The 120992-nt window shown below is 42.7% G+C and overlaps 6 protein-coding genes and 1 pseudogene across 7 annotated transcripts; 4 read left to right on the top strand and 3 right to left on the bottom strand.

The window, feature by feature from the left end:
- The first annotated feature begins 4794 nt into the window (after positions 1-4794).
- Positions 4795-66080, top strand: Tmigd3 (transmembrane and immunoglobulin domain containing 3). Of its 2 annotated transcripts, none has more exons than XM_090334416.1 (7): positions 4795-4871; positions 55345-55451; positions 57501-57848; positions 61090-61162; positions 62365-62465; positions 64055-64116; positions 65607-66080. In XM_090334416.1, exons 2-7 carry the CDS (start codon positions 55412-55414, stop codon positions 65607-65609), a joined length of 627 nt encoding a protein of 208 aa, XP_090190542.1. In that variant the 5' UTR covers positions 4795-4871; positions 55345-55411; the 3' UTR covers positions 65610-66080. The 2 variants fall into 2 exon arrangements, with proteins under 2 accessions (XP_090190542.1, XP_090190543.1); XM_090334417.1 differs by lacking the exon at positions 4795-4871 and adding an exon at positions 16800-16942.
- Positions 43408-47195, top strand: Adora3 (adenosine A3 receptor). The gene is made up of 2 exons (XM_090334415.1): positions 43408-43757; positions 46465-47195. Exons 1-2 carry the CDS (start codon positions 43408-43410, stop codon positions 47069-47071), a joined length of 957 nt encoding a protein of 318 aa, XP_090190541.1. The 3' UTR covers positions 47072-47195.
- On the bottom strand, positions 64440-64584 carry LOC150061514 (small nucleolar RNA SNORA40; annotated as a pseudogene).
- Positions 66081-72561: 6481 nt separating the features above from the next.
- C6H1orf162 (chromosome 6 C1orf162 homolog) lies at positions 72562-81110 on the bottom strand. Its single transcript, XM_090333965.1, has 6 exons — positions 80951-81110; positions 75408-75449; positions 73777-73834; positions 73225-73319; positions 72941-72990; positions 72562-72720 (listed from the first exon to the last, which is right to left on the bottom strand). Exons 1-6 carry the CDS (start codon positions 81108-81110, stop codon positions 72562-72564), a joined length of 564 nt encoding a protein of 187 aa, XP_090190091.1.
- A 2723-nt stretch (positions 81111-83833) lies between these two features.
- Atp5pb (ATP synthase peripheral stalk-membrane subunit b) lies at positions 83834-92609 on the bottom strand. Its single transcript, XM_090334414.1, has 7 exons — positions 92487-92609; positions 92211-92247; positions 90610-90755; positions 87491-87654; positions 86650-86775; positions 85970-86149; positions 83834-84994 (listed from the first exon to the last, which is right to left on the bottom strand). The coding sequence occupies exons 1-7, from the start codon at positions 92524-92526 to the stop codon at positions 84917-84919; spliced, it is 771 nt and encodes a 256-aa protein (XP_090190540.1). The 5' UTR covers positions 92527-92609; the 3' UTR covers positions 83834-84916.
- Positions 92610-92700: 91 nt separating this feature from the next.
- Positions 92701-99164, top strand: Wdr77 (WD repeat domain 77). The gene is made up of 10 exons (XM_090334413.1): positions 92701-93015; positions 93202-93387; positions 94459-94600; positions 94862-94911; positions 95967-96037; positions 96161-96215; positions 96642-96713; positions 97180-97288; positions 98063-98131; positions 98731-99164. The coding sequence occupies exons 1-10, from the start codon at positions 92901-92903 to the stop codon at positions 98888-98890; spliced, it is 1029 nt and encodes a 342-aa protein (XP_090190539.1). The 5' UTR covers positions 92701-92900; the 3' UTR covers positions 98891-99164.
- A 6919-nt stretch (positions 99165-106083) lies between these two features.
- On the top strand, positions 106084-120178 carry Ovgp1 (oviductal glycoprotein 1). The gene is made up of 11 exons (XM_090333698.1): positions 106084-106108; positions 106677-106706; positions 107441-107645; positions 109012-109068; positions 110303-110468; positions 111913-112037; positions 114242-114350; positions 114441-114626; positions 115973-116089; positions 118128-118263; positions 119625-120178. Exons 1-11 carry the CDS (start codon positions 106084-106086, stop codon positions 120170-120172), a joined length of 1704 nt encoding a protein of 567 aa, XP_090189824.1. The 3' UTR covers positions 120173-120178.
- The last annotated feature ends 814 nt before the right edge of the window (positions 120179-120992 follow it).

Genomic DNA, 120992 nt, shown 5'->3' with positions numbered 1-120992 from the left:
ATTTTTGTGCAGGCACACACACACATATTATTATTCATTGCTAAGTCTAAAGAACCCCATAGCAGTCATTTATCTTTCAATCTGAATCTGGCTTCATACAAACATCTCTGGGGCTGTTATTTGTTTCAGGCTGTCCCAGCTATTTCCTGGTGGGACTGGGATCATGTTTATGGAGAGCAATTCATTCTAATTTGCTTGGGCCTTCCCCCATTTTAACCTGAAAGCTCAGTCCCTGGTAAGCCAGGACAGTTTGTCATTCTATTTCCTGACCTGAGCCTTGATGGAAAAGAAGAGGAAGGAGCAGATGGCACAGTGACAGTGCAATCTTAGAGTTAGGATGGATGGATGGGTGATAAAACTTCAGTTTCATCCAAGACTCTCTCTACTGCTAAAGCAGAAATAATTTGATTTCCACTGTGGCCTCCAGAGATGGAAAACGAATCAAAGAATAAACAGAGCATCTCAGTGCTGTCTATGTTCAATATAAGCATGAGTCAGAAGTTTCTAAGTTCCATATACCTGGCCAGTTTTCCTTAGTTAAGCTCAATTTCAATGACCACAAGAACAGTGGAAAGCTATCTGATACATGATGATGTATGGGGATAAAACTACTTTCTAAAACTATATTAATATGAAGGCAGGTACATTATGAGGCCAATGAACCTCAATTGCAGAAGGACATACTTTAGTGACTTTTAAAAATTAGTTGATATTAATTACATGGGTGCCAGGGGGGATTCACTTATATTTCTACATGATTAGAATGTATTCAAATCCATTTCTCCCCCTCTGTCATTCTGCCTTCTCCCCTTCTTTACCTAGTGGGTTTGAATTTATAATTCCCAAAACATGCACACTCATGTTCGTTTATTTACTTTTTTTTTTTTTTTTTGCCAGTCCTGGGGCTTTAACTCAGGTCCTGAGTACTGCCCTTGGGCTTTCCTCAAGGCTAGAGCTCTACCACTTGAGCCACAGTATCACTTCTATGTATTTGTTTTGGGGGAATCAGACCCAGGGCTTCATGTATGCTAGGCAAGCACTCTACCACTAGGCCAAGCTGCTGGCCCATACTTATATCCTTCCTTCCTTCCTTCCTTCCTTCTTTCCTCTCTTTTTCTTTCTTCTTGACGTTGACCCTGAGGCTTGAACTCTGCCTGGATGCTGTTCCTGTTCTTTTCTGTTCAGAGCTGGTACTCTACCTCTTGAGCCATGCCTCTACTTCTGTGTTTTGCTGGTTAATTGGAGATAAAAGTCTCCTGTACTTTTCTTCCTGGGCTGGCTTTGAACTACGAGTCTCAGATCTCAGACTCCTGAGTAGCTAGGATTACAAGTATGAGCCACTGACTCCCAGCCATACTCATATTCTAATACATTGGAGATGGAGGGAGGGGAATCTTAAGTTTGAAAGTGGTCTGGACTATATGGAGAGTTTAGAGGCCAGCCTGGACTACCTAGCATGACTGTCAAAATACAAAACAAAACAAACAAACAAAAAACCCCACACATACAAAGAAGGAAAGAGGGAAGGGAGAGAAAGAGAAAAAGAGGGGAAAGAGGGGGGAAAGGAAATACCTTGATCCCATCAAAAAAAAAAAAACTCAATAAGCCAAACAAACACAAAAAACAACTCTCAAACCAGGCAATAACGACAAAAGCTTTAAAACTTAGGTGTGTCCCTGGGGTGCTGAGATGGAGTGTGGTTCTCTGTTGTGTTTCATATTCCTCTCTTGTGTCTACTAGAGGTGAGTGTACATCTCTTTTATTTTTCCTTGCCTAGACTCCCCTTCCTCCACTTTTTGGGGGACATAAAATCTGCTACTCCTCAACCTTTGATCAAAGGAAATGAAAAGGCTGGAGTTGTTTGCCAGGCAGCAGGCAATACCCTGACTTCCAAATATCACATTAATTAAAGACAGCAAGGTGTTCAAGTGTGATTCCAGAAAGATTTGCTTTCCACTAGTGACTGACAGGGGGAATCTTCAAGGAGAAAGGAAGTATAACCACAGAGGTTGGCCTTGACATCCTGTGTACCTTTCAACTCAGTTTTTCTGTCTGGACTCTTCTTGGACTGGACATCATTTGCTCCTTAAAGCCAGTGGCATTCAGGATTAACCTGTAGTCATTATCCCTCCCCCACTCAAGTTGCTCTTTGTAATTGTTCAAAGGCAGGTCTATCCAACTTGATCTCTCACTAGCCCACTTCCATCATCTCTGCCATCACTGTCCTGGAGTCTTGCCTCATTTTTGCAGCCAGGTTTCCTTCCTTCCGTTCTTGCTTGTCTTCTGTTCTTGCTCCCACATGCCAGTCGTGAGCTTTTCTATAATTCCTGCTGATCAGTTAGCTCCTGTGGTTGACTCGAATCCCTTGGTAACTAGCTCCTTATGACACTAAGGTAAAGCTCAGACTCCACTGTTCACCACTGCTTTCTCATCTCCTCCTCCTCCTCCTCCTCCTCCTCACTGTACTCAGGACTTACTATGCTAGGTCCTTGTCATTTCTTAAAGGTGTCATATCTCTACCCTCTGGGCTTTGGCACTGGTAGTCCCCTTAGCCTATGGGGACTCTTTCCTGGTCACCTATTACATTTTCAGTTTAGATTATTGTACCATACAAATATTATATGAACCACACATTTGTTTACACATACGTTTCTCCAAAAATAAACATTTCTGTTTGTTTTTGTTTTTTGCCAGTCTCGGGGTTTGCACTCAGGGCCTGGGCACTGTCCCTGAGCTTCTTTCTCAAGGCTAGCACTCTACAACTTGAGTCACAGTGTTATTTCCAGCTTGTTTTTCTTTCTGTTTATGGGGTACTGAGGAATTGAACCCAGGGCTTCATGCATACTAGGGAAGCACTCTAAACTACATTCACAGCCCCTCTTTTATTTTTTCTTTCTTTCTTTTTTATTTATGCCGGTACTAAGGCTTGAACTATGGGCATTGTACTCTTGCCCGGTTTTTCTACTCAACACTGGTGTTCTACCCTGGAGTTATACCCCTCCTTCTGTTTTTCTGCTAGCTAACTGGAGATAATCTTATACATTTTTCTGCCCAGGCTGATTTCCTTGAACCTCAAATCTCAGCTTCCTCAGTAGTGAGGATTCCAGGTATGAGCTACTGGCTCCCAGCTTGCTTATTAGTGGTACTGGAGTTTGAACTCAGGGTGTGCACTTGCCAAGCAGACACTCTACCACTTGAGCTACACCTCCAGTCCAAGGAGACTCATCCTGACCATCTCCTACCACTTAGTCTAAACACATTGTCCCCCTCCTTACCTTTGTGTGTGTGTGTGTGTGTGTGTTGTGTGAAAGAGAGAGGGAGGAGAGAGGGGGAGGAGAGAGGGAGAGGGAAAGGGAGAAAGTGTGTATGTGTATATATTGGGGCTTGAACTACAGGCCTCATGCTCTCCCTTAGCTTTTTTGTGTTTGTTTTTTATTCAAGGCTGGCACTCTACCACTTGAGCCACACTTCTACTTCTGGCTCTTTGCTGGCTTAGTTGGAGATAAGAGTCTCATGAATTTTCCTGCTCAGTCTGGTTTCATAGCCTGATCCTCAGATGTCAGCCTCATGAGTAGCTAGGATTGTCACTGTGAGCCAATAGTGCCCAGCCTATTCTTTGAATAGCTAAATGTAAACTAACCTCAGGGTCTTTGCATTAATATACCCTTGCTAGGAAATTCTTTCTATTAGGACCAATTGCCTTTAGGTACTTCCTTAAAGTTGTTACTCTGTGCCTTTCCTAAACTAAATTCCATCACACTGGTCATTTTCTAAATTTATGTCTTTATTTTTAATTGGAGTGTCCGTAACCATTTGGCCTATTATTGTTTAGTGGAGCTGGCTTTCTCCAAGAAGACAAATTTTCTGACAAGCACTTCTATGATGTTCAATGATACAGTCTGCAGTTCAATGATATAGAACTAGCACCTAGTATGTGCTCAATAAATATTTGAGTGTAATAAAACTGTTTTTCTCTGGGGAGTACAGAGAAAGGGAAATAAGATACTCAAAATGTGTGTTCCAGAAAGGTCAGTATTCTTTTTTTGGTGTATGTGTGAGGAGTTGTTGGCAGTCATGGGACATTTTCTCAGTGTCTGGGCTCTGTCCCTTGAACTCTTTTTGCTCAAGGATAGCACTTTGAGTGACAGCTCCACTTCTGGTTTTCTGGTGGTTAGCTGGAGTTAAGAGTCTCATGGACTTTCTTGCTAGGTCTGGCTTTGAGCTGTAGTCCTCAGATCTCAGCCTCTTGAGTAGCTAGGATTATAGGTGGGAGCCTTTTGAGTTTCACAATGTCCAGATGCTCAGTCACTCAATGAGTAATTTTTCCTTGGTATATAGTCCACATGTTGCTACAGAATGAAAAGGATAATCTTGTGCTTAGTACTAGTGGCTCACACCTATAATTGTACTATTCAGGAGGCTGAGGTATGAGAATCACAGTTTAAAACCAGCTTGAGCAGGAAAATCCCTGAACTCTTACCTCCAACTAGCAGAAGGCAGAAGTGGAGCTATGGCTCAAGTGGAAGAGCACAAGCCTTGAGCAAAAAGCTAAGAGACAGTGCCCAGGCGCTGAGTTTAAGCTCCAGTATGGATGCATGCACTCACTCGCATGTACACACACACACACACACACACACACACACACACACACACACACACACACACACACACAAGACAATCATGAGTTTTAGTAGCTTGAAGGTTTCCTGAGTATGTCTGATTCTCATCCTTTGCAACAAGAGCTGCCTAGGGGCAGAAGGGTTGAAAGGACAGAATGTGGCCATGGGAAGCTTCCATGGCAGTTGGAAAAGACTGCCAGTGGGATTGAAGGGAAAGACTGCAGCAGGACCCACTGAGCAAGAAAGAACCAGGTAGGAAAGCTTTCATAAAGAGCAGCCAGATGTTTCTATCTGGCGAATATAATAACCCTTCTATTAATTACAATTAAAAAAAGAATATTAAAAAAAAGAGCAGCCAGATGGGATAGCTGATCAGCTCGAGTTTTGAGTGCTCTTGAGACATGTAGGAGCAGGAGGTAAAGATCTGCTTGCTGACCCCTCGTTGATGTGGGGCAAGCAACTTCATGCTCTGTCCTCCTTAGTAAACTAGAGATAACTTGTAGGATACAATGCTGCTGGGAAGATGGCTTGAGTCATATGTGGGCGAGTGTTTGACCCACACAGGTGTATTATCATTGCTGAGGCATTTACCCATGAGCTCTCTTGTCTACTCACATTATACCTTCAATCACTGAGTTTATTGATTGTATACAGCTCAAGGCTCTTGCCAACTTTTATTTTGTTATAAAACTCGGCTTTTTTTCTTCCTCCTCAAAGGAAATCCTCCTAAAATTAAATCTCAATCTGGCCTAAGGGAACCATCATCATTTGTGATTTAAGGAAGCCATCTTGGCATTTCAACAAATATTGTTTTCCAATTATTTCTTATGTGAACAGCTTACCTTCACAGATATAGACAGCAAGCTGCTCATTAAACAAGTACAGACTTTTGAGTCATTTGGTGTTAAGGCTTAGCTTTGCTTTTTCCTGGTAGTAGAGGACTTTGAGTAGGTTGCTTAATTTCTTTAAGTGTTAGTCTTATCGTAAGAATGACATGATAATAATATCTTTTGCAAAAGGTAACTGTGAGAATTAAAAGGGATAATGCAGCTTTTAACCAAGTATATAATATATAGAAAGGGAACAGCTAAATGTACCCTGTTTACATGGGCTAACAGTCTATACTAAGGCTGAGAATATATTAGAATTTTTTTTCCAAAGTATTTGATCGAGACTTGGCTTGTTTTTGTGCCAGAACTGGGGGTTTTAATTTAGGGCCTTGTACCTTCAATTAGTTTTTTCACTCCAGGCTAATGGTCTACCACTTGAATCACACCTCCATTTTTGGTTTTGCCGATTAGATGGAGGTAAGACTCTCATGGTTTGTCTACCTACCCTGGACTGGCTTCAAACCTTGGTCTTCGGATCTCAGCATCCTGCTTAGCTAGGATTATAGGCATAAGCCACCAGTGCCTGGCTCTTGATTGAGCACTTCGAGTAAAACAACAAAAGTAGAATAATTCCAAGCTGAATTTGCCTTTACTCTCCCAGCCTGACAATAGAAACTGAAAGGTTTATGACTGTCAGACCCAGACAAAGACTCAAAGATCAATAAAAATGGATCCTCTCACCTAGAACACAGTGGTGGATTAGGTAGAGTCCATGACTGGCAGCATTAGCCCTAAAGTATTCTTTTTTATTTTTTCCAGTCCTGGGCCTCGAACTCAGGACCTGAGCATTATCCTTGGACTTTCTCAAGGCTAGAGCTCTACCACTTGAACCTCAGCACCCCTTTCAGCTATTTTCTATGCACGTGGTGCCAAGGAATTGAACCCTGGTCTTTGTGCATGCTAGGCAAGCACTCTACCGCCAGCCCAAACTCCTGACGCCTAAAGTATTGTTGAGGTGGTTTGTTGGCGTGTGGTATGAGGCAGCCTAACACATGTTTTCTAGAACAGTTCCCAACTGCAAAACATCTGTTCCATTTTCAAGCTACATTCTTTGATTTTGTTCAGACATTTTGATGGACAGAAATATAGGTGAATTATGGTCATCAACATAATCACTACTATATTTATTTCTTTATTTTGTTATCTGTTTAATATAACCACATAAACTTTTAAACTTTTTTACACTCTTAATAGGCTATATGCTAGGTTCTAGGGGGTCAAAGAGGTACAGTTGTGAGTTTCTCTCTCTCTCTCTCTCTCTCTCTCTCTCTCTCTCTCTCTCTCTCTCCTCTCTCTCTCTCTCTCTCTCTCTCTCTCTCTCTCTCTCTCTCTCTCTCTCTCTCTCTCTCTCTCTCTCGTTATCTCTTCTCTTTTTTGTTTGAGACAAAAAAATCCCACCGTGTAGACCAAGCTTTAAGCTCTCCATCCTTCTATCTCAGCCTCAATATTGGGATTACAGGTCTCTCTTACACAATTATTAACCAATTCTTATCCTCATTTTTTTGGGTGTGTATTTTCTTTTCTTAAAAATTTTACTATGCTAGAAATGGAATCCAAGATATCACCTTCTTCATGCTATATCCCCAGCTCACATTTTAAGTTTTAAAATTAAAAAAAATTTATTCTAAAGGTGATGTACAGAGAGGTTATAGTTATGTATGTCAAGTAACGAGTCCATTTGTTTTGGACAGTGTCAGTTCTTTGGGGTATCTTTTCTCATCTGGGATACGGAGGTTTGAACTCAGAGCTTCATGATCATGGGCAGGTGCTCCACCATTTGAGTGTTACTCCCCATCCCAACCCTTTCTAAGTTTATTTTTCAGTTAGGGCTTCAATGTTTAGAATTGTTACTATTGAAGTGGTTATACAAATTGGTTACAGTTTCAAAAGTCAGGTTATGAGTATAATGCTTCTTGGACAATGTTACACCTTTCGAGGTTGTTACTCTCCCCCACCTCAGTCCTTACCCATAAGGTACATAGTTTATCCTTTATTTTTCACAGTTTACATTGAATACAGATGACTGCATTTGATCACCTTTCCTCTCTTCATTCCTGCTCCTTCTTTTTCCCTCCCCTGCCAAAAAAACATGTTTCCATTTCCTGGTATTCATTTGGAGGGTTTCACTTTTTTTGTTGGGGTTTCATTTTTTTTCGCCCTTAGGGTCCCTTCAGACTTTGATCCTCTTTCCGATGCCTCTTACATGGCTGATCTCTTAAGTACATGCCACTATACTTAGTTTGTTGGTTGAGCTGGGAATCATGCTAACTTTTTCTTTGGACCTTCCTTGAACTTTGTTCTTCTCAATCTCTCCTTCCCAAATTTAGCAGGATTATAGGTGTAAGCCACTACACCTAGCTTGCCCTCACACTTTGAGGGGAGAAACAACTGTATTAAAAAGTTGCATGCACTATCTCAGGGTCATATTATATATATATAAGGCTCATGCAGATAATGGCGACCTTGGAAAGTTGCTAATATTTTTGCCACGTTTCCCACTGGACAAGACCCTTTCATAGGGAGAAATTGGCAGAAGCAAAGACCTGCAAGTACATGTGGATATATGCTGGCCATAGATGATATGTTGTCAGGGGGAGAAAACAGAGAAGCTAATTTGGGTTCACATTGTGGAGGACCTTGACCTCTGTCTTGGGCAGAACTTCTCTAAGAAGCAACATGGATCTGCGAAGGATGTTCATTTAGGGATTCTAAAGGTACTTTGGTAGCTGTGGGAGGAGAACTGGAGTAGGGAAAGACCAGGAAGAGAGAAGACAGCGAGAGGAATATGAAATGTGTCCAGGCTCAGGATGATTGGTCTCTAGTTAAAACTGTGTTCGCATACATGAATTATAAAAGGGGGGTTCAAACATATACACATTGTACCCCATGAAACTCAACTCTTCTGTCACTCTTCTACATACCCCTCCCCTCCTCTTTCACAATGTCATCAGGTCTTATTGTTCTGTTTTTATATATGCATATAAGAGCTTTGGCAATAGCCTTCCTAATTTACCCTCACGATTCATGCTACCATCCCTTGCCTGTTTTATTTCTTATTTCAGAAATTAGTTGCAGTCGTTATTGTTTTATATGGTCACTTGTTTGGTTTTTTTAATTTTTATTTTTTTAATATTTTTTATTGTAATTAATAAAAGGGTTACATGATATTTGCCATATAGAAGGTGTATTAATTCACATACATTGATACCCTTTCACATGTCTTGGTCCCCATTACCCTCCCCTGAATATGGCACTTGTTTTTAACAATGCTAACATACTTTCCATACCATTTGCTTTTTGTTTTATTCTGTTATTTCAACCCTTTTTCTGATATCACTCTACTATTTTAGTAAATCCTTTAGGAATTCATTTGTTTCATTTACTAAGTTCTAGTTTTTATTTATCTGTAGTTTTCCTCCCCCCCTTCCCGCACTTTACTTCTAGAAGATTTAAATTGTGCCAGGTGCTAATGGCTCACATTTGGAATCCTAATTACCCAGAGGATCACAGTTTGAAAACAGTGCAAGCAAATAAATCTGAGAGAGATTCATCTCCAATGAACCAGCAATAAATTAAGAGGAGAGGTGTGGCTCGAGTGGTAGAATGTGAGCCCAAAAGCCAAGTAAGAGCACAAGGTGCAAGCTTCAGTAACAGAAAAAAAGGTAGAAAGAAATAATTTATGTGTTTGTTTACGTTTCCATTGTTAGGTAGACTTATTTTTCATGTCAGTCTTTTGAAGAACTTACACTTCTCTGCTTTCTATGGCTTTGAGACATAGTCTAATAATCTAGCACTGCAAAAGTACATAGACTTTAAGGTGGTTATGGTGTCTCAAGCCTGTACTTCTGGCTACATGGTAGGCAGAAATGGAGAACAACAGTTGAAAGCAAGTATGGGCATAAGAGTATGGGAGCCTGATTCTTACTCAGTGGCTGGCTGTGGTGGCATTTGACAGTTACTGGGGTGACAGGTGAAGCACGATGGCTGAGTGCAGTGATGTGCACCTGTCATTCACATCATTTTCAATGATGTGGGGAGAAGTACATGTCTTTAGTCTTTCAAACCCACGGTAGCCTGGCACAAAGTGAGACCCTACTGAAAATAACCTAGGCAGAAAAGGAACTGAAGGTGTAGCTTGAGTGGTAGAGTGCCTGCTTTGCAAATATGAGGCCCTAAATTTAACCCTCAATACTGAATCCTCAAATCTCAACCTCCTGAGTAGCTAGGATTACATATGTGAGTTACGGGTGCCTGGCTTGCTTGTTTCTAAGACATGAATGCCCTCAGAAGCTGCCTTAACCCACTACTCATCTTCCTCTGTTCTTTTCCTGATTCTCTCTTAGTCTGGTGGTATTGATCACCATGCATATGGGCATGGTTTGTAAATGAACCATTCTCCCAGAACTTTGAGACTCTATATCCTACTGTCTACTAAATAAACATCTCCAGTTGGCTGTCCCAACTTGGAATAGCCCGTTGTTTCCTCTAGCAACATTCCTCTAGTATCATTCCTGTTTCAAATCATCCACTGATGTGGGTCATCCTGTATCAGGCAGGACTCCCAAGCTATTCTGAGGAGAGTTCAGATTCCTTATATGGGTAGATCTTGAGCTAAGAATATAAAACTCTGAGCTGCTCATTTTCTTGCCACACGTTGTTCAGCACCCTAAGAAGCAATTAATCAATCTCATTATAGTTCATATTTTCACTAAATATTGTACAGCATCATGTACTTATTCTTCTAAAGCTTTACCTTCTATGGTAGAATTTAACAAGCTATGACTCCTGAGCCAAATCTGGCTGGCTGGCTTCATTTTTGTAAGTAAAATTGCAATGGAACCAGCCATAACCATTCATATAGGCATTATCTACTTTTATGATACAATCAGAGTTATGTAGTTATAACAGAGACCATGTGATTCAACTGACCTAAATTTTTAAATTATCACTCCCGTTTTAGAAAAACATTGCTGATCTTGTTCTATAGACATTTGCCAACAGGTGTTATGTTTATGATTGTTTTACCACTGTGTTCTATATAATATTTGCAATGCTTACCCATTTGGGACAGGGCTGTGGACACCTTTAGATCTAGTATTCAGAAAGTGAATTCCAAAGAACCAGAATTGGTTCAAAGAGCTTGCTCATACATGAGATTTTATATCCTGATGGGTGCCTGTAATCCTAACTATTTAAGAGGCAGAGATCTGAGGATCTCAGTTCAAAACCAGCTCAGCAAGAAAAGTGTATGAGATTCTTATCTGCATTTAACCACCAAACAGCTTGGAGTACAGGTGTCACTCAAGTAGTAGAGTGCCACCTTTGAAAGAGCTAAGGGACAGTGCCCAGGCACTGAGTTTAAACACTAGGGAGGGGGGAAAAGAAAAGCAGATTCTATGCCTTTGAAATCCTTACCAATGCGAAATTCCTTATCAAGGTTCAGGGAAAGAGGTAAAGTCATTAGAAATCTGACTCTACTTGATTCTGAGGTACTCTAACCAGCCTCTGTGAAGCGGTTGTCTTTTTACCTGATACCAGAACATGGAGTTGGCAGTGCAGGCAATTAGGAAGGGGAGAAATCTATAAAGTGGGGTAGAGTTGCAGAAATGAGCTGGTAGGAATGCACAAAGATGGACAGAGCCATTATCAGGCTTGCCTCCTCCTATTTGATGCCCACAGGACATGATGGCACACTTTGTCCTGTAGCCAAGTACTTGCCAGGATCTGAAGCTAAAAATGCTCCAAGGAAAAGCCAGGAGGGAAGAGGGCCTTGAGTCTTTGCGTGTCTTTTTCACTCAGGGATAGCACTGTACCACTTAAGCCAGCCTCTGCCTCTGTATTTTTACTGATTAATTGGAAATAAGACTCTCATGGACTTTTTATCCCCAGCTGGCTTCAAACTACAATCCTTAAATCTCAGTCTTTTAAGTAGCTAGGAATATAGACACCAGTTTCTGGCTGATTCTACAATTTGTACTTTCTCCTATTCCATGTACTGCCTTTTTTTTGACACACAAAAGTTTAAAATTCTGTTGTATACCATTTATCTATTTTCCCTTTTTCTGCCTATGATTTTGGTGTCATATTCAAGAAGTCACTGCCAAATACAACACCACAAAACTTTCCACTCTGCTCTCATCTAAGAAGTTTTATGTTTTTAGCTTCTTTGTTTTTAAACCTTTGATTCATTTGAGGTAATTTGTATATATGGTATAGGCAAGGCTCCAACCTGACATTTTGTATGTGAACATTCAGTTTTCTAACACCATTTATTGAAAACAACCCTTATAGTCATTAACTAATCTTGGAACCCTTGTTGAAAATAGTCTGACCAGGCCGGGTGCTGGTGGCTCACTTCTGTAATCCTTGCTACTTAGGAGACTGAGATCTGAGGTTGTGGTTCAGGGGCAGCTGGGGCAGAAAAGTCTGTGTGACTTCAATTAACCAGGAAAAAAAAAAAAGGAAAGGAAAGGAGAAAGGAAAGAAAGAAGAAAGAAGGAGAAAAAGGGCTGGGAGTTTAGCCTAGTGGTTGAGGGCTTGCCTAGCAAGCATGAAGACCTGGGTTCAATTCCTCGGTACCACATACATAGAAAAAGCCAGAAGTGCTGGGCTCGGTGGCTCACGCTTGTAATCCTAGCTGAGATCTGAGGATCTCTGTTCAAAGCCACCGTGGGCACAAAAGAACCTGAGTGAGACTCTTATCTCCAATTAGCTACTAGAAAACTGGAAGTGGTGTGGAGGCTCCAGGTATGGTGGTAGCTTTGAACTGGAATGCTCAACGTCCAAGCCTAGGGGTAGAGGGTGATAGCCTTGAGCTGAAGAGCTCAGAGATGGTGCCCAGGCCCAGAGTTCAAAGCCCCAGAACTGAAAAAAAGGGGGGGAATAAAAGAGTCTGATTATATATGTTATGATTTATTCCTAGTTCTCCCTTCTATCCCATTGGTCTGATGTTGGTCTGTTTTTATAGCAGTACCCAATCTATTTTGATTATTGTAGTTTGTAGTGGTTTTGAAGTTGGTATCTAAAAGCACCTTTCTCAAGATTGTTTTAACTATCCAGGATTGCTATTCCTAGAGTTTTCTTTGTGAGTTAAATTTAAATGGATGTTAATTTTATTGGTAAGAAAACATTAAAAGACATATCCAGTAGAACGCTGCCCAGCCAAATATTTCCCTACATAAGCAAATCACAGTTCTCCATTGAGCCCACCATCCACTGAGTAATGCCTAATTCTTTTTTAATACTTTTTTATTGTGATTAATAGAAGGGTTACATAATTTCACCAGATAGAAGGTGCATAACTTCACAAACATTGATACCCTTTCTCATGACATGGTCCCCATTTCCCTCCCACCCTCCCCCCACTTATTGCCTAAATTCTTTTACCTGTTAGTCAAGGTTCCCCAGATTTACTGTCACTGCTGTCCCTTGTTCTCGGTCTGGCATTTATTTCTGATTTCTTCATTACTGCCTAACTACTTGTACTTTGTGTGTGTGTGTGTGTGTGTGTGTGTGTGTGTGTGTGTGTGTATGTGTATGCTGGTACTATAACTTGAATTTCAGACCTCACCCTTTTACTTGGTTGGCGTTTTCAGTCAAGTCTGGTACTCCATCCACCACTGGAGCCACACCACTGCTTGTGATGTTTTGCTGGTTAACTAGCAATAAGAGACCTTTGGAGTTGTCTTTTTGGGCTGTTTTGAGTTTTGATCCTCATATTTCAGCCTTCAAAGTAGCTAGAATTACACTCATGCGCCATGGGGAGCCAGCTGTAATTATAATTGTACTTTTTACCACAGCCCATTGTCATGCTGCTGTGCCTTTGTTTACAGTTTTTCTCTGCCAAAGATACCCTTCCCACTTGTTTTGAGATTAGTTCCTTCTATTTCTTCCTTTAGGAATTAAATGATAGGGCATCTTCATCCAAGAATCTTTCTCCAAACACCCAGGTAGAGTTAAGATCTGTCTCCCCTGCACTGCCCCCCACCCCTGTCTTGGTTACCATTCAATGTGTCAGTTTACCAGTACAATGCATCATGATCAACATCACTCCTTAACCATTCTCCCTCATCCCACCAACCCTACCCATCCCAGTTTCATAGGAATATTGAATATTCATTTTCATGGAATATTATGGCTGTGTTCTCCCCCCACTCTCCCTAACTTCATTTGTCTATGCATGTTTTTTTCTCATCTCTGGAAGTTTCCAGGAAACTGTTATTTCATATGTATTTGGGGAGGTCCTGGGGGGAATAGATGAATGGAGATCCTGTTTTTTTGCATTCCAGTGGTCCCTGGCTCATGCTGTTTGGTTAAGATATATTGTACAGTAATTTTCTATAAGCTCCTCACACTTGGGAACTTGATCTTTTTTCAAACACTGTTTAGAATCAGTTTGCAGGCTGAAAGGAATTTGGTGTCTTCCAGATGAGAGGCCTCTTGCTACGGATGGCAAAAAGAAGTTAAGTTGGAAGATCCTCTAGTGTTGGTCCTGGGGAATCAGACACATGAGATGTGAAATACAGGAACATTTACAGAGAAATCTAAGTATCAGATGGCTTCCACGGAGGAGACTTGGAAAATTCCCCTGCTGCCAGGTCACTACACAGGGCTTCTATTCAAAAAACGATGTAAAGTTCAAGTCATTCCAAAGGCCACTGGGCAAAAGTCCAATTCCTCTGTGGAGTAGTAGCCCTTTCCTGGAGGAATGCCAGAGGCCTTGGGGACCTTTTTATTCTCCAGTGCATTTAGATGAAAACGTATTTTAGGGAACTTTAGTTCTTGAGAATATTTCTTCATATGTCTTTGTATGGCTGTAGATATTGCAATCACTTTATGGGGAGCAGCAAGTTGATTCCTGGGCCATCCAAGATGAGCGAATGGGCATAGAAAAGAATATGTGGTGGTAGATGCCCACCATGAAGGCCAGAGAAAAGAAGCCGGCTGGTATAGCAGCCAGACAAAAGACAGACTTTCTTACCAGAAGCCTCTGATATGTGGTATGTCCAAGCAACGAGTAGACACATGAAAGGATTGAGTGACAGACATTCTAATCAAATCTCCCTTCCATATATGGTCAATCTGAGAAGAAGAATCCCCTTAGGCAGCTGGCTGCAAGTGGCTCACACCTATAATCCTAGCTTCTCAGGAGGCTGAGATCTGAGGATCATAGTTTGAAGCCAGCCTGGAAGAAATCTATGAGACTCTAATCTCCAATAAAACCACTCAGCAAAAGCTGGAAGTGGTGCTGTGGCTCAAGTGGTAGAGCACTAGTCTTGAGCACAGGCTCAGGGACAGTGTCCAGGCCCTGAGTTCAAGTCCCAGAACTAGCAAAGGAAAAAATTCCCTCAAGGGAATTGATAGAGCACTAGCCAATAAGTGAAAGTGTTAGAATATCAGGAACTCAATTGGAGTCCTGTTCTTAGACAAAAAAAAAAAATTCCCTTGGGTACTACTTGCTTGGTCCCCGTGTATATTTGGTACATGTTTGGCTGGCCTGCCTGCCTCCCTGCCTCCTCCCCTCCCTCCCTCCTTCCCTTCTTCCTTGCTTCCTTCTCTCCCTCCTTCCTTTTTTCCTTCTTCTTTTCTTCCTCCCTCCCTCTTCCTCCCTTTGTTCTATCCCTTCCTCCTCTCCCCTCTGCCCTCTTCCTCCATCTCACCCTTTCTTTCCTCCCTTCCTCCCTTTCTCTTTCTTTTTTCTCTCCCCTTCCCTTCATTTCTCTCCTCTCTCTTTCTTTCTCTCTCTCTCTCTTCCTTCCTTCAATTTTATTTTACTGTGAAGGTAATATATAGAGGGGTTACAGTTATATAAGTAAGGTAATGAGTACATTTCTTGTCAAACATGGTTATCCCTCTCTCATTTTCTCCCACTGAAAGTATATCCTTAATGGCTTGTACCATCTTTTTTTTAAACTTTTTTTTTTTTCTTTGTGGGTCATGGGGCTTGAACTTGGCCTGGGCGCTGTCCCTGAGCTCTTCAGCTCAAGGCTACCGCCCTACTCTTGAGCCACAGCTCCACTTCCTGTTTTCTGGAGGTTAATTGGAGATAAGAGTCTCAGGTCCTTTTGTGCCTGGGCTGGCTTTGAACCACAATTCTCAGATCTCAGACTCCTGAGTAGCTAGGATTACAGACATGAGCCACTTTGCCCGGGCTGCTTATACCATCTTTATATGTTCAGTTGTTGGATCTAATCCTTTTCTTTTGGGGGATGAGTCTTAAACTCATGGTCTCATGCTCTTGCTTAGATTTTTATATTCAAAGCGGGCACTATATGACTTGAACCACATCTCCAGTTCAGATCTTTGCTGGTTAGGTGCATATAAGGGTCTTACAAATTTACATGCCACTGGCTTTGGACTGCAGTCTTCAGATTGCATCCTCCCGAGTAGCTAAGATTATAGGTACAAGCTCCAGTGCTTGCCAATCACTCTTGAAAAACAAGAACAAAACAATTGTGGAAATGTCATATGAACTATCTACCAGCAAATGAGTGCTCTAAAATCTTAAGTGCTTAGGAATTTAATGGAAGTAGCTAGTAGGAAGACAGTTGGCTGCACAGGTATAGATAAACAGTGATTTCAGCAGCCCAGTAGCATATGATGACATCTATTTTTACCTTGGTCAGCACAAACCCAATGTGTCTCAGGTAACAATGATGCTGTTTTGTTTTGTTTTTTTTTCTTAAAAAACCTGGACTCATTTCTCTAGTAGATACAGTAAAGTTGTTTACAAGTATGTAGGAGTTCAGAGTCTCTTCTTTCTAATTCTTTTAAAATAATGTGCCTAAAGGGGGGAAGTCTGGTTTCTTCTTTGGCATCTCTTGGTTTTTTCTTGTTGATGGTGGTGGTGATCATGGGTCTTGAATTTAGGGCCTGGAGGCTATCTTTGACTTCTCTTTTGCTCAAGGCTAGTGTCCTACCACTTTGAGTCACAGAATTACTTCTGGTTTTCTGGTGGTTAATTGGAGATAGGAGTCTGATGGCCTTTCCTGCCAGTGCTGGCTTTGAACCGTGATACTCATTTCTTAGCCCTCTGAGTAGCTAGGATTACAGCTGTGAACAACCAGCATTTGGTGCGACCTTTCTCTGAAGACAATGTTGTAGTTTGTCCTAAGGTAGGATTCAAAGGGCTGCTCTGACTTTTGGTCTCTGTGGCTTTGTTTTTCTAAAATGAGAAATTTCCCCTTTAAAACAAAACAATGCTCTATGATCATATTTTTGTGTCACAATTGTTGCTTCCATACCTGTCTGCATCACAGGATGAGGCTTTGATGTCAGATTACCTTCAGGTGCTCAGCAAATGTTGGTCAAGCACCAGTGGAAAACTCAGTTCTAGGCTAGGAGCTATTGGGTAATCCAATGGAAGACACTTATGGATTGTCTTCACTCTGCTGGGAGAGTATGGTCCCTCTATTCAAAAAGCTTCCATTCCAGGTAAGTTGGGGAGCAAGCAGCATGAAGTAGATTTAGCTGTCTTAAACTAGCATTTAGGGAGGAGCTAGAAGACTCCTGCTCTACATTTGGGGAAGGTAATACATGATTCCAGCTCTTGAAGGATGAAGGCAGGTGTGTGTGTGTGTGTGTGTGTGTGTGTGTGTGTGTTGGTCATGCGGCTTGAACTCAGAGCCTAGGGACTGTCCCTGGGCTTGTTTACTCAAGGCTAGTGTTCTACCACTTGGAGCCACAGCTGGAACCTTTTCTGCCTGGGCTGGTTTCAAACTGCAGTCCTCAGATCTTAGCCTCCTGGGTAGTTAGGGTTACAGGAGTGAACCACTAGTACCCTGTGATGAGTGTTATTTTATTAGGTAAAAAAAATGAGTTTAGAGGTCCTGAAGTTTGGCTTAGTGGTAGAGTGCTTGCCTAGCATGCATTAAGATCAGAGTTCAAATCTTCGGTACCACATACATAGAAAAAGCTGCAAGTGGTAGAGCTCTAGCCTTGAGAAAGCCCAAAGACAGTGCTCAGGCCCTGATTTCAAGCCCCAGGACTAACCAAAAAGAAAAATTTAGAGCTGGCACCAGTGGCTCATGCCTGTAATCCTATCTACTCAGGAGGATGAGATCTGAGGATTTAGAGACAGCTACAATAGCCCATATGTGCAATCCTAGCACTTAAAGAGCTGAGACAGAACTGGGGGAAGTAAAAGAAGGGGTGACATTGTCCAAAAAGAAGAAATGCACTCAACTCCTGACTTAGGAAGTGGTAGGCCCTTTGCACATTAGTAATAAAAGTAAAGTATATATTTAAGGACACACACACACACAGACATACATACATTTATTTTAAAGCACTGAGACAAGGACTGTGAGTTTGGTACCATAGTGAATTCAAGGCCAGAATACAAATTAAAATCCTATCTCGAAAAAAACCAAAAACACAACAGGTGACAACGGTAGGGACTATATGTTTGTGCTGGAAAAAGTGGTTGTTGGAAAAACTTGAAGAGCAAAGAGGGGAATTTGAACCTAAGCAGAGAAGTTACAGGAAGCAATCAGCTGTAGACTGAGGAGCAGAATGAATGTATGACCAGTGACAATTAGGTCATATTCATGACAGAGGTTCACCTCCAGCTAGACCTGGCCACACCAGCTGAATGGAAAGTAATAGAATGGGACTGGGAGATAAAAGGAGGAATGGAGAGGAAAGGAAGGGTTGGTACATGGAGGAGACAAACACATGCCTACTGAGAAAACTGTATTTAAATGTGTGTAACAGAATTTGTTGATGTATTAATAAGGGGTGAAGCTGTTTACCAGTGGCTCACCTGTACAGCCTTAGTTACTCAGAAGGCTGAGATCTGAAGATCAAGGTTCAAAGACCAGTATGGTATACACATGGGAGGATTGCAAAGGTGTCACTACTTAGCACAACATAAGTCTAAAACATTGTTGTCAGGAGGGGTGGGAGTGTCACAGGGAGGGGGGACAGACAAATTAAAGAAGATACCTGTGGGGATGAATGGAATTGGGAGAGATAGGGAAGGGTGATGGAAGGGGTGGCACTGATCAAGATGTATTATACTCATCAACTGACATATTGAAATGAAAAAAAAGTTTGAAGCCAGACAAATCTTTCCTTTACAATTAACCAGCAAAAAGCCAGAGCTGGAGGCATGACTCAAATGGTAGAATGCCAGCCATGAATGAAAAGGCTGAGCAAGAGGAAGCCCTAAATTCAGGCCCCAGTATAGATACACATACACACACACACACACACACACACACACACACACACACACACACAGGTATGTTCAAAGAAAGTAGGCAATAGTGTTTATTGAGGAAAAAAAAGGCGGGGGTGGGTGGGGACAGGGACAGGATTATGATGAACATACACTGTGACTCTACTCCATTAAGGATTTGAACCTGAATGGAAAAAAAAAAAAAGAAGGGATGGCTTATTTTTACACTGAAAATAGAACAGATGAGGTAGACTCAATGGCAAATAGCCAGTCACTGTCAACCCCCACAGGACAAGGTTTTGCTCCTTCTCCTGAGTAAAGGACTTAATATACTGAAATTTATCAGTAAATTTTAGTAAGAATTCAATAGTGGCCACACATTAACGAGAAACTAATAGTGGCAATCCTAGCAAGAGATCCTGGCTTTCGACCTGAAATGGTTTATCTGAAGGCAACCTCTCACCGTGCTATTTGGGCTTTTAGATGGAGAAGGTGAACTTAGCTGGCCAATATCTTGTGGTGTAATGATGGTGACAGTTCTTTTGCTGCTATTGATGGTTCTTCTCATGAACAACTTACAAAAGAACAACCCCCAAGTCTTCAGGCCCATCCCCTCCCTCCAGTGTGAGCAGACAGCCAAATGGATGAGGCCCAGCAATGTGGAGGCCTTGTGCGCTGCAGGGTAATGCCTCACAGCTCCGGAGCATCCCGTGGCCATAAATGGAAGTGGTGCTTCCAGTGTTGTTTTTGCCATGTCCCCTGGACTTAAATGGAACTGAATTCTCTTGTTAAGATGGCAAGGAGGGGAGAGGAGAGGAGGGAGTTCCACAGACGGGGAGCTGGCTGCTAGACTGTACATGAGAGGTCCAAGTTCAAATATGCTTCCAAAGAAAGTTTCAGTTCAATTTTCTGTCCTCACACAATGAGGCTGTTGTGTGTGCGGAGGCTGGGAGCAGGCAGCGGCATTTCTAGAGCTCAGTGGCCAATATCTGTCTGATTCCTTTTTGATTTTTCTCTCTGTTGGAGACCTACCCTACGGGGTACACATATTTCTAGCTGGTCATGCTGTAAAGTCAAGGAAACAAAATGCTCTGAGCACGAGTTGTCAGCCCTCGTTAGCCCACGGCCTCAGTGAGTCACAGAGTAATACAAGACTAAAGACTTTCAGTGAGACAAGAAGTCATTAATCACATTCTCCTCCTTTTAAATCGTTGCCCTGCTGCTAATGACCATTTTAGGTGGGTAAGTTTCTAGACTACTTGCTGGGTCTTTTTGCTGTGTTAGTTTAATTTTGTAAACTATCCCCTATAGGAATGTGTTGAATAAATGCCCATCTGATTTCCAAAGTCCAGAGGGATTTCAGTGCCTACTGCTTACAGGATTTAATCAGATGGTTCCTGAATTGGCTCTGATCCTCTCTTAGGGAACAATTCCTAGAGTGATAAATTTTTCCCTCCACTAAGCCTCAGTGGTACATTTTTCTTTTCTTTTTTTTAAAACAGATTAAAGATTAAGCATGTTGGCACAGAAGAAAACTGAGGCTTAGGTGGGAATGGGTAAATGCATTTAGAAAGGAAGATAATAAATTTGATATTTGGTTGTCACTGTGAGCAAAGTATCTTTAAAGGTCCTTTTTAAATCAAATGCATTCAATTCTCAGTGAGACTCTATAAGATATTAGCTTTGTCTTGTTAAATATGAGAAACTGAAGCACAAAGAGGCTAAAACATGAAGCTAATGGGTGGTTGGGCTAGATTCCTAAATCTAATGTGTGGGGTGTGTGTATGTGTGTATGCATGTGCACATGTGCCAGTACTAAGGTTTGAACTGAGGGACTCATGTGTATTTGTTTAGCTTTTTCACTCAAAGCTGGAACTCTACCACTTGAGCTAAAGCTCTACTTCTTGCCTTTGGTTGGATAATTGGGTAAAAGAGTCATGTGGGCTTTCCTGCCTGGGTTGGCTTCCAATGTCAATTCTCCAATATCCACCCTGAGTAGTTAGCAATATAGGTATGAGCCACTAACACCTGTCCTAAGTTTGGTACTTACAGTAGGCAGATATAATACTTGCTTCCTGTGAGTGGGTGTTGCCTAACTTCTATGCCTCCTGACTTCCCAATGACCTATGTGTGCTGTGGTTCTGAATAGAGTTTGTAATCCTTCACTGGTTTCATGCCGAGGTCCAGACATTAGTAAGAAGTAATGGAAAAGTAAACAAGGTAGAGAGTGAAGGGTAAAGTCATGGCACTGAGTACACACACACACACACACACACACACACACACACACACACACACACTGACCCACAATTTGGCCCCTTGGTTTCATATTCATATCATCCTTATACTCCCACAGGCTCCTCCCCTGCCAGGTTATACATAGCCCTTCCCTGAGGGATCAGTTCTTCCCACTCCAGGTCGTGGGAAGGGGCAGGAAGGAGAAGATTTCCTTTCCAAGAGCCTGGCAGAAAACCACATTTAGAGAGGAGCGCATAAAAGTTGATCGGTAAGGCCAGGCACTGATGGTTCACTCCTGTAATTCTAGCTACTCGGAAAGCTCAGATCTGAGGATTGTGGTTCAAAGCCAAACTGGGGAGAAAAGTCTGTGAGACTCGTGTCCAATGACCAGTGTAGTTAATTAAGCCAGCAATGGAGCTCCCAAGTGTCTCCTATGAGGCTCCTATCATGACTTGCTTAGCACCATCTCAGAGTTAAGAATTCTATTTTGGAGGGGAGGTTACTGTTTTGAAGCAACAGTAGGTTTTCTGGCTCTGAGAAGGGAAGCTACAGATCGATTCTCCTCCTCTAAGCATTTTGGATGAACAGGGCTTCCCATAGCCATGGTGGCTTCAGCTGTCGAGATGCCTTGCTGGCTTGCTGACAGGCCTCTCTGAACTGGTTGGCCCCATCACAGCCCATCCTATTGGTTCCCTTACCAGGTCTGCTATCAGCTCATCCACATTACTTCTGAATGAGACTGAGACTCCGGAGGCAGGACTGTGCTGTTCCTTTCTTTTCAAGTCCTTCTTGGTATACACAATGGTCAGGCAGTACGAAGAGACCTTTGTCCCTATCTACCAGGGTTGTGTGAGAGACAGCTATGGGACAAGAGGTAGACTTTGCTGGGGACAAGTGGATCATGCCTGTAATCCTAGCTAGTCAGGAGGCTGAGATCTGAGGATCATGATTTAAAACCAGCCAAGTTAGGAAAGTCTGTGTGACTCTTACCTCTAATTAACCACCAAAATGTCAAAAGTGGAGATGGGGCTTAAATGGTAGAGTGCCTGTCTTACACACAAAATAATATGGGACAGTGCGCAGACTTGAGTTCAAGCCTCAGTACTGGCACCAAAAAAAAAAAAAAAAAAGAGTAGATTTAGGAGAATTGTCAACCAGGTCAAGAAGAGATTGCTTTGATTTTCTAAAGTATAAATAAGATTCTCTTAGTTTTACTAGGTTTGGGTGGATTTCAGTTTAGAATGAAAGTTTATTTGGAATGGCAAGTGTTCATTTTGACAATAGAAGATTTTCTGTCTGTGGCCACTTGTTTCCTCCCCACACAGCTATCAGAACCACATTCATAGCTATTCTTGGGGAGTGAATACTATGTGCCGTATCATATTGAACGTTTCTCCCAATAAACTCGACAGTAAGGCTTGTCACCATCAGGCAAACACACAAGACTGAGAGTCAGAGTGGTTGAGTCTTTTCCAAGGATACTCATTGTCACAGCAGTGAGATTTGAATCCTAGGTCTGTTTGACTCCAGACACAAAATTTATACCTTATGCTAGGTTACCTTTTACCTGAAAATATGGTTTGCTCCTTCCTTCCTTCCTTCCTTCCTTCCTTCCTTCCTTCCTTCCTTCCTTCTTCCCTTCTTCCCTTCCTTCCTTCCTTCTTGTACCAGTACTGGGGCTTGAACTCAGAATCTTTCACTCCTACTTGGCTTTGTTGTTCTAGGCTGGTCCTTTATCATCTGATCCACAGATCCACTTCTGGCTTTTTGCTGGTTACTTGGAGATGAGTCTTATGAGACTTTCCTTCCCTGGATGGCTTCAAACCATCTCTGCCTCCTGACGTCGACCTTTATAATCCTAGGATTATATCTAGCTGGGAAATACTATCTAAGCAAACACCTCCCTAATAAATAGGTGAACAGAGCCATGGAATAACCAGTTTTACTTTTCAAAACCTAATGCCTTAATTTTTCATTTATCTTAAACTTGTATTTGTGTCCTTAGAAGCTGAATTTACTCATCTACACAATATCAAGAACTCTGATCATGTTCATGCCCTGATTTTATATACTTGTATCTATCAAGAAACATTGTGATACTTGAAAATAAAAGAACTCTGAGAGGTCCCTCACTAATATCTAGGATGTGGCTTAAGTGGGAAGGAGGATTTCTTTGCATTCAAAGATCTGTAGAATAAGCCGACCAAATCTGTTCCCCTATCCCCTTATGGACCCAGAAGGAAGGTAGGAAAACACTGTACTTTCAACTCAGTTCTTGGAAAAAAAAAAGAATCCTTGACTGTCATTCAGAGCTGATTGGTATCTGAGAATTGCTTCTCTGCTGATGGTATCTTCCCACAGTAAAGCTGATCTGGGCAGTTAGGCTCTGTTTCTCTTTGTCTTTTGTACTTGATGTTAATTATTTAAGTGACTTGACTTCAAGCTCAATCTTGGTATAAGTTACTGAATCCCTGGAATGACAAGTTAGGAGAATACTGTAAGGGAGGTGGTTTTCCAAAACTGGTTGAGTGTTTTTTTCATCAATAAATTTTTTTTTACTGGAATGTGCTATTTATTTTCACTGTGTTGCAAGTATTAGGACTTGAAGTGCTGTTACTAGATCTTGAACTCAGGGCCTTATGCTCTCATTTGGCTTTTTCATTCAAGGCTGGTGCTCTTATCACTTGAGCTACAGCTTTGCTGCAAGCTTTTTTGGTGGTTAATTGGAGATAACCTTATGGACTTTCTTTCCTAAACTGGGTTTCAAACATTGATCCTCAGTTCTCAGCCTTCTAAGTAATTAGGATTACAAACATAGCAATTGTTATCTGGCTTAAAGTATACACACACACACACACACACACACACACACACACACACACACACACACACACGCTGTAAAGTATTGAGTAAAGAGGATGGAATGACATAGAATAAGTAAAAAAACAACAAGCCCAACTGTATTAATTACATTAAATATTAAATAAAATGTGGAGATGGTTGGGTTAGATAAAAATCAAGAATCTGGCCATAAAAGAAATGCAAATCAGGCTGGGAGTTTAGCCTAGTGGTTAAAGTGCTTGCCTAGCATGCACGAAGACCCAGGTTCGATTCCTTGATACCACACATATAGAAAAAAGCTGGAAGTGGTGCTGAGGCTCAAGTGGTAGAGCTCTAGCCTTGAGAAAGTCCAAGGACAGTGCTCAGGCCCTGAGCTCAAGCCCAGGACTGGCAAAAAAAAAAAAAAGAAAGAAAAAGAAATGCAAATCACCTTGGGTTAATCTCATATTGTTACAGTATCTGACTTTGTTACCTGGTATATTGTATATATGTTTATTTGTTTATTTGAAATAGGAAAGGAGGGGGGAAAACGAGATGATTGGGAGAGGGTAGGGAGGGAAACGGAGGCAAAAACATGAAAAAGGGTATCAATGTGTGAGAAGTAATATACCTTCTATCTGGCAAATATAACTGTAACTCCTCTATACATTACAATAAAAAAGGAAAAAAAGAAATGCAAATCAAAACAACTTTGAGATTCTACCTCACCTTAGTTAGAATGGCCATTATCAAGAAATCTAATAACAACAGATGCTGGAGGGGTTGTGGCTAGGAGGGATCATACTACACTGTTGGTGGGAGTGTAAATTCATTCAACCACTATGGAAATCAGTACGGCAATTCCTCAAAAGACCAAACATAGAACTCCCCTGTGACCCAACAATATGTAGAAATGAAAATACATTATGCCCATGTAGGGTTTATTCCAGAAATGAGAGATGGGCTTTTCATTCAAAATCTAACTTATCTACCTATTTGCCATCCCTACACAAGTCATATCAATAAATGCAGAAAAAAATCAACAAGCTTCAACTCAGCAAACTAGGAGTTGAGGGAAACAGCCTCAACTGGATAAAAGGCATTAATAAAAGCAGCCTGGGCCGGGAGTTTGGCCTAGTGGTAGAGTGCTTGCATAGCATGCATGAAGACCCGGATTTGATTCCTTGGTACCACATACATAAAAAAAGTCAGAAATGGTGCTGTGGTTCAAGTGGTAGAGCTTCTAGTCATGAGAATGTCCAAGGACAGTGCTTAGGCCCCAAGCTCAAGCGTAGGACTGTCGAAAAATAAAAAAACAGCCTGGTGTCAATGGCTCAATCTGTATTTCTAGATTATCAGGAGGCAGATAGCTGAGGATCAAGGTTTGAAACCAACCCAGGCAGCAAAGTCCATGAGACTGTTATTTTCAATTAACAACCAGATACACTGCAAGTGGAGCTATAGCTCACATGGCAGAGCACCTTGAGGAAGGAAGTTCAGGGACAGTAGCTGAGTTCAAACCCCAATACTGGCAACAACAGCAAAAGCATTACACTTATTGGTGAAAGACCAATTGATCTTTACCAATTGATGAAACATTTTTACCCAGGATTAGCATTTCTGTTCAATATGACAGAAAGAAAGAAAGAGAGGAAGGAAGGAAGGAAGGAAGGAAGGAAGGAAGGAAGGAAGGGAGGGAAGAAAAATGAAAAGAAACTAACTGGAAAAAGAAAAGGGAAATTTCCTCTTTTATTGATGACATAATTATATAGGAAATCTTACATAAGTTTATGTTCAAAAATCAATATACATCTTCATTATAGTAATGAACAGTCAGAAACTGAAAAATGTAAAAACCAAAATAGTAATAAAACAAATATTTAAGTGTAAATGAAATCACATAAGTTTTAAAACCTGAAAGCTGTAAAACATTGCTGAAATTAGGTTTTAAGAAATGAAGAGATAAAATGTTTGCATTGCTGGGCACGGTGGCTCACACCTGTACTCCTAGCTACTCAGGAGGCTGAGATCTGAGGATTTTGGTTCAAAGCCAGCCAGGGCACTAAATATCTTGAGACTCTTATCTCCACTTAACGACCAGAAAACCAGAAGTGGTGCTTTGGCTCCAGAGGTAGGGTGGTAGCCTTGAGCTGAAGAGCTCAGGGACATTGCCCAGGCCCAGAGTTCAAGCCCCACGACCAAACAAACAAACAATATATATGTATATATGTATATATGTATATATACATATATATGTGTGTGTTTGTATTGTCAGATGACCATTAAATTGGTGTCTCTCAAGCTGATTTGTTGATTTTGTGTAATTCAATAAAATTCTCAGAAGGCATTTTTAAAGAAATTGATAGGACAATTTAAAAAAATATATATGAAGATCCAAAAGACCCAGAATATTTCAAACTCTTTGAAGAAAACCAGGATTGATTTTATTACTTATTATAAAACTATAGCAAACAAGGTATTGTAGTGGTATCAAAATGCACAAAGAGATATGAGATAGAATGCAGAAGAAAAATAGTAGATCCTCACATTATTATTATTTTCAAGAAATGTGCTGGAGCAGCTGAATAAGAAGAAAATTTTTCTACAAATGGTGCTGAAGCTTTTGGGTAGCTATATGCAACAAAGTAGAATTCAATCCTTACCTCACATCATACATAAAAACTAACTTGCATTGAACCATGAACTTGGATATAAGTCTGAACAGAAGATTGGCTTTAGGGTTAAGACTGAATGATTTATAGGAGAACACACAGAAAAAGTCTTAATAATTTTAGGTTGAGCAAAAGTATAAACAGTGCCAACAAAGAAAAACAACCAAAATGAATCCTGTTTAATTATGAACTGGGAAAAATATTTGTAAACCATTTGTCTGACAAAGGATTTGTCACTAATCTCTGAACTCTATTAAAAAGATGAATTATCCTATTTAAAAAAAACAAAAAAACACTTTTTTTTTGTTTGTGGATGCTGTGGCTTAACTGGTACAGGGACAGCTCTTAGGCTCAGAGTTCAAGTCCCAGGACCAGCATAGACACATACACGGTGTTGGAGCGTGGGGAGGGGGACAGTGAAATAGAGGGAGGGAGGGCAAGAGAGGGGTAGAAGGGTTATTATAAAGCAGTATGCCATGTTGAACTGGCAGGAGACTGAGAGCTGAGGACATGGTTCAAAGCCTGTCCCAGCAGACAATGCTGACATTTTTTAGAAGTGGAAATATGGTTCAAGTAGTATAGGGGCAGTCTTGAGGTAAAGCTAAGAAGGAACTCTAGATGCTGAGTGCAAACTTCAGTACCAGCATCAACCCCCCACCAAAAAAAATAAAATTCAATCTTTTCAATTCGTAAATTGGAGACTGACATTTATGCACACTCCTGTCTCACATCTACCTTACTGACTACTTTGGGAGATTTTTTATTGTTATTATTATTATTATTATTATTATTATTATTATTATAGTGTGTGTGTGTGTGTGTGTGTGTGTGTGTGTGTGTGTGTGTGTGTGTATGTGTGTATACCAGTCCTGAGTCTTGAACTCAGGGCCTGAGCGTTGTCCGTGAGCATTTTTGTTCAAAGCTAGTGCTCTACCACTTGAGTTACAACTCCATTTCCAGCTTTCTCTGAATAGTTAAAGATAAGAATCCTATGGGGACTGGCTTTGAACTATAATGCCCAGATTTCAGCCTCCTAGCTTGATTTTATGATTTCATTCTGAAAATGACTTCCTGATAGCTATAAGTTAGGGGAAATAATACGAGGGATGTTGGGTTACTCTGAGACAGCAGCTCTCCTGACTGCTGACTACACAGGTAGTAAGGATAGCCAAGGCCTTTGGCCTTTACTAACATGGGAGCAGTAGGTATTAGCTTCCGTTTCCCCCATAAAAGGAAGCTGTCAGCAAACCCATCTTAGTGATAACTTAATAGTTTCCTAGAGAACTGACCTTCTAGCTTTGTCCATATGTTGAAGAATACATGGAAAGGAGATCCTATTTGCTAATGTACAGCTGTGCTGATTATATGCATGTACAACAGGCCCCAACAAAAATAGAAGGGAATCATGGAGTTATTGGAAGGAAGCACAGAACAAGAAAAATGATGAAGGAAGCTTGGACTTGGAAGGCTCTCAATTCTGCCGTGAATGAGTGTTTCTGAATGCAACTTGATAATTATGTGCCTGGTGGTTCTTCCATTAGACATCACTCCGTGTCACAGGAAGTGGTGTAATTTGCAGATTAGGCTCATTTTATGTCCATAAAGATTTCAGCTAACCTGGAACCAAAAGAAGATGAAAGTCAGGCAGAATCTGAGTTGTACTTCTGGCCTTTGATCTTTGTGAACAGTGGCTGAAGACAAGAAATTGAAGAGCTGGGATTTCCAGTTGTTCCATTAGAAACAACACAGGACATGTTCAAACCTAGCCTTGCAATACTCTCTTGGGACAAGGGGTTGTAAATGAAACCTTGAATTCTTAGCCCTGGCAGGGTAACCTAGTTCATAACTGATTCATCTTCAAAAGGTCTTATTCCTAGTCTGTGCTCTGGTAAGTAGCAGCCAGAGGCTGTAAGTTCAGATTTTGACCAATTTGGGGGAAAGAAATCTGGGTAAATTGATATTATTAAGAGCAAAATACAGATCAACCCTGGAGGCGCATGCCTGTCATACTAGCTACTCAGAAAGCTGAGGTCTGAGGATCCTGTTCTGAAGCCAGTCCAGGCAGAAAAGCCTGTGAGACTCTTGTTCCTAATTAAAAGCCAGAAGTGGATCTGTGGAGGGCTAGCTTTCATGAAGAGCACTAAAGCCTCCTCACCCCAAGGAATTACCTAATTTAAAATGTCAGTGAAGGCAAAGCTAAGGAATCCTGATGCATAAATAATGTATATATTTTACATAGTAGTACGCACCCAGAATCCCAGCTGCACAGGAGACAGACGTAGGAGAGTCATTGACCGAGACAAGTCTGGCCAAAGTTAGCATGATAGATTGTCTAAGAAACAAACAAATGAAAAAGGAAAAGTTGCTGAATGTGGTGGCTGACACTTGTAATGCTAGCTATGAAAGAGGTGATCAGGAAGACAGACATTCCAGGTGCACTATGGGCCATCCCAATAAAAAGGTAGGCATGGTGGCTCTTGCCTGCCATCCCATCTATATATGAGAAACCTACATGGTGCCAGCTCCAGTCTATGCTGGTCAGGATATAAATGAGAGACCCTGCTGGAAAAATATAGAAGCAAAACAGACTGGTGGCATGGCTCAAGTGATAGAGCACCAACCTAATAAGCACATGCATTAAGCTCAAACCCCAGTATCACTTAAGGGGGAAAAAAAGAAACATGGATCAAGTGGAAGAATACTTTCCTTGCAAGAATGAGGCCCTGAGTTCAATCCTCAGGACTTCAAAACAATACAAACAATGAGCCACGTTCATACATATGTTTATGGCATCTAACACAAAGGTGCCGAATCAATGTGCCATGACTCACATGTCCATTGAAGGGCAGCGCTGGGGTTTTGAGTCCTGGTGAGATTCTAATCTGTGATTTCATGGGCTGAAATTCAGAAATGTTCTATTCAGGTTAAAATCCTAAAATATAATATTCAATTAGTGGGAAAATTTTTGTGTTTTTAATACAAAGAGGACAACTGAGATATTTTTGAGTGTTTAATTTGTTTTACTTATTTGTTTTATGCAGTTGCTAGGGCTTGAACTCGGGGACTGGGCACTGGGCCTGAGCCTCTCTCTGCTCTAGAGTAGTGCTCCACCACTTGAGTCACAGCTCCACTTTCAGCTTTCCAGTGGTTAACTGGAGATGAGTCTCATGGACTTTCCTGCCTAGGCCAGCTATGAACTGTCATCCTCAGGTCCCAACCTCCTGTGTATGGAGGTTTACAGGCTCACCACGGGTGTGTCCAGCAGGAAGATAATTGTAAAGCACTCTTTGTCTCCTGGCTGGCACAAACAACTCAAGCATGTGGAGAAGAGACAGAAATAGGAGGCAGATGGCTGATTCCCTTACACACACACACACACACACACACACACACACACACACACACACACACACACACTTTCTTCCATTAACAGCTACTGGATCCAGCGAAGTCACTCTGTAGTGCCTGCCATGCAGCACGGGACCTGGCACAGAGACCATTTCCTGGGAATGTCTAAGGCCTGACCCCTGAAGCTGAGGTGGGCTATTAGGAGGACAGGTTTTCGAAAAGGTTTCTAAGTCACCTCCTCTCCTCAAGTGTTGCCTGAGGCTAGTATGCATGCATGCTTGTATTCGTGTCTGTTGAGATGGAATCACAATTAACTTAGGACTGGGGACGTTGTAGAATCAGAATTGGTTCCACATAGACAGCTAAAGGTGGGAATGGCACCTGAAACAGATAGTGGGTGTAAACACATCCCAGGCCTGGCTGTGCAAGGAGGTGGCTCCTTCAGCACTCAGGTCTGAAGCAGAAACAGATGCCATCACACATGTCTGATACGCGTGGGTCCCCTCCACCCCTTCCGTGCTGCTTACACTAGGACAAGATCTGGGTGGACTTTGCAGCTGTCCACCCTCCTGCCCTCCATGCAGAGGCCATGCAGACTTCGTCTGGATGCTTCCTGCATAGACAATGGGTCTTAAGATCTTGTCAAGATCCGCCCCCCCTCCCCTCTCCAAGGCTCTTACCAACCAGAAATTAAGCAAAAGCACCAAATGGGCCACGAGGCAGGCGGCTCCACTCCTCTCGGGCAGAACGGCTCTCGAGAGTTCATTAACCTGGTTGTTTAAATATAGGAGCGGAAACAGATGCTGGCTGAGGCGGAAGTGTCTGAGGAGAGCAGGGCTTTGGGTAGTGGCTTGCCATGGCTGATAAGAGCATAGGCTGGGCTCCAAGCCCATCTCCTTTGGAGCCTTGCTGATGCCCCCTTGAGCCCTCACCAGCAGAAGGTGGCTCCTCCGCAAGCTTCTCTCCATGACTGAAACAGAGGAGGTTATTTTTAAGCACATCTTTGTGCCTTCCTTTTGGCTTGCGTCCAGCTCCCTTTCCTCAAATGCCCTGAGAGCAGCTTCCTGCCTAGGCCAGATCTGCAGAGGTATGGGCTGCTAGGCCCGAGGAGGTGAGCACCAGCTGCATATAGAGGGTGGCATGGCTGCCTGCAGGGGCGAGAGTGAGAGGGGTCAGAGGTATTGTCTGAGCAGGCACAGCACATACCCAGTTGGTCTTGTGTGCAGAGAACTCCCAACCTGAGGCCCAGGTCCTGGCCCCCGACAGAGGAAGCAGGCAGATCAGCCACTCAGGAATCCTATGGCCCAGTGTGCACCTTCCGGATAAATACATGAATGCCAGTGTGGTGTCTCTGGGCCAGTCATCCGGGGAGCTTCCCTTTTTGGCCTGGGATATGCTGGCCTCTGGTGGTCTGTGGGGACACTCCTTCCTCCTGCACCCCTCAGTGCAGGGGAGAGCTTGGTAGACCATGACCAGCTAGTGCTCCATTAGCATCCTCAAATTGTGTCTTGGATGACTCATGGCAACCTTCTCTCTCCTCCTCCACCTACAACAGTAGAGCAGGGGAGATGAGCTGGCGTCACTGAGACTTCTGGGGAACTGTCTCAGCCACAAGCCCTATACACAGGTCTCTTCAGAGCTCCCACTGTCGCCTCTGGCTTCCTTTGGTCTCCAGCCCACAGGGAAGGGCCCCGAGTGCAGCTAAGCTTGGGACCTGTGGTGCAAGGGACAGTTAGCTTCTGGCAGGGACTTCCTTCTCTGTCATCTGGTGGAAGGACATGGTCAGGGTCCTCAATTTCTGTCAGAAAACAGGAAGGCCACCCTCTCCCACTCCCTTAGGTCTCTTTCTGGCTCATCAAACACAGGGGCCTGGGGCCTGGCAGAGGGCAGTGTAAAAACCTGGTACTTCTTCTCCAAGCCACAGGGTATCAGGCTCCTGGTGTCGAGTGGCCTCTGTGAAATCAGGCAGGAGGAGGGATAACCAAATAACCAAAATAACCACATTGGTGATGCTTGGATTGAACTCTTCTCTGAAGCAGAAGAGCTGACTCGAGGCTGGCTTTCTGTTGAGTTTGAGACTCTCAGCACTCAACTTGTGTTCCTCATCTGTAGGAATAAAGGTGAGTCCGTTCTCAAAGTTAATAGTTGGATTAAATGAGCTATTCTAGGTTGTGGAGCACTGTGGCTGGGCCTGTGACTACCCTGTGCTCAGGCTGGCTCGACATTGAGGTACACTGTGTAACCTGGCTCAATGTCAGTTTCCTTTCCCCCCAAAGCAGTAGGTATGATAACAATAAACTTCACCATCAGGCTGTGCCAAGGATCAAGGGAAAGGCTGCAAAGATCATTCCAAGGTTAGAGAAAGAGTAGATGGCATGTCAGCATTGGGCCAGAGTGCTATGACCATCCTGTCACCACAGAAGTATGTCCTCAGAGAGGCCTGTGGCTTTAGGACAGATATGACTCTCTGATGGGCTATAATACTTTAAGGAAGGCAGTGTGTGTGTGTGTGTGTGTGTGTGTGTGTGTGTGTGTGTGTATCCATTCTTCAAGCACACCTACATGCTTCCATTGGGGTAGGGTCTTGGGTTCTAGCTTAGACTCCTCTTCCTCCCCCGCTCCTCTCTCCTGATCCTGGAACTTGAATTGAGGGCCAAGGAACTGTCCTTGAGCCTTTGTGCTCAAAGCTAGTGTCCTACCATTTGGCTACTACTCTATTTCTGGCTTTTTGGTGACTAATTGGAGATAAGATTCTCATAGATTCCCCTGCCCTGGCTGGCTTTGAACCTTAATCCTTAGATCTCAGCCTCTTGAATAACTAGGTGTGAGTCACTGGCACCTGGCTAGACTTTTTTTTTGGTGCCAGTTCTGGGGCTTAAACTCGGGGCCTGGGTGCTGTCCCTGAGCTTCTTTTTCTAAGGCTAGCACTCTACCCCTTGAGCCACAGCACCACATCTGGCTTTTATTTAGTACTTCATTGGAGATAAGAATCTCATGGACTTTTCCTCCCAGGCTAGCTTTGAACCTGGATCCTTAGATCATAGCCTCCTGAATAGCTAGGACTATAGTCATGAGCCACGGCACCTGGCTAGATTTATTTTTTAATATCTTCATATACTTGTTCTAGGTCTTTGTTAGGCATCTGTTATCTTGTGTGAAATATGGAGGTAGTCTCTCCCTTCCTTCCTCTTTCCATTCCCCACATCCCCCCTTGCCCACCAGTACTGGAGCTTGAACTCAGGGACTCGTGCTCTTGCCTTTTTTTTTTCTTTGCCAATCCTGGGGCTTGAACTCAGGGCTTGAGCACTGTCTTTGGGCTTTCTTGAGGCTAGAGTTCCACTACTTGACTCACACCATGTCCAGACTTTTCTATATATGCGGTACCAAGGAATTGAACCTGGGTCTTCGTGCATGCTAGGCAAGCACTCTACCACTAGGCCAAACTCCCAACCCCATGCTCTTGCTTTTTTTTCCCAATTAAAGTTGGCATTCTACCACTTGAGGCATACCTCTACTTCCAGCTTCTTAGTGCTTAATTGAGGATAAGAGTCCACAGACTTTTCTGGGCTGAGTTTGGACTGCAATCCTCAGATCTCAGCCTCTTGAGCAGCTAGGATTCACAGTACAAGCCACCGATTTCCAACAAGTCTTACTGTTTTCTAAGATCCAGCCAACTTGGCCACACAAATCTGAGCATCCAACATGACTCCTTTCCTTTTGGATAACACAGGGACGAGTTCACTTCTAGACATTAAGAGGAGAGAAGGGGCTGGGATGGTCTTAACCTTCACAAGTCCTGTACTGTGCCTGGTAGCAGCTTTCTGTGTGGCTCCTTTACCCCATGTTCAACAACCCACAGTCCCTACCAGCAGCTCCCCTCCAGCAGCCTGGGCCCCTGGACCTCCCTACCCCCCAGTTAGCAGCTACCTCTGTCTCCCTGCAGATGTTCCCAATTGCAGATTGCATGGAGTGTATGCTGGTCATTTGTTCCATCTGCTCAGAAACAACAGCAAGCATTATTGGCAGGAAATAGAGAGTGCCAAGTCCAGGACAACACAAAAAGACCTAGTCATGGGCAATGGGTCAGGGCAGAGTGGAGCCAGGAAGGGAGCTAAGGTTGAACCATCTGTGCAAATCCAAACTTCTCTTTTTTTCTTAGTCATGGGGCCTGAACTCTGGGCCTGATTGCTGTCCCAGGGCTCTTCCGCTCAACGTTACCGCCATACCCCTTGAGCCACAGCTAATTTCCAGTTTTCTAGTAGTTAATTAGAGATAAGAGTCTCATAGACTTTAGTGCCACGGCTGGCTTTGATCCTCAGATCTCAGCCTCCTGAGTAGCTAGGAATACAGTTGTGAGCCCAGCCCAAACTTTGCTTGACCCTGTCGAAGTCATGGTCACTGAGGCGGTGTGTAGGAATGGCCAGAACAGGCCATTGACTCATCTGTGAGGAAGAGACAAGGTCATAACAGGGGTTCTCTGGGAGGCCTGGGAGTGACTGGAGAGCTTGGCTTTATGGTCCAGCACAAGGGCACCCTCTAGAGCTAGAGGAAACTCTACCACTTTACAACTGTGAATCAGGAATGGTTCTGGGGTTACTAGATTAGGGGGTGTCTGGTATTTAAGGTCAAGAGCAAATATGAATTAAATGATGGTGTGCATGTCCCCCAAGCTTATCACACAGCTGTGTTGGCAGGACTTGACAGTGATTGCCTCTGTTGCTGTTATTTGGCAATCTTCACACCCTTCCCAGGAGATGGCCCCTCTACAGCAGGGAGGAATGCTGAGTGATCTGGCAAGCGTGGCAGAGCCAGTGACGCAGGAGAAACAGAAACTATAATTATTGCTCTGAATAGTCAGACTCTTGAGATCCTGCCCTCACTTGCAAGCAACTGAGGGGTTCCATGCAGCTATCAAGGGCTTATGGCCAAGTCGCTTACATCCGTAGAGACTGCCCAATATTAGACCTGAGGCTTCCAAAGAAGGGAGGTGCTGTTGGGGAACCAGGCTGATCAGCCTCTCCCAGTCAATTATGGATGAGGAAGACTCCACTTCCTTTCGTCTTTGTGGGATGTGTCCCAGTTTCTGAAGCTAGGAGCCCTGCTGGGAAATAGGGAACAATAAAAGTGGATGCTGGCAGCTCACACCTGTAATCCTAGTCACGCAGGAGGCTGAGATGTAAGGATCAGGGTTCAAAGCCAGGCTAAGTAGGAAAGTCCATGAAACTTATTTCCAATAAGCTACTAAAAACTGGAAGTGGAGCTGAGTCTCAAGTGGTGGAGCACTTGCCCTGAGTTCAAGCTCCAAACTCACACAGACACACAGACACACAGACACACCACACACACACACACACACACACACACACACACACACACACACACACACACACACACACAAAGAAAAAAAGAAAGCAAAGAGAGAAACAGAGAAAGAGAGAGGAAAGAGAGAAATAGGAGGAGAGAAAAAGGAAGAAGGAGGGAATGAACGAAGGAAGGAAGGAAGGAAGGAAAAGAAAAGAAAAAAAGATCTCTTCCAGCAGAGGGTTGGATATCTGCCCTGAAGGGTTGGGGGATGCTGATAGGTTTGGTGGTACTGTCCTTTAGTTCAGCATGTATGAAAGCACCCTCCTGTGGTTATCCTCTGGAAAGTCCCTGTAGGTGAAACGTGGCCCCTCTCTTTGTAACTACCCAAGGCTCTGGTAGGGGACACAGGATTCTGAACCAGCTGTGGGCCTGGGCTGCTTCACTTCAGTCCTTAGAGAACTATTTTGAAAATAAGGGGGAAATTAAACAACCTGGCCAAGGTTCTCCATTTGGAAATGAGAGTTCAAAGTAAGATAGCTATAGCTTGTTCTGAGATACCTGGCTGGAGACAGAGGCATAGTGTTTTCTCCTATGGAGGGTATCTCGGTGAGTGCAGAGTAGCCAGGCATGTCTCCTAGAAGGAGAGGTACCAGTGTGCTTGCAGGGGTGGCAAGAATCTGACGTAGCGGTGCACAGGTAGCCGTAGATTTGGATGCTGTCAATCCGGAAGAGGCCCTGCCAATGCGGACTGACCTGACTATTGGGCTTATTTACATAGACAGATTGGCCAAGGAGGAAGTATGAGAGTGCCGAAAGAAGTGATCACCAACTGCATGCTTGGTTGGAGGCCTTAGGTGGTTCAGCTGGGAATCTGGTCTGATGGGGACCAGAAATAGAAATGAGCCAGTGAAGGAGTTTGCCAGCCAGGAAACCTGGCGGCTGGTCTACTTTTGACCATAAACTAGCAGCAGGGAGAATACATTTCCTCTGGTCCTCCCTCCCTCTCCAAATCCACTGTGTCCCCAGAAATCCAACCTGAACATTGACCAGGGGGCAACATGTCCAGCAGCCAGCCAGGGCCAACACTGGTCTCAGGTCCTGCAGCTAGAGCATGAAGAAGCCACAGAAGGAAAACCAGGAACAAGATAATGAATACATGAGTTCTGGTTGTAAAATGTGTAACACAGAAATAAGCAGAGCAAGATGATAATATGTATGTGTGCCTGCATATGTGGGGAAACATTATTTGATTTCATTTTTTGGTCTGAGTGTGTATGTTGGTATTGGAATTTGAGTTCAGGTCCTTGAACTCTTGCTTAGCTTTTCTGCTCAAGGCTGCACTCTACCACTATAGCCATATCTGCCAGCACTTTTTATTTTTACTTTTTCCATATATTTTATTGTAATTAATAGAAGGGTTACATTATATTCACCAGATGGAGGGTGAATTACCTCACATACATTGATAACCAAATACGCATATATCCAATATCAGATAACAAGGTGAAATACTGTAACAATATGAGATAACCAAGGGATAACAAAAGAGATGAGAAATAACAGTACATTAAGGACAACAATCACTCATTCTCTTCTGCCAGCACTTTTGACTCATTAATTGGAGATAACCTTGAACACTTGTTTGTTAAACTTGTCATTTAAAATATGATGTAAAAATCAACATAAATTCTTTACTAAAAAAAGCAAAAAAAAGTCTCATGGACTTGTCTCTTGGGGCTAGCTTTGAACCTTGATCCTCAGATCTCAGCCTCCGAAGAAGCTAGATTATAAGCATGAGCTATGCTTTTAAATCATAGAGATGAGAGAGTGAAATGAGTTACACTAAGTAAAAATGTCAAAGGAAGATATTCTCTCTGACGGTCCCTTTAACTAGACTCAAATAGATCCTGTGATAATTCTTTCCTATACTGGTTTGGGATGGAAATTACAAGATGTAAAAACTTTTTTTTTTTGACGAAGAAGTCTTCTAGATCCCTCCTGATATCTCACTGAACACAGAGATGGCTGCTGTTCTTGCAAGTGAGCAGAAGACAGAGCTGGGAATAGTGCATTACATATTTTCACCTAGAGTTTATCATAGGTCTTCCGTGTACCAAGTGCTATTTTAAGCTCTAGGTGTTTTCAAAAGAAAAGGGACTGGGAAGGAGAGACAAAGATAAGTAATGTATACTTATTTAAGGTGCTTTTTAGCTACTGGAAGAAGCAGTTATGTAAGTAAATAATACCAAAATGTGTACAAACGTTCAAATCGTGAGCCAAGGCTCAAAAGATGTAGTTGTTTTCATCCTTCATGGAATTGATTGCAAATAAATGACAAAGAGGGCTACCTGGGGATTATAGATGGCACCATCCCCAAGGGAGAGCTCTTAACTGTGGCTAGACTTTGTTGCTCTAAGGACTGTTTTGAGAGATGTTCCCCAAAGACTGACTTCAAATGAGAGGGTATTTTTCAGTCTCATCATTATTTTTCCTCTGTCAAACTGATAATCTTAAATAAGTTTTTTGATCACTTGTAGGAAACAACAATAAAACAAAGCCCTTACCTTTAAATCATGAAGAGCCTAGAAAAGAATCCATGTATGACAAACTGGAATAATGAAACCACAGAAATGTGTCAGGGAAAAAAACCCAAACACTCAGGCTCCTTCTGATGTCAGTTCTCTCTTTCTGAGAAAGAGATAGAGAGAGTGTATATATACTGGGGCTTGACCTCAGGAACTCAGGGCCTAGATGCTCTCCCTTAGCTTTTTTGCTCAAGGATGCCACTCTACCACTTGAGCCATAGCTTTTTATTGGTAAATTGGAGAGAAGAGCCTCTTGGATTTTCTCATCAAGGCTGGCTTTGAGCTATGATCCCCAGACTTCAATTTACCTGAAAAGGCTAGGAGAATAATGGCCATCAAATGGGGAGAATGGTGAGGGAGTGGCAAATGTCAAGGGAAAGACCAACAAAACACATGTCAGGTTTGCTATTTGTCCTGGAGAGACTCTTCTTGAGTCTCTCTATTCTTTCCCCAAATTCCAAGAGTTCAGGGCTGGGGCTCCCGTTATAGAGCTATCAGCACTATAATCCTGAGAAAATTGCTCAGTCACTGACTCAGTTTCCTTCTCTGTAAATTGCAAATATGTGGACTTGCTTCATAGAGGTAGTTGTGTGAATTTAACGAGGGGGGATGAAAGTAGTTTTGCACGCCATATGGTAAAAGACAAATCCTGTTTGTATTGGCATGTGCTTGGTTTGAAGGGAGAAGCTGTTCCCTGATCTGTTGAGTACATAGGATTAGATTTGGTACTGCCCAGGAATATTCTATGGTATTAGACTGAGTGCAGGTATATGCTGTCCATTCTTGTCTCCCTTCCCCTCCCTTGGTTCTCTCTTCATTCCTTGTTGGCAGTGTGTATGGCAGACAGCTGGCTGAATCCCACTCAAATTCTCTTGTCATTTTCTTTCTTGGGTGGGGTGGGGGGGAGACAGTGTCACCTGAATCTATTGTGGAAGTAGACATGTGCTGCCATCTAGTGGGCATTGGTGAGAAAAGCACCTCAGCAAGGACACAGAAAAGTCAAACACTTGAAGTTCCTGTTCCTAAGATGTTGTTTGAGGGCTTCCTCACTCACTCACTTCCTGAGTATCTCGGACCTGGATGAAGGCTAGCATTAGCTCTACCTCCTCCTTAATTCTCCACTTGAGCCCAGAGTCAGGCAGGAGAGGCAGGGGATCTAGGAACACTTCCTTTTCCCCAGGCAGGATTTCCTGTAACTCAGTGTAAAGGAGCCTTGTCCTGGCATCCCAGAATGCCAGGATGTCCTTGCCATCCTTCTCCCCTTGGCAGTAAGTAAACTTCCATGTATTGGAGATGTTGGGAGTCTTCATGGCGTCTTAATCACAGCTGGAGCTTAACTCAGAGAGGGAAGCGGGCGGTAAGGGAGCTGCCCAGGAGCCAGCCACCATCAGGGCAACTCTGAAACTAGTTCCTCTTAAGCCTCTGTTGTTGGCTAGCAACCATAAAGGTCTATAAAAACATGAGAGTTTGGGGAAGTGATGATAAGACCAAGAGGAAGTAAGCAAGACTGATTTTGTGCAAGTCTGTGGGCAGCAAGCCAGCGAAAGTCCTGGGTGGCAGCTTCCACCATCTGGCTGTTTGACATCCTGTCTCAGGAGCTGCCTGGATGAGTTCTAGCCTCCAGAGATCGTTTTTCTTGGGTTTCCTGCTAACACTGCAACTTGCTAATATTGGAAGCTGGCAGCTGAGGTTTACTAGACTTTTCTGAGAAGCCGCAAAATATCCAATGAATGGTGTCTCCGACTATGAGACAGCATGTCCTGGCCCGCAGCCCGTGGATGAATGGTTGCATCAGGCCCAAGGAGGTGCTAGGCCAGGGCCTGGAACAGTCAGTGCCTTTCCCAGGATTCTAGTCACTTTTCCTAAAATTCTGGACGATGGGTCCTTCCTCCATGGAGTTTAAGTTCTTTTACTAGAATTGAAATCAGTCCTGGCCTTCCTTTGGAGGGAGGGACTTCTCCTGAATCACAGTTGACTTATAACTCATTTCACTATTGAAAAAAAAAACAACTATTTCCTACCCCTGGACCCATAAATGATTTTCTTTCTAGCTCAGAGTTCCCAACTCTAAGCCCAACCCCACCAGCATAAGCTTATGCAGTCCTCTGTCTGGTTTACCGTCTCTTCTAAACTCTGCAGCGGCTGAGTCTATTCTACACCCATGCTTTGTTCCTATCACTTTTCTTTTCCAGATCTTAAAATATTGATCCTCTACTAATATTGGTAATATGACAATATCACACTCAGGGGTTCTTGGTACATGTGACATTATTTGGTTGGTCTTTTGCTCATCCACGCAAAAGCTGACCTGGGCTCTGAAGCTATGAGTATGGATTGTGTGTGTGTGTGTGTGTGTGTGTGTGTGTGTGTGTGAGAGAGAGAGAGAGAGAGAGAGAGAGAGAGACAGACAGACAGACAGACAGACAGACAGACAGAGAGACAGAGACATGTGTCCGTACACATGCAAGGTGGCACTCTACCACGTGTATAAGAGTCTTGCCATTTTGTCTGTCCCAGCTGGCTTTGAATTGTGATCTTTAGATCTCAAGGCCTTTAGATCTTTAGGCCTTCTGAGGTGCGAAACTCTGTCACTCGGCTAGGAGTCTGGATTTGAATGCCAGCTAGGCACTTCCCCATTATGCAACCTTGGACTCATTACTTAACTGCTCTGATGCTTAGCTAACTCCACAGTAGTGAGAGTGCCTTTTGCACCAGAGAACATATGACAGCTAGTATCATAGCCCTTACCAGGTCCCAGATGCCTTACTGTTGTCAGGGGAAGGTTTATACCACCTGCTTTCTTCCATGGAAGAGACAGGTAGCAGGAGCCTGAAGACTCTGAATGCACCCATCACCCTGGGGCACCTAATGAAAGACCAAGGAGCCTGCACTTGACCATCAAGGACTAAGACGAGCCCATTTTTAGGAAGGGAGAAGGCTGTCCTGCCTCTGCAGAGGTTGCCTGTCAGCAGGATCATGCTGATTGGCTCAGGGCATGGAGTAGGAAGCTGTGGATTGGTTCAGGGCATGGACTAGGAAGCTGTGGAACTGACAGGTAGAGCAGATGGGACAAGGCAAGTCAAGTGAGCTGAGGGAAACGGAGGCACAAGTGTGGGCTGATGTTACCTTCTTTCCTGCTTTCTCTGTCTTCTTTCCCAGAATCCTTTAGTGTTTGGGGGGTTGTTTTGTATGTGTATGTGTGGGATTTGAACTCAGGACTTCATGCTTGCTAGGCTGGGGTTCTATCATTTGGAGCAGAGCTGTGACTCAAGTGGTAGACCATTAGCTTCAAGCTGTAAAAGCTCAGGGAGAGCACATGAGCCCTGAGTTCAAGCCCCAGATCAGGTAATTACTCTCAGTAATTACCTCTCTGAAGGAAAGATAAAGACAGTAGTTGCAATAAAAGCCACATCAAAACTGGCAAAGTTTCTATATTCTTTGGTACAGGGATTCTGGGATAGCTAACATTGGAAAATGCTGGAACAAAGGGAATTCAATCAAGAATTGCCCCTTACTGCCTGAGGTATTTGCCTGGGGGCAAGTGACAGGTATAGAACTAATGAGCACGAGATTCCTTAGGTTTGACTAACTTGGGGTGCAGCAGAGACCCACGCTCAAGCATCTCTCCAATATCCCATTAAAAGGTGTTGGCACGCTAGGCACCAGTGCCTCGTGCCTATAATCTTAGCTACTTGAGACACTGAGATCTCAGGATCTCAGTTCCAATCCAGCGTGGACAGGAAAATCCATGAGACTCTTACCTCTAGAGTTAACCCACAGAAAGACAAAAGTGGAGGTGTGGCTTAAGTGCAGTCACACTGTAACAACACTTGTTACTGCTAAACTTGGGTTTGGACCATGCATCTATTTGTAAAGAGGATAAATCCTTTTGTCCACTTTGTGGGCCTAGGTTCTGGTGGTCCTCTCCTTGAGGATTTTCTAACATGCCTGGTTAAAGTTACCACCCTGGGTGCCACCAAATGTCTTTGCACACAATGCAATTGCATTCAAGGGTTGGTAAATTGCAGAAGCTGCTGACCAGTGGGGTAGGGCTGGAGGCCCAGGGCTGGGGAGGGAGAGTGGCAGATATATGCGCAGATGATCTTTTCTTCCTGTTTATACTCTTGGCCAGCTGTTCCTTAAAGAGGGCTGACAATGGCCACTTTTGCTATGAGGAGAGTGTGTGAGACTGTCCTGGGAGTGTGGGAAGCTGATGATGGAAGCTGAATAGATGAGAAGCGTATCTTTACTCTTTATTATTATTATTATTATTATTATTATTATTATTATTTGAAATGCTAAGAACAGAGGGGTAACAGTTATATCAGTCAGGCAAAGAATATATTTCCTTCTGGACAATGTCAGCCCTTCCCTCACTCTCCCTGTTTTTCCCTGACATCCCACTCACAAGTTGTATGGTTCATTTTCAACATAGTATCCAGTGAATATCATTGCTTTATTTGTTCTCCCTTTGTCCCTTTATTTCTGTGCCTCCACGCTTAGACTCCCAAAGATATATAGACAAACAAATAAGACAAAAAGAAATGAAATAAAAAACAGCAATAAAAAAGAAAAAGAAAAAGAAAAATCTCTCATTTTTATTTTCTGGAATTCATTTAAATGAATATTATTTTGTATGATCAAATGCATATAGGCATTGTGCTTTTCTGTTCCTCTCCTACGACTGTCCTCCTTTGGTCTCACTGTGTGTAAATATCTGTAAAATTTATAATTTCACTCTCCTGAGCAGGGAATATTTGCAGGGAAATGAGCAGGGACTATAACGAAGGATGGTGTGTGTGTGTGTGTGTGTGTGTGTGTGTGTGTGTGTGTGTTCGCACTAGTCCTTGGAGCTTGAACTCAGGGCATTGTCCCTTTTGCTCAAGTCTAGAGCTCTACCACTTGAGCCCCAGGGTCACTTCTGGCTTTTTCTGAGTAGTTTCATGGAGTTGAGTCTCATGGACTTTCCTGCCCGGGCTGGCTTTGAACCTTAATCCTCAGATGTCATTTTCCTGAGCAGCTAGCCGCCAGTGCCCTGCCACAAAGGATCTTTGACATAAAGGTTGGGTCCCAGCTGGGCTCCCCAGAGTGCCCTTCTGCACTGGAAGCCTCAGCCCTCTACTGCTTGAAATAGGAGTCGAGTTCCAGCTAAGGCTAGGTGGCTGCTACCAAACTCAAATTCTTGTTCCTCTACTTCTCTGTATAGAATCTGCGTATAGCAAGAAGAAAATAAAGATATTATGTAGCCATGTTTCTAGCTCCTCTTCTATACTCTCAGCTGGTCCCTGGATGGTGATTGATACCAAATCTCATCTTGAGCTTTCTGCAGGACACTCAGGCCACCCTTTTTTCTGCTCTGTCCATCTTTTGGGTGAGCGATCCTGGCTCTCTACTTCCTCCGGGCCTATCTCACTTCCTGAAACACGGCCCCAAGGAGGGCTACTTAATCTTGATGAAGCTCTAAAAGCCTTCTGGGGTCAGGAGGAGGCAGAGGCCCTGACTGCGTCCCGTCTGGAGGAAGTAAGAGAAGTGATGCTTGTGTGGCTCGCAAGGGCTGCAGGTGATCACCCGTGGTGGATCCTCTCTAACAAGAAGGGTCTCTTAAGAAATCACCGGAGAAAACAAGGCATGGTGACGCCGCTGTGAGTTGCTGCCGTTGCTCTGAGAAGATGATTGCCAAGGGCTAGCTCCACTGGCACAAACGAACCCTACTGGCTTCACCTGTTACCTGGGGCCCTCCTCTGGGACGGTATGGTAGCCAACAGCACTGATCCGTCGTGGGTGAGACCAATCTACATCACCATGGAGGTTTTCATCGGCTTCTTTGCCACTGTTGGCAACGTGCTTGTCATTTGGGTGGTCAAGCTGAACCCCAGTCTGCAGACCACCACCTTCTATTTCATTGTCTCTCTAGCACTGGCTGACATTGCAGTCGGGCTGCTGGTCATCCCTTTAGCCATTATAATCAGCCTGGAAATTGAGATGTACTTCTACAGTTGCCTGTTGGCAGCCTGCATGCTGCTGGTCTTCACCCACGCCTCTATCATGTCGCTGCTGGCCATTGCCATAGACCGATACCTGAGGGTCAAGCTGAACATCAGGTAACTTCCCTGAGGAGGGCTGGGGTGGGGGTCACGACTGGGGGCCAGGGAAGGCCTTCCCAATGTTCAGATCCCAATGGAAATGAATCCGAATGGACCCTTGCAGTCCAAAGAGGGCAGGCAATGCCTTTTCACTATAGTCTGGGAGATGAGTTACACAGAAGAGCTGAGAGAGAGTCAGGAATGAGAAATAGAAGAGTGCTCCCATCCTTTCTCCAACTGACCATGGGTGGATGCACAGTTCTTCAAGAGAGCTGAAGCGGGTAGAAATCTACTAGATAAGAGAACATACTTCAGGAGCAGGAAGATAAGAATAAGAGGTAAACAGCTGATCGTGTTGCTCTGCAAATGTAGATTATTTTAATTTTGCCTCCATAGTTCTTTTTTTTTCTTTTTTTCTTTTTTTTTGGTTGTTGTTGTTGGGGGCTTGAACTCAAGCCCTTGAACTCTCTCTTGGCTTTTTGCTCAGGGCTGGCATTCTACCACTGTAGCCCCATCTTTATACATCCAGTTAACATCCTGGTTAATTTGAGGAGGGTCTCAGGGAATTTTCTGTCTGAATTTGCTTGTGACTTTCCTGATGATGCTCGCTCATCTGCTTCCTGAGTAGCTAGGATTACAGATTGAGCCGTCTGCAACTGGAAAGAATAAGGATTGTGAGTGGTTCTCTATCCCCCCCCCCCTCTGTCTCTCTCTCTCTCTCTCTCTCACTTCTTTTTATGATGAGAGAAACCAAACCCAAACTCTTAGTGTTCTAAGTGATACAGATTTCATGCTCCTTCTCTTGGGAAAATAGCATGATGAAGGAACTACACAAACCTTTAAATACAAGTCTGGCTTCACATCCTTGTGATCTGACCCTGGGAAAAAAATCACTTTCTTTGCTTCTGTTTTCTTATCTGTGTCAGTGGTTGAGAAACTTCAAAGGTCTTATTCTTTCAGGGATGGCTTCACCACTTGCAGCTTGTACATGTTACTTACCTTGTGTACCTGGTTGTAGTAGTTACACCCTCCTTACAGAATTCAATGAGTTAAGATCTGTAAAGTTCTTAGAAAAATGCCTGCAGGAGCTGGAGGCGCAGCCTAGTGGTAGAGTGCTCGAATAGCATGCAGGAAGCCCTGGGTTCCATTCCTTGGTACCACATACACAGAAAAAGCCAGAAGCGTCACTGTGGCTCAAGTGGCAGAGTGTTAGCCCTGAGCAAAAAGTGTCCAGAGACAGTGCCCAGGCCCTGAGTTCAAGCCCCAGGACTGGCCAAAACTAACAAAATAAATAATAAATAGAAAAATGCCTGTAGTACAATAAATAGTTGTTACATTTGCACTCTGTGTGTGTGTTGTTCAAGGCTAGTACTCTATCACTTGAGCCATACCTCCGTTTCCATTTTTTGTTGTTGTTATTGTCTGTTACTTGGACATGAGAGTCTCACAGACTTTCCTTCCTGGGTTGGCTTTGAACCACGATTCTCAGATCACAGCCTTCTGAGTAGCTAGGATTAAAGACATAAGTCACCAGCCTCTGGCTTATTTGCATTCTTTTTTTTCATTGTCATCAGTAAAACAGAGATTGTCATTAAAATATCTCCAGCTGATTATCAATTACATGTTTATTGAAATAAAGTTTTCTGAGTAAAATAGTACTTTCCTATTATTTCCCTACGTTTGCAGTCTGACAAGAAGTTAGCTGCTGACAAGAAGGGTCCTTTAAGGAGAAATGGTGGCTTTCACTGGGGGAGTCATTTAAGGGCTTCATAAACGCAGGTGCCAAGTATAGATGCCAGTTGGACAAAGAGGGCAGGCTCAGGTACAGGTGAGATAAGGGAGATGGGGTATAATTCCTGAGACTCACGCCAGAGGCAAAGCAAGCAAGGCAGAGTAGAACAGGAAATTATATCTCTCCCAAGGAATGATCCTAGGAGAGTTAGTTAAATGCTTCAACCCAGGAACTGAAGAATTCTTGAACTGGAAATGGAGTTCTAGTAATCTTGTAAGCATCTAATTCTTGACAACACATTCTGGGTCTCCTAGAGAAGTTGCTGGGTTTTTCTCTCATCTTTATCTGCTCATTTTATTTAAATATGTAGCAGCATTCTGACACAATCACTGAGGATGACACAATCACTCTTTTTTATTGTTAGCAATATTTATTGATTTTTTTTGTTTTTGTTGGTCATGTGACTTGAACTACTGAGCCTGGGTGCAGTACCTGAGCTCTTCAGCTCAAGGCTACCGCCCTACCCTTTCAGCCACAGTCCCACTTCCAGGTTTCTGGTGATTAATTGGAGATAAAAGTCTCATAGACTTTAGTGCCTGGGCTGGCTTACAATCACTCTTTTTTGTTGTTGTTATTTTTTTTTCATTTTTTGGTCTATCATGGGGCTTGAACTCTGGGCCTGGGCATTGTCCCTAGTTCAAGGCTAGTGCTCTATTCCTAGAGCCACAGTGCCACTTCTGGCTTTCTGGTGGTAAACTGTAGATAAGAATCTCATGACTTTAGAGCCCAGGCTGGCTTTGAACCGTGATCCTCAAATCTCAGTCTCCTGAGTAGCTAGGATTGCAGGTGTGAGCCACCGGCACCCATCACTCTTGATGCTCTCCTTTCTTAGCTGGATGTTCTGATCACTCTCTTCCAGCCTTTCACTAGCATCAGCTCCTGGGTTTTGTATTCCCTGCTGTGAACTCACTTGGCTCTTTTCCATTCAAACAGATACAGAAGGGTCACAACTCAAAGAAGAATATGGTTCGCCCTGGGCCTTTGTTGGCTGGTATCTTTCCTGGTGGGATTGACCCCTTTGTTTGGTTGGCACGCAGAGAGGCCCCCAAGTGAGCACCAAAATGCCACCACCATTAGATGCACTTTCCCCTCCGTCATGAGCCTGGACTATATGGTGTACTTCAGCTTCATTGTCTGGATCTTCGTCCCCCTGATCGTCATGAGCGCCATCTACCTGGACATCTTCTATACCCTTCAGAACAAACTCCGTCAGAACCTGTCTGGCTTCAAAGAGACAGGGTCATTTTATGGGCGAGAGTTCAAGACAGCCAAGTCCCTGTTTCTGGTTCTCTTCTTGTTCGCTTTGTGCTGGTTGCCTTTGTCTATCATCAACTGTGTTCTCTATTTTAAAGGTGAAGTGCCACAGTGTGTGATGTTCCTGGCCATCCTGCTATCACATGCCAACTCTGTGATGAACCCTATTGTCTATGCTTACAAAATCAAGAAGTTCAAGGAGACCTATTTTTTAATCCTTAAAGCTTGTAGAAGTTGCCAGCCTTCTGATTGCTTAGACTCAAGCATGGAGCAGATTTCTGAGTAGTCACCCGTGGATGATGACCTTTCTGTCTCCTTGACCTTCAGATTTGGTGTCAATGAACACAGTGGGCCCTAGAGCCCTCCTGGATTCCTATTGCCTGGGTGGGGTCATTTGGCAAGTTGCTTACAATTACACTTTCACTAGCACTCTCTCCTTTTACCAAATTTGTTTTGGGGTGTGTGTGTGTGTGTGTGTGTGTGTGTGTGTGTGTGTGTGTGTAGGGATTTTAACTAAGGGACTAGCCACTGTCCCTGAGCTTTTTTTTTTTTTGCTCAAGATTAATGCTCTACCACTTGAGCCACAGCTCCACTTCCAGCTTTTTGGGCTGTTAATTGGAGATAAGATTATCATGAACTTTCTCACCTGGGCTGACTTTGAACCACAATCCTCAGATTTCAACCTTCTGAGTACTTAGGATTACTGGCATGAGTCACCAGTGCCTAGTCTTGCTCTCTTGCTCTTCTCTAATTGAGTTTTCTAGAGACTTAACTTGGGGAATGATGCATTACTGATATGGTTGATCACGTTCCTTCTTCCCAAGACAGAAGGCCAAGCCATAGAATATTAAAGTTTTTATTATTGCTGACATGGCTGGAGTTGGGCTGGAAGTGTATGTGATGGTAAGTTTATTTCAGCGGAGAATCTGCTCTTTGAAGAGATCTAGGAGACAGTGAGAATGATTTAAGGGGGTCCTGCCACTGCTCAAGTCACCTGTGTTTGAGTATACAAAAGATGATAGCAAACTGTTGGGTAGTTCTTTGCTAGTCCCTTGGGCCTGGAAAACCCAGCTGGATGTTCTTGGCATTTGACATGCTTGCTACCCAGAGCCAGATGGCATGTTTATCTTCCTACCCCTCATCCCATTACCCACTCCTTCTCACTCTTGGGCTCATGATGAGAAAGCATTTGTCTGGTCTATGAACCATTCGTCTATTTGTTAGAGAACCATTCCTACTCATTTTTCCCTAATCATTTGAGCCATGCCTCCATATCCAGCTTTTTGCTGGTTAGTTGGGAATAAATGTCTCACAGACTTTCCTATCCAGGCTGGCTTTGTATTGTGATCCTCAGATCTCAGCCTCCTGATGATCCTCCCATGCTCAACCTATAATTATTTTTGTCTCCATTTTGTAGGTGCATAAAGAAGTTAAATAACATGTCTAAAGTTCACACAACTAACAAGTAGTGAATTTAGGTTTCACGTTGCATTATGGGGCTATCCAAAGTTTTGGCCAATTACTCTTAGACAAGAATGAGGGGCTTGTGACTTCAAAGTCTAAACTGTCACTCGTACCTTCTGGTACATATACTGTGCTGTGATCGAGTTCACTCCAACTATATTAGTCTTCTTTTTGTTTTTGATGCTAGCACTGGGGCTTGAACTCAGGGCCCCTTGTTCTTGCTCAGCGTTTTCTTCTCAAGGCTGGCACTCTAATACTTGAGCCACATCTCCACTTTCAAGTTTTTACCACTTAATGGAAGGAAGAATGTTTTGACTTTGTCTTCCTTGACTAGCTTCAAACCATAATTCTCAAATGTCAGCAATAATTAATACTGCTCAGCAATAGAAGCATTCTGCTTCTATTACTCTTTCTTAACACCTCCCTTTGAGTTTTTAGTGGGGTTCATTATGTTATTTTTCACACACACACATGTATATAAATATATGCATAATATACTTTGGGAATATTGGCCCCAAAGCCTGGCACTGGTGGCTCATTCCTGTAATGCCCACTACTCAGGAGGCTGAGATGTGGTGACTGGAGTTCCAAGCCAGCCCAGATAGTTAAGGTCCTGAGACTCTTATCTACAATAAACTATTAAGAAAAAGTCAAAAGTGGTGCTGCAGCTTAACTGGTAGAGATCCAGCTTTGAGCAAAAGAAACTCAAGAACATCATCTAAGCACTGAGTTCAAGCCCCAAGACCAGAAAAAAAAAAGTTCACCCCTATCATTGTCACCTTTCCCATTCCCCCTGTCAGTCCCTCTTTTTACGATCATGTCTTATTACTTTTGTTGTAGATCTAAATTGTGTATATGAGTTAAAGCATGATAATTCTCTTTCTGAGCTTGCCTCATCTCATACAACACAATTGATAACAAGTTCCATCCATTTTCATTCTCTAATTTCACCTTTATTCTTTACTCCATTATGTTTAAGTACCACACCTTCCTGATCCATTCATTGGTTGTTGGGGACCCAAGCTGATTCTATGGCTTTCCTTAGTTACTATTACTGATTAAAAATCAGCATCCTGAGAACGTTGAGTGTCACATCATTCAAGTATTGACTGTGGCTCCAGACACTCAAGGTGACACATCTCCTTGGACCTATTCTATCTTATGCAAATATTGCATCTGTATGTGGCTTCTTACTTCTGAGCCCATGAAGCAAAGTAGAGCTTCCTACTACACAAAGAAAATGTATAGGACATGAAATGAAGTCTTCATCATTCCTGAAAAAATGTATTCTGAATCTAATCTTAGGCCATAGCCTGATGACCAAATTTACTGTGGTTAACATTCTATAGAACAAAGGGTCTTTATTTCTCTTTTACTTCATTTTTAATGTTAGGTGACTCACAGCTCCAGGAAGAGGCCCTGGGTTTGTTTAAAGTATCATGACCACTGCCCCATTTGGGAACAGGAAGGGGAAGTGCTGTGGAACTCTCGGTTTCCTGGTAATATGTACACCAGGCCTCTGAATTTATAATCTCTAACCCAGTTGCTATAGCAACTCTTGCAACTCTCGGCTCCTGACCTTTTTTTTTTGAAACTTGATTAAAAGTGATCACTTCCCTCAAGTCAAGAACTGTCCTGGGTAAATGCTCAAAAGTGGGGATTGCTAGTTCATAGGAGAGCTTTCTTTTGCGCAACCTCCATATTGCTTTCCAGAATGGTTGAATAAGTTTACATTCCCAGCAGTGTAGTAGTGTTTCCTTTTGGCCACATCCCTGTCAGCATCTGTTGTTATCAGATTTCTTGATAATGGCCATTCTAACCAAAGTGAGGTGGAATCTCAATGTCGTTTTGATTTGCATTTCTTTTATGGCTGGAAATGTGGAGCATTTCCTCATGTGTCTATTGGCCATTCTTACTTCTTCTTCAAATGTCTCTCTTTAAGTCTTTAAGAGCTTACTTTTTAATGGGGTGGTTGTTTCTTTGAGAATTAAAGCCACCAGCACAACCGTGTTCACTGTAGCATTATTTACCATAGCTAAAATATGGAACCAATCCAGATGACCCTCAGAAGATGAATGGATCAAGAAAATGTGATATATATATATATATACACATACATACATACGTACATACATACATACAGATATACATACAATAGAATTCTATGCTGCCATCAAAAAGAATAACATCACCATATTCATAAGGAAGTGGAAAGCTTTGAAAAAAAATCAAATTAAATGAATTAAGCCAGACACCCCAAAATCATAGACTCCATGGTTTCTCTCATCTGTAATGACTGGCATATGTATAGTATTTTCCTAGAACACAATAGTTCATTAGCTATGTACATATGACCATATAAAATGATTCTAAGCAAAATGAACTCCATGATATGGAAACAAGAGGGTTGTGTTTGTGTGTGTGTGTGTGTGTGTGTGTGTGTGTGCGCGTGCGTGCGTGCACACACGCGCGCATGCGCGCTGTTTTTAAGATACTATGTGAAGTTATTTCTTTTTCCTTACTTTTTTCCTCCTACGATTTATCCTTTGTAACTGTATCTGATTTTGGTACTTGATGTATTGCATATACATTTATCTGAACTAGGGAAGGGAAGGGGAACAATAAAATGTGAGACAAAGGACAAAGGGCGAACCAATGCAACAGCGATATTCATATGACAGTATGTTGAAAATGAACTTTACAGTCTGGGGGGTTAGAGGAGAGAGACAGTTGGAAAAAATGTGGGAATGGTAACAATGTTGATTATCTTACATGTCACTATCTTACGTATGTCACTGTAGCCACTCTGTATATTACCTTGAAAATTAAATTAAATTAAAAGGAAAAGGAAAAGAAATGCCCTGGGCCTATCAGTGTTCCTGGAAGAGCTGATCTATCAGGAGCTCATGTATAGATTCACATTTTTTTTCTCTACCCTCCTGATTTTCCCCCCAATGATTAACATTGATCTGTACTTTTTTGTTTTGTTTTTGTGAAGTGGAACTCTCAGCTCCAGGAGCACTTAGAGTGAACTCAAAAAAAAGATGAACCAAAAGTCACTAGTGAGAAGTTGGGCTAGAAGTAAGAGAGCCCTACCTTGGTTTCAGGTTTGCAGATGACAAAGGCAAGAGTCCCCTGTCCCACAGCACACTTCTGCCTAGTTTTCTTTCAGCAAGGGGAAAAGGCTGTGGCTTTTACTCTGAAAAAGACCACCCAGACAAGCTGAGGATAGCTTTCTCCTCCACATAAAGAATCGGGGACAAAGATGTACATAAAATAAAGTGATTGCCTCATTATGTTTTTTTTTACTAAATTGTGTGAAGAATCTGTAATGTACTGAAAACAAGCAGAAACTACTTATTCTGTGTTTGCTGTAGCAAGAGGATCTACCTCTCACACTGACATTTGGCCAGCTGATAGGCAGGAAAGTAAGGAAAGTTTTAGGCTTTCAACTTGAAAGTTGGTGGTCCTTGCCTGCAATCCCAGCTCCTTACCAACTCCACTTTGCTCAGCTCAGCTCCAACTCAATTCCAAAACTCAGACTTAACTTTATTCAAGCACTGTGGGTTTGAGACCAACTTAAATAAAAGAGCAAGTCTCATTTAAAAACAAAACAAAACAAATCCTCTAGACATACTAAAATTTTAACAAGTTTGAGTAATCAATGACTTATGGGTTCGACAGCACCAGACCACAAGGAGTTTAGGACTATGTATATGTAGGGGTGGGGACTTTTTTTAATAAGATTTATTGAAACAGGCAGAGGAAATATATTTGATGGATTAAAATGGTAAGTCCCTAATGAGGGCTTAGTTTGGTGTTTTAAGTATTGGCTGTTGACATGTGTTGGGTCATAATTTATCTATGTAGAAATCCAAGGCACTTAATGATCTCCACTTGAGTGGAGTTTTTTCTTTGTTTCTTTTTTTTGTGTGCTGTCACTGGAGCTTGAACCTCAGGACTGAGATTTCTCTCCCTCAGCACTTCTGCTTGAGAATGGTGCTCTACCACTTGAGCCACACCTCCACTTCCAGCTTTTTACTGTTTTTTTTGGTGAGAAAGAGTCTCTCTGTTTGATTGGCCTGGGCTAGCTTTGAGCCAAGAGCCTCAGATTTCAGTCTCCTGAATGTCTTGAATTATAGTCATGAGCCACTGGTACCTGGCTCTTAATTTGCTTTTCCATACCTTGGATGTTTTCCTAATGTTTCCTCTTGTACACAATCCCTTTTTGTTTCCTGCTGGCCCTTTTGGTTTTTTTTTTCCTGCCCCTGAGCCAAGCCCCACTTCTTATTTTCTAAAGGTTGATTGGATATAAAAGTCTCCTTTTGTTCCCCAGGCTGGCTTTGAACCTTGATCCTCAGATCTCAGCCTCCTGAGTAGGTAGGATTACAGTTGTGAGCCACCATGCCCCGCTCCTTTGTTGTTTTTATGATGCCTTCCCTGAGCAATATTGAATGTATTGCATCCAGTATTGCATGGATTGCTTCTATTGGGTTTTCTTGAGTTAAGGTCTCCTATGGACCTCAGGTTGGCCTTGGACTCTATTGTCCTTCATCTGCCTCCTACACTCTGGCGTTATAGGTGTATATCAACATGCCCACCCAGACCTAGTAGTGTTTTTCATTTTGTTTTTAACAAGTATGACCACACTGTATATATTGATTGTCTAGTGCTGTGTAACAAAACATTCAAACTTCTGAAGCTTAAGACAATAAACTTATCTCCTTTGTTTTCCATGGGCTGGGAACTCAGGGTACACTTGTAGTTTGTACCCAGAATCAGTTACAAACTTACAAGATCTTCAGTCACCTAAAGGCCTGATTGGGATCTGAGGATCCACAAGTATAGCAAGTCGGTTCTGTTGTTTGCCTAGGGACAACGCCATATCCTGCTTAAGGGTCTTCACAAGGGAGGGAGTTGGGGGAAGGGGTGGGAGAAAAACAGGGAGGGGGTAACAATGTTTGACAAGAAAGGTACTCATTACCCTATGGATGCAACTGTAATCCCTCTGTACATAAACCTGTCAATAAAATTATATTTAAAAAAAAGAGTCCTCACAACTTGTGGCTTACCGAGATGAAATAGTACAAGAAGCTAGGGTAAAGTTGTACACCTTTTTGACCATGCCTTTGAAGGCACAGACAACATATTTCATACAGGTCATACAGGACAGCCCTGATTTAGTATGAGATACATATGCACAGGTACACAAAGACACCTTTTGAGAGTTGGCTATGATAATATTACTATCACATGTAAAAGGAACAAGTGTTTGTTAATATGATCAAATATCTAGTTGCTGTTGAATAGTTGTGAATTATTTGCTTCCATTAGGATCCAGGTAAGTTCCATGTATTAAAATGTTTCACTCTGTCTCTAAGTCCCTATCTCCCTTTGGGAGAGGGTTTTGGTTTTGTTGTTTTTGTTTTTGTTTTTTTTGCCAGTCCTGAGCTTGGGCTCGGGGCCTGAGCACTGTCCTTGGACTTTCTCAAGGCTAGTACTCTACCACTTGAGCCTCAGCACCACTTCTGGCTTTTTCCTATGTATGTGGTACAGAGGAATCGCACCTGGGTCTTCGTGCATGCTAAGTAAGCACTCTACTACTAGGCCAAAATCTCAGCCCAAGGGTTTTTATTTTTTATTGTGTCAGTCCTTGGGGCTGAACTCGGGATCTAGGGCACTGTCCCTGACTTTTTGTGCTCAAGTTAGTACTCTACCACTTGAGCCAAAGCTCCACTTCTGGCTTTTTTGGAAATGAGTCTCACAGACTTTTCTGCCTCGACTGACTTCAAACCCTGATCCACAGTTCTTGGCCTTCTGAGTAGTTAAGATGACAGGTACAAGCCACCAGTACCCATCTAGAAGAGATTTTGATGCAAGGCAAATGCAATAATGAAGGTAAACAGCTACCATGATGCAAGCAAGCTTGTTTGCTGGCCCATCTGCTGAATTGGTATGAATTATGGGATGGCTCCCCTTTCTCTGTATGAATCCAATTTTAGAATAGGTGTTGTGGAAGCAAGCACATATACAAAAAAAGAAACTACTGTTTCTCAAGAGAGAACATTATTATGCAATGTAGAAAACCATTCTTATCTGTCCTTGATATGGGAAGTACTAGCACTGGGTTCTGATAAGTAGCCCTCAACTTAAATTCAAAAATTTAAGGTGATTTGAGAATTCAAACATTTTTGGGGGGGGTGGGTGGGTATTTTTTGTTGTTTTTTGTTTTTTGCCACTCACGGCCTGGGTGCTGTCCCTGAGTTTCTTTTGCTCAAGGCTAGCACTCTGCCACTTGATCCACAGTGCCACTTCCAGCTTTTTCTGTTTATGTGGTACTGAGGAATCAAACCCAGGGCTTCATGAATGCTAGGCAAGCACTCTACCACTAAGCCACATTCCTAGTCCAGAATTCCAACTTTTGAAGCTAGTGGTCAGAGCACGTTAGCTACAGCACAGCCTGGGCAGGATTCCCTGGCTGGTCTCAGTCCTACCCCAGGAAAGCTTTCTGGAACTCTGAAGACTACAACTGTGGCTTCTGACACACAAAACTGACCTGGTCTGTATTGTAGGCACATATTGAAGTGACAGCTGAAATGTTTCACCAATGCCCACACTTCCTAGGTGTCACTGTGGTTTCCACGTGGATGTTAAGTTAATTAGGAATTTATCTGCTGGGATTCTTCCCATCTAAATGGCAGTGGGGTCTCTAAGCATGGTGGTGGGAGAAGGTACCTGAGCCACTGGTAAGACAAGGCATGATTGCACACCTGAATGTGTGCCAGGCATGCATGTGTATGTTTACATTCTGCTAGTGTACACAGAGTCCATGTGACAGTGTGGATTTCACCAGGAATGTGATCTCCCCTGCTATGTGGGGATCCCCTGGGATGCTCAGATTTTCCCATTCGTCCCATAAGTAAGTTTATGTCCACGAATGATACCCCTTTCAAAAAGCACCGTTGTGTAGTGCACAACCTGAACAGCTACACACAACAGTACTGAGTAGGATAACTGACTGTTTCTGTCTACATGGGTCTCAGCCAATAGCATAAAACCATCTTAAGTTCAAACATATTTGCTTCTCTTAAACAGACCAAGGATTCCTGAGATCCCTGGGGTCTTCCATTCTTTGCAGTGAAAACTCCCCTACGTTCGTGCCATGGAGCTCTTTATTCTGCTCTCCTTGGCTCTGTTTTCAGGTAAGATGTGGGGAAGGATTGTCTTGGTCCACTAGGTCATGACCTTCCCACAGAGTAGGTAGTTTCCTTCTCTCCTACTTGGAGTTCCTGCTTATTGATATGTACACCCTAAGCAAGGTGGATGGGAAAATAAAAGGAAGTAAAATAGGTCCTTAAAATTTTTTTTAAAAATTGTTATTATAAAGGTACACAAGTCAGGTAAAGAATCCATTTCTTTTTGGACAGTGTCACTCCTTCCCTTACTCCCTCCTAGTGTTTCCCTCCTGTCCCCACCCCTAAGTTTTAGAGTTCATTTTCAAAATGTGTGTCTGGTGAGTACCCCTGCTGCATTTGTTCACCCTTTGTCCCCCCATATCTGCACTCCCCTTACCCTCCCAAAGACAGATAAAAGAATAAACAAAAAAAAAGAAAGAAAAGCAACCACATGAAGAAAAACTTCTTTGTTTCCATTTCCTGGAGTTGAAAACAGGTCCTTTTAATCTTTGTTCTTATCTCAGATAAGAGCTTGTGGGGAACTTGAAGCCCTTGGTGGAAAAAGCAGATTTTACATTTTCTCCTTCAGTTTCTCCCAGTTCCCCTTCCCTCTTCCCTCACATAGGTTTGTACTGACATAGGACACTGCATTCCCATTTCTGCTCAGACCTAACACCAAACATGGGACTCAGAGGACTGTGCTCATCCCCTTGCCCATCAGCTCACTGCTGTGTTACCATTAGAGTTGTTTTGCCCCTCTCTAGGTCAGCATCCATGCCTAGGAACTGGGGAATCTGCCCTGTGGATAGGTGAGAGGTAAACTTGCTTTATAGGATGGAGCCATCTCCTCTCCACCCCAAAAGGCTGAGAGGAATGATGGTCTTGGCTGCCTTGTCTCTTTACCTTGGTCCATTTCCCAGCCATGGTCAAGCTGGGTGTAGAATGCAGATCTTGTTCACTATGCAATATCCTGATGTGACAGAGGTGGCTACACTGTTCTTGTATGGAGGAAATCGTAAGCTCTCAGCACTTAGGAACTAAGAGTCTATGTGGCCTCCTAACTATTCATTTTCTTTTTGAGTCTACCACGGTGGGATGGGGAGCTAGGAACAGAAGATCTGATGGTATGCCAAAGGCTCTTTAAAGCTCCCTACCTCCACATCCACCCTTCTGGATTTGGGGGGGAAAACACTTCTAGATTATTATATCACTTTTGTAAGGCTGCTATAATAACACACTACAGTCCAGGTAGCCTAAACAATGGAAATTCATTTCCTTACAGTTATAGAAGCTATAAATCTGTGTCAGCTAGTGTGTCACTGATGTAACAAAATGCCTAAAATGCCTAATGTAACTTTAGAGAAGAAGGATCTTCCTCACAGTTTCACAGTCCATAACAGCCTGGGGTCCAGAAGGAGGGGGGCTGCCCTTGGCAGTTTTTTATATTAACCCTTTAATTCCATTAGGGGCCCCCAGCCTTATGGGATGGTGTCCCCACATTCAAGATGAGTTTTCTTCTTCCTTTAATTAATCATCTCTAGAAATATTTCACAAGCAGGCTCAGAAGTATGCTTTACTAACAAATCCAATCAAGTTGACCATCGAGGTTAATCATCACAACGTCTAAGATGCAGGTTTCTGCAGAGTTGTTTTCATTCTGAGGCCTCTCTCCTTGCCTTGCAGTTTCTGTATTGTGTCCTCACATTGTCATCCTTCTGTCCACATTGTCTATTGAGCTCTCTCTTTTAAGAATGACATCCAGGATATCTGATTACAGAGTACCTCAATGATTTAATTTTAACTGATATTACTAAAGGCCTTATATCCAAATGCAGTCGTTCTCTGAAGTATGGGTTGGGGGCAGGGGAGAAAGGAGAGTTGGGATGTTAAGAATTTTAGCAGAACACAGTTGATCCCCTAACATGTATCAACTCAAAATAGCAAAAAAAAAAGTCTGATTCTTTAATAATTATCCTAAAGGAAGTCAGGAAGTCAAGAATATATATACATCATTTGAAATAACCGTGTATATATGTGTGTCTGTTTGTATGTGTGTGTCTCTGTCTGTGTTCACAGATGCCATGGTCATGGATGAGAAGGTCAAAGCAAGCTTTGTGCTTGACACAGCTTCGGCTACCTGTAATTACGATGCCCAGTACAAAGACCACACCAAATACTGGTGTCGGGGTTATTTCCGGGACTATTGTACCATCATTGCCTTTACCCCCAACAACACCAATCGTGTGGCCCTGAGGGACACAGGAAACCAACTCATTGTCACCGTGTCCTGCCTGACCAAGGAGGACATGGGCTGGTACTGGTGTGGCATCCAGAGAGATTTTGCCAGGGATGACATGGATTTTACTGAATTGATTGTGAATGACAACACAGGAGCCCTGGCCAATCACTTCTGGTCTGGGAAAGGTAAAGAGACTCTCGGGGGTCTTTTTTGGGGGGTATCCCCACAGTAGTAGGTGCTTGTTGATGTTGTAAAAACTCACTGAAGCCAATAATCTCCAACTCAGGTTCCCCCTCAGGTCAGAGAGGTAAAGATGGTCACTGATGGCCACTGGTGGCCATTCATGATGTGGGAAGTTTGTGGGAAAGGGAGGAGGTCTGGTTCCTGAGGTGTCCTCAGAACTTCTTCAAAGCTGTCTGATCCACAGACGTTGGGAGAGGCCAGTGGACTCTCACAGATGTGCCGTCTTTGTGTTAGTGACAAGGAAAGGCTTTGAGGTTCTTATGAAGTCTCAATGCTGCAAGTCTAGAGCCTTGAAGAAGTGACTAATGCTACAAAAACAAAACACCCCAAAGCAAAAACAAAAACAAAACCCAAGGGCCTAGACACTTCCAACTTAAATACTTTAACAATTTACATGAATTAAATGTGGTCAAGGTGACCGCAGTGTTTTTGTGTGTGTGGTGGTACTAGGGCTTAAGTTTTGGATCCCTGGCTCTTCATTAGCTTTTTTGTTTGCTCAAGACTGGTGCTCTATCACTAGAGCCACACCTCTCCTTCTATCTTCTTGTTGGTTAACTGACAGTAAGTCTCTCACATTTGTCTGCCTGGGTTGACTTTGAACCACAGTCCTCAGAGTTCAGTCTCCTGAGTAGCAAGGATTATAGGCCTGAGCCACTGTCTCCTGTAAAAGCACCACTTTTCCTTGTAAAGAACAGAGGCTTCCCTAGGAGGCCATTAGCAGAGTGGAGTTGTGACTGGGGCTCATGGGATGACAGCTGTCTAAACCAGTCAACTGTGACTTCGAAGCAAAACAGAAGCATTAATGGAGGAAAATGACAATAAAAAAAAGCCAACTGACGGTATGAAGCTGGGAGTTAAAGCCCCAGTACACACACACACACACACACACACACACACACACACACACACCCCTCACCCCAGAATCATATCTAGTAGAAGCGATGGGGAGCCAACAGGGTGCTGAGAGGTTTGCAGCATCAGCTCCCAGTTGGCCTAATGTAAGAGAATGGGGGTATGGAGTGGGAGTGTGGAGGTGGAGTGAGCATCAGTCTTCTCACTCTCAATTGGCATTGTGCTCTGAATAGTAGGAGAAAAGGAGATCATGTCAAGAAATGGAACCAATAAGAAGCTAAAGGAGAAAACCATAAACCAACCACTAGTAGTTCCCTTCCATGAGTTGACTGCCTGAAGGAGACACAGACACTTTCTGGATCAAAAGGTTTGCAGATCTAGGTGCTAGTGGCTCATGCCTCTGTCCTAACTACTGAGAAGGCAGCGAGCTGATAATTACAGTTCAAAGCTAGCCTGAGCAGGCAAGTCCATGAGGCTCTTATTTTCATTTTTCGTTTTCTTCATTTTTTTTTTTTTTGCCAGTCCTGGGCTTGAGCTCAGGGCCTGAGCACTGTCCCTGGATTTTCTCAAGGCTAGAGCTCAACCACTTGAGCCTCAGCACCACTTCTGGCTTTTTTCTATGTATGTGGTAACAAGGAATTGAACCCGGGTCTTTGTGCATGCTAGGCAAAGCACTGTACCACTAGGCCAAACTCCCGGCCCGAGGCTCTTACTTTCAATTAACCACTAAAAAGTCAGAAGTGGAGCTATGGCTCAAATGCTACAGTACTTTCATTGAACAAAAAGTGAAGGGAGGGCTGGGAGTTTGGCCTAGTGGTAGATTGCCTGCCTTGCATGCACAAAGACCCGGGTTTGATTCCTTGGTACCATATACATAGGAAAAAAAAAAAAGCTGGAAGTGGTGCTGAGACTCACGTGGTAGAGCTCTAGCCTTGAGAAAGTCCAAGGACAGTGCTCAGGCCCTGAGCTCAAGCCCAGGACTGGAAAAAAAAAGTTAAGGGAAAGTGCCTAGTCCCTGAATTTAAGCCCCATCATACACACACACACACACACACACACACACACACACACACACACACACACACACACACACACACGCATACATGCATACACAAAAGCTTTTTCTACAGTTCAACAGAAGGAGCATGTGAGTATTTGAGTTTCCTCCCAGTTAGCTCTGGTTGGAAGTCACAATTGATTAAATAGCTGTTATCCTTCAGGCTCCAGCCCCAACCCCACACTTATAGTAGCCTCGTAGGAAAGACTGCTCCTTACAAGGAAAAGTGGGTGCTTAGCCAGGAGCTGGTGGCTCACACCTATAACCCTTGGTACTCAGGAGGCTGAGATCTGAGAATTGTGGCTCAAGGCCAACCCAGGCAGAGACTCTTATTCCAATTAACCAGCAAAAAGATGAAAGTGGAAATGTGGCTTCAGTGGTAGAATGCTAGTCTTGAGTGGAAAAAAAAAAGCTAATTGAGAGCATGTGAATTCTTAAAATATTTAAGTTGAAAACCTTCTGGGCACTTGAGGTTTTCGTTTTTTGTTTTGGGTTTTGTTGTTTGTTTTTGCTGGTCCTGGGGCTTGAACTTAGGACCTAGGTACTGTCCCTGAGTCTCTTTGTGCACAAGGCTAGTGCTTTGACACTTAAGCCATAAGGCCCCTTCTGGATTTTTTTCTGAATAGCTTATTGGCGATAAGATCAGAGGGACTTTCCTATCCAGGCTGGCTTTGTTTATGCTTTTTGCAGCCTCAGTCACTTCTCCATGGTTCTAGTCCTGCGGGGCTCAATCAGTCTTGAGTTTTAGGCTTTGGAAGAGAGCTCCGTTCATCCTTTCAGTTAAGCAGACCTCTCCTGGGTTGAATCAGTGGAGACACTGTGGGTGGCCAGGGTGAGACTTCTCCTTTGGGGTTGGTGACTGTCAGAAGCATGATGTGGCATGTGATCAGATATTGGGTTTGTCTGTAAGCATGAGATTGGCCATCTGTAAGAATGCAGGAGACAGTCCTTCCTATGGGAGTAGCCCTTGACCTGGGACTATAGCCAGTGGGCTGTTGTGCAAATCAGGAGACCTTCCTCCCTCCGCATGCAGGGAGTTCAGTGGCACTGGGGCAAACTCACAGCAGGCTGGAGTTTAGCCTCGTACTTGTTTCCTTATCCATGTTCCCTATGCAGGGCCCATTTATATAACAGTTGAATGCCTCTGTCTCACTCAGAAATCAACAGTGTCCTCACTTTCTGGAGCCAAAGAGAATGACAGGCAGAGAGGCAGCTGGAAAGCAAAGGAAGGGCCCCTGTTGAGTCTTACTCTCAACAAATCCTTTCTGATTTAGACCCATCAGCATCAGGCCAAAAGAACAGAAGTTGCAGGGCTTCCAAAGTTGTCCACAAGGCAGATCGCTCCAGGTGAGTTAGGAAACGGATCTGCTGGGGGTGGGGCGGGTGGTGGGGGGGGGGTAGGATGGGCCATAACCCAATAGATGATTCACTTGTACCCTTTATTTCTGGCTGCACTGTGTTTGCCTGCTTGAATATGTTTCTCTCAAAAGGAGATTCTGATTTGAAAACAGCAAATGTAGCTTCTAGCTCCTTTAATTAAAGAGGAAAAGAGCCTGGCATTGATGGCTCATACATGTAATCCAAGCTACACAGGAGGCTGAGATCTGAGGATAGTGATTCAAAACCATCCAGGACAGAAAAGTCTGTGAGACTTTTACATCCCATAAACTAGTCAGAAAAAGCTGGAAGTGGTGCTGTAGCTCAAATGGTAGAGTGCTAGCCTTGAGCAAAAGAAGTCCAGGGACAGTGCCCAGGCCAAGTTCAAGCCCCAGGACTGGCACACACACTTACACACACACACACACACACACACACACACACACACACACACACACACAAAGGTGAAGGGAAGGGACACTTATCATAAGGAACTAGCAGTGCCTGAAATTCCAGGGGCCAGATGTCAGAAGGATCTCTAGGACACCATCCTCACCATAGCTGGACAGACACCTTAGTTAGCCTCTTTTTCTTTCTCTACTTGTCCTTTTGACTTTCTTTTCTTTTTTGCCACAGAAGTAATCATCTATAGTTTCACTTCCAACATTTAAAACTGGTCAGTAAAAGATTTATTTTTCCTGTTAAGCGCCAGTGGCTCTTGCCTGTATCTCAGCTACTCAGGAGGCTGAGATTTAAGGATTGCAGTTTGAAGACAACAGGGGCAGGAAAGTCAGTGAGACTCTTGTCCCCAATAAACTAGCCCAAAATGCCAGAAGTGAAGCTGTGGCTCAAATGGTAAAAGAACTAGCTTTGAGTAAAAGAAGTTCAAGGACAGTGTCCAGGCTCCAGGAATTGCACAATAAATGAATGAATGAATCATTTATTCACTTCTAATCCCTTGATAAATACGTCAGGACTCTGATTGGCCCAACTTAATCAGATACTCTCTAAGTCAAAGTAATGTGGTCACTTTAGAGTATAGCAAGGCAGTGGCCAGGTTGCAACTGGATTGAGAGGGATGGGGTGTTCATCTCAGAAAGAGAGAGCCAGTGCAGAGAACCCAAGGGTATTTTCCTTCCAAGAGACATGCAGTCTTCTGTAATTCCTTCTAGGATGTCCATTCTTATCATTTGCATACTGATCACTGGTTTGGGAATCATCTCTATCATCAGTCATTTGACCAAACGAAGGCGAACTCAAAGGAACAGACGGAGTAAGTGCCACAGTGTGGGGGAGGGTGGTCAAGAATTAGAGAGAAGAGGCCTGGAGCAGATTTCAAGTGAGTGTGATCTCCCTCTTACTGCCTTGTCACTTAGAGGCCAAAGTTGCTGGGATTCATGTGCTGGGGAAGATAACAACCTCTTTGTGACAAAGTTAACCTCTTGGTGAAAGGTGACAGAAGGAACCCTACACCATTTTTTTTTTTGCCAGTCTCAGAGCTTGAACTCAGGGCCTGAGCACTGTCCTTGAGCTTTCTCAAGGCTAGAGCTCTACCACTTGAGCCACAGCACCACTTCTGCCTTTTTCTATTTATGTAGTACCTAGGAATAGAACTTGGGTCTTCGTACATGCTAGGCAAGCACTCCACCACTAGGCCAAACTCTCAGCCCCCTACACCATTTTTGTGTTCTGGTACTGGGGCATGAACTGAGTTAGGCCTAGAAACTGTCCCTTGGATTTTTTTGCTAAAGGCTAGCACTCTAACACTTGATGTAAAATGCCATCAACTTTTTACCTGGGCTAGTTTTGAACAGTGATCCTCAGATCTCAGCCTCCTAAGTAGCGAGATTACAGTCTTGAGCCACTGGTGCCTGGCTGCATTACCCCTTTTGTTGCTGGAGACTGGTGCAGGCAGTGAAGGAAAGCCCAGAGCAAAACCACCCAGCACGTTCCATAAATATCTGCAGGGTCAACTGACTCCCCAAAATGTGAGTTTGGGATGCAGCATTTTGCTCCTAACAGAACTGGGGACAAGGCTCCTCTCAAAGGCAGGAGCTTCTGGAACTCCTGGGTAAGCACCTGTTAAAATATCTTTGTGTTGGGGCTGGGAGTTTGGCCTAGTGGTAGAGTGCTTGCCTAGCATGCACGAAGACCCGGGTTCGATTTCTCAGCACCCCACATACATAGAAAAAGCCAGAAGTGGTGCTGTGGCTCAAGTGGTAGAGCTCTAGCCTTGGGAAAGCCCAAGGACAGTGCTCAGGCCCTGAGCTCAAGCCACAGGACTGGCAAAAAAAAAAAATCTTTGTGAGGGGCCGGGAGTTTGGCCTAGTACTAGAGTGCTTGCCCAGCATGCACAAAGACCCAGGTTCAATTCCTCGGTACCACATACCAGAAGTGGTGATGAGGCTCAATTGGTAGAGCTCTAGCCTTGAGAAAGTCCAAGGACAGCGCTTAAGGAGGACCTGAGCTCAAGCCCAGGACAGGCAAAAAAAAAGTCTTTGTGAACTGGGTGTTGCTGGCTCTCATCTGTAATCCCTAGCTACTCAGGAGGCTAAGATCTGAGGATCCCAGTTTGAAGCCAGGCCAAGCAACAAAGTCTGCGAGACTCTTATCTCCAAGAAATCACCAGAAAACCGGAAGTAGAACTGTGGCTTAAAGTGGTAGAGTGCTAGACTTGATGAAAAAAGCTCAGGGGCAGTGCCCAGACCCTGAGTTCAAGTCCCATGACTGACAAAGAAAAAAAAAACAGCTTGAAATGGTTAAGGTGGGTGAGAACAGGCCACAAGCCTCAGCTTGATATTGCCCTTAGAGAAGGGTGTGGTGCCTATCTTTGTGTCTCCTTTCTCCTTTGAGTGGTTATAGGTAAAGGCCTCACTAGAAGCCCCCAGACCAACCAAGCTTCTTCTGTGATCCCCACGCCTTTGGTAAGTTCCCTCCTTGATCCTACGTCGTGAATCCTATGTCCCACAAAGCCTGTTCTTTAAGGGTCCCCTTTTAAAAATAGGCCTGTGCCATGTGACTTGCCAGAGGCATGAGAGAAAACTCTCTAGGCTTACCATGTGACAATTTTTCTAAATCCTGGAGCATTTGCTAAAAAGAAAGAACATCTGATACAGTACTGCTGTTTAATATGATGCACCACTATTTTGTTTTGTTGGGTTTGTTTTTTTTTTTTAGCTTTAAAATTAACTTTATTCTCAGAGACAACCTGTGTGTTAACAAACCCCTACACTGCTATTTTAGGAATCATATCCTTCTTATGTGTACCAAAATATCACACCCAACAATGAATTATGGCTTGCAAGAGGGGATTTATTATGTGCACCTGCCTGTAAGGCTTTGTTAATTACTTGTTTTTGCTCATTAATTTGTTAAACAGACATACAAGTTCTATGCAGTACTGTCTCATTGTTTTGCTTTAAATAAAAATAGATGCCAATGCTTCAGTGCTAGCGAAAACATTTTAGGCAATGAAGAGTCAGTAAATACAACTATGAAATAGATTTTTATTATCTCTAGATATGAAAATATAGCAAAAGAACTCTTCACAGAAAGGGGAAAAAACCCTAGGGACACCCCAGAAAGATGTCTTAGAAGAACGCAAGGTCAAAAGGCCAGGAGAAGCTGGCATGCAAGCTGAGGCTGGGAGGTCTCGTGTTTTCTCTGGGATGGTTTAGTTCTGGGCATAGGACAGAACCCCTAGGAAAGGTAGATTGTGGTTCCTGTAGCATTCTTGGCCTTAGTCATCTAGCAACTTTGGGAACTATGGAGGAGAAAAGATGTGGACAAAGCAACACCTTCCTCAGGTTTGCTAGAGACCTCTCCCTCCTGAACACAATTATGGTGTCTGCTTTCACAAAGAACATTGTCTCCTGCTTTTAGGAATGACCTTGGTAAACCTGAACTTTTCTGAGCCTGTTTTCCTCTCCATAAATCATTCATTCCACAAACAAGGAACACACTAGATACTGAGAATACAATGAAAAACCAGTGTATGACACAAAGCAGCATAAGAAAAGACCATCATATGTAAACACAAATGTAAAATTATCAAATTAGTTTAAATGAAGCAGAGGCCCATGGGAGTGATGCAAGATACAATAGTGAAAGCCAGGGCTATTAGTTATAGCCAGGAATTGTACAGCCGGTTTTAGCTGTGGCCTGCTTCTTTACACAAACGGGCAAATGAAAAGCAGGAACCCTGTCAGCTTTAACATAATAGGTTTGGGAAGATGTCTAGCTGCATTTGTACCACCACAATTTGGAGAGAGGTGAATGTGAGCCTGTGTCCCCAAACAAGCTTGGTGCTTATTCCCAAGAAGCCGATAGGAGAGAATCAGTAGCTTTTATTTAAGAAACACTCAGATAGGCAATAAACCTTAACTAACCTTTCCCTTTCTATTCCCTAACAAAGTAGGCGACCATGAAGCTCCTCCCAGGTGTGCTGACTTCAAAGGAAATGGCTCAAACTGAACATGTGCAGCGGAAGATGTCTTTTATTTAGTTCATAAATTAAGTATGGTGCTAGAGTAGAATCATTATGACAACTGGCCAGAAGCCTCAAGGATAAATTCTGAACTCTCAGGCTTTCTGAAGGACCCTCTAAACCTTGCCAGCCTCATTCGCAGCCAGGTAACAACAGCAGTAGTCAGGAGAGCTGGGACAGACTAAGCTGAGCAAGGCCGCCATCAAATAACATCTCCAGACCTTAGCTGGCTGGAATTTGATTGGCCAGAAGTAAAGAAGAGGTGCAGAGTCTGGGTCAGAAATCACATCTATTTTGTTTGTTAACTAATAAATTCCTGACGAATGTTGAACAAACTCTAGAGTTATGAGTAACTTCTCCCAGGATATCATTATTAAAGTTTTTCTTAAAAAAGTGCAATAATCGAACTCATTTATAAAGTAGTCCTAAATGCCGTCCTACCCAAAAGAAGGGAAATAGTACAGCCAATGGCTTTCAGATTCCTTTGGAGAGAAGACCAGCCCATTAATCACACCCTCAAAAAGGTCATTTGAGTGAATAGATGCTGATTTTGATGAAAGGATGACAAGTGACAATACCCATCTAGATTAGGAAACACAAATGAAAGGCAAGAAAGACATCTCCCACGGGTGTATGTGAGGTTATACTATTATTGGTGCTAGAATTACCAACGTGAGATGAGGGCAACAGGAGAGGAAAAAAGTTATGTCCTCATCTTCATGGTTTGTTTTCCCTTTGCTCCTATAGTGTCCTCCTCCTGTTTCTGGGAAAACCCCAGGCCTTAGGTTTCTCAGTGGCCCCCTGATCTGAGTAGGGGTGGGAGAAGGAGAGATGCTTTTGTAAGATTCTGCACATGCCTTTCCTGACTACACGCAGGCTCTTGAGCATGTTTCTGTATGACCACACTCCCTACATGAGGTTGAGTCAGCCTTGAAAGTGTTCCCTCGGCCAGACCCTGGTAGCTTACACCTGTAATCTTAGCAGCTCAGGAGGCTGAGATCTGAGGATTAAAATGCCAAGTTTGAAGTGAGCTCAGGGAGGAAAGTCCATGAGTCTCTTATCTCCAACTAACCATCAAAACCCAGCAAATGGAGGTGTGGCTCAAGTGGTAATGTACTAGCTTTGAGTAAAAAACAAACAGGTCCTGAGTTCAAGTCCCACTACTGGCACACATGCACGGGTGCGCGCGCGCGCGCACACACACACACACACACACACACACACACACATAAACACACACCTAAAGTGTTTGCTTTTCTTCTGCCCCTAAACAGCTCCAGTTCCTCCATGCATAAAGAATTTGCACACAGGGGAAGCTATCCATTGGTTCTGCATTCAGCAACTCAGTTTGTGCTCAAGGGATCTTTGTAGACAAAATGTGATGGCAGACTTCCATGACAGCTGAGAGAGAGAGAGAGAGAGAGAGAGAGAGAGAGAGAGAGAGAGAGAGAGAGAGAGAGAGAGACAGAGACAGAGAGAGACAGAGACAGAGGGAGACAGAGAGAGAGCGGGAGAGATCTTCAGTTGCCTCAGGCTGATTCTACCACCATCATCCAGGATTCAAGAACCTCTTTTTCTTCCTTTCCTTAGCAAAGAACTTTTGAGACTGGTGGTGGATTAATTACCCAATTACTCCTGCTGCATACCAGTTCTTATGGTTGGGAGATAGAATTTGAAGACTAAAAGTACATCTCTATTGGACTTGTATTTTTTTAATGGGCAAATTCAAGCAGAGTGGGGAGGAATGGATTTTGATATTCCATGCACAAGGGGATGGCCTTCGTACTCGTGCTCCTATGGCTCAAGTGGCTTCCAGATTCAGAGTTGGCAGAATTGTTTGATGTTGGCAAAACTGGTAGGCCTCCTGGAGTTTGTGCTTCCTCTTGGAGTCAGCCAAACTAAAGACCATTCCTGGAGCTCTGCTGCCCTCCTGGGGCTGGCTTTTCTGTGATGCTGCAGCCTCTTCGTGGGATCATTACTCTAAATTGGTCTTTTTCCCAAACTTTGATATGCATCTGTGCCTTTATCTAACTCTGTTTCACTAGCTTCTCACTCAAATTCAACCCTGGAAGCCAGTCCTCCTGTCTTAGCCTCAAGTACTGGGATTATAGGCATATGCCATCACATCTGGATGAGAACTTATTTAAAAGAATATATTGAGCTTCTTTCTTAATGACTACATTGTATTCCATGAGCCAGTTCCTATCACCAGACATTGAGAGATTCTCAAGTCTTTTGCTATTATAGGTAATTGAGTATGATGGGTAAATGTGTGAACTATCGCATCCACCCAAGTAGAATAAAGTTCCACTACCATTATGCCTCGTAGAGTGAATCTGGCTAAGTTATTTAATCTCATTGTGCCTCTATTTCTTTACCTAAGTTAAAACTAACTGTAAGCTCAGGGTATTCTGTAAAGATTACACAAATACATGGCCCATGATTTAATGCCTACAAGTCCAAGTTTCAGCTACCTTGATTAACACTGTCATTAAAGTTAGATAGTACCTTTCTATATTGGTAAGTAGGATAAATTAAGAGTTCTCAGAAATTCTTGGAAATAGAAGTTAAAATGTTGTTAGCTATTGCTCAACTGCTATTCAAGTTGGTACCTAAACCAACTTGCTCTGTCCTGTGCAGTACGTGTCTTGTTTATCTTTAATTGTGTTGCACAGGTTGGTGGCAAACTTTTTGATAGACATTATCATCACATTATAGTTTTTATTACCATTTCTCTTGCTATGCTGAAGCTGGATAGCTTTTCATATGTTTCAGAACCATTATTTCCTTTTTTATAAATTGCTCCACCTATTGTTCAGTTTTCCTATTGTGATTTTTTCCTATTTTTTAAAAAATGTATATAAGAAAACTAGTTGTCTATGAGATGAGGTAACTATTCTCCATACTTTTCATTTGCTTTTTTGACATTCTAGTGGTATTTTTATGTCATTAGTTTTTTTTTCTGATTTCCAAGTTTTCTGTCATGTCAAAGGCATGCTTTACACTGAAATTATTTTTAAAATATTCTCCCATGGTTTTCTAGTAATGATTTTATAGTTAAATTTTTAGGTTAGTTTTCTTTTTGTCATTGCCATAACAACTATCTTGGAGAAACAACTTAAAAGGGGGAAAGGTTTCTTTTCGTTAACAGTTTCAGAAGTCTCAGTGTAAGATCAGCTGGACCCATTGTTTTGGGCCTATGAAGGAACAGTAAACCTTTAATAGCAGCTGCAAGAGCATCATGGTAGAAGAGAGGGTATGATGAAGTGGAGCTCTTTATCTCATGGCAGCCAGGCAACAAAGAAAAAAAAGATTTTGGAACAAGGTGTATTTTTGCAGAGCACACCTCCAGTGTCTTATTTTTCTGAGTTATACCTTCTACTTTCTTTCATTTCCCAAAAGTATCATCAAATTACAAATCTATGAAGAGATTAATCTACTCATTGGATTGGAGCACTCAGGATCTGTTGCTTCCCTCAAAGCTCATGAGCTGGTAACCAAGGCCAGATCACATGAGCTCTGGAGGTATTTCAGAATCAAATTTTCAAGTATTTGGAATTTATTTTGATATAGGAAGGAATGGTCCTATAGCTAATTTTTTTATTTTAATATAGAGAGGGGTTATAATTGCGTTCGCCAGATAGAAGGTGCATTACTTCTCATATACTGATAACCCTTCTCATGTTTTTGTCCCTATTTCCCTCCCCCCACCTCCTCCCCTCATCTTTTTCCCCCTTCCCTTTCTTATTTCAAATAAACAACCATATACAATATACCAAGTAACAAAGTCAGATTCTGTAACAATATGAGATTAACCAAAGCATAACAAAAGAGAAAAAAACATAGTATCTTAAGAACAACAATCACTCATAATAAGCTCTTAAGCCTCATCCTATATGGCCTTATGTATCTAGGGTTTGAACTATTGTAATCCTCTGCTAGGAGAGTCCTAGGTTTGTACTAATTATTACAAATGAGGGAAACCATTGAGCCTATGTTCCTTTGGGTCTGGCTTACTTCACTTAATATCATTTTTCCAAGTCTTTCCATTTCCTTACAAGTGGGGCAATGTCATTCTGAGGATAGCATAGAATTCCATTGTGTATAAATACCACATCTTCATGATCCAATCATCTACCGAGGGGCATCTGGGTTGGTTCCATATCTTTGCTATGGTAAATAGTGCTGCAATGAACATCATTGTGCTAATGGCTCTAGTATGTCCTTGTTTCTGGACCATTGGGTAAATGCCAAGTAGTGGGATTGCTGGGTTATAAGGGAGCTCTATGTTTAGTCTTTTGAGAAACTGCAATGCTGCTTTCCATAGTGGTTGAACAAGTTTATATTCCCACCAACAGTGTAGTAGTGATCCCTCCTGGCCACATCCCCACCAGCATCTGTTGTTACTAGATTTCTTTATCATTGTCATTCTAATTGGAGTGAGGTGGGATCTCAGAATTGTTTTGATTTTCATTTCTTTTATGGCCAGAGATGTCTAGCATTTCTTCATGTGTCTATATGCCATTCTTATTTCCTCTTCAGTGAAGTTTCTCTTTAAGTCTTTGGCCCGTCTTTTAATGGGATGGTTGTTTCTTTGAAAATTTGGTTTGGAGAGATTCAATTCTTTTAGCAGTAGATATATTTTAGATATGAGGCCTTTGTCTGTTGTATGGTTAGTGAAGATCTTCTCCCATTCTGTAGGCTTTCTATTTAACTTGCTAGCTATGTCCTCTGCCATACAGAAGCTCTGCAGTTTAATGCAGTCCCATCCATCTGTCCAAACTTTAATTCGTTGTGCTTCTGGGTCTTTATTAAGAAAGTTTTGACCTGTCTCAAGGAGGCTTAGTGTATCTCCAATTCCTTCTTGTAAGTTTTTAGGGTCTCTGCTTTTCTCTCGAGGTCTTTGATCCATTTGGAGTTAATCCTGGTGCAGGGTGACATAGAAGGACCCAACTTTAGTTTTCTGCAGGTGCTTAAACCAGTTCTGCCAGCACCACTTGTTGAAGAGGCTGTCTTTCTTCCATTCTATTTTTTAGCTCCCTTATCAAAGATTAGGTGGCCATAGGTCTGTGGGTTGATTTCTGGGTCTTCGCTTCTATTCCATTGATCCTCCGGCCTGTTCTTGTGCCAGTTCCAAGCTGTTTTAGTTACCATAGCTCTGTAATACAGTCTAAAGTTTATTGCTATTCCTCCAGTGCTGTTCTTTCTGCTAAAAATTGTTTTTGCTATATGAAGTCTTTTATTATTCCATATGAAATTTTGGATTATTTCTTCTATTTCTTTAAGGAATGACATTAGGATATTGATGGGTTTTGTACTGAATTTGTAGATATCCCTTGGCAAGATTGCCATTTTCACGATGTTAATTCTTCCAATCCCGGAGCATGGAAGATTTTTCCATTTCTTCACTTCTGCCTTAATTTCTTTTTTTTTCTGCTTTAATTTCTTTTTCAAGTTTTTAAAGTTTTCATCACAAAGGTCCTTTACATTCTTAGTTAATTTCTAAGTACTTTATTTTCTTTGAGGCTATTGCAAAAGGAGTTGCTTTCCTGATTGCTGCCTTGCTCCTCTCGTGGTTGGTATACAGGAAGGCGGTTGGTTTTTGAGGGTTAATTTTATACCCTGATACCTTGCCAAAGTTTTGAATCAATATAATTACATTTTTAAAGTGTTAACACCATTTAGTGAGTAAATCAGTCTCTTCCAACTTTATATGCCATTTTCATCACACTCTAAATTTCCTTTTGTGTTTTGATCTATTTTAGCTGTTTTATTCTATAAATCCGTAGATGTGTTTATTCATGCACCATAAGCATATTGCTTTAAATAATCATGTTTAGGAAAGCAGGTAATTTTAGTTAACTGTTAAGGCTAGACTTCCCACATTACTTTTATTTACTACAAACTTCTCTTTATGAATTTTCCTGGGTTGGATTTTTATCATTTTAAGAATTTTAGACTAAACTTATCTAGTAAAAAGTTAACTAATTTTCCCCTCTTTGGAAACACTAAGGATTAAACTTAGGGTCTTATGATTTTAGGCAGGCATAGCCCCAGCCCATTGTTAATACCTTTAATGGGATTTTCTATGCATAATTATTCATTGGGATATTGAAGAAGTCAATATTTAGATTCATCTTTATGCTTGCCTTTCATACTCTAGGAAGGAGATACAAACCCACGTTTGAATAGTGATCTATAAAATATGAACTTCATGCCAGGCACTGGTAGCTCATGCCTGTAATCTTAACTACTTAGAAGACTGAGCTCTGTGGATTAAGGTTTAAAGCCAGCCTGAGCAGAAAAATCTGAGAGACACTTTTCTCCAATTATCCAGCAAAAAGCCAGAAGAGGTGTGGCTCAAGTGGTAGAATACCAACCATGAGCAGGGAAAGCTCAGCAAAAGCCTAAGGGCTTGAATTCATGTTCTAGTACTGGCTCAAAAATGAAATAAAACATGGACTTCATATTTGTATAGAACTCTGGTCATGACTTCTGAAGGAGGTGACAAAAACAAGCTCATGAAGAAGGAGGCTATGTAGAGGGTTTGTGCCTTTACTTGAAAGTCTTGATTGTTCATTTGGTTGGTTCCTCCATGGTTGATCAGTGATGCTACAAATAAATTGTATTAAGTTCTGTCCCACACACTGTAGAAGGATGCTAAGAGCCCTTCAGGGAGCCATCCGTTGTCTGCTCAAGCAGAGGGAAGGGAAATCTTTTCTCTGGCTAAGAAAATGATCTAACATTGGTACTCAGGACTATGATAGTACTGCCAGATGATGCTTAAACAATCTTGAACTTTCACACAGGCCATGTCCCCAAATTTGTAAAAAGAAGAAAGAAAGGGGGGATTGGTATTCAGGGACTGAGAAGAATGAAAGCCTCATTGAGGACACAGCTGTGAGTTTGTCACTTTAACCTGAGTGTAGACAATGGGATCCAGGTCTGCAGGGCTGTTTTCAATCAAGTGACTGTTCTGTTCTTCTGAAGGCCTGAAAGTCATGCTGGCATAGGTGAGTGACTCTTTTTGTACCGTTGAAAGCTTTAGAGATAAAAAGAAAGTGAATTCAATTTGGAGCCAAAGATACTACTTGAGAAGCAACCTGAAAGCTTCAGTAAGAGAACCCAACAAGATGAGAACTCAAAAGAAGCACATGCCTACAGTTCAGAAAGAGACACCACTATTTCAGTAGACAATGCAGAAGAAAGGGAAATCCCAGTCACTGAGACTTTCCAGTGCCCTGGAAACATGACAGTCTTACCCTGGTAGGAGAATCTGAGTGAGAATCCAGGGTCTGGGGACTGGAGTGACCTACAATAAGTTCCAGGAAGAAAAACATATCTCACCCAGGGGGCCTGGAGGAGTGGGGGAGTCTTTTCAACCTTGGGTAAAGTGGGGAGCAGGAGGCATTGGGGGTGGTGAGGAGGGAAGGGAGATCAGGGAAGGTGGGCTAACAGGATTCATCTCACTCCACCTCCTCCCTCTCACTGGCTCCTGTCCTCAGTGGCAACGAGAAGATGCAGGCATTCCTCAGACATCACTTACACCTTCTACAGCCCTTCAAGATGAGAAAGACAAAGGCTTGTAGCAGCAGGGTCAGTAGAACTCCAACAAAAAAGGCCAAGATTAAATGTTCTTTTCTGTTTTGATAAAGGAAAGAAAGGAGCAGATGAATTGCTGGGCCTTTTGAAGCCCTTTCTGAAAACCAAGTGCAACTTTCCTGTCTCTGGGTAAGCCGTTGGATTTTCACCCTCACCCACTGGTCAATATTTTGCTTTTGATTATGAGGCATTTGGTTCCTCAGTGAAAGCTGTGAGTTTTCTCCTTTTCCTGCCCTCCAGCAAATCCACGTTTCACCTGTCTGCTCCCTCCCACCCCCGAGTATATTGGGTGAGTCCAGGGATTTCTGTATCTCCTGAAGCTTGGAGGCACTGAATTGAAACTGCACTCCCAAGCTCAAATCCTGTTTTAGTAGTTCTGCTACTTCTGGTCCCATTTCCCCATATTCCCATTTCTAGTACCCATCGCCTTAATACTATCAACAGTAAACCTAGTGCCATGAGACTCAGGATGAAATGATGGAGTGAATGCCTTTACTTGGGGTGACATGGAAGGCAAGGCTCAGAGGTGATTGGTGGGACTGTCATCAAGGTGTCTGCAAGAGAAGATGGAAGGCATCAGTGAAGCATGAACCGAGCACTGGTGGCTCACACCTGTAATCCTAGCTACTCAGGAGGCTGAGACCTAAGGATCATGATTCAAAGCCACCCTGGGCACTAAAGTCTATGAGACACTTATCTCCAATTAACCACCAGAAAATAAGTGGTGTTGTGGCTCAAGTGGTAGAGTGCTAGCCTTGAGCTGAAGAGCTCAGGGACAGGGCCCAGGCCCACAGTCCAAGCCCCATGACTGACAACAACACAACAACAACAACAAAACCAAAAACCAGAAATACAGGTGGGGCTCAAAGTGGCAGAACATTATCCTTGAGCAAAAAAGCTTGTGAAGTGCCTAGGCCCTCAGTTCAGCTCCACAACTGACACATGCGTGTGCATGTATGCACACACACACACACACACACACACACACACACACACACAGCTGTAGCTCAAGTGATATAATGACAGGTTTGAGTAAAAAAGCACAAATTCTGAGTTCAAGCCTTAATACCAGCACCAAAAAAAAATTAAAAATAAATAAAAATTTGGACCTTAAAATAACTGGCCAGGGTCTAAGTTCCAAAAGGGGCCAGGAGTTTGGCCTACTGGTAGAGTGCTTGTCTAGCATGCACAAAGCCCTGCATCCCTGGATTCAAGTCCTCAGTACTCAAGAAAAAAACTGGAAGTGGTACTGTGGCTCAAGTGGTAGAGCACTGGCCTTGAGAAAGTCAAAGGACAGTATCCAGGCTCTGAGTTCAAGCCCCAGGACTGGCAAAAAAAAAAGTTCCAAAAAAATCATTGAATAGACATCCAAAAGAAATGAGCTTAGTGTGTTGAAGCACCATCAGTCTTTTAGACAAACACATCTCAAGTGTTTCCCCTCAAAGCTCTTAGCAGGAGCACTGGGAGACATTCTGCCCATGCCCAACCAAGACTCTCCACCTGGGAGCAAGAATGCACAGTGACACTCAAAGTCAGTGCTTTCCAAAGTCCTAAGGACTTTGTCCTTGGACACTGCTACCTTTTTCTGCTTGTTTGCAGGGTGACTATTCATGGTGGCTGTCCTACATAGCCAGTGTTTTCTCCAGAGCCCACACCACATACTGGAAGAGAAGTAGACTAGAGTCTTGGACACCGCCCAGCCTAGTCTGCTCAGAGCTACAGATCCAAGTGGTTTTTCCTTTTGTATTTTTTTTTTTAATTTCTGGTGCCTGGCTTGAACTCAGGGCTTGGGTGCTACCTCTCAACTCTTGTGCTCAAGGCTAGCAAGCTACCACTTTGAGCCAGAGATACATTTAACCACCTTTTGGTAGTTCATTGGAGATTAGAGTCTCATGGACTTTCCTGTCTGAGCTGGCTCTGAACTATGATCCTCAGATCTCAGCCTCCTGAGTAGCGAGGATTACAGGTATGAGCCACCAGTGCCTGGCCGCTTTCCAGTTTTTGTATCATTGTAGATTCTGTATTATGTTAAATCCTGATTCTTCTCAGTCCTATGTAGATCTCCTGCACAACTCATTGTCTTTGAGTTAGCGCTCAGGCAACTGACAATGCTCATCTCAAACTCACCGATTTGGGGTTTAGAGGGACTTCTTCCCATGCTGTCTTCCCCTGAAAATAAAACAAGTACTTTTCTTAGCTTGGCATGAGGTCAGCTGATAAAATGTGTTCAAGAGCCACCACTGGTCTCCAACTTTACTTGGTGTGGTTACCACAGCTTGGCCACCAGTCCTCAGTTTTGGAGGTCTAGCAATTGTGTTGGGAGCCAGAGTAGAATCAAATTGTACCTTGATTTGCATCAGACCATGGCTTTATTTTCTTATTGTTTTATGGCCTTATTCTGTTTAAATTACCTGAGATTTACCATATGAATGTAACAGTTGGAAGTTCCCTGGTTTCAAGAAGGGATATAGGCGGGAGTTGACAATAAACGAGGCAGTCTTTACTTGGGCTGCAGACATCCCGGACCCAGTGTGTCTGTCTCTCTTCTATTTTTTCCTAGTCCTTGCCCCCTATTTCAGGAACCCCAATCTGCGAACCCTGGTTTGCTGCCGGCTGGCCCCGGTACAATTGGATCTCTTAAGGCGCTAAGAATTGACTGACTAATCTAGATTGGATTCCCATCAACCAACTCACAACAGGAAGGATGTATAAACAGAACAGTGTAAGGAAAATAGTGGCAATGCCTAGGACATAAAAGAATACTAACTAAAATAATTCTGCTTGGTAGGTATTAGGTTACAATTAAGTGTAAGAGACAATGGATGGATGATTTTATGACTACATGTGACTCAGGTCTACCTCTATATTCCCTGGAAATTCCAGGTAAAACTATGACACAGCTTGTCTTTGCTATAGATGGTTCTGCTCTGTTTGCTATGATATCTCTTCTATACCTTTCTTCTTTTAGTCAGAAAGTATGGAGGCAGAAAAGCACAGCAATACCATCTAAATGCCTACTACCAAACTGTTAATACTACTGTTAATAGTATCTTCCCTTTTCTTTATCCCATCTACCTACTATCTTTCATCTATCAGCTATGTTATTCTCTGGGCATACCTACCAATGATAAAATTGACTTGATAATTTAGACACAGTAAGAGATTAACAACAATAAGTAAAATGAAATGTAATAGTTATATCAACATACTGCAATAAAAGGGTTAGGTTTTTTTGTTTTCTGGTACTTAGGCTTAAACTCAGGGCCATGAACTCTTGCTCAGCTTTTTCATTCAAGGCAAGTGCTCTACTTTTTGAGCCACACCTCCTTCGCTTTTTTCCCCCATATTGTAGATAAGAGTCTCTCAGATTTATCTCTCCAGGCTGGTTCAAATTGTGATCCTCAGTTCTCAGCCTCCTGAATAGCTGGAGTTGCACGTGTGAGCCATCTGTACAAAGCAAGCTTCTTTTAAAAACTTATGATTATTTCTAGACATTTCCATTTAATTATTTTCAGGTCATAATTGACCACAAGTGACTAAAACCACAGATTAAAGTAAACTAACTACTGTTTGTATCTGTACTATAACTCACATTAATCAGTTCCCCACTTATTGATATAAATGGTTCCAAATTTATTTAAATAAATAACAACACATAAAACCTAGGGCATATCCTCAATTATTTTTGGTGGCCATATTTTTAATTTTATAGTGCCTGCAGGCCATATAAGCCCCAGGAAATCATTGGTATATGATAAGACACGTTTCTCATCAGCTGTCTGTGATTTGTAATTTTGTATATGGAGCAGCAGTGATATTATAAATATCCAATGGCAAAATTTTTGGCTCTACTATTTCTGCTGGTGTGTGTGTGGGTGCGTGCGCGCGTGTGCATGCACATGAATGTGTATGTGCTGGTAGTGGATCTTGAACTCAGGACCTAGGAGCTGTCGCTTAACTTTTTCACTCAAGGCTGGTACCACTTGAACCTCAGCACCACTTCCAGCATTCTGGTGATTAACTGGAGAGTAAAGTATCACAGACTTTTTCCTGCTCTGGCTGACTTCAAACCACAGCCCTCAGATCTCAGCCTCTGGAGTAGCTGAGACAATGGATGTGATTCACTGGGAGCCCAGCAATTTCTGCTGAATTTTAAGGTAATTTATTTAGTTAGCAAATGCCACCAACTTCCTGTGTATTAATTGTTCAGATCTCAAAAGTTAATTTCCAAGTCCTTGGACATGGGCAGGGTGAGGGCAAGGATTTCTAATCACCAACTAGCAGTCACAACAGCAGTAATAGTAGCACTATAAAATACCACACAATTCACCAAACATTTTTAGACTCGGTAGTATGGGATACAAAAGAGCCAGTCGGGTACGGTGGGACATGCCTATAATCCTAGGCCGAGACAGGAACATTTCAAGTTTCAGACCAGACTCTGGGCTACATAGTAAGACCCTGTCTAAAGACAGACAGAGAATTTTGGTGCAGTCTGAGCCATGAAAACAAGAAGCCCACAGTCCACAACAGAATCAACAGGAAATTTTTCTAGAACTCTTTATTCCTTTTTGAATTTATGACCATAATCTTAGCCACATAATATTATGATGTAAGTGTGTATCCTTAAAAAAATTAAGGTATAAACTGTAATAAAGTATGAGCTTATGCTAAACCTTATCATTGGGCATATTCAGAATCAACAGTAACATCTGCTACATCAATAACCTTGACCTTCCTGCTTGGGGATGCACAACTATCCCAGTGAAATGTTACCACCTAAAATAGTTAGGCCACCGCACCCGAAAGACCATTGCACAGGGCTAGGGTAGATAAAAGCTCCTTTCATATTTAAGCCAAGAGAAAACAGGAGGCATATTTCCCTTTGAAGACAACAATATGAATGTTTAACAAAAGCATAAAGTTAAAATGGAAACAGTGCTATAAATACTGTTCTATCTGGCACTGGAGAATCTTAATCATCACTATTAAATCCATCAACGAAATGCAGCCTCCCAAATACAAACCTAAACCTGACCCCCACCCAATAAAGAAAAAAATAACAGAAACCACTAACAGATCACTTGATATTTCTGTGATTATTTTATCTAGATTTAAAAGTATGTGGTAAATGTATTTACCCTTCAAGAAAAAATCCAGTCATAAGATGCAGAACTCTGAATTTACTGGCCTCTGTTACTTATCCGATTTTTCAGAAATGACAACCCCTGACAGTGCTGCCAATTGTTGCAAAGATCTGGTCTAAGTTGCAGGATAGACTTCCTCTTTCAGGTCATTGCCACATTATGAAATATCCTCTAAACAGTGCGAAATGTTTTCCTATCCTTTTACACATGAATGTTGGAACATAAGGGGATAAGCCAAGTGCATTTCTCAAGTATTTATTGTTTACTTCACTCACTTTTCCCAATGTGATATAAAGTACCTTAGTCTAATAATACAATTGAATGTATTTCATACAGTGTGGCTTGTCACTGTGACTAAGGAACTTAGAACTGCATCTAATCTAGGCCGGGAGTTTGGCCTAGTGGTTAAAGTGCTTGCCTAGCATGCATGAAGACCCGGGTTCGATTCCTCGGTACCACATACATAGAAAAAAGTCGGAAGTGGTGCTGAGGCTCAAGTGGTAGAGCTCTAGCCTTGAGAAAGTCCAAGGACAGTGCTCAGGCCCTGAGCTCAAGCCCAGGACTGGCAAAAAAAAAAAAAAAAGAACTGCATCTAATCTAACCAGGGAGATGAAGCTAACAAAAATGAAGTGTGGGTAATGGAAGATTAAAAACTTCTTGGCTGCTGGGTGCTGGTGGCTACTCAGGAGGCTGAAATCTGAGAACCATGGTTTAAGTCCAGCAATCACAGACAGTAAAAAAAAAGAAAAATGGGGAGATTCTTCTCTCCAATAAGCCAGCAAAAACTAGAAGTAGAAGCATGGCTCATGTGGCAGAGAAACAGTCTTGAGTGAAGAAGCTAAGAGACAATGCCCAGGAGCTGAGTTAAAGCCTCAACACTGGCACAGAAAAACAAAACAATAATAAAACAAACAAACAAAAAAGCCAAAGCAACATCAAATCCTTGCTGAGGCCAGGTTTGTAACCATAGGTAACCCCAAACCAGAGATCTGAGGATCATGATTCAAAACTAGCCTGGCAGAAAAATCAGTAAGACTCTTATCTCAAATTAACCTTCAAAACCCCAGAAGTGGAGGTATGGCTGAATACCAGAGTACCAGCCCTGAGTGGAAAACCAAGTGAGGGTGAGAGGCCCTGAGTTCACACCCTAGGACTTACACAAAAACAAACAAAATCCCTTGCTATGTGGATGAAGAGTATGTTCAGGGTAATGAGATTTTTTTTAGAAGTGGAAGGAAATATTTCTTTACGTTTGTTATAAAATAATATTAATTGGCCCAGGAGTGTGGCCTACTGGTAGAGTGCTCACCTAGCATGCACGAAGCCTGGGGTTCAATTATCCAGAGCCACATACACAGGAAAAACAAAACAACAACAACAACAACAACAAAAACAAACTAGAAGTGGTGCTGTGGCTCCAGTGGCAGAGTGCTAGCCTTGAGCAAAGTGTCCAAGGAAATTACAATAAAAAAAAAAACAAAAAAAAGTGTCCAAGGATAGTACTCAGGCCCTGAGTTCAAGCCCCAGAACTAGCAAAAACAATACTAATAAGTTTACTTATCAGATAGACACTATAGGCCAAACAGAATTTGTTGCCAGGATTCAAGTAATATATCTGTGGGATCTCAGTGTGGTTCAGGAAAAGGCCCATTTGGAGAGGACAGGGATGATGGTTAAATAGATGAATTAGCATGAAGTGGTGGAGGTCTTTAAATACAAATAAAAGATATATAGCCTCATATGGCTTAGGGATTGGGCTACCTCTTGAGAAATGCATCATTAGGTGATCTTGTGTGACCATCATGGAATGAACTTGCACAAACCTTGATGGTACAGGTTAATCATTTGATGTTACATCATCCTGATGCAACCAAGAGATAAACATAAGGTGAATACCACAAAGTTTAAACATAAGGAGTACACTTTAAATTCATAATCAAAACAATAGCATAAACCTGAAACAGTCATTTATTATCATATTCAGGCATTAGGCACCATACAGTCTTTGCTGTACTTTTATACAAGTGAGTATAGTGGATTTACACAAACCACCGCAGACATATGAGGAGTGCTCTGTGGTATCACAATAGCCAAAGTCCCTAGTAATAGTTTCCAGCTCTTAATATAATCTTATAGAACCACAATTATATAATCAGTCTACAGTTGATTGCACCATTAGATGGTGCATGACTGTATTTAAATTTAATAAAATAAGAAACCACATATAGAAAAGCTGGAAATGGTGCTGTGGTAGAGTGCTAGCCTTGAGGTAAAAGCCCAAGGACAGTGTTCAGGCCCTGAGTTCAACCCATAGGACTGGCAAAAAAAAAAAAAGCCACTAAATCACTAAATTTCCTTTTTTAAAAGTTTATTTTGGTAATGCTAAATTAACTCAGAGCCTTGTGCTTGCTAGGCAGGCACTCTACCACTGTAGCCATGGCTCCCAAACTTTTTTGGCTCTAGTCAAATTTTGGGTAGGATCCTGGTTTGCCTACAGCTGGCCTGAGACCATTGTCTTCTTACCTATACTTCCCATGTAGGTGAGACCACAGGTCACAGGTACCCACTGCCATGCCTGACTTAATGGTTGAGATGAGGTCTTGCTTTTGCCTGAGCTGGTCTTGAACCCACTATCCTCACAATCCCTGCCTCCTGAGAAATTAGCATTACAGGTTTCCTGCATTATCACAACAGGCCCTAAATGTTTCTGACTGTGATATAACATGGCATTGTCTTTAAGGGAGAATATACTATGTCATATGAGAAACTGTGGGTAGAGAGAGACAAAGAAATGAATTAGCAGGATATGGAAATAGTGTATCATTTTGTAAGGATGTGGGCAACAGAAGTGAGAAGAGACCATAGATATGGTAAGATTGGAAGACAAAGAAATGTGACCAAACGTGGGCAAGAACAGAATGAGTCAATGGTTACTTCAAGCTTTTGAACATCAACAGCTGAGAAGAATCATGCTTACTCACTACAAAGATACTTATTGAACATTTCACTATAGAGCTGAGATTTGCTATCATGAGTTTTAAAAATTACCTGTAGAAACTAGGCAGAGGTGGCTTATGCCTGTAATCCTAGCTACTCAGGAGGCTGAGATATGAGGATTACAGTTTGAAGCCAGCCCAGGACAGGGAAGTCCATGAGAATTATCTCCAATTGAGCACCAGAAAACTGAGAGTTGAGCTGTGGCTCAAGTGATAGAACACTAACTTTGAGGCCGGGAATGTGGCCTAGTGGTAGAATGCTTGCCTAGCATGCATAAGGCCCTGGGGTTTAATTCCTTGATATCACATACACAGAAAAAACAAGTAATTCTGTGGCTTAAGCTGAAGAACTCAGGGCCAGCACCCAGGCACAGAGTTTGAGCCCCACAGCTGACAAAAAATGACTGGCACACACACACACACACACAGATACACACAGACGCATGCACAAATTACCCACTGGCAGAGAATATTGCTCTGCTGGGCTGGTTATTTCAACTAGATCATGTGGTTTTGTGTAACCCAATAAATATGTCATTCGCAACATTATCTTCCCTTGTCCTGACAAATGCAACTCTTCCATTTGAGGATACATACTGACCTCTCTGAGTGGCTCCAGAAGGGTTGGCTTTTCTCACCTCTGCTCTGAGGTTCTGGGCACATGGACCTCCTATATATACTATCTATACTCTTGTTCCTTTTTTTGGCCAGTCCTGGGCCTTGAACTCAGGGCCTGAGCACTGTCCTTGGGCTTTCTCAAGGCTAGCACTTGAGCCACAGCATCTTTTTTCTATGTATGTGGTACTGAGGAATCGAACCCAGGTCTTCGTGAATGGTAGGCAAGCACTCTTCCATTAGGCTAACCTCCCAGCCCTTACCCTGGTTTTCTGAGCCTTAGGCTGAGAGAAGTCTATATTTACTAATTAGGTACAACTTCCCAGATGCTGAGAGATGAGAGTGACATTTCTCTTCTGCAGAATCCCTTTCTCTTTCAATCTCAAACCACTGATGCCCTTCCATAGATAGCTCTCTATTCTTTCTTTAAACAGTTCCTTCTCTGTTCTAAATCACAAGATCCCCTTTTCTACTCCTTCAGCCAAGAAACCAGACCAATGAGAAAACTAAAGGGTAACAACAAAATCCCTAAGTTCTACTGCTGGGAGCTTAACCTAGTCGAGTGCTTCCCTAGCATGCACGAAGACCCTTGGTACCACATACATAGAAAAAAGCCGGAAGTGGTTCTGTGGCTCAAGTAGTAGAGCTCTATCCCAAGGACAGTGCTGAGGCTCTGAGTTCAAGGCCCAGGACTGGCCAAAGAAGTTTTTTTTTTCTCTTCTTACATGAAACAAAAACCTAGTCATTATTCTTTCATAAAATCAGTGCCAGGGGCTTTTGCCTATAATTCTAGCTACTCAGGAGGCTGTGGGCTAAGGAAGTCTGTTTGAAGGCAGCCCATAAAGACCCCATGACTATCTCCAATTAACAGTTAGCTGGAAAGAGTTCAAGTGGTAAGACACTAGCCTTAAGTAAAAAAGCACCTAGACCTTGAGTTTAAGCCCCATCCAAAGGTCACATCCACCTGTGTCATGCTCCAAAATGTGGCTTAGCCTAGTGAGAACACTCAAGTACAGAATTCTGGGAAAGTGGTTCAGCTGACCAAGTTTTCACATAGCAAACTAATGATTTCCACAAATGCTAATATGAATGTTTAAATCTTGAGGAGTCAGTGTGAACATCCAATAAGGTGTGGAGAGAGCAGAAAGGTGAAAGATCAGAAAAGCAATGGTATCTAAGTTGACATTTGGAGAAGGAAGTTAGCCAATCATGTCTTGAAGGATTTGAGTTCAAAAAGATGAAGCAGTTTTTGATTATGGGGAGAATGTGGGAGAATATGCCTTTAAGACTAAGTTCGGAGTAAGGCATAGTTATATTTGAATCCTAAATGTTGCATTCTGTTGTAAGGACAGAGGATAGCCAACTACCTAAACAACCTAACAAGTTGTATGTGCCACAAGTTGGCTTCCTTTACAATTCTGTGAATAACCTAGTAATTACATTCTTAATTTTTCGAGGACCTGTTACCTTTTTCAGTGGCTGTGGCACTTCCTATTTCCAACTATGTACACAGGTTCTAGTTTTTCTAGATCCTCACCTTCTGTGGATTTTGGCAAATAGGGTAAATTTCACCAGTGGGTAGAGTTCTAATTTATTTGGAGCTGAATAATTTGGCCCTGAAACCAGGGCCTGATGCACACTGGCTTATCTTCTACAATGGAACAATAGCTCTAACCCTTTTCTGTGTTTCAGATATTATACTCTAGACCCATAAGTGATACTGAAGTTCTGAGCTTTCAATACTTGCTACTGGCATACTACAAAAACTACAATGATTATGTGTTAAAATGTGACATTTATTTTTTTTGGTACTGGGATGTGAACTCATGCTTACTCAGCTTCCTTGCTAATTTTAGGCTGGTTAATTGGAAATTGGGGGGTCTCGTGGACATTTCTAATAGTTTTGAACTGAGGCCCTCTAGATTTCAGTGTCTGGAATTACAGGGGTAACAGGATGAGCCACTAGTGCCTGGCTTTAGTTATTTTAAGAATAGCAATTCAAGGGGCTGGAAGCTTGGCCTAGTGGTAGAGTGCTTGCCTAGCATGCACAAAGACCAGGGTTCAATTCTTTGGTAACACATACATAGAAAGGCCAAAGGAGGTGCTGTGGCTCAAGTGGTATAGCGCTAGCCTTGAGGAAAAAGCCCAAGGACAGTGCTCAGGCCCTGAGATCAAAGCCCAGGACTAGCAAAAAAAAAAAAAAAATACTCAAAACCTTAGAATCTTATAATCTACCAGTTAGCTAGAAATACCTCATCAGTGACAAATCCTATTAAACATTTTTTTTAAGAGATATCGATATCTTTTCTTAGTCTTATGTCAAACAATGAAATATTTCAGAGAATTGTTAAACCTAAGGGCCAGGAGTTTGGCCTAGTGGTAGAGTGCTTGCCTAGCATGCACGAAGACCCGGGTTCGATTCCTCGTTACCACATACATAGCAAAAAGCCGGAAGTGGTGCTGACTGGAGCGGAAGTAGTAGAGTAGCTAGCCTTGAGAAAGTCCAAGGTCAGTGCTCAAGCCCTGAGCCCAAGCCCAGGACTGGCAAAAAAAAAAAAAAAAAGAATTGTTAAACCTGGAAGATGATGTCACTTTATTGGAAGATGGTGAAATTAGTTACAAAATTAAACTGTAATTTGGTAATAATCCTAAATTAGCAACACATTTTAATTAAAGCTAACTGCTTATTCAAAAGTGACACTGTAACTCAAAAGACAGTTCAGAATGAGAAACTGGACAATAGATTTCGTTTACTAAATGAATCTTGAACTTTTCCTTTTTAAGAGAAGTAAACTGATTTCAATAGATAGTAATACAGAAAGACTTTTGCACATAAATTTCAATTCAGCCAGTTGTTTCTGGTGATCTGATGGTTCATTTACATAACAGGCTGTGCTTGAGCCTTCTTCGCCAGCATCTTTAGATCTGTGATACACTTGGCAATTGTCTCCTTTTCCTGTGATAAGGAAAGAAAAATCTAGTTAGACATCCTAAAACATGAATGAGTAAAATTTCATAATTCTGAAAGACAATACCTACCAGATCAGAATCTCAAACCCATTACTAGTTTAAAATGGTAGTCTATTTCAAAAGTAAATTTAAGCATGCAACATAAAACATGGGCCTTGAACTCAGGGCCTGGGCAATGTCCTTGGGCTTTCTTAAAGCTATAGCTCTACCACTTGAACGATAGCACCACTTGTGCCTTTTTCTATGTATGTGGTACCAAGGAATCAAACCTGGGTCCTCGTGCATGCTAGGTAAGTTACTCTACCACTAGGCCAAACTCCTGGCCCCTTGTTTCTTTCTTTTTTTGACTTTGGTTTCTTAAATGAGTATATTAAAATATTTAAAATGTACTGTTTTTAAGACAAGTTTGTTGAAAAAAATAAAAACAATCCATCAATTTTTAAAAGACCTGTTTTTCTAATTGTGTATAGACTATGTAGAAAATGACCACAAGGGCCTAAAAAAGCTATGTACCTGGGGGGCGGGGTAGGGTAGAAGAACCAACTCAAAAGTAAATAAAGAACATAAACTTAAAAGTACTATTTAATCAAGTAATAGGAAGTTTTCTTTTCAAGACAGATGAGTCAGGAAATTAAATGGAGATGACAGGATTGAGAAATGAAAATGTATAGTTTGCAAAGAATATTTTGGCTATTTGCTGCCCAGATGATGGAACCATGAACACGAATGCTACTCATCACAGTGTTTTCAATGACCTCTTCACTAGTTTTGATCTGTCATGTGAGAAATCTTTCAGCAACCAAACTTTAAAGGGGAAGGTCATTATGACATTTGTGTAGCATTTTAGCTTACAGTACTGTCTAAAAAATTTAACCCTGCTGCTTTTAGGAATACATTTATGAAGCATTAGCAGATATCCGATATACCCTTGCAATTCCAGAAGCTATGAAACCTCCTGTACCTGCTGTGCAGAGATGCTCTGTACCACACGCTCCTCCACCCAGTCTATCATGTGCTCTTGCTCCTTTCGCTGCAGCATATTCTGCACAGAGATATGGTAGTCCAGGCGATTCTTTACTTCCTTGTATACATTATGCAGCCGTGCCCGGTAAGTAACCTCCAAGGCCATAGCAATGTTATTCTGGAGCAAAATGAAGGATGAATACTATTTGCCACCTGAAGAAATACTTCTGCTATGAGAATTTTGATAGAATGTGTGACTTCTTCTCATGAAAACATCTTAATGCAAATGAACAGGTAATACACACGTAGTTAAAAAAAAAAAAATATATATATATAGGCAGTAAGAAGTTAGCCTCCCACAGCTTCCTTGTGGGTTACCATTTTTGTCAATTTCTTACGTTCTTCCAGGAACATTCAATGAACACACTTTGTATGCACACACATACCAATTTTATTATAATTATTACATTGCAAAGCACTCATTATAGCAACTATTGCCGCCATACCTCAGCTCAAAGCTAGCACTCCACCACTTAAGCCACAGTGCCATGTTGGCTTTTTCTGTGTATGTGGTGCTGAAGAGTCAAACCCAGAGCTTTATGTGTGTTAAGCAAGCACTCTACCACTAGGCCAAACTCCCCACCCAATAAATTAGTTCTTTTAACTACTGGAACTTACCCTCTGGACATCAAAAAGGTAGTGGCGTTTATGAACAAGTGCCTGCTGTGCCTTCTCTGTATCAATTGCTTTCTCGATTTGCTTGATGGAAGCCTGTTTCACCTCTTCTAGTTGGGCAATTTTTTGCTGTAATTACAAAAGCAACAGAGTATAAACACAGATTTTTATGCTTAAAATTCTACCTCTTATCTGTGAGAATACCCACAAAGATATTCATATGGGGAGATACAGAAATCCTAAACAAAGAATTGCTTATTACTAGGTGCTGGTGGCTCATGCTTGTAATTCTCTTGACTCAGGAGGCTGAGATCTGAGGATTGTGCTTCAAGAAAAGTCCCCATGAGACTCTCCAATCACCCACTTCAAAACCAGAACTGGCACAGCACAGTGTGGCTCATACCTGTAATTCTAGCTACTCAGGAGGCTGAGATCTGAGGACTGCGATTCAAAGCCGGCCTGGGCACTAAAGAATGTGAGACTCTTATCTCCAATTAACACTAGGAAATGGGAAGTGGGGCTATTGCTCCAGGGTAGGGTGGTAGCCTTGAGCTGAAGAGCTTAGGGATAGTACCCAGGCCCAAAGTTCAAGCCCTATGACCCACAAGAAGAAAAACAACAGCACAGAAGTGGCTTTGTGGCTCAACTGGTAGAGTGCTAGCCTTGAGCACAAAGAGATTCAAAAACAGCACCCAGATCTGGAGTCAAAGCCCCACAACCAACCCACCAAAAAATTGCTTATTAAAGTTTTACAATAGCTTGTTGAATGAATATGATAAAAGAAAAGATAGGGTCTGGACAAGTCCTATAATCTAAAATGGCATCAAACGTTTATGATTCTTACCTCATTGAGTTTATCAATAAAATCTGCGCAAGCAGCTCCATATTTTTTAATTCCATAGACCATTAATAACAATACTGCTAAGCCAGAGAAGGTCTCTGGAGTAATCACATATATTTCTTTGGATAGAAAATACAAGATAAGCCCAGTTCCAAGCACATAGGGTCCTGAAAGAAGAAATATTTTATACAGGATATAAAATGCTTGTGCAAATAATGATTTAAAACAATCAAGATTCAACACCAACTAAAGAAACAATATGGCAAAGTTGAAAGAACAAACGTAGTCTCAAAGTGACCTTTTCATGACTCTGATCTATAAGAAACAATCAAAACAAATTTCCTTAAAGAGTTGATAAAGCAGATAATGTTCCTAAAGTACTCAGAACAACAACTTAACAAATCATTCTACAAAGATATCAGGTTACTTTATACAGTAATCCAGAATAATACACAATTTATCCAACAGAAGCACTTGGACAGGAAAAAAAAATCCCTAGCCTATTTTTAACTGAGTAGAAATTTGACAAAGGAAACAAGAAAATCTATAAAAACTTTTGTTAAAAATAACTCTACCGGGGCCAGGAATTTGGCCAAGTGGTAGAGTGCTTGCCTAGCATGCACAAAAAACTGGGGTTCGATTCCTTGGTACCACATACATAGAAAAGCTGGAAGTGGTGCTGTGGCTCAAGTGGTAAATGACAGTGCTCAGTCCTTGAGTTAAATCACAGGACTGGCCAAAAAACAAAAACAAAAACAAAACAACAAAAAGAATCCTTAACTTTTCTACTACCTAATAATATTTAAAATATTATACCTTTTAAAAATGAGGCCAGGAGTTTAGAAAGTACCTCAACAGTGATTTAGGATTTAGAACATTTCTTTAGCATTTTCCTTGGTAATTCACAAGGAATCAGGCTAGTATAGAGCAGGTTTTTCAGGCAGTAATGTGTGGCTTTTCTGAGTAGCACTAACAAGGAAAGTAGTAAGACACAAAGGGTTCAATTCTTAAGTCAGTTTTTATCCAGACAACAAGTTTCAGTAGCTCTTTTAAAAGTATTGCTTTCAGTCAAGCACTAGTAAGCTACTCAGGAGGCTGAAATCTGAGGATTGGAGTTCAAAGCCAGCCAGAGCACGAAAGTCTGAGACTCTCCAGTTATTTGCTGGTTAATCTCCAATTAACCAGCAGAAAACCAGAAGTGGCACTGTAGCTCAAGTTGTAGAGCTCTAGCCTTGAGCTAAAGAGATCAGGGACAGTGCTCAGGCCCAGAGTTCAAGCCCCAGGACCAACATCCACCCCAATCCCCACCAAAAAATAGTATTGCTTTCAGTACATACATCTTAAATATAAATTAGCATGCCACAATTCAGCCTATAAATCTATTACAGGCATTTTCTGGCAACTTCAATTAAGGTAATGCTATTTTAGGTCACTCTAGGGTTAAAAAAAAAAATCTTAGGCTCCCAAAGTTTCACAGTACAGTCTTTTGGGTTCAGCAAGAAAGAATGCCAATGTAATCGAGGGACCCAAATTCAAGCTTAGTCACAAGCAGGATAATATAATGGACAGATCTTTTTGCTACTCTACGTAAAAAAAAAAAAAAAAAGAGTCTCTTCATGGGAATATTGTAAGGCTTAAGTGTTGGACAAGAAATCAGTCATAAAAATTTGAGTTTATGTCTTTTTTTTGGGGGGGGGGCAGTCCTGGGACTTGAACTCAGGGCCTTGGCACTGTCCTTAGACACTCTTTGCTCAAGGCTAGCACCCTACCACTTGAGCCACAGTGACACTTCTGGCTTTTTCTGTGTATGTGGTTCTGGGGAATTGAACCCAAGGCTTCATGCATGCTAGGCGAGCACATTACCACTAGGCCACACTCCCAGCCCTGTTTGTCTTTTTCTTTAGGGAAGCAACTGATATAATTCAATTTATTCATACATATTTAAGTATACATACACACATGCATATATAATATACATATATATATACAGTATAAGTAGTTTATATAGACAATATATATATGTAATTTACTGGGTTTTAGTGGTTTTTTTTTTTTTTTTTTTTTTGCCAGTCCTGGGCTTGAGCTGGGGGCCTGAGCACTGTCCTTAGATTTTCTCAAAGTTAGAGCTCTACCACTTGAGCCTCAGCACCACTTCCAAAAGGCTTTTCTTTTCTATGTATGTGGTACCGAGGAATCGAACCCGGGTCTTCACGCATGCTAAGCAAGCACTTAAACCACTAGGCCAAACTCTTGGCCCCGTGTTTGTTTTTTTTTTTTTTTAAATACACAGCTCTTAATCTGACAGTATTTTACACAGCTACTCATACTTTTATTGCTTATTCTACAATGGACTGTATTTTCCACGTGGCTGGGACTCACGAAATTTGTTCTATCAACAAATGGAAACAGGATCAAATTAAGTTAAAACTTCCAAATAACTTCATTCCAAGAGTACCCAATTAAATTTTTTTTACATTTTTTTAAATTAAAGAATTTATTAACATTGATTTTTACATCATTTTTTAAATGACAAGTTTAACAAACAAGTGTTCAAAGAGGGAATCTCTATTTACAATCACTGGGACTTAGTATTTAGAACTTAATCAAAATTAGGCTAAGGGTTTGTACAGTCATAGAAACATAATTTATGAACTAAAGCATTATGTCTATAGTCATAGGTTTTTATGTCTATATAGTTATGTTTATATTTCCATTACCATGTCCATAGCTTTGGATATGCAATTGAGTCCTTGCTCTTGTACTCTTTGGATTTAATAGCCACATATTAAGGATACCATGCGCCTTTTATTCCTTAGGTCTTGTCTCACTCAACATGATTTGCTCTAGATTCATCCACTTCCCTGTGAATGCCATTATTTTATCTTGTCTGTTGGCTATGTAGAATTCCCTTGTGTATATAAACCACATTTTCTGTATCCATTCATCTGCAGTAGGGCATCTGGATTGTTTCCATCGCCTGGCTATTATGACCCAATTAAATTTTTATACTGAATCCTCACCACCATTTCTTTTTAAAATATCCCATCCCACAAAGAAAAAACAGCTGACTTCATTTAGTGGTACCATTTAGTTACAGTAATATGGGGCAATTGCTTACTTGCCTGTTACACCAGTTTTAGGATAGAGAAACTGGAAGAATTCCTCCGGAATCACCCCCAAACGTACTTTTCCTCCATATTCGGGAAGAGGTGGTACAGGGGCAAAACTTGGCTGTGTAGTGTGAAAGATCCTTTTTGTCTGCAGTGCCCTATAGGTAGCAATTGCACAAATTAAAAACTTGTTCTTCAAAGGCACAATATGAACTATTAGCATTGCTCTTCCCTTGGGGATGAAAATTTAGTTTTCCAACTGTCACACTGGAAAGAGAATAGGAAGGTCTGGAGGGACAGGGCACTTACTAATTTAGTCACAGACATTCAACAGACTTCCTCTAAGACTTACAGATCATGTGTCTAACACAGTATGCCTATTATTAACGAGATATAGAAGCTGTCCACAGACTACAGGGGTTAAAAATCTTACACTTAGCATTTGATTTTGAGCAAAGAATTTACTTTGTAATCTCAGATTTACCTATGTAATATGGGAATAAAGCAAATTAGAGTCATTGTGATGCCTGAGGTAACATATTTAAAGTTCCTAAAATAAGCATATTATAAAAAAAAATCTACATAAAAAGTTTGCAATTCTATGCCGTCTACGTTGGAGATGCCTTAAAACCAAAAAAAATTGACATTTCTAAATATTCCCTTTGCTGAACTGCTAATCACTATGTAACAGGCCCTTTCAGTGTCTAGTAGCTAGCTCTATGTGCACCTTCCAAGTAGGCTGCTACATTATATCCTTGCTACTTCAATCCATTGTTTCTAATTTTTCTTGTCCTTATATCTAGATTATTCCACAGCCCCCTCACGATTCTGACTCCCTGCCAGAAAGAACAAACAAAAATAAGAGGCTTCAGAAATAGCCTCAAAATCAACAGTAGCTCCTACCACAGTAGAAACGGTAGTGGAGGGAGTGGTGAAACATATTCTGAATGAAGTGTTTCGCTGATCAGTCTGAAGATAAGAGTAGGAAAGAAAATTAGGGGTTCCCCTTATATTATGCTTTTATTTCCTAACGGTATCTCCTTTTTTTTTAAAGTTTCTTTCTGCAGTATTGAGAATGGACCACAGTGCCTGCTGCCCCGAGCACCACCTCAACTCAGTTTTTCCCCCATCTGGAAATGACCTATTGTCTCGCTCGTGCTAAATTCGCAGAATCAAGGATGAATTAAGGCCATTTTATCAAGCCATAGTTATCGACGTTTGCAAGCTTTACGGGTAAAAAAAAATGGCATCTTTCATTATCTTGGAATGACAAGATAAACACAGCAGCAACAAACGGCTGACGATGAGGCAGCCAGAAGCAGGACTGTGCTGAGACCTTGGCAAGAACGCCCTCCACGGTTGCGCGTTCTTGGGTTATGTTATCTAGTTAAACGGACTCACAGCTGGGAGCAGCTGAAGGTCACAGGGAAAGCACGGCCGGTCCTTTCCGCCTCTTACGAATCACCCTAAGGTGACTTGTTGGAAGCCTCAGACCGTCGAACGAGTCTGCTCGAGGGGAGGCTTGAAGCGTCCCCAAGTGAGGAGGGAGACCGGGAGAGGAAGCGAGGAGAGAAAGAGGGCCGCGCGCGGCGCGCGCTCCCCGGCCCACTCACCCCGGTGCCAGCAGGGCTGCGTTCTTCAGACAGGGAGCTGCGGAGAGACCAAGGCGCAGGTCAGCAACAGTCAGGGAAGCCATCCGCCTCGCTCCTCCCTCGTCTCCGCACGGCCGGGCCTCGAACCCGCCTCCGGCACCCCCAGACCGCGCTCCCCGCCCGGACGGCCATCGCCCGCATTGAGACCCCAAGTCGCAGAGCTGCTGCTCCCCCAGCCCCGACCCTCGCTTTTCTCCAATCACCCCGACAGCCCACACCGCTTTCTACGCGTCTCACCCGCGGCGCTGACGGCGGAGATTGCCACCCGGGACAACATGGCTAGCGAACGTCCACACAGCAGCCACTGAATCCCTGTGACCTCCACCGGAGACTGTGTCTGAGGACGGGCGCAAGATGGCCGCCAGCAAATCTCGCGAGATGAAAAGCATCCTATCGGGTCTCCCCTGTCGAATTTTTGTTGTTGTTGTTGCTTTCCTCGCGAGAAGAGGCAAAGGCGCACCGAAAACCTGCGGTGGGAGGGAGCGCACGGAAAGCCGGTGGGAAGCGTAGACTCCGCTCTCGCGAGAAGTGGAGTTGCTGCGTCTTCCGGAGAGGGGCGGAGGCCCGGCGGTGCTGCACGTGTGGGTTCCCGCCGTCGCTGAGCCGGGCTGCCAGCCGGGGCGATTTGAAGTTGGATTTGAAACCGTGGAGATGCGGAAGGATAACCCGCCCTCGCTGGTGCCCCCGGCGGCCCGCGAGTGGAACCTTCCCCCTAATGCGCCCGCCTGTATGGAACGGCAGTTGGAGGCTGCGCGCTACCGCTCGGGTGAGCCGAGATCCCGGGCCCGACCCATCCTGTCCACCCCGTTCCGCGTGCCCCCCTGCCTCCCGCCCCACGTTGCTGTGCTCGGATCCGGGAGGGCCCGCGTGCCAGACGGTGCCGGTCACCATGGAGACGGGCGGGCCCGCCCTCCCCACGCGTTCTGACAGCTTGTTCCTTCCCACTGTGCAGACGGGGCGCTGCTGCTGGGGGCCTCCAGCCTGAGCGGCCGCTGCTGGGCCGGCTCCCTCTGGCTTTTCAAGGACCCGTGTGCCGCCCCCAACGAAGGCTTCTGCTCCGCCGGAGTGCAGACGGAGGCGGGAGTGGCTGACCTCACTTGGGTGGGGGACAAGGGTATCTTGGTGGCTTCTGATTCAGGTAAGTCGTTTCTCTCTCGCTCCCCCAATTCTGGTGGATTGGAGACCTGAGTTACAGGGTGGGGTGGACTCAAATCTTCGAATGACCCCAGCAGTTTGAAGCTGATAGTGTTGTCTCCAAACTCGAACTTTAGAGTGGGTGGAAAGTATCTCTCCAAGGTCCTACACATTCCTAGAAAAAAAAAATACCTATTACAGATTATCTTCCTCCTTATTTGAGCCGCCCAGACCAATTAATAATCTTAATTTGAAAGATTATGCCTAAACCAGATTGTACTGCCTTCCCATTCTTCCCATTTTCTTCCTAAATGTGTGCGTGTGTGTTTTGCTTTGAATGTCAATCTAAGCAAAGTATATTTGACGTTTTTGAAAACTCCTAATTTCAAAATTGACAGGAAGTGCATGGAAGTTAGAATATGAAAGATTGAGTCTAACATTTGCACAGTAAGACTTTGCAAAACATGTTAAACTGATACTCATTTTACAACTATTTAAAGGTAATTTAAAAATGACTTTGTAAAATAGTTGTTCAAGTATTTCAACATGTAAGTGTCTAAACTATTGGAAATTGTTTACATTACTAGACTGTGCTGTAGATTTCATCTATCCCTGGAAAGCGAGGTCCTAATGTTTTCTCACTAGGAGCTCTCCCTGCATTCTTGACTGGATTTGTTTCTAGGAAACAGTAAGGCAGTGTAAAACCAAATGGTGGCAGGTGCTGGTGGTGCATGCCTGTAATCCTAGCTACTCAGGAGGCTTGAGTTCTGAGGATCACAGTTCAAAGCCACCCAGGGCAGCAAAATCTGTGAGACTCTTCATTAAACTACTGAGAAAAAGCCAAAAGTGGCACTGTGGCTCAAGTGGTAGTGTTAGCCATAAGTGTAAAAGCTCAGGGACAGTGCCCAGGCCCTGAGTTCAAGCCCTTTCCCAAAACAAAAAACAAATGGCTTAAAAGTTAGCTAAATCCTGGATGTGAACTTTGATGTTGTAGGAATAATTTTGTTTAGTGATACTGGCTACTTAAAAATGAATTACTATCTTGGTATAATCTAGAGTCACGTTTTCCCAACAGGTGCTGTTGAATTATGGGAGCTAGATGAGAATGAGACACTTATTGTCAGCAAGTTCTGCAAGTATGAGCATGATGACATTGTGTCCTCCGTCAGTGTCCTGAGCTCTGGCACACAAGCTGTCAGTGGTAGCAAAGACTTTTGGTGGGTCCCTGCACACATCACTCCTGTCTCTAGGCTTCCTGGGGGTGTCCTTATTATCGTATTAACCTTACTAATGTTTTGGGCTCAATATAAGTACCTCGTTACTCATTTTGGGATATTCAGCAATCCATTGTAAATAGACCATGGCAAGAATTTAGGAGGCAAAGACACGGGAAGCATTGGTTATAGGAAATTGTTCTTGGAACAAAATGTTTTTATGTTGTTAAGACAGATTGTTTCCTATTTCTTTTTGATTTTTAGCATCAAGATTTGGGACCTTACTCAGCAGACAGTACTAAATTCATACCGAGGTGAGTATTCTTACCTTTTTAGCACTGACCTTAGCTGTTTTCTTTCTCCTTTCAGCCTTTAAACTTTGCTTGGATATTAGAAGCAGCAGATCTACATTCTTCTGACTAGTAATTTCGTTTTGTTTGAGATACTACTGTTAGGATTCAATAGCAACCCCATGTCTTTTCCTCAGTTCTTACTGATGGCCTTATACTTTCTCAGTTACATTCTCAAAGACATTTAAAAGATTGAACTCTGGTCCGGGAGTATAGCCTAGTGGTAGAGTGCTTGCCTAGCATGCACAAAGACCCAGGTTTGATTCCTTGGGACCACATACATAGAAAAAAAAAGCCAGAAGTGGTGCTGTGGCTCAAGTGGTAGAGCTCTAGCCTTGAGAAAGACTAAGGACAGTGCTCAGGCCCTGAGTTCATGGCCCAGGACTGGCAAAAAAAAAAAAAAAAAAAGATTGAACTTGGTCCAGCCTGTGTACTACAAGTCTCCAGTTCATGTGAACTACTCCTCTACTTTAAGATTTTTCCTTAATTGGAGATAAGAGTCTCAAAGACTTCTCTGCCCAAACTGTTTTTAAACCTCATTTCTCAGATTTCAGTCACTTGAGTAGCTAGGATTATAGGCATGAGCCACTAGTTCCTGCCTAGAAGAGAATTATTAGAGAAATTAATTTGCTTAACATTCTAAATTCTCAGAACTTCCTAGAAAGCTTTTATATATGACTTAGGAGTTTGTGTATTCCTATATGGGAACTGCTGTAGGATTATGTAGTTCCTGCATTTGGAGTACCATGATTGCAAAGTCTTTCACGGTTCTTACTAAGCAACCAGTTTTTATTGTACTGTCTTTACCATGTTACTTTTTCAGTTAGCCTTTTTAGGCATTAGAGCTGTCAACCTTTCTTCTTACCTTATTTTGACCCATAATCTGGTAAAGCAAAGTGTGTTAACATTGTATTATTAGGAGAGGCCTCATACCTTCCCTCTTGCCTCTTGCTTTTTTTTTTTTAATCTAGGCTTACTTTATAACATCCTCTTCTCTGAAATATTTTTCTCCTTTGCAGCTCACGCAGGGCAGGTCACCTGTGTTGCTGCCTCTCCCCACAAGGATTCTGTGTTTCTTTCATGCAGTGAGGTGAGATGTAGCCTCTTTTCCCTAGCATGCCTCAATCCTTGGTAGGCCGAAATTTCTGTTATGGAAACTTGGCTAGCAGCTTGTTGCTCCTTTGGACTGAAACCCTTTTCTTGTTCCTCCTAGGACAATAGAATTTTACTCTGGGATACTCGCTCTCCCAAGCCAGCATCTCAGATGGGTGAGTCTAAATGCCAGTATGGGAAAGTAGTACTAGGAACCGACCTGGTAGTGACTTTCTTTGGCTTAGTCAAAGCAGAGTTGTCAGGTGCCTGGTCACTGTGATCTCTTTTCTTACTCAGGCCTAGCAGACTCATTCTGTACAAGGAGTACTAAGAGGAAGAGCTGCTTCCTGGGTGCACAGTTTACTCTGTAAAAAGCTTAACAGAAGGGCTAGGATTGTCATATTTATGTTTTGTGTTTGAAATGTGCCTGTAACTTATGGCTATAAATAGCAGGAGCTGATGGATATGTATTATCAGTAATGGGAAAACTACTGCCTTGGTAGAGTTTGGGAAACTAAATGAAGGACTTCCTGGGATTTAGACCAATTGCTTTTTGTGTATGTGCGTATGTGTATGTCAAACCTCCCTTCCCTCCTTGACAGGTTGCAATGCCTCTGGCTATCTTCCTACCTCCCTGGCTTGGCACCCTCATCAAAGTGAAGTGTTTGTCTTTGGTAAGACTTGACAGATTGCTTACCAGTTCTGGGAAGGGGAGGATAAAAGAGAAATAGCTAATTCTAGTGTTCTTGCCTCTTGGTCTTGTCAGCCTACTTGGGCACTAGGTAAATTGTGCTATCTGTGGAGAACATGATGATATTTTGAGCGTGGGTAAAAGTCAGTGAGCCACAAAGCAAATGATTTGCCACAAAGGAATTCTGTTCTACCATGTTTAGGTATGGTACTGTGGCAGTAACAAAGCTGTATGTATGGTAATGGTTTGTGGTTTAAAATCAGTTAGTTCATTTCTTTCGTTTCCAGGGTCATCTACCAAAAGACTTTTTATTCCTACTCTGCAAATGTAGAAAGTGATGCTTGGAGCAGTTAACTTGTCCAAGCTCACACTGGAATTTCAGTTGAAGTCTGCCTGACATCAAATCCCAGGCTCATAACCTTTGTGGCATAATCTCTGCTTTTCTGTAGGTGATGAGAATGGGTCTGTCTCCCTTGTGGACACCAAGAATGCAAGCTCTGCCGTCAGCTCAGCTGTGCACTCCCAGTGTGTCACTGGGCTGGTGTTCTCCCCACACAGGTACTGTTCCTTGTCATCAGGAGCCTGGTAGAGATGATGGGAAAAGTGAGGTGGAACATATGTTGCAAAACATTCATGATGGGCCAGGAGTTTGGCCTAGCAGTAGAGCTCTTGCCTAGCATGCATGAAGACCTGGGTTTGATTTCTCGGTATCACATACACCAAAAAAAGCCAGTAGTGGTGTGTGGCTCAAGTGATAGAGTGTTAGCCTTGAGGAAAGAGCCCAAAGATAGGGCTTAGGCCCTGAGTTCAAGCCCCAGAACTGGCAAAAAGAAAACAACAACAAAAAAAATGAAAACAAACCATTAGTGATTTGTTTGTTCCTTAAAGCCAACAGCCTCTAGCTGAGATGTCAGAATCATTGATTCTTTAAGGCTTATAGGGGCTGTAAAGGCTATCTGAAATGTATAGGCTATCTGAAAATGATTTACAGGAACCTGTTTCAGTTGTTGCTGAGTTATAGAGAAAGCTTGGGTGGAGTGGGTTCAGATTGCCTGGAATTTTTTGTTGTTGTTGGGGTGATGTTATATTCTTGCCTGGGTTATTATTGGGGTTGCAGTTAAATTCCTGCCTGGATTATTGTTGTGAACCCTTTCTTTGCTCCATTTCCCTCATTTGTCCTTAGATCTTTGTGATGGTAGACACGCCTTAACCTAAAGGGATGAGCGGGCCCCCTTCTGAGGGTCAGTGTGCAATGGGATTGGCCTAGGTCATCGGGAGATTTTCTTGGAACTATGAGCTTTATCTTTTACACACTTCTCTGCCCTTTTCTAGTGTTCCTTTCCTGGCCTCTCTCAGTGAAGACTGCTCCCTTGCTGTGCTGGACTCCAGCCTGTCTGAGGTGTAAGTTTGAAGTCCTGTGATCAAGAAGCAGGGAGGGAGAGAAGCTTTTTTTTCTTATGGTTCTGGGCAATGAACCCAGGGTCTGGTGCTTGTTAGTTTAACACTTGAGCTGTGTGTGTTCCTGAGAGTTCTTTCTCTGTTACCAGAGGGACCTGGACATTGCAAGTAGGCAGACTATAGATGAGCCACAGCTACCTGTGTCCTTGATAGAGAAGAGAGGGTGACACATGAAATTTCTGTGTAGTAGTCAAGCTCTGTCCCACAAAGGGGCAGTCTTAATACGTGCTTCATAGAGAAAGACATATATGCAAGGCAGCCAATAGGAGATCTCAGTTATATGTGCTTATTTGCCACAATTAGCTGTCTAGCCCTGATCTACATGTTACCTTTGATAGCAATAGAAGACAGGACTGCAAAATGGATGACATCCACTGTGGATAGCTACATTGCTGTCCTGGTGATGAGGCCATATACATGGTGAAATGTGTGTAACGTATCATAATCAGTACCCTAAATGTTAGATTCTTTTTTTTCTTCAGATATATTTCTTCTTGTTGCTTCTACCATGCTCAGACTTTTTCCCCTCCTCTTTCTTTTAGGTTTAGAAGCCGAGCCCACAGAGACTTTGCGAGAGATGCTACTTGGTCCCCGCTCAATCACTCCCTCCTTACCACAGTGGGCTGGGACCATCAAGTCATCCATCATATTGTGCCCACAGACCCTCTCCCGGCCACTGGATCTGAAAATGTTGCCGAATAGACTGGATTTCACACACAAAATGACAGCCACCTATGAGCACCCACTCCTTTAGCCTGCCTGTCAGTTTATGAGACCACACAGGAGCCTGAGACAGGATATTGGCTTTAGATCTCTGCAGTTTGTAGGCACTGTTTCTCAGCCTGGGGGAGGCTGGATTCTAGGATCCTCTTCACAGGAAGAAAAATATTCCTTGAAAACGGATTAGTACATACGTATGTGCGTGCATGCGTGTGTGTGAGTGCATGTTTAAGTCTACAGTTTTTGTTTTGTTTTGTTTTGTTTTGTTTTGGTGTGAAGAGTAAAGAAATCTTTCATCTTCCCCACCCAGTGCTCTCTCCACTCCCCCCCCCCCCAAAAAAAAAAAGAAATGTTGATAGAAGAATTTTATGCTGTCCATGTAGTTCTATGGTGAACTGGCCATGTCTGGTCGGGGTGTGGGAAGTAGGCATCCCTGAGCTCTTTTAAGCAGCTCTGTGCCATTCATAGATGGGACAACTTTTATTTTTTTAAATAAAACTTAATACAGTATTACATGGGAAATGCTTCCATTCACAAATATCTATTCTACCTACTTCGAAAAAAAGGAGAACACATTATTCAGCAGAATCAGAAATCAATTTTCTGGCTGAATGACTATTTTGGATGGTACATGTATAGTGCCTGTGCAGTTCCCTTCTCTCGTGCTCTGTGGAGACATGTATATGAGAGATGACTCTTTCTGTCCCAGATTCAATAGGGGAAAGTTAGGGGTTGAGACATTTCATTGAAGTTAGGAAAGTGACACGTAGTGCAGTGGCTCACGCCTGTAATCCTAGCTACTCAGGAGGCTGAGATCTGAGGATCGAGGTTCAAAGTCAGCCCGGGCACTAAAGACAGACGATTATCTCCAGTTAACCACTAGGAAACAGGAAGTGGTGGTGTAGCTCAAGGGGTAGGGCAGTAGCCTTGAGCTGAAGAGTTCTGGGCACCCAGGCCCAGATCCCAAGCCCCACAACTGGCCAAAAGAAGAAAAAAAAACTAACATAGAAAAACGTGTTCCATTGTCACTGATAGCAGCCTGGGACTTGACTTCCTAACCCTGGGACCCATTCCAGAAAACAAAGTCTGAAAGCTGTCTTCATGGGCTCCTAAGGGTTTAAAATCCAGCATCAGGAAGAGAAATAAAAACACTGGTTGCTGAAATAAAGAGCAGGCATTGATGGCCTGTCTCCCAATGAAGTCTCCTGTGTTATGACCTATTACACTTCGTGAGTTATCAGGGTGTTCATGGGACAAAGCCAGGCCCCGGGCACAAAAGGACATGAGACTTATTTCCAATTAACCTCTAGAAAGTGGGAACTGGGGCTTGGCTCAAGGGTAAGGCAGTAGCCTTGAGCTGAAGAGCTCAGGGACTGCCCAGGCCTAGTTCAAGTCCCATGACCCACAGGGAAAAAAATTGTTAGGCCTGAAGTGTGGCCTAGCAGTAGAGTGCTTGCCTAGCATGCTTGAAGTCTTGGGTTCCATTCCTTGGTACCACATACACAGAAAAAGCCAGAAGTGGTGCTGTGGCTCAAGTGGTAGAGCACTAGCCTTGAGAAAGTCCAAAGAGAGTGGACAATGCTCAGGTCCTATGCTCAAGCCCCAGGCCTGCCTTCCTTCCCATTCCAAAAAAAATGGTTAGAAAAGTGATACAGAGCAGGGTTACAGTTAAGTCGGGTAAAGAATACTTTTTTGAACAATGTACTCCTTCCCTTGCTCTTTCCCAATTTTCTGTTTCTGTCCCCACCTACAAGTAGTATTCTCAACATAGTGTTCTAGTGAGTACCACTTGCATTTGCCTACTCTTGTCTCCTTTTCTGTACCCTTCCAAATACAGATAAGCAAATGACAAAAAGGACAAACTACAACAAAAATGGATTTCCATTTCCTGTAGTTGACTTTGATGCATATGATCAGATGCACATAGGCAATGCACCTTTGTGTTCCTTTCCTAAGGGTCCTTGTTCTGAGTATGGGAATGTCTAGAGTCCTGTGTGATTTACTATGTTCCAGTATAAAATCTAGCTTCCATTGACCTCTGGTTAGAACTTGTAAAGGTGAATATGTACGTAGTCCTTCAGTTAGTTGCAGTGGCCACTCGTCTAGAAGTCTTGAATCAATTTCTGATTAGATTGAAAATAATTAAAATCAGTTGTGGAATTTTAGGCAGGATTAGATAAAAGCACAGTTTGAAGGAAATAGTGTATTTTAAAGGCAAAATATTTGTCAGTAGTTTCCATGCCCTTAGAAAGTCATGAACTGTTTACAATTTCCCTTGATTAAAACGTGGGAATTTGTAGTTGTCCAGTCTCCCAGGGTTAGAGACAGAGGTGTATAGCAATGAGATCCTCCATTGTTCTTAACTAGCACTTGATGAGAGGTAATGGGTGGGGTAAGAGAAATTGAAGTTCTGCTTCTCAGAGGTAAAGGTTTATGCTTTGTAGTCACTTAGAAAAAGGAAAGAGGACCTGAAGAAGGTAGATAATAATATATTTGCATAGCCCTTTTCTCTTGGGCTTGAGAATAGTATATGACAACAAAACCATATAACATTTCTGAAATAGGTTAGACATTAAAGAAATTCAAGAGAATAGGCAATGTCAAAATAATCAGGAATGCAAAACTGTAGAATGATTTTGTATGTAAGGAATAGATCATTTGCTCAAGGCTGGCCCTCTACCACTTTGAGCCACAGCTACACTTCTGGTTTTTGAGTGGGTGATTGAAAATAGAGTCTCATGAGGACTTTTCTGCTGGGCTGGCTTCAAACTGTGCCTCTTAGTAGCTAAGATTACAGGTGCGAGCCACTGGTGCCCAGTTCAAAAAATGTGTTTTATATGTGCAAGTTAAATCAGCTTCAGGTTCTGTAGTCTGACATGTGTATTATAAAAATCATCCAATATTGCCTAGGTGTAGAAATGGAAGCCAGTGTGTCACTTCCTTGGCTGTGTTTTTGCTCAGTTTATTCATTATAAATGTAGACCACTTGTTTCTAGAAAGACAACTAACCATGAATCCTTCACTTATTTTGTAAGAAAGCTTTATTTTTTTTTTTTTTTTTGGTCAGTCCTGGGCTTGAGCTCAGGGCCTGAGCACTGTCCTTGGACTTTCTCAAGGCTAGAGCTCTACCACTTGAGCCTCAGCACCACTTCCAGCTGTTTGTATGTGATACCAAAGAATCAAACCTGGGTCTTTGTGCATGCTAGGCAAGCACTCTACCACTAGGCTAAACTCCCAGCCCCTAAAGCTTTAATTTTTAAATCTAGTATTATAAGAAGTATGCTCTCAAGCTTGTGTCACAAGAAATTTAAGATCAGTCCCCACAAATGGCAAAAAAAAAAATGTAAGGTCTATGAAAACATGGCTTTCTATGAGACATTTTCTGGTACATATTAAATACTTAAGCACATTAAATATTTAAGATATAAAATATTTTAAAATCCTTTCAGGTGTGGTGGCTCATCTCTGTGATCCTAGCTACTCTGGAGGCTAAGATCTGAGGACTGGCCCAGCTGGTGCAGAGAAGTCTGTGAGACTGATTGCCAATAAACTAGCAAAGAGCTAGAAGTGGAAGTGTGACTCAAGTGGTAGAGTGTTCCTCATGAGCAGAATAAGCTAAGAGAGAATGCCTAGGTCAAGCAAAAGTACCAGCATGAAAAAAATTAAAATATCCTTTACACACAACAAAAATGTTTATACCAAATACGGGGAGACCTTCTATTTGAAGATGCGGTAGCTGACTAGAAGAGGTGCTTCTCAGTTTACCCCAGCCTGCAGTCAACACTGAATTCTTACATTATTTAAACAATCTTTTACCAATTCACCCATATGAATATTATGAAATATTTGGTCACATGTTTTGTTAAAAATAAGATTTCTAGCCAGGCACCAGTGGCTTATTCCTGTAATCCTAGCTATCAAGAGGCTGAGATTTGAGGATTGCAAAGACAGTCTAGGCAGGAAGTCTGTGGACTCTTATCTGCCTTAAGTAAAGCTGTGGGCTGAAGTGGTAGAGTGCTATCCTTGAAAGAAAAAAAAATGTGAAAGCTCAGGGACAGTGCTTAGGTCTTGAGTTCAAGCCCCAGAACTAGCATCAACAATAACAAAGCAAGGTACTTTTTTCTCTTGCCTTCATCTAGGTGACTGGTGAAAGTGTGAGAAGGTGATATTGCTTGAGGATTTGTAATTTACAAATATCTTCTCTCTTTCATGAGAATAGGCTAAGCATGAAGGAGTGGGCCTTCTGAGTGTCCAGGTGGCTGTGTAAAAATAAAAGGAACTAGTTGTATATTTTTTTGCATCAAAAACTCAAAAGGTTTCTGAGCAGTGACATGCAACACTGATTTTGAACATACCCTGCATTCAGCAATTTACTATTCATCATCTGCGATAGCAGATGCCTTTGTTGCTAATTCTTCAGCAGGTCAGCCCTGAGTGAAGCAGAGGGCATTCCAGGGCACCCATTGTTACATCTTGGCAGTCTCAGTATCAGCATTTACTTTTGCAGATATGGAGCAAAATCAGGAACTTTGTGATAGGGTAGAAGCCCAGACGACTGACTGAAAAGCAGGTACCAGAGATGAAGACTGACAAGCAAACCTGGCTTCTGTGATAGACATGGCATTAAGGTAGTGCCCTGGTGATAGTGGGATGTAGAAGGACACAAACCTCATGGGATGTCTCAGTCATATGGAGGTTCAGAAGTAAATAGAGGCAGGTATTCCCTATTAAATTGTTCTTCAAAGAAATCCAGTCAAACCAGGGAGACTGGCAGGATTTGAGAACACAGGAAGTAAATGTGGACCAAAGCATAGTAAGGAGAATTAGGCACACGGATGGACCTGGGAAACAGGTTAGAAAGCATACCTTGCTCACCTAAGCAATGGAACACATGGCGAAGCTTGATCTTGAGTGAGTCCAGTTAATAACCCACAGGGGGTGTGTGGAACATGCAGGAGGGACTCAAGTGGCCCTAGTGTTGATGCACCACAAGCACAAGACTGGAAGATGTTTGAAGAAACAAAAAAAGCCTGTGCTTTGCTCACTGCTGCTTCTAAAAGAACCACTAGCTCTGGGAGTATGATCAGTCTTTTCCCTGGACTACTAGAATTTTAAAGCAGAAAGTGTTTTGGGAACATGCACAATGAATAATTCCTGAACTATTAGTTGACTACAAAGGATGCTATAATCAGCCAGGTGCAGTGGTTTGCGCCCCTGTAATCCTAGCTACTCAGGAGGCTGAGATCTGAGGATCAAGGTTCAAAACCAGCTTGGAAACAAAAGGACCTTACACTCATCTCCAATTAACCTCTAGAAAACAAGAAGTGGGGCTTGGCTCAAGGGTAGGGTGATAGCCTTGAGCTGAACAGTTCAGGGACAGTACCCAGATTGAGTTCAAGCCCCCTGACCCACAAAAACAAAAGTATAATATAGCAATAGAAGAACAAATGGAGATTCCATTCGGATATCTACCACTTAGGATAAAATTTTCCATCAGAATTTCAGTGCATTATCCCTACCCTAGGCATTCTTTGCCATTACTGTCTTTATTCTATGAAATCCAAGCTATGGGTTTAAAAAGAGTGATTTCTTCATACTGAAAACAAAGGAGAAACTATCTCAACTTGACCACTTGTGTTATTTTCTGATCATGCATTATATTTGGTTAGTATTACTTTCGGGTATATGTTTTCTGATAAATCATAAATGCATATGGCTTACAGCCCTGTTTTGTTTATCCTTCATACATATTCACATATGAATATGTATGTATACATATATGTGTATATCTAGGTTCTCAGATGTCCAGCTTAAATTCATCAGATTCCACAGATTCATGACACATTCTCACTATTGGCTCATGTAGTGGCTTAAAACTGACTCACATACTGTAAAGTTTTGGTCTTTTCTTGAGAAAGCAAAGGTTCTGCGAGCATGGACCTATTTCCCTGCAGGGCAATCACTAGCAGCTCTCAAATATTGTCCATGATCTCATCTGCCCCTGTTGTCTCCTGGCCAGAAGCTTTATGTCAGTTGATATGTATCATTGAGCTTGAACGAATATTCCTTTAACGTAGCTGGGGAATGTGTTTATCACCTCTATGTTACCTGTTTAGATAAGCTTCCTGGTCAGTATTAGCACCTGAGTTTGAGAGACTTGCTTCATTGGACAACCCTTTTGAAACTCCTAATTAATTGCACCTTTGTAAAAAACAAACAAACAAACAAACAAAGCTCAGGACCTGGTTGCTAGTCCTGATCTTCTTTTGCTCGAGGCTAGCACTCTGCCACTTGAACCACAGTACCACTTCTGCCTTTTTCTGAGTATTTTATTGGTGATAAGAGTCTCTGCCAGGAAGGCTCTCAATGTTGATTCTTAGATCTCAGCCTTCGGAGTAGCTAGGAATACAGTGTGAGCCATGAGTACCTGGCTGAACTAAGTACTGAGGCTCAAACTTGAAGCCTGGGAACTGTCCCTTGGTGTTTGTGCTAAAGGATGATGTTCTACCATGTTAGCCACGACTCCACGTTTGGCTTTTTGGTTGTTAATAGGAGATAAACGTCTCACAGACTTTTCTGCCCAGTCTGGCTTTAAACCATGATCCTCAGAGCTCAGCGTCCTGAGTTGTTAGGATAACAGGAGTAAGTAATTTTACTGAACTAACAACTTTTTTCATAAATCAGAACTTCAAGTCATTTAAAATTGTCTGAAGTAAACAGGAGCTGTTCAGTTAACTGAGTCTCTCAAAGGCTAAGAAGTGTAGAAACACTTCTAGATGGTGACAGAGTCTTAGACCTTGGACTCAAAGCCTGAAAGCAATGTAGATGCTTTCTGAGTTGTATTATACTGCCTGCCAACCTATGATCTTGTAACAATAGACTTACTATTATCATATCATACTTCTCTCCCCATTCAGTCAGTCCTGAGGGTCTGAGAACCATGAAGTGGGACTGAGGACCAGGCTGAGAATGGAAACGTAAGGCTATGGAGGACATTCACTCTGCCATTGGAAGCCCACGGCTATGGCTTTGTTGGATCTGAAAGTGCAGATGGTTCTGGGGTCACTGTGACTCCTATGAATCATTGAGTGGGGTGTGTGTGTGTGTAACTGGGCTGTGCCAATGGGTCAGCCCTTATAAAAAGTCTGTTAACTCATGGCTGTTAGACCACAAAGATGGGGAAGCTGTTTCTTTGGGTTGGTGAGTGTGGGAGTTCCAACAAAGTTAGTCCAGGAGCTACAAGGCTTTATGAGACTGTATGGTATTTTATAGGAGTCAGGAGGCTGGACACAGGATGAGATACAGGGAAGGCTGAGGGGCACCCAGGGAGGAAAGAACAGACTAGCAGCTCTCCAGTTTGGTTGCATATTAAACATTTTAATGTCTGGGTTCCATCCTGGATTAATCAAATCATAATCTCTGAGGAAACAGACAAGATGTCAGTATTTATTCATTTGTAGTTATATTAAGAGAGCTTTTGCTGGGACTTTAACCATTATGAATCCTGTGCAAAGCACACACACACACACACACACACACACACACACACACACACACACAGTTTATATATAGAAAACGTATTAGAAATGAACTTTGCTCTCACTCTCTGTACTTCATTTTGGAGGAGAGGAATTGGGTGGATAGTTTGTGCATCTGTATCTAGGTGCTGCCTCTCTGCTGGGAATCTGGCTAACTAGAAGGTGTGCAGGGGAAATATACTTGTTATGCATATGAATCTGTGTGTGATCCCTTCCTCTGTTTCCCATAGGGCTGGTTCTTCTGCTGAAACATCACAATGGTAAGAAAATCGTTTTCTCTCCTCCAGCGTCAAGGCAACTCCTTGGCTGGGAAGTCTTCCACAGTGTTCCTTGCAGCCCTGCTTAACTCTGGCTCCTTTGGCAGAAATTGACCCAGTGTAGTCCAGCAGTGGCTATTAGGTTACCTGCTGTTGATATCACCAATTCTGTGAGATGGTCTCAGACTTGGAATCTGAACTTGGAACCCATGGTGCTCAGGATTGCATGAGGCATTCTTACTTTTCCTGGGACCTAGGCAGGGGGGAAAGGGTGGGGTTTCAGTGAGGGTTTGGAAGGTGGAGGGGAGGGGAGGATAGGTGGAGGAGGCCATGTCAGTGACCTGTTGGGCTGCTATGAGTTGCAATGTGTGTGTGCTTGAGTGGGAGGGTTGTGTAGGCTGTTGCAGTGCTCAGCATCTGAACTCATCCATACTCTCTCCCTACTCTTTTTCATTGTTCCTGTTCTGGGGTCTTAAGCTTAGGACTTGGGCACTGTCTCTTAGCTTGTTTGCTCAAGGGTAGTGCTCTATCCTTTGAGCCATACCTCCACTTCTGGGCTTTTGCTGATTAACTGGCGATAAGAGTCTCACAGGCTTTTCTGCCTTAGCTGGCTTTGAACCAGGATCTTTACAGCTCAGCCTCCTGAGAAGCTAGGATTACAATCATGACCCACAGGTGCCCAGTGCCTTTATAATCCATTGACCTCTGCTAACCAATGTGTGTTCTTTTTTTACCAGGTGCTGCCTATAAACTGGTGTGTTATTTTGCCAACTGGGCACATAGTCGACCAGGCCCTGCTTCCATCTTGCCCCAGGACCTCGACCCTTTTCTCTGCACCCATCTAATTTTTGCCTTTGCTTCAATGAACAACAACCGTATCGTTGCCAGTAATCTCCAAGACGAGATGTTTATCTATTCAGAGTTCAACCAGCTCAAGGAGAAGTGCGTTCATATTGGAGGGGAGGGGGAGGTGCATTTCCAAAATCTTACAGATTTAAGAGAATCAAGCCTACTTCTCCTCTTTTAAACTTTTCTTTGATTCTTCCAACACCTCAAGTTCCTTTCTGCCTCATTTCTCCCTTGATGTCATCGCTTTCCTTGTTGTCTGATAGACTCACTCTGCAGTGTGGCAATTTCGGATATTCAAGGTCAAGTGCTGTTAAAATGCTTCTAAGAGAACCTGAACATCACAGATGCTCAACATATATTAATGTTTTTTTTAACTACCACTTATCACTTGCAGCCTCCAAGCTCAAGCGTCTCAAGAAGAGGAGCAGTATGTCTCATTCCTCAGTATGCCCAGTGTCCAGGCCAGTGCTTGCACTGAGTTGTGCTTAGTAATTATATGCTAAGTATTCTCTGCCTGGAACTCTTAGTCCTTTTCCTGTCCACTGGAAGATTTAGTTCTACATGAATGGCTGAGGGAAAATGCCATAGACTTGGGCTGCGAGCCCCTGAGGTGTGGAGAGAGCACATCCACAAAGTTGTCCACTGAAGTCCAAGCCTCCAAACCAGTCAGTGGCTCCGTTATTACTCAAGAAATATTTGTTAGAGGAGAAAATGAGTGCAGAGAAGCATTTCAGTGAGGTACGGGTAGCTCACACCTGTAATCCTCGCTACTCATGAGGCTCAGATCTGAGGAGGATGATTCGAACACAGAAAGTCTGTTAGATTCTAACTTCCAATTCCACTGAAAGTGGAACTGTGTCTCAAGTGGTAGGATGCCAACCAAATAGCTAAGGGACAGCTCCCAGACCCTGAGGGTTTTGGTGGCTTTTGTACACACTTGGTGTCATGGAGCTGTGATGGCTCTTGGGCCTGTTGTTGTTCTCACTTTTCCTTTCTCCCCATTTTTCTCTTTTTCCACCTTCCTCCCCCCCTGTTTTTTTTTTTTTCTTCTTATTTGTGTGTTAGCGCTGGGGCTTGAACTCAGTGCTTTAAACTCTTCCTTAGTTTTTTTGTTTGTTTTTGTTTTTTTTTTTGCTCAGGGTTAGTCCTTTATCATTTGAGCCACATCTCCAATTCCAGACTTTTCCTAGTTAATTGGAGATAAGAGTCTTACAGACTTCTCTGCTCAGGCTGGCCTCAAAGCTGATCCTCAGAACTCAGCCTCCCATTTAGCTAGGGATATAGGCATGAGCCACCAGTGCCCAGCCTCTTTCCCTTTTTGTCTCCAATGCTCTCCCACCCCACCCCCCAACCCCCAGCCATTTCCCATTTGTCTTCCACTGTGTAAAGCAGAGAACGGTGGGCTCTGCTGACCCCTAGAGGAAGGACCTGCCTACCTACCCTCTTTCCTCTGTTCTAGGAACAAGGAGCTGAAAACACTGCTATCTGTTGGAGGGTGGAACTTTGGCACATCAAGGTGAGACTTACTGTCACTTTTTTTCCTCTGGGAGAGGTGAGTAGGGCCAGCTAGAAGTGAGGATGGTAGAGTAGCAAGCCAGCTTGGCCATAAACATAGCGAAGTTCATGCAAGTCATTCTCCTGGACTGGCCCTGGATTTAAAGAACTCCTTCCCTGGAGAGTCACAAGAGACAAGGAAATCCTCGTGGGTGGTGAGAAAGGAGATGTGGGAAGAATTGAGAGGTCAAATGAGATGTGTACAAATGAACCCATACTCCTTTGTAAGAGGACAAGAATCACATAGGACAAAAAGAATGAACCTCAAATTTCACAGGGCCTGTCATTTCCTCACTTTGTTAGAGTCAGTGCTACTAACCTCAGTGGAGGCAAAGAAGCAACAGATCAAGTGCTGGTCTGGTGCATGGGTACACAGAACCTGTTCCACATGCAATGACCACTCTTGGTGGCATTTCCCTTCCCTGAGAAAAAGTGGACATTACAAACTGCCTTTCTATTCTCTGGAGAAATCTTTCTTCTGCATCTGGCTCTTCTTGGAGCAGAGAACTGCATGTGTTCTCACTTTGGGGAGATGACAACTGAGGCCATCTAAGCTCCAGCCTTCACCTCTCCTCCTCTGAACCTTTGAAGAGCCTGGGGCTGTACATTTACTTCATGTCTGCCCAGGAAGATCCTACAGAGTGGTTATGTTTCAAATTGGCAGGAAAATAAGAGTCACGAATATTAGAGACTTGCCATGTTTGTTTCTTAGCATCAACCCAGTTACCCATCTATCTCTGAGTCTGGTCATCCACTAAGCAGTATCTAAAGGACTAGTCCTCAGTCAATGTTCAGCTCCAGCAAGTTAGAATTCTTCCCAAAGTGTCTTCACTATGGAAAGAAAAGAAATTAAGATAGAAAAAAAAATCAAACAAGCAAGCAAAAGAGCCAGGGGACAGGAAATTCTTGTCAGAGGCCTGGCTTTCTGGTGTCAGCCCAGATCCTGATGAGAATGTAGATCTTTCTGGAATTGTTGCTCTTGGCTCATCTTCCTTTTCCCAGTCCAGCCAGAGAAAAGAACATCATGGCTAGGACAGGTGGTAAGGATTGGATGGTTCTGTATGATTTACCAGATCTTAAAAAAAAAAGAAAGAATTGGATGATTCTGATGAGGTGCTGGCAGAAAGAGGTAGGGTGCCTTGCTTAGCAGAGCCTAGGTGCTGTGCTCTTAGCCTCACTCTCCAGTCTCCCAACAGATTCACTGTGATGTTATCTACACCAACCAACCGAGGCAAGTTTACTGCGTCAGTTATATCCCTCCTGAGGACACATGGCTTTGATGGTCTTGACCTTTTCTTCTTGTACCCTGGACTACGAGGCAGCCCCATGGGTGACCGGTGGACTTTTCTCCTCCTGATAGAGGTAAGACTCATTGGGAAGCTCCAGAATCCAAGAATGGCTGTACTGTTCATGTGTCTGGGCTCACGGTAGAAGGGCACAAGGCCAAGGGCGGGGGCAGGAGCGAGGAAATAGAATATTCTTTTACTTCTATTGCCTAGAGGTGATATGGCAAACTTCTGCACAGCAAGTGCTCCATGTGTGTTCTTTTTCTGCATCTGGGTCTTGCTCTATCGTTCTAGCTAAGTGACAGCTTCTACAGCTTGTGTAACCAAGCTACTTTGCTCTTTCTCCATTGGTGTTGACCTGTTGACCTGTATCAGTTTTTCTCACAGCCCACAGGCAGGGCCTGAATCTGATTTTTTTTTTCTGGCGGGCTTAAACTTGCCTGGGATGCTGTGAGCTTTTTTTTTTTTTTCCTCAGAGTGTTCTACCACTTGAGCCACAGTGCCACTTCTGGCATTTTTTTTTTTTTGAGTAATTTATTGGAGATGAGTCTCATGGAGTTTCCTGCCTAGGCTGGCTTTGAACCATGATCTTCAAATCTCAGCTTCCTGAGTAGCTAGGATTATAGGTGTGAACCTTTTTTTTTTTTTTTGCCAGTCTTAGGCCTTGAGCTCAAGGCCTGAACACTGTCCTTGGGCTTTCTCAAGGCTAGAACTCTACCACTTGAGCCACAGCATCTGCTTTTTTCTATGTATGTGGTACCGAGGAATCGAACCTGGGTCTTCATGCATACTAGGCAAACACTCTACCACTAGGCCAAACTTCTGGTCTGGTTTACCATATTTTAATAAATAACTTTGGTATATTTCCATATCAAACAAAAGAAATGGCTGAGGCAAAGTCATTTCTTGAATAACATTTCTGACTTCATTACAAGGTCAGAAATTCTGGCTTTTACAGACCATTTTCAAATAAAACAAGTGAAATATTACATTATTTTAATGCTGTCTTAATTCTTTTTTTTTGTTTTTTTTTTGTTGTGGGATTTTGAACCCTTGGCCTGGGTGCTATCCCTGAGCTCTTCAGCTCAAGGCTAACATCATACCCTTTGAGCCACAGCGACACTTCTGGTTTTCTGGTGATTCATTGGAGATAAGAGTCTCATAGACTTAAGTGCCCAGGCTGGCTTTGAACCTCGATCCTCAGATTTCAGCCCTCTGAGTAGCTAGGATTACAGGCATGAGCCACCTCGCCTGACAATGCTGTCTTAATTCTATCACTTCAAGATTTCTTGTTTTTCCATTTAACTTTCTCCTTACAAAGATCTGTGCATTGAAGAACTCAAGTTTTCTGAATTCCATCTGATTTGGTTCCTGTGATTGAAGAGACTTACTACGTGGGTTCTCAGAGTCTTTCACAGTAGTCATAGCCTTCATTCTGCATCCTTTGTGTCCCCATACCTGGCTCAAAGGACGACACATTCTCTCCCTGACTGCTTTGTCTCCTTCTGTGTCTTTCCTAGGAGCTGCTGTCTGCCTTCAAGAACGAGGCGCAGAACACCAAGCGGCCAAGGCTGCTGCTCTCTGCTGCTGTCTCTGGTGTTCCACGCATCATCCAAACGTCATATGATGTGTACCGTATGGGACAGTGAGTAGATGCTGTTCTGGTGGGACAGAACCTGGGAGGGAAGGAGGCATCTTGAGCTCAGAACCGTGAAGCGTCTGAAACTTGGAGTCCAAGCTTGCCACATGCCTGACCTGATAATGTGCCACAGCACTGATACTGTATCAGTGCTGGATATACCAGGGGGTTTTCTTCAGAAGGTCAGAGCAGAGTGTTGCAGTGTTGGCCCTGAATACCATGGCCATGAGCAGAATCTTCTGCAGTGCCTCTTCCTGGCTTTCACAAAGGAGAGAATGCCACAGGCCCCGCCTCTTCCGTCTCAGCTCATAGCTACAGATGTACTGTGCTGAGGAGGATAGCATTAGAGAGCAGATGGAAACAAAGTCAGGCATGCTTGTGTCACACTCAAATTTCAAAATGTGTTTCCCTTGCAAAAGTTGAAAAGATAGAAGAGAACAGCACATGACTTTTTCAGATCTAATTTTTTTTCTACGGTGGGGATGCTTGTACTGGGGCTATCGCTCAGAGCCTCACATTCTTGCTTGGCTTTTTCTGCTCAACGCTGACACTCTATCACTTGAGCCACACCTCCACTTCTGTTTTTTTGCTTTAAGTGTTGATAAGAGACTTATGAACTTTTCTTTCTAGATTGATTTTTTTTTAATTATTGTTTTAGTGGGCGCTGGTGGCACACGCCAGTAATCCTAGCTACTCAGGAGGCTGAGATCTGAGGATTGTGGTTCAAAGCCAGCCTGGGCACAAAAGTCCGTGAGACTTTTATCTCCAATTAACCACCAGAAAACCAGAAGTGGCACTGTGGCTCAAGTGGAAGAGTGCTAGCCTTCTGCTGAAGAGCTCAGGGCCAGCACCAGGCCCAGAGTTCAAGCCCCATGACCAAAATAAATAATTGTTTTTGAGTAGTTGTAGAAGAAGTGTTAATTCAAGGGGCTGGGAGTTTGGCCTAGTGGTAGAGTGCTTGCTTAGCATGCACGAAGACCCGGGTTTGATTCCTCAGTACCACATACATAGAAAAAAACCAGAAGTGGTGGTGAGACTCAAGTTGTAGAGAAAGCCTTGAGAAAGTCCATGGACAGTGCTCAGGCCTTGATCTCAAGCCCCGGATTGCCAAAAAAAAAAGAAATGTTAATTCAAGATGTGAGTTTGAGAGTATAATACATCTTGATCCATGTCTCCCCTTTCTCTGGACTGGCTTTGAACTGTGATCATCAGATTTCAGCCTTTTGAGTAACTAAGCTTACAGGTGTGAGCCACTACTACCTAGCAATGCTTCCGGTTTTTGTTGTTGTTATTATTTTCTTTCTTTTTTTTTTTGTCAGTTGTGGGGTTTGAACTCAGGGTCTTGACACTCTTTGTGCTCAATGTTTGAGCTCTACCACTGCTTCAATTTTTAAATGGGAAAAGTTAAATTTCATAAGATATTGGCTTGATTAAAATTATATCACCAGGCATGAGACTCTTATCATCTACTAACCACCAAAACTCTGGAAGTGGAGCTGTGGCTTAAGTGTTAGAGGACTAGCCAAAAGAGACAGAGAGAGAGAGAGAGAGAGAGAGAGAGAGAGAGAGAGAGAGAGAGAGAGAGAGAGAGAGAGAGAGAGAGAGAGAGAGAGAGAGAGAGAGAGAGAGAGAGAGAGAGAGAGAGAGGGAGAGCGAGAGACAGAGACAGAGAGAGCACGCGCTCAAGGAGAGGAATAGCTAAGACAGGTGTGAACCTATAGCTCCCAGACCTTGAATTTAAGCCCCAAGACTGGCACACACACAAAAATTAAAATTAGATCATTACAGTACCACATACCTCTGACTTGGTGCCTGCTTGGTCATACTTGATCAGTAGGAAGTTTCTAGAAGGTGATGTCTGTGGTTCCTGGAATGGTAGAAAATAGAAAGACTTTTATTGCTAGGGGTCAGAACTCTTTTTACTCAGGGTAGTTACTTAGACTCTTGTGAGCACTTGTGGAAGGCCTGGATATATTTCTTTTTTGCCCAGTTTCTGCCTGCCAACACAGATACTCTCTCAGAATGCACAGAACCTGATGCATAGCTCTCTGTCTTAACATGACAGGCATATTCTATGCAGACCTCACAGGCAGAGAAGCTCAGGTGAAGCCAACACACAATGGTTTAGCCACTTAGCACTACAATGTTCTTGCCTGACAAGGTAAGGTTGGCTAGCCCAACCTACATATATTCTCTTCCATTCCTTGCAGACTTTTGGATTTCATCAGTGTTTTGTCTTATGACTTGCATGGAAGCTGGGAAAAGTTCACAGGACACAATAGCCCCCTCTTCTCTTTTCCGGAAGATCCCAGGTCTTCGGTAAGAAAAGGAAAGGTCTCAGGCAGCCCAGATGTCCGTATTTGAGTGTAGTATTGTTTCTTAGATGGGCTGTGTTCTTCTTACTTGCAGGCGTATGCCATGAATCACTGGCGGAGGCTTAATGCACCTGCAGAGAAGCTCATCATGGGATTCCCTACCTATGGACGTACCTTTCGCCTTCTCAAAGCTTCTGAGAACGGGTTGCATGCTGCAGCTGTAGGGCCAGGGGCTTCAGGAAAGTACACCCAGCAAGCTGGATTCCTGGCTTATTATGAGGTGACGGTATTTGGAAATTTTGTCAAGGGGACCCCCAGCCCTACATGGGCAGTAGATGATACAACATGACGAGAGAGGGAGAGTTAGAGCAAGAGAGGTAGTATATTCAACAAAGAAAATTCACCTTCTCAGGAATTTTCTCTTTCTTTGGTGGAAGATGAGAGACTTATATATTTTCACAAAAGATCTTTTTTTTTTTGCTAGTCCTAAAGCTTGAACTTAGGGCCTGGGCACTGTCCTTGGACACTTTATGCTAAAGGCTAGCACTCTACTACTTCTACTTGAGCCACAGCACCACTTTTAGCTTTTTATTATTATGTGGTATCGAATCCAGGGCTTCATGCATGCTAGCCAAGCACTCTTGCCACTAGGCTACGTTCCTGGCTCACACAAAAGGATCTTCAATACTGTGCAGGCAAACCCTGACTTACTATAAGAACTAAAAATCACATATGACATATATATGATATATATCTCATTTATATGATATATGCATACATTCTATATTTATATATGCATATGTATATATACTATACAGATGTATATGTGCATATACATGTATTTATATAGAGCATACATATATAATTCGAACACTTGCAAAAGTAAAAAATATATGTCAGCATATATCCCTTATCTAGGTGAAATTTTTAATGTATGGCCAGTCTTGTTTCATCTGTGCTGATTCCTTGCTTTCTCACTATTAAGGCTGTGTATGTGTATGCATATACTAGTACTGAGGCTTGAACTCAGGACCTGAAGCTCTTAGTGATAAGAGACTTTATTGTCTGGGTTGGCTTTGAACCATAATCCTCAGATCTCAGCCTCCTGAATGGCTAGGATTACAGACAGGTGGGAGTCAACAGCACCCAGACCACACAACAGAAGGAATTTATTCAGGATAGAGAGGAATTCCCATCTCCCACTCCATTCCCTCTTTGTGTGTATGTATGTATGTGTGTGTGTGTGTGCACACATCTGCACATGTGTGCATGTGCACTGGTACTGGGGCTTGAACTCCGAGCCTTACACTCTCATTTAGCTTTTTCTCTCAAGGCTGGCATTTAACCACTTCATCCACAGCTCCACTTCCAGTATTTTGCTAGTTAACTGGGCTTGTCTCACAAGCTTTCCTGCCTGAGTTGGCTTCAAACCAGGATCCTCAGAGCTCAGCCTCCTGAGTAGCTAGGATTACAGGTGTGAGCCACCAGTGCCTAGTGTGATCTAACTTCCCCTCCTGCCCTGGTGAGGACTTCCTAAGTTTTATATTCTGGAACAAGGAGCAACCATGTGTCCTTTTGCTTCTTGTTATGGCACTTCATGGAACTCACCTCTGGTCTTCCTGGCAGGTTTGTTCCTTTATTCAGAAAGCCAAAAAGTACTGGATTGACTATCAGTATGTTCCATATGCCTGCAAAGGGAAGGAGTGGGTTGGCTATGATGATGCTACCAGCTTCAGTTACAAGGTGAGACCCAGCAATTTTTTGCTTCAGCATGTGGATTCCCACTGTGGGACCCTGGGGAGTGCGCAGTGCCTGCATGTGCACTTCCTAATCCTGTCTTGAACTGAGCGCTGTCTCTTCATCTTATTCTGTTTAAGGTTGATGTTTTATCAGGTGAACCACACTTTCACTCTGAAGTGGCTGATTTCACTCTGCTGGCTAACTGGGGATAAGAGTTTTATAGACTTTGCTGCCTGGGCTGGCTTCAAGCTACTCAGTCTCCTGAGTAGCTAGGTTTTCAGGCATGAGCTACCAATGCTTGGCTGTTCTGTTCTGTTCTGTTCTTTTTTTTTTTTAAACGGAATCTCATTATCATCTAACCTAAACTGACCTGGAACCCATCATATAGCCCAGACTGGCTTTAAACTCCTAATTCTCCTGCCTCTCCCTCTTGAATACTGAAATTGAAGTCGTGTCCAGACTTCGTCTGTGCTTTGATGAGTCTAAGAGATTTGATAAAGTAGAAATTCTTGGGTCTACTTTGGAACATTCAGTAGGTTTGAAAGCCTGGGAATGATTTTTAGTACATGTTCATATAAATTTGCTGTAATCGTTTGTTATTTGGAATGACACGTAAGAGTCCAAGCATAAAACATAAGGGGTCTAGATTAGGAGGTTGGAAGAAGAGATTGTGGGTGAGAAGTTGTCAGTATTTGACAACTGCTTTGATATTGGGGTTTATAGGAAATAATTCATAGCTCTATTGTAGGTGCTGAAAAAGGGCAGATGCTGCTGTTCTGTTTTTTTTGTTTGTTTGTTTGTTTTGATTTTTGTTTTTGTTTGCCAGTCTTGGGCTTGAGCTCAGGGCCTGAGTACTGTCCTTGGACTTTCTCAAGGCTAGAGCTCTACCACTTGAGCCTCAGCACCACTTCTGGCTTTTTTCTATGTATGTGGTACCGAGGAATCGAACCTGGGTATTCGTGCATGCTAGGCAAGCACTCTACCACTAGGCCAAACTCCCAGCCCCTGCTGTTCTATTTTTTTGAGAGAACAATTAGAAGTTAAAACACAAAAGGTGGAGAAGCCCTTATGAGGTCTTAGTGTGTCTTCTGCTATGTATGCATATCTCCTGCTGGGACTCACTGGTGAGGAAAGGTAGAAAGCATTGCTTCCAGCTCTTAGGATCTCAGTCTGGCTTGGGAATGGAAGACAGAAAATATCAATAGCCTGATAGTGGATTGAGTGGACTTAAAGCCATGATCCACAGGAGCTCAGAGAGAGGATTGTCCAAAGGGAGGAAGTCACTCAGGACTAGTGGCAGGTGGGGGACTTGTACTGAGGAACATTGCTGTACCTTCCAGGACAACATGGAGTCGAGTATGGGGATGAAGAAAGGATATTATTATTGTTATGGCTATTATTTTTATTATTATTATGTCCATTCAGCGGCTTGAACTCAGGGCCTGGGTACTGTCCTTTAGCTATCTTGCTTAAGGCTGGTGGTTTACTATTTGAGATTCACTTCACATCTGGCTTTTTTGGCTTTTTAGGGATAAGATAACCCTGATCCTCAGATCTCATTCTCCTGAGTAGGATTCCAGGCAAGAGCCACTAGGACTTGCCTTACTTTAAAAAAATTATCTTTATGTATTTGCACAAATGAGTTTCAGTTCGATGAGTCAATTTATGAGTACAATGCTTCTTGATCAATGTTATCCCTTCCATTACTCATCATGCCCCCCATCTCTCCTAATCCTACCTATCCACTCAAGTTACCTGGTTTTTACAAGTTCCATTTACACACACGCGCGTGTGCACGCACGCACACACACACATACACACACACACACACGAGACACAAATCACATAAACTTTCTAGGATTCCATAGCAAGAGTTAAAATACAGGTTGTACCCTAATCTTCCTACCACATTGCCTCCTATTATTATCTTCTGCATGATGATGATGGTGCTAATGATGATGGTGGTGATGATTATGTCACTATCTCCAGTCTGTAGGTGGCCAGGGAAGGCACTGATAGTCTGTGATATATATTTTTTCAGGGAAAGTTCATAAAGAGAGAACATTTTGGGGGTGCCATGGTGTGGACATTGGACACAGATGATGTCAGGGGTGCTTTCTGTGGCAGTGGCCCTTTCCCTCTGGTTCACATATTGAAGGACCTTCTGGTAAAGCCTGGTAAGTAGCCTATGGTGTGAAAGCCAGAGTTGGAATTTGCATAACTGAGCACTGGTAGGGTCTAAATTCTTCGAAGAAGCTGACACACATGACCCTGACGTCAGATCAAGCAACATGTTCTCTAATGTTTACTGTGTCTCTCATTTGACTGTGTGTGTGTGTGTGTGTGTGTGTGTGTGTGTGTGTGTGTATGTGTGTTCCTAGGAATTGAATCTAGGGCCTCCAGTCCACTTCCATTTGAGTCATGTCACAAGCCCTTTTGTTTGTATTTTGCTTTTGACATGGAGTCGCTAACTTTGCCTGAACTGGCCTAGAACTCTCAATACTCCTTGCCTCTGCCTCCTAAGTAGCTATGATTACAGATGTGTGCCACCATTCCTGCCTCCTTATTTGCCCTCTTAAGAGTTTCCTTTGCCTTATCTGGAAATGGGAATACCCTATTACAAGAACAAAACAAAATATGGAATGAAACTTCACTGGCTCATATCAGTACTCAATATATGCTAGTTTATTTCTTGGATAAGGATTAGAAGAGGGAATTTGGTATCTTTGGATTTATCCTCTCTCCCTCCTTCTGTTCCTCCCTTCCTTTTTTCTTTCTGTCATGGGGCTTGAACTCAGGGCGTGGGTGCTGTCCCTGAGCTCCTTTAGTTCAAGGCTAGTGCTCTACCACTGGGAGAAACAGTTCTACTTCCAGTTTTCTGGTGGTTAATTGGAGACAAGAATTTCCTGCCTGGGCCATGACCCTCAAATTTCAGCTTCCTGCGTGGTAAGGATTACAAAGGTGAGCCACCAGCACCCAGCCTGACCATTTCTTTTGATACTAGAGTCTGAGCCAGCAGTTAGAAGATGGAACTTAGTGTGTAAGAGCTGAAAGATAGTTGGAGATTTTTTTATAATCCTCATTTAATGCACAAGACTTGAGCTCAGCCAAGTAACCTGTCATTTAGAGACTTCTTGCTTTTAAGCTTTGTCCCTGATGTTTCCAAGAATATGTAGACACAAGAGCCTTCTCCTTGGACCTCCCACAAGTAAGGAATTCGATTTGGTTGGTGGTGCAATTAGAGGTGTCAAAATGAGGACTTCAGCACAGGAAATGGCTCCATTCGGGTGTCACTCAGCAGAAATGTAACAAATCCCCTGAGGACCCATGACTTAGCACTGCTACAATGATGGGGCTGGGAAAGAGGGTTTCAATGTGGGATTATTGTCTGTGCTTTCAAATGCATAAATGATGAGGATCCTTCAGTTATAGAATATTAGAGTAGGTACATGAGCCCCAGAGTGGTTCTAGTCCTGCCAATAATTAATAAGAAAGAGGAATCTCATCTCTTTTTTCTGTTTATTTTTTTTCCCCATAGGCTTGAGCACAACTTCTTTACCACAATTTCAGTACTCATCTGCTGTGAATGTTTCAAGATCTGGCTCTGAAAGGCTGACTGTGACAAAGGCACTGACCACGGATGTGAAGATTTTGCCTCCCGGAGGAGAGGGGGTGACTGTGGAGGGCAATGGGAAGAACAAATATATGACTCCAGACCCTGGAGATAGAAGTGTGACCTCTGGAAGGGATACAACTCCCTTTCCAAAGCACACTGTAACATTCAGAGGGAAGACCGAGGCTCCTGGGGCACAAACTGTGACCCCTCTGGCCCATGCATCTGGCACCACTGCAGGCACTAGCAAGGTCCAAGAGCCTCCTCAGACACAGACCCCTGCTGAGAAGAGTGTTTTCTCTGTGAGCTCTGGAGGGATGAGAGTCCTTCCTGTGACTCTTCAGGTGAAAACCCCTAGTGGGGATACAACAGCTCAAAAAAGATCCCCATTTCCTCCCAGAGAGATGTCAATCACCCCTGGTCAGCAGAATACCTTCGAAATTGGTCAATTTGGCTTTGAAGGTGAAAACTAATGCCAATTTCGGGTGAAATTGGTGTTCAGATGGAAGCTGAGACAGGAAACTGGACTCCAGCCAGGCCTGTCATCCTGTTGCCAGAGTGTAATTCTCTTCCTTTTGAAAACCATTTTCTCTCTACAGAAGACAACTATATGTTTTTCTCATCAACACAATGGCTCTTCCACAAGACCTCTCTCTCTCAAAATAGAAAGCCTAGAAGGCACTGTTGTAAATCAAGCAACTTAAACCCTGTTTGTGGCAGAGCAGGGGAAAGCTCTTGTGTTTTCTTTTACCTTCTAGAATAGCAGCTGCCTGGCAAATGAAGTAAGGAGGCATCAAAGCCAATGTGGTCAATTTCCTTTCTGTTGAATAAATGAGAATTAAAATCATCTGAAGTCCGTGATTCTTTCTTAAAATTCCCTGGGCAGGCCAGGTGTCAATTACTCACCCGTGTAATCCTAGCTACTCAGAAGTGTTATATCCCAGCCATTTTCGGGGGGCCTGAGTCCCCCAGCACTTAGTGAACAGAGCTAGGAGTCAATTTAATAGCAGCACAGCAGCTACTCTCTACCTTCAGGCTGATAGAGAGCAGCCCCGACCTTTAGTGGGGCTGAGCTTTTAAAGATAAACACCACACGCAGGCAGTAGTCACCTTATGACGTCACCTTACAATGCCATAATCAATAACCACAAGGACGAAACCACACACAGGTGGTCGTAACCACATGCAGGTGGTCGAGCAGGTTAAGCATTTTTACAAAAACAAAAACAATTTTGGTAGCGAAGCCTGCCAGATTATTACACTGAGTAGTTACAGTATTACAGGTGTGAGACA

Source organism: Megascapheus bottae, chromosome 6 (genome assembly GCF_031878675.1).
Source record: "Megascapheus bottae isolate mThoBot1 chromosome 6, mThoBot2.hap1, whole genome shotgun sequence".
Taxonomy (NCBI): domain Eukaryota; kingdom Metazoa; phylum Chordata; class Mammalia; order Rodentia; family Geomyidae; genus Megascapheus; species Megascapheus bottae.
Note: the sequence above shows the minus strand (reverse complement) of the source record. Positions and strands in the feature narration are given on the sequence as shown.

Bases quoted from the DNA above. Each gene is read 5' to 3' on its own strand.
- Adora3 (XM_090334415.1), top strand. From the start codon at position 43,408: ATGGTAGCCAACAGCACTGATCCGTCGTGGGTGAGACCAATCTACATC. The intron at 43,758-46,464 runs GTAACTTCCCTG...CCATTCAAACAG, and splicing joins AGGGTCAAGCTGAACATCAG to ATACAGAAGGGTCACAACTC.
- Tmigd3 (XM_090334416.1), top strand. From the start codon at position 55,412: ATGGAGCTCTTTATTCTGCTCTCCTTGGCTCTGTTTTCAG. The intron at 61,163-62,364 runs GTGAGTTAGGAA...AATTCCTTCTAG, and splicing joins CACAAGGCAGATCGCTCCAG to GATGTCCATTCTTATCATTT. The intron at 62,466-64,054 runs GTAAGTGCCACA...GAGTGGTTATAG, and splicing joins AACTCAAAGGAACAGACGGA to GTAAAGGCCTCACTAGAAGC.
- C6H1orf162 (XM_090333965.1), bottom strand. From the start codon at position 81,110: ATGCAGGAAACCTGTAATGCTAATTTCTCAGGAGGCAGGGATTGTGAG. The intron at 73,320-73,776 runs GTAAAGGCATTC...TTATCAAAACAG, and splicing joins TGCCTTCCATGTCACCCCAA to AAAAGAACATTTAATCTTGG. The intron at 72,991-73,224 runs GTAAGTGATGTC...AACTTATTGTAG, and splicing joins CTTGAAGGGCTGTAGAAGGT to GTCACTCCAGTCCCCAGACC.
- Atp5pb (XM_090334414.1), bottom strand. From the start codon at position 92,526: ATGTTGTCCCGGGTGGCAATCTCCGCCGTCAGCGCCGCGG. The intron at 86,776-87,490 runs GTAAGAATCATA...TTGTAATTACAG, and splicing joins TTATTGATAAACTCAATGAG to CAAAAAATTGCCCAACTAGA. The intron at 84,995-85,969 runs GTACAGGAGGTT...TCCTTATCACAG, and splicing joins AGAGCATCTCTGCACAGCAG to GAAAAGGAGACAATTGCCAA.
- Wdr77 (XM_090334413.1), top strand. From the start codon at position 92,901: ATGCGGAAGGATAACCCGCCCTCGCTGGTGCCCCCGGCGGCCCGCGAG. The intron at 93,388-94,458 runs GTAAGTCGTTTC...TTTTCCCAACAG, and splicing joins CTTGGTGGCTTCTGATTCAG to GTGCTGTTGAATTATGGGAG. The intron at 94,601-94,861 runs GTGGGTCCCTGC...TTTGATTTTTAG, and splicing joins AGTGGTAGCAAAGACTTTTG to CATCAAGATTTGGGACCTTA.
- Ovgp1 (XM_090333698.1), top strand. From the start codon at position 106,084: ATGGGGAAGCTGTTTCTTTGGGTTG. The intron at 112,038-114,241 runs GTGAGTAGATGC...CATTCCTTGCAG, and splicing joins GATGTGTACCGTATGGGACA to ACTTTTGGATTTCATCAGTG. The intron at 114,627-115,972 runs GTGACGGTATTT...TCTTCCTGGCAG, and splicing joins GATTCCTGGCTTATTATGAG to GTTTGTTCCTTTATTCAGAA.